Source organism: Coturnix japonica, chromosome 21 (assembly GCF_054131305.1).
Source record: "Coturnix japonica strain WE chromosome 21, WE-NBRP24, whole genome shotgun sequence".
Taxonomy (NCBI): Eukaryota; Metazoa; Chordata; class Aves; order Galliformes; family Phasianidae; genus Coturnix; species Coturnix japonica.
In genome coordinates, this window is record NC_140683.1 from 9,607,953 (window position 1) to 9,746,204 (window position 138,252).

Here is a 138,252-nt window from a genome sequence, read left to right on the forward strand (position 1 = left end):
CACAGTCCAGCTGTAGGAGGGGAAGCTTTAATTAAAAGGCCTGAAGCAAAAGTTCTTTTCTCCTGCAGACTGGCAAGTGGAAAGGGAAATTAAATTTATTTCTGGTTCTGCACGGTTTTAAACTTCTTGTTTTTCATGTATGAAGACAGACCCAAGCACTGGCACGGGGTTTTCTGCCAGGTAGGAAGATCTGTGTCTGTTGGGCTGCATGCCAAAGGAAGCTGTGTGTGTTGCATTTGGCAGCAGCAGAAAATAGCGTGTTTGAGGTGAAAAAGGGCTGACCAAACATCTTCTGGTGTAACTCTCTGAAATCACTGGCATTATGCACAAGATGGACTTAAGGCATATGTGTCTGAATATGTGAAATGTCATTGTTTGAACTAGAACTGTTTGAACACTGAGCAACTGTTAACGTGTTAGCCCAATTCCCTCTTAAGGCAGGAAAATATCATTTACTGTCTTCATTTGACTGACTGGAAAATTGAAATTTCAAGGGCTTCAACCTCAGTAATCTTGATATAAACTGGAACTAATTCTGTTTTTGTGGTGTTGCTCCTTACTGGTGCTGATGTAAGTGAAATTTGAAAGCAGCTTTTCTTCTTTGCCAGAAAAAAAACTGGGACAGCTTATGCAAGCAGATGAACATCCCAGAAACAATGGTGTGGTACCTGTTGACGTTGGCAAATCTGCTCAAGTTTCATTTAGAAATAATATAATTAATTGTTGCTGTGCTCGTTCTGCTGATGCAATCTCAGCTTGTGTGATTGCTGTTTGCTGGCTTTAAAGTTTGTGGATCTACGAAGGCATCTGTCAGCAAATAAAAAGTTAGGCTCTGAGGAAAATCATTTTAAACTGTGTCTGAAGCCTACTGAAATTTGCATTAGATTCTTTTTTAGTTGCATCAGCTGGGACTTTATTGTGACTACTTGACACTTACCATTTACTAATGCTGAATGGAATGCTAATCGAGGGAGATTTTAATAGAGATGTCAACTATTCAAAGGGCAGCATTTGACAAATGCTGGCAAGTAGTTTTACAACAATTATTTTACGAGGCTTTTCATGTAGACAAATCCCAAGGTGTTTTACGTTAATCTTCTGGGGGGAGGGAGAAGGTGTTGTGATTTGTTCTTGCTATAATCAGTTGAACCCCTCTGTCTGTCTGTCATAGTAGAAGTCCATTTACAGACTGCTGGGAGAAAGAAGGGCTCGTCTTTTAGGTGCAGGGTATTATGGAGCTGGTTAGTTTCTGCTGGGCTCCTTTGCCTCTGGCACTAATTAATGTATTCCACTCATGATTAGAATTAACAATGGATGGGGTATAGGTGAATTTCTTTCTGAAGGTTTTACATGAAATGACATCTAAGCTACAACACGTGCTGTGCTGCTTAAATACTGGATAAAACAAACATGAAAATGGATGTAACAGTTTATTGGAAATGGTTATAGAAATAAAACAGGAATCAAATCATCATTATTAGTATCAGCAGGAAGCTGACTGCTTCTCTGCCTCTTCCACTGTGAAAGAAAGGGTTAACGCAGACACATGGGTTTTAGTACTGTTAGCAAATATACCTAGGCAAAGCTTCATTTTGTAAGGTGCTATTTATTCAATGTGCTACAAGGCATCAAATCTTGCCAGTCGCACTTAATAATTATTTTAAGGAACAGAAACAATTCCTATGTGTTGATCTTTCAGCCTTGCAGTCATGTCTAAAGCTTTTCCAGCAGAGGATTGTTAGCTCAACATCTTGCGTCTTGCCAGTTCAGTGTGTAATATTTCTGTCTCTATTTTAAGATAAAGCACTGTGTTTAAATTAGTATCTCAGAGATCTACAGTTGAAGGATTTATTTTGGAGTTGTTCACGTCTGACGCAACAATCCATGCTTTCCTGGTGTGTTCAGTTCCAGTTGTGTTAAATCAGTGCAAAATCAGCACAATGCTGTAAAATTAGCTGAGATGTCTTGAATCCATCTTAGCATTCGAGTATGAATATGATTATAAGGGTAGTCGGAGAGCTGGTCTAATCAACTGCTACAGAACTGTTGCTCCATCAATTTGTTTTATGGCACCTCATCTAGTTTTGGAGTGGAATGTTTCCTGAGGGGGTAGATAAGGCCCTGCTCTGTGATCTGGTGAAGCTGATGAGTCAGTTCTGTGGCCTCAAAACAATCAAAAATGATGAACTGAGAGGATGCCCTGACTGTTGTCTCACTTAAAAGTAGGCACAATTAAGTACTGGAAGAGATATCATAGAGCTGTATCTCCTGTAGGTAGAAATGGAAGGTCAAGAGAATCTTCTGCTGTTAGCATCTGATCCTATAATGACTGAAATATCTGCCCTCCTGGGAGGAATGCAGTGCATCTTTCTGAAATGGCATTGCAAAAAGCACTGAGCTGCCTTTCCCTGCTTGGGAAATGGGCCCCTCTGCTCAGATAGAGAAAGCCGAAGAGATCCTTTTTAACTCCAGTTTGCGAAATGCTTGTTGGGGTTTGTTCAGCTTCAGACCTTTGGCAATTTTATGCTGATGGTTTGGTTTTTTCCTATAGAAATATGGGGGATAGGTTTATGCTGAAATAGCATCGTAATAAAATAGAAGTATCTGACAACTCTCAGCTTTCACATGGTGAAAAGGCCTTTTCCTCTTTTCCTTGTGGCCCTGTTTGGCCTGGAAGAACAAAATTGCCTTTTGTTATGTTGACTCGAGGGCTTTTCTTGGATGTCCTGTTTGACCCTGCTTACTCAGAAAGAGGAAGAAATCCTCAGTAACCCTCCTTTACTCATTTCTAATGGACAATAGCTTCTGTGTGTCAGGAATTCCAGCTGAGGAGGACTGGCTGCATTACTGACCTTCATACACTACTGTAATTTTGTGAATTGCTGCCTATACAGTGCTGAAGCAACAGGACTTTTCTTATTCTATTGTTTGAGTTTGGGAATGGAGGACTTTAAAGGCTTTTCTTCTCTCTGCAGAAAAGCTTCCAAGTCGCTGAGAAAGTGAAATTGGTTGGGTGATAAATAAGCAGCTTGGGGCTATGAAAGTATCCTATGGGCAAGAGAGCACCCACTGCTCTTCACAGCAGTAGATGCATGATGCAGTGCTTTCCCTTCTTTGTTGGACTAAGATGCAGAAGCAAAGGGCAAAAACATTGTAAATTTTAGATGCCTTCAGCTGAGGTGCCTATTTGAAGGTGAATTTACAGTTTTGGTCATTTCTACTTGAGATGCCAAGTCAGGTAATTAGCCTGAAACTACCATGGGTAGTGGGTATGCTGCAGATCCACCCCCGGAACCCCACACATAATGGCTCTCTGGGGCCATTACAACTGGGCTGCTTAACATTCTTCCCAGACTTTTCATGTTCCTTGAGAAACACCAGTTTGTTTCCAGCCCCACACTCCCTCCGGGCCTCAGAGTGATGGAAGTGTCATATTTAGCACGAAGTTCAGTGTTTATTTCTGCTGTTATTCAGCTGGTTTCCTTTCACTCTTTCACTTGTTTTCTTAACAGCTTTCCAAGTGCTCCACTTAATTAGGAGGATTAATACCTCTCTGTGAGGGAGCCTTCCCTTCCTTTCAGTTGTGTGCAGTTACACATATGCTGTCAAGAGAAAGGGTGGTCTTTATTGCTCATTCTATGGGTTTAGGAATTTGAAACACAAGGTGCTGTGAGACAAGGAACTCGGTCCCTTTGTTCCCCATCTATCAGGTCTGGATCATTACTCCCCTTTCCAAACCCTTCATTGCCTACCTTGTCTGCTCAGCTTTGAGCTGCTGGCATGATGTGGTTGCTTCCAATATGTTCCAATATGTTACAGGCACTTGAGAGGAAGCTGTCATTTAATCAGTCCGGGCTGCTGCTTCTGCAGGGAATGCTGCAGGCCTGTTAAATATTGCAGGCAGTATTTGCAGTTGAGGATTACACCAAAAAATGCCATACGTTTAAAATAAAGAAAGTCTCCAGAAGTAAGTTAAGTTTCTTAGGAGAGCTGTGGAGGTCCATTTTCTATTACAACCCAGACGTGATGGGAACAGATTATACAAGGCCTCTAATTACCTCTCCTAAGCTTCAGCAAGACCTCCGAGCTGCCCCGTGGCAATGAGCTTTCTCTTTCCCCTACTCAATGGGTTATTGTGCTGTTCCCCTCCAGCTGCTTGTCATGCTGGAGAGGTGCTGACTGGGGGGCGGGGAGTTTGTATTTGATAATTGACACTTATTTCTTGAGACAGACAAGGGTTTGAACTCTCTCTCCCTTGGGAAAGGTGATGTTTGTGGAAAAAAATAACACAGGCCAAGCTCCTGTCCGTCACTGGGAGATGAGCTAATCTTTTCCCTTGACATCGTGTGATCAGCACCCCCATCCTCTTGCCACCCAAAGTCAGAGCAGAACAACTGCGCAGATTGCTTTGGCAACCATCCTGCCATCGTTTGCACTCATTTGCTGTGGTTCTTAGTGCTGGTTTCTGAGGCTGTGCTCTGTTTTGCTCTGTGGCCTCATGATATTGAGCTAATAGGATTCGTACCCTGGGACTAGCTGGGGGAGAAGGAATGCTCCTCACTGTGCCCTCAGCTCTGGAAGTGAATTAAATGGGTGCTCACCTTCTCTGCTGGCTGCCACCTGGTTTCCATAGCTCTGAAACAACTAAATTGCATGAAAGTTTAAAAATATGTTTATAAATGAAGCTGCTTGATCAGCTATGTTTTCTCTGTTGCCTTGTTCCTTTAGATCTAAACGTGTTTAGCTAATGATTGGCTATGCACTGTGTTACACCACGATAGGTTCCATACTGAAAATGGCTCATAGCATTCCCATTCCAGAGCTGTAAAAAGTACATCCACTCTTATATCAGCAGCCACTGTTTAACTCTTCTGGCCACTTTGTATCACATGGGATTGATTTGTTGGTAAGCTTAAGGGTTTGGGCCACAGAATGGGATTAAGGATATCTTTTAGTGGAATTGGACAGTTGCGTTTTCAAATTGGAGTGTCCAAGGCTAAGAAGAAAATACCTTTTTTTATGCAGCGCATGTATTAAGCCAACTTGGAGATCTAATTACAGAGTGAAGGAAACAGCTTTTGCTCTTCCCAGAGTACAGATTTCTTCTTTCCAATTGCCACATGTCCAAGCTGACACTGATTCCTGTAAAAGGCAAGGTGTCCAGTGAAATGGGAGGAGCTGCTGCTGCCTGAATGCTGCATTGATCAGGGCAGCAGTTGGGCAAGAAGATCCACGAGGGTCCCCAAGTTCTTAATGGGACAGTGCTGTGTAAGGGGGAAGGACACAGCCCATGGCTGCAGGCTGAGATGGATGAACCCATGTAGGGGGAGCTCATAGAATGAAAGAAAATCAGGAGGGAACTGTGAGTAGGGTATGGAGACAGAAATGGGGCTGGAGGTAAAAGAAAAAAAGTGCTTTAAAGAGGAGCAAGGTGAATTAAATAGATGAGATATTTGGCCAATTAAATGCCTATTTCTTCTTGGCCCATTCTCAGGTTCCTACTTGACTCAAACTGTATTTTAATATTTTCCATTTCTCTCTGGAAGGAAACTATCCCTTAATAAACTTGTTTTACTGCAAATAACATATTTTGTGTTCCTGGCATTTGGGCTTTGGGTAAAGAAAAGCTAAGAGCCGTAAAAACAATATTTCTACTTTTTCTATTGGACTGACTGACTGTCCTAGTCTTCACTCCAAGATTCCAGCTGTTTCTGTTTTCCTGAAGATATTCAAACCTGTATATTCTGCATCCAACAAAGTACTCTTAATTATCCACCTGTAATTTGTTTAAGGCGAGGAGCACAATTTCTTCCTTCTGGAAAGAGGAAGAATTTTGAGCAGTTCCAAGCCATGGTGGTATTGGAGATATGAGGGACAGGTGTAGAGAATGTGGAAATAGATGCAGAGTTTTCTAATTTCAGTGGCTTTGAGTATTTCTCTTCATTTAGAGATGTTAATCAGGGAGAAGGAATCAACTGGAGAACACAGAAGTCTTAAAGGGAGGAAGAAACTCAGAGTGGAGCTCCATTGTTGCTATTGAAATGTCTTATGAAGTTTATTGGGGTTGAAAATAATGGGATCTGAACAGCTGCAAAACCGAAGCACGACAAGCTGTGTGTAGGATTCTTGAACAAACTCCCATTGGTCTGTAGCAGGATTATTTATTTTTGTTAAATTCGTCTTGATGTCTAATAGAGCCCTCAGGCCTTTGCTATATTTCAGTTTCACTGAAAATAAGATGTGAAAAATATAGAAGGAACTGAACTGGAGTAGAAATGGAGTTACGTTTTGGGGAATGGAGCTCTGGATTAGTAGGAAAATGAAGCATTTCATCTTGGAGAGACTGAAAGTGATCACACCTGCATGTGGTCCTTCTCAGGACAACATGACTGCAGGTCAGGAGGCAAAGGAGCATCCTGAGATGGGGGGCACTTGGGGTTCCATCCAGCCCCACTCACAGCTACAGGCACAGTGTAAGCAGTCTGAGCTCCTGAAGGGAAATGTTGCATTGCCTGGAATCTGTATCCTCCATTTCATCTTTCCAGGCCCTCAAAGCAGACCTCATCTCAAGCCACTGCAGCCCAGGGAAAACCTCTCTGTTATCCTTCATTGTCTTGCAGCCCTTGGGAGTTTCTCCCTCCTGCCCTTTGCCTCTGGCAGCTGGGGAAAGCCTGCTGGAGTTCCTACAAAGAGCACTCTGTGCAGGCTCCTCTGCTGACCTCCCATTACCAACCCCAGCACAGTGCCTGCAGGGTGAGAAATGCTACATCTGCTGTGAGGAGCCCTGCTGGAGGTCAGTGCCTAACAGGACCCTCTCTCTTCTGTGGCAGTTCTCTTTCCTTTCTGTGTTTCCAGCATTTCCTCCCATTGACGTGATCTGGCGTTTTCCCCATCTGCCTCCTCAGCCATACACCAGAAAATGAATCTGTGCACAGCCCCCATTCATCCAGCTCCTTCTAGGGAATACATTTCCCCATGGGATTTTCACAGATCAGCAGCAGGGCTTTGCTGCCTCTGTAACTCTTCAGGTTTTTTTTCCCTCCTTCCCCATCTTCTAAGAGCTCATAGGAAAGACAGACGTATCTTCCATCTGCTCGCATTAAGCTCATGGCACAGTCTGGTTTGTACTTAATCCAGAATTTATTGACTCACTTACTGAGCCCTTTGTTTTCGAAAATTGCTTTTGTATTGAAAACAGACAAAGAAAAAAGGAGGCAGAGGAGGGGATGGAGGGGATTCCAAGGAAGTAAAATCTCTCTGGTAGCTGCAGGGAGATCATAGAATCATTAAGGTTGGAAAAGACCTCTAAGATGATCAAGTCCAACTATCAGCCCATCACCACATTGCCCACTAAACCTTGGCCCTATATGAACAGGGTGTTTTTGACAGGGAGAAAAGAGAGTCCTAAGTTGTTATAACCGAGCAAAAAGCTATAAAGAAGCATGATATATTTCCTGTCTCTTTCTGTGGTCAACACTTAACTGAAACAATGCTTTTGGTACCAGCTAAGAAACACCCCAGTGGCAGCTTCTGCCTTTATCTGAATCAGAGATATTCCACCTGATATGAGGAGAGCACCTTGTTGAAGATTTAGGCTCTATTTCGGGGCCAGTGTTTGTAACTAGATCTGGTTTTTAACACCTCCTTACAACCCCAATTTAAAAAAAAGTGATGCAAAAGTGGGTCATTTATACTATACTGCCTCATTAACTGCTGTTTATGTATGAGTGCACAAGTGAATACTCTGCTTCCCTCTATTGGTGCTGCCTTCCTCCCTCTAACGTGGCTCGACTGAGAGCCTGAAGCACTGAGCCAAGATTTGCTTCTTGCAAAACTGCATCTCAGCCGCCTCCATGGGGACCAGACCGTGCATGAGGATATCTGCTTTCTCTTCTGTGGCTGATGTCATCTTTCTACAGTTGAGGTGCCCCATAGAAAGCCCTAGTACAAGTGGGTTTGGGGTAAAACACATTTCTCATCATCTTGTGGTACTGCTACTAGCGTTACATTTGATTTATCTACACACAGACTTGTGCCCCTTTGTTAAAGCTTTAAACAACTTTAGCTGAACTGTCTTGTGGCTGTGCCTGATACGCAGTAATGTACTGGTGCTGGGTATGACCATGGATGGTTACAGTGAGGCTCTGTTGCATTCTTTTTTTCTGTGCATATTTCAGCTTAATACACACTGGAGCTCTTAGGGAAGATTTCATTTTCCAATGAATGGTTGGCATTCTTTGTAAGTCTTTCACTGTGTTAAAATTGTTTTGCTTTTATATTATGTTTAGCTTTGACCAATAACGCTAAACAAAATTCTGACTTAACAAGAACCAGTTGTTCCCCTCTACCCACCGAATGCCAGCTGAGAGATACCATGTGAGTGTTGAATTCAGCCATATCTACTGAATGTTCTCAAAAGAGAAAGCAGCAGATCCCAAGTTACAGCTATCTGTTAGTGAGTGAGTGCCACAATTTTGGCTCAGGGTTTTAGCTCAAGCTTTCACAGCCAATCTTTTCAGCTTTGCAAGCTGTGGGTTTTCTCTCTGGAGGAATGATTTGGATGGTGTTTTCCAAGCAGCTGCTTCTGTGGAACTGAGTCCCCTTGCGATGGGCATTCCCAAAGCCCAGCCCCTACTGTAAAGGACTTGGGTAGAACTGTTTGCTCTCTGCTCTTCCATCCATGACCCTGTTAGTGAAGGGCTCTGGTTCCTGCAAGGACAGCTTAGACAGAGAAGTGCCTGATTAACATCTGGCTGATGAAATCATTTAACCAAAATCCCGAATGGCAAAGCTTATAAACTCACTTTCAATTTAAGCGTAAAGAGGACGGAGTAAGGAGGGCTGCTTTTTCTTTTGATTCTTTGCTTTTAGTCTCAAAAACACTTGGCATGGAAAAGGAATTCTCCAAAGGCGCTGAAAATAACAAATCTACACTAGCAGAATGTTTTGCAGATTAGGTATCATGAGCACACACAGCATCCCAGAGGCAGAGCGCAGAGGAAGAACAGCAGTCACCTCTTGGGAATAAGGGCATTCATCTCAGGAACAGAAAATGAGGGGGGAAACGCAGAAGCAGACACCTAAGCATGACTCATTACGCCATTTGTCTCAATTAACATCCTGAGACAATGAACTGATTATCTCAGTAACATGGGGTCGTGTAATACCCACAGCATGTGCTAGGAGGAATTAGCCTCTCATCGTGGAACTGTCTCTAGTGCTGTTCTTAAGCAGTAGCTGACTCATCCGAAAGAGGAATAAATCCTGAAGAGGAAAAGTGGTTAATTGATTAGAGCAACAGAACAAGAGCTGGGGCTGCCTGGTCCAGCCTCTGGCTTTAGAATGACTCACAGCTCTGGGCAATCTGTTAACCTCTGTGTGCCCCTATTTTCCACAAATTGAGATGAATTCCATGACCTGTCTCACAAGGAGGGCTGTCTTTTGACTCTGGTTATTGAACGGTTTCTCTTGGTCATTATTGGATGTGTTTCTCAACATTCCTATGGGGATCCAAAATTTCTGATGTAAAGCTGCGGAACTGACAGAGATGAGGTGACTGCAAAAAGGGGAAGTGGGGAAAAGACACAAAGGAGGGGGGTCCCAAAAGCTGGGAGGTACTGAAAGTTTGACCATGAGGGTTTTTTCTCTTGTACTTTTGCAGTATCAGATATAAAGGACGTTAAACATGTTCTGCATGAGAACAAATGCTTCTTGTAATCAATGAGGCACTGATGTTGCAATGCAATAATTGATGATGTTGACTCATAATTTTTATAAATACCTCTTTCCTTTCCAATTCCTGTGTCCAGTTTTCTAGAAGCTCCTCTTTCCAGAACATTTCCTTTTCCTTAGGAGACTCTCCAGAAACTCTGCACCAACCCGAATATGTGGCCTTTGCTGTATGTCCCCTTGAGATGACAGGGTATCCATTAAGATGCCACCATCTAGAATTAGGGTTGACCTTTGCAGACTTTCCCTGCCCTTTTTGTGCCCCAAGAAAGCCTGGCTTTTTAGATCCACACCTCCAGAAAAACAGGACAAGGGATGTGTGCTCTGTGTCCTTTTAAAACAGCTGATCAATGTCTGGCCTGTTCACAGCTTGGGTAAATGAACTTCCTCAGTCTGTTTGGATGTGATTTAGTTCAGCTGTAGGGCAAGATTTTTAAGCAGGACTTGCTGCCTGTGTGGTGTAGGGTTGGTAAAGCACTTGTATTTCCTCTTTCTGTGTATATCCATTACGTTCTTGGCAAGTAATTGAAAGAAAACATCGATTAAGTTTTCTTCTATGATATTTCTTATAAAAATGGTAAAGCTGACATATTCTGACTCATGTAAAAAACGTGTTTTATCCTACATCTCAGTGAATGTTCACAGAAAAGTTTGGACCAATCTCTTCATTTTGGGCTGGTTTTTAGAATCTTCCCATGAATTGGTTGTAGACTGGGATTCTCTTATTGACAGGGTTGCGTCTTGCTCCAAAAAACTACTCTCTTGCCAAAAAGTAGCTTACGTAAGGGTGGAAAGTCAACCAACCAGTGCTGGCAAAGACTGGCTGCTCACAGAGAGTAAGTGAAACACATTGCAGTGTTGCCACGTAGGACTCTGTTTGTGCTTGCTTGCTTCCCTTGTGGTTTACTTTGGTTAATCTTTGGATACCACCAACTTTCTTTTCCTGCTGAGAAGCGGGGAATTTAATTCACAGCACAAACCAAGGCAGCTTTCTGAATGAAATGGAGATGTGAGCAGGTAATCCGGAGGAGCGGATCACAGAGTGCTCCAATTTCCTGGAGAGCTGCCTAAAATGAAGGAACCCTTTATTCAGTGCTATTTTGAAAAGAAACAAGGCAGTTCTAGTCTGTCTGTGTTTTTCAGCCTGTGTCAGAGGGGGTGTTTCTGTGTGGTCGGTCCCTGAACAAGCTGCCTTGCCTATACAAATAGGTAATGATCTTACTAGCTTAGGCTTAACCTTGAGTTTCATTTCTGATAGCAATGTGACCAGAAAGTATGAGGCAGGTAGTGTGTGCATGGAAAGTAATGAATTCCTGCAAGGCAGTAATGTATTTAACAGGAAAATATTTCAGGAGGGAGCAGGATCGTGGCAGATAGTTGATAGCTTTTGCAGGGATTACTGTTGTTAAAGCAAACACCTCATAGAGTGTGTTTCTTGGAAAAGCAACTGCAGAGTTGAAGTTGTGCATTGTGTATGGATTAATTATTGGGGGGGGGGGGGGGAGGGGGAGGGAAGGAGTTGCCCAACATCCAGATGTGGTGATGGATTGGGAAACTGAAACACGTTTTGCAACAGAAAGCCAACACAGCACAGCTACAGAAGCCCTCTGGGTTCTGAGTTTTAGGCCATTGCTAAATGGAAAGCAAGAGATAACAAAACTGTTTACTCTGGGGAGACTTGTTAGCCCTTTTTTGGGTGTTTAAACCTAAGCAGAGTAGTAAGGGAAAGGCAAATGGGGAGCTGCTGCTTGGTCAGAGCTTTTTCACCAGGATAGTTGTGGAGCAAATGAGGAACCAGACAACTGAAGGGTTTCACCATTTGTAGCAAAGAGATGAAAGTATCCTTACAGTTAATTGTCCCCACAGCTTTCTAGGAAAAAACAAACAAACCAACCCAAAATGCTCCAGTTGAGAAACACTTTGGAATTTTTGGGCTTAGCAGGTAATTTGTGGTTTCTCTTCTGTCTGCTCAGAGAGCAGAGAGCTCTGCCTCGGAGCTTCTCCTCCAGAGACATCAAGCTACAGCACAGTGGGGAAATTGCTGAAGAGCAATGACATGAGCTCTGTGTGATGACTGTGTTTCCCTCTTCTGCTCCCTCACCTTCAAAAGTGGCTGCAGGAACCCCCGTTCATCCACTGACAGTGTTGGCAGAATTGGTGCGGGGTTTCTTGGAGTCGCTGCCAATAGTTCTCTCACAAGCTGTGTGCTCAGCTTCATGCAGAAAGTCATTTTGCTAACGAAGGCTGAGCAGATGAATGGGAATTTCTGAGACTGTTGGTGCCAGGAGATTTCCAAAGCTGTTCTGGGAAATGGAGCGGTTGGGATTGAATTTATCTGGAAGAGTTTTGAGTCCCTAATTGGAATCAGTGGTGAAGTTTTAGGGGAAGGGAAGTGTCATTGCTAGCCAGATGTCAACTGTGAATGAAATCGGGTTCAAGTGATCCTCCTTTTGCAGAGGTGCATTGCAAAAGTCAGAAAATCCCTTTTAGGAAGGAGACCAAACCATCAGAACCTGAGCCCAATTACGTATCTGGAAGTGGTGTAGTTCTGGTAGGAAAGGCTCTTACTGTCTTGTTGATTGAAGTGTTTTCCTGAGATGGGACTCTATGAGCAGTAACTTGAAGTGAGTTTCATGCTGTTCCTGGGAGCACACTGGGAACTCATTCCTGGATTTTTTATGGCCGTTTCCTGGACTTTGAGTTTCATTTTCTGTGTAGAATGAAAATGTTCTGGTTTCATTCTGACACCATGAGAAAAATCCCTTTTGAATTTTTTCATTATTATTGTTATATTTAATAAAGTGGATTTTAAAAGGAAAAATCATGTTCATAGAATCATAGAATGTCTTTGGTTGGAAGGATCATCCAGTTCCAATTCCCCTGTCATGGGCTGGTTGCCAACCTCCAGGTCAGGCTGCCCAGTGCTCATCCAACCTGGCCTTGAATGCCTTCAAGAATGGGTACCCTATGCAGATACAGCACTGACTTGTTTTAGCCCTGATGCTGTAATGTGTTAAGAATCTTCATGTTGGCCTGACTTTAGAACTGAGTAGGACTCCATCTGAGAAATTGGCAGTGACGTATTTTACCATTGCAAATCCTTTTTTTAAATGCCTCATATGGAAGAATGGGTCAAAGCCATGTTCTTCATTGCTAGAAATGAGCAGAATGTCTCCGAATGTCTCAGGGAATAACTGCAGAGTGATTTGTAGACTTTGATGTGTTTTGCAGAGTGTTTTTCAGTGTTGCAACAGTATTCTTGGATCTGCCACCATTATTATGAAACAGGAAAAAATTCTTCAACATCTCACAGAAAGGAAGTCGAAATAAATTGAGCTTTTCTGCTCAGAACTTTATGAATAGAGCCTTAAAACGAACGTACAAATAGGCTGTAATGAGTTAGAATTGTCCTCCTTTGGAGGTTTCTCTGGAAGTCCACAACCATCATGTCTGAAAATTGATTTGGGGAGGAAGAGTGTGCCGAACTGACTAACAGTGGAAGTGAGGGTGAATGATTAACACAGGATTGTTTTCAGGCCACATCTTTCTTCCAGCCATTTTTAATATCCAATTTAGTTATCTCTGTTCTACATACTGGTTTCTTTCTGCAAAGCCTTATGAGAGACCTCTTTTGTGGTTTTGATAATTGATGAAGTGTTTGCATTTCTCAATAATCTCAGATTGACTGGGCATGGGATCAAGAACCTGTCCTTACTTACCTTTTACTTTGAAGTCTTTCATTCCAAGTGTGAATGTTTTCACCTCAGCTGCAGCTGGAGACATGAACAGACGAGGGGTAAATGAAGTGTTGATGTGGATGAAATTGAAAGAGTATAAATAAAGTAGAAGTGTAATTTAAGGTCATATTTCTCAGCCTGCTGACAAATTGGGTCTTATGATCTCAAAGCAGTATCTCATGATCTCGAAAACATTTAGTTCTGTGACACCCATGTAAGGCAGGATTGCCATTGCAATTTTCCAAGTGAGAAAAGGTGACATGAGAGGAAATCACAGAGGATTGCTGATGGGGGAACAATGCTGAATATATATCTTTAATACCTTTATCTCTAAACCATTAATTTCAAGAGCGGAGCATGTATGTAAAGTGGAAGAGCGATAAGTTGGTTAATAAAGCTATGTCCTGTGCTCTTAATCTTTCTCAGCTAAAACTTTCTGCATTTCCTATAGTTTTATCCTTTAAGTACTATGTGTGTATATATATACATACATATATATATATATATATATTGCTCTATGAAGTTGTTGTTGACAATTGAGATATCACTAAACTGATGGCAAACTGTGCTGAACAATAGGGACGTGATAGAGGCCAATATTAAAATTCCATCTATTCTGACCCTTGTAAAAGTGTGTGAAAGGCTTGCCTTAGGTCTTCAGATGTGCTTCATTGCTATGAAGTGAGGTATTCTTGTGTGACCCTGATGGAGGACCCTAGGTCATGTACATCTGGGTCAGAGCCAGCATATTCGCCCAGGCAGGCTTACTCATAAAGCCTGCCTGATTTATGAAAGCACCAGAGACTGCGCTATTCCAAAAACAATGTGCCACAAACTTAGTACCGGATGCTCACTCACATGAAAACAATTGTTTAAATGCTGAACGAAAACTCATAATGAGACCCAACGCTCCCCATTTGTGGGCTGACTGAAGCCCCAGCTGCACTTGTGAGTGATTTCCCTGACTTTGATGGCCCAGAGGGCTCTGCTCCAGCTGCATGTCTGGGATTGAAGTGGCCCAAACAGGACTGAGAAGGAGGAGGAGGAAGAAGCCAACCCAGACTGGAGCACCAGGGAATGCAGAGGAAGTGACTGTGTGCTGTGTTGGAGGGCGTTATTTCACCCAGGAGGAGTTGGCTGAAGCCCTGCAAGTATGATTTGGCCGAGGGCCATGCAGAAGCAAGGAATGACCTTAAATAGTAGTCAAACTCATGGTAGCGTGAGCTGCCTGTGCTGCAGCTGGGGACATCCCTGGTTGCTGACTCATGGCTGTGGGGTGAGATCTGGCCGTGCTCGCTCCGTGTGGGAGACGTGCGATGTGTTACTCATCACCGTTTGGGATGGGATGTTGTAAGGTGTCTGTAGGCATGCAGGAACTTACATGTCCTAATTTCCCTTGCGTCACAGCAGGTGCCCATGTTCCTGTAGCACCGAGGCTGCAAGCTCCAGCAAAAGCCACATTTGCCTCAAATCTAGATTACTGCCATTCAGTGCATCACAACCCGCCGAGTGAAAAACTTCCTCCTAATATCTAAACTAAAGCTCCCCTGTCTTAGTTTGAAACCATTCCCCCTCGTCTTATCAATAAGAGGATGAAGAGTGAGCAGCAGTGTTAGTGAGGAAGGATGGGGGCAGGTCCCTGCAGCCCATAGAGGACTCATGCTGGAGAAGCAGGATGTTTCCTAATGGGAACTGTGGGGAACTCGTGGTGAAGAAACTTGAATTGGGCTGAAATCTGCTGCTGAATGCATATACTTGTGTGATTTATTGAATAGGGTGATGGCTAAATGAGGATTCTGCAGCAAGTTATTTTAAATGATGCTCTTAGGATCCTGATTGAGTGCAGGTTCCAGGTCTTTCACACCTGGGTGCATTCATTTAGGATTAATCTGTCAATTTTACTGATCCCCACTAGCACATTTTATCAAGATCCTCCTAACACGTTACCAGAGGCTGCAGGAGATGCAGTGCCTAAGAACAGCTGGCTCTGCCCACGGATTTGGCAGCCACTGCTCCTCCTGGAGCCCAGGAGACCCAAGGGAAGCGCCGGAGGTACCAGACAGCTGGAATCTTGGTGTGCACGGTTTAAGAACACTTACTAATTTGAGACAGGAATCTGACATTACCTTGGGCTAATTGTTCTGGAGTTAATCATCTGAATCCATCACCTGCCTAGGTAATCACCATAGTGATCGCGAAACAAACAATAGCAGTGTTAAAATTATCACGGCAACCTAAGGGAATAAAGACCCGAGTTGGAGTTTTGGAGAGTGTTTAAGATTATACATACGTGATGTATTGCAGGAAAAGATGAGCTTATCACCTGTCTGTGGGTCTTCTGCCCCCAAGCTGCCCAGGTTCCATGCTGTACAGTGGCTGTTCAATGGTGTTCGGCCCTTTAGGCTGGTTGAGGAATATCTTTTATTAAAAAAGTCATGCTGCAGCCAACTGAACTGCATGAAATCATAGTTTGGATTGAAGTGAAAAGCAGTAAACATGATTAAATGGATATTAAAAGGAGTCTGAGTAAGGAAAAGGACACAGGCACCCATATATCTCATTATGGGGTATCTGTATCAACAAAGCCAGAAAAGCAGCTGTTGGAATTGTCAGCAAAAAGCTCTTAAGTCATGATGTCTTTATATGAAAATGTGCAGTTAGCATCTTGCTGTGATAGCATCAGCAACAGTTTTGAGCTTCAGTCATTCTCTGGAGTTCAAGCTCCACACAAACCAGCCGAAATCTGTCTGTCCCTGTTGAGGGGGGATACCAGACACTTAGATTGGCTTTTCTGCTGCAATGTGGAAGAATCAACAAGTTCATGGTTCAGGAATGCTGCTAAGAAACCACAACAAGGGACTATGAACAACTGCAGATCCATCTTTCCTATAGAGAAAGGTGGGGGTGACCCACAATAGAATCACTCCAGGACTTGACTCATCTGCCCCAAGAGCTGTAAAAGCAGCACATTGTGTTGCTTGTTACAGAGAACATGGAATTTCCTGCTGACACCTGTAATAAGCTGGGGCAGGTCTGGCCCCTCCAGCCTTCCTTGGTATTTGCAAGCACATGCATGCTGCGCTCAGCGCAGAATGGGCATTGGATAAAGAAGTGACTCCCATGTAACACAACTGTGTGCCACAGGTGGGCAGTTTTGCAAAGAACAAACCTCCAAATTGTCTTTTTATGTGGAGCTGACAGATAGAAAAGCACCAAAGAAACCCAATTTCCAGTGTTTAAAGGAGGCCTACAGGAAAGACTGGGAATGTTTCTATCAGGGATATGACAAATGCTCTAAATTAAAAGAGAGTAAGTTTAGATTAGATCTCAGGAAAACATTCTTTGCTCAGAGATTGGTGTGACCCTGAGCTGTGGGTGCCCATCCCTGGCTGTGCCCAAGGCCGTGGATGGGCCCTGGGCAGAAGCTGAGGTCTGGACGGGCTTTTTGTCTTTCCCAACCCATCTTATGGTTCTACAATTAAAACAAATATATTCTACCAGAACTATTAGATGGCAGAATAACCCATTTTGTAGTGGTGCCTCTGTCACCCTTCTTACGAAGCTGATGGATGGGGTTTTTTGCATATGAGAAGATATAAGCTATAAAAGAAAAAAGCAGGAATATGTTTCTGGATCTGCAGATCCTAGAAATACATAGCCCTACGCAATGACTGTAATTTTTAACTCATTCCAGGCTTCTTCCAAATTGCCCAGTGACTTTGCCCAGAGATGAGATGTTTGGTACATGTGTGCAAGGATATATAGATTGGAATCATGCTGTGAGCAAGTTTAAAATAAGAAAATACAGATGTCTGTGAAAAATGGGAGTGCTGTAAGTTCTCCAGTATGTTGTAGGATAAAGGCCAGACTGAACAACATAAGGAACACCATAAAAAGATTGTAGAAGATACATTCTAACAGCAGCCTCTGCTGCTTTGATTTTATTTTTGAGTCAGATGTTCCTAGTAGTAAATTGCAATACAGCATCAAATGACTGAGAGTTACTGAAAGTGATCAGTAATTGCGATGTGACAAACACGTGTTTATAAAGCGTGATGATTACTAACAGTTGCAGAATCTGTTGTGGGAATGGGCTCTACTGCTTTCAACACACTGCTGTTGTACGTGCAAAATCTCATTTTGTGGACTGTTGTGTTTACATCATAGCATTTCACAAGGGCTGTCCCGGCTCTTGACAGTGTTCTTTTCATGCCCGCTCTTCAGCCAGCATACCAAACAGCCCTGCATGCATCGCAGCAGCAGCTCTGTATCTGCACAGCTTCTTTGAGGCTGATAACCCTGCTGACTTCCCGTCTGTGAAAGAAAACACGCAGGAGGTTGTTGCTCCTGCTAAAGAAGTCTTGTTGTCTAGCTTTACAGTTTCACATGGCTATATATCTAGGCACTGAGGTCCTAGAAGCCCGACTCTTCTGAAGGAATGCATGCTGCACATACTTGATTGCCTGACTCATAAGACTGGTGCCAGGACTTCGGCTTTTCATTTCTATTTATTCACCACGGGAAACCTAAAGTACAAATAGATTGGATGAAAGGCTGGCTCCACTGAAGTCAAGGACAAAATTCTCATTGATTTCTATAGGCAGAGAACTTCACTTCTGTGCTTTTGGTTGTTCTTTACTGTTTCTGGCTTAGGGTTAAAGTGACATTTGAAAAGGCTCTGTTACCCCTGGTGATGATGCATTCCAACATCATTCCCAAATACGAGTGTGTAAGAAGCATTTCTTTCTATACTGGAGTGCTTATAGCTTATGAAGTAAGACAGACTTGAAGAAGAGCTCACTAAAACCTTGTTTATGAAGCACGTACACAGACTTCAGGTCTGTTTAAATCTTCTCTACAGCAGGATATGGGGAAAGGAAAACAGGGAAGCGTGGCTGACCTGCAGGTTGGTTAGCTTCAGCAGCACACAGCTCTTGTAAGGGGCCTTTCATGTGGTGCTTCTTGTGCCCTCCTCTCCTACATCATGTCCAGACATCTCAGGTTTTGGTTCTTTCAGTTGCTACAACAGCCTCTTGGTGGTGTGAGCCGCCCTGTGCTGCTGTTACTGTCGTTTATGCTGGGGATATGCTTTTTTGGTCACTTTTTTAGGGCAGTGAGAAGAATTATTTCAAGTTTATCGTACTGTTAAGGAGCAGGACTCGGCTGCTGCCTCATTAACGTGTTACAAGAGCTCGCCACCTTTTTGTCTGCTGAGTCAAGTGCAAATTCTGGTAAATCTTTCCTGAAGCACATGCATTTCTGTTAACGTACAATTCCAAGGGGAAAAAAAAACCCAGAGTATTTTAAAGCATTCAGCATCTGAGCTTTAAAAATAGAAAAAATAAGGGGAAAAAAAAATACCAACAGCTCCCCAGTGCCCAATTAATCATTGGCTTTTAACAACAGACTCGCAGGCAGACACAGACGTGGAACAGAAAAGCAGGAGAAAAGAAATGCTCCTTTGTCTCGTGGTTGAACTAGTTGCCCTTGCTGGGATACAAGCAGTTCATCTGGGTGGAGAAACCCACTGGCCCACTTGGCATCCCGCGGCTCTTGGCACGCGTTAAACAGGTCGGTAGGTGGTCTGGCACAGAGCTCTGGACGTGCTTTCTCACAAGGTTTCTTGCTTTGCAGGGGGAAAACCAGTCCAATGTAAGGATCTTTTCTGCAGGGTTCATCAATGGCTTCACGGCACTTAGGGATGGTGTTCAGTGTGTCGCTGAACACTAAAAATTAAACCGATTCTCTGAGGTGCTACGGTTAATTTTGTTGGTACCGTCTCATTTGGAAAGAAGGAAATTCATTTGTTCTGTCCCAGTGTTTTATGCAGCAATTTTGGTTGAGGAACTGTGGCTTTAGAGATATCACTGACGTTATTGGATGAGATAAATCTGCTGGAGATGTTAGGAAGGTTGACCAAGAGTCACTGGGCTCCTCTCTGCTTGAATATCTATTTTGGCTCTGAGGACTGTGAAGCATCACCCTAAATCTTGGAAGGAGCTGATTATGCTGACAGTCTTTTACTAATTGTCATTAAATCATTGCTGCAGGAATAGATCCATTGTTATATAAAATATGCCTGATTTACACTCAACTCTTGGAAGAACTTTCAGTTTCAAGTAAGGATGCAGATAGGAAATAAGAGGAAGCCAGTAGAAAATTCAGGATGTGTTGGACAGATCTGAGACAGAACTATTTTCTATCAGCTTAATGGTGTTTCTTTTTTGCACAGTTTGTTCCTACAACAACTGAGCATTACCTGAAAGGTAACGATTTTCCTCTACAATCTTTCATTCAGGTGCAGTGAGGGGCAATTAGAAACTCTTTTAATAGAAGGGGATGCAGCGATTCAGTTGGTGTCTCTCCATCCAGGACAGTTATCTCCATGAAGTCACAACACCCAGACGTTGCCAACATTATCTAATTATTTCTTCTTAAGAATTTGTTCCTAAGGAGGAAAAAAAAAATAAGTAGTTCTTTTCCAAACAATTGTCAAGATCTCCTAAGCCTTCTGGTGCATCGCACAAAAGCAACTAAATCCTGCTCTCTGCGAATGTCATGTTGCCTTGATCTCTCTTAACAGGAGTTTAAATCGTTGCTACAACATGAGCAGCAGTCACTCCCCGTGTCATTGCCGCGTGCCACAAATCACATGCAGGGAGCTGTCGGGAGTAACAATAACACATCAGGGATGAAATGGCTTAAGTCTTGTGTGTGAGAGAGTGTCATCGTTCCAGATTGCTCATTGGTTTTTTCCCTGTGTGCTTCTGCTGGATGCTTTGAGACTGAATTGGGTCACGGATCTGTAGGGGGGTGGAATTTGCTGTGTAAAGGGAAAAAAGAAAGTTTAGTGGAGCTTGGGCTACATAAGGATTTACTGAAAGTAGTTTTGCAGTGTGACCTATCCTACAGCTGCAGCGTAGAGAAGAGGGGATTGTTACTGCTGTGCTGCTGGGTGGAACAGTGAGCAAACTAGCTCAAGATTTGTCTGCAGGCATTAACTACTCCATTAAAGTTTATTCTCTTATTTTTTTTAATTTTTTTTTCCACTAGATCCTCCTAAGAACATTCTTCTGTGCGTGTTCTTGCAGTTTCAGCTCATCTGCTTCTAAACTGGATTAAGGTCAGCCTTACGTTGGCTACACAGGCAGGAGCATACAATTACACATTGCATAGTATGAGCTCTCGGCTGGTCAAATGTACAGCAGCTCTGTGTTAAAATGGCATTAGCATCCCAGATGCTGCTGAGAAACATATAACAGCTCGGGTTTAGTGCTGTGCTATCACAGATGTAATTTGCTGGCTTGCTACATGCCTGAGTGTATTGCAGGTGGAGGAGATGTGCACTTCAGTTGCTTGTGCCCTTTAAACCATTAGTACAGAGCAAGAGAAAGTAACAAACTGGCATTAAAGCAATGATTCCTTCATCCTCCATGAGGTCACAATGCACATAGAGAAGCACTTTCATACTCAAGTCCTCCCGCAGGTATGGGATGTTGCACTGGGCCGAGTGCTTCCTGACTTTGATGCTCTCCATGCAGAACCCATATTTGTTCATGTTTACACATTTTGGCAGGGAGGGAGTCACTCTGTTTAGTATCCTCCGGGTTTCTTTGCAGTGGTTTTAAACACTGCCACGCGAATAGCAAACCCAGCAGGTCCTCCAGCAGCCTGCATCCCACTGGGCAGAGCTCGTGTCTGGCAGCAGGCAGGAGCACAGATTGCTGATGTAAACCTCAGCCCTAAAGCCTTGCCAGCATGAAGATATGTGGAAAGCTCCCATTCCCTCCAAATAGGGATAGGAAAGTGATGGAGATATTGCCATAGGCCATTCAGCGAGCTCCCTCCTCCTTCCTCCCACTTCAGTCCTCCTCGGCGTGCTTTGTAAATCTTCTCACAGCAGCTGGGCATTGAGGAGTCATTCAAAAGCACCTGTTGCTGGGATGTGCTGGAGCTGTGTGTCCAGTTAGTAGAATCCTGCCGACCACAGTGTAAGTGAATGTGTCATTAAATTCCAGGCTTGTGGTTGGGTTTTACATAGTTGATGCTTTGACACTGAATTTCATTCTATTTTGAGCCTTTTTGGGGGCTGAATGTCCTTGGTCAGATTTTGTCTCCAGCTGTGTTGCTTTTATTCAAGTGCTTGTTTTGCTGCAAGCACTGCTTTAAACTATTGCGTTATGTGCAGAGGGTCCAGAAAGTCATTTATTGGAAGTATTTATTGGAAGAAATAAAGCACTCACAGGATTTCTGATGAGGAAACTTGGGCACAAAGACTGTTAAATGATTTGTTGCTGTTGTGGGGGTAATCAGGGCATTTATTTCAAGACTGTCCTCATGCTTCTGAATTTTGATCATGTTTAATATCTCTTAAAATGATTTTTCTTTTGAGTTAACAAGGGAAAGCAACAAAGAAACCAAAAGCAAACCTGAAAGGTGTAAAATTTATTATAAACCAAAGTTAAAGCGTGCTTTCCTCTGAAGGACCTTTCATCTACTGCATTTATCACTATAGGGAGTAACAAGGGATTACTGTCGTCTGAATGACTTCATAATGCAGGAGGGAAAGCTGGGAGTACAAACAGGCACAAAAATGAATGGCTTATACTGGGGTGAAGCTTTCCTCCCTGCAAACAAGCAGCAAATGGTGCTCAGTTTGGTGCATTCCAGCCCTGGCCTCCTCTTGGTGCTCTTTAGAACTAAGGGTCACGTTTCAAGCTGAAATCCAATGAGCTGAAATTTCATTTATGTTCAGGATCAATGAGGTTAAATGCAATAAGCCAAAACTGTCATTAAAAGGCAATTTCGTAGATTGATTTGGGCTGGAAGGGAACCTTCCACTCATTCCAAAGTTTCCTTCAGTCTGTAAATAAACTCTGGGGCAAAAAAACCCAACGGAGCCCTGGGTCCAAAAGCCAAATCTAATTCTTGAGGTGCCCTGTACTTCTTAAGGAAAACCTGGGAAACCATTTCTAGCAGGGAAGATGAGCCTGGTAGTCTGGATGTCTGGTACTATACCAAGGAAACAGGCGGTGTTCTAGAGGCCTAAAAGTAAACTGTACAAAACCAGCTCTGCTGCTGCTGAAAACTGGCTGAACTCTGTGCAAAGTTGAACCCGATTGCTTTATATTTTGTGAAGATCTCTGTGCTTGCCAGTGGAACAGTTTAGGCGCCCCGACACACTTGAGTGTGGACGGGTGGATGGAACAAAGTACAGTTTCATTCATTTGCTGTAAATATTTATGAACATAGCCATCATTGGTGGGGAATGTGTTGTTGCTCAGCATTAATAAGATGGAATGAAAATGGCAAACATGCCTGAGGCTCATGAAGCCAGATCTGGAGACCATGTAATTTATATAAGCATCTGTGCCTCCTTACATCTTAGATACGCTTCTGAAACAGACAGACAGGTAGATAGCTATGCATAGTTATAGGTGCCTATAACCTATAGGTGCCTTCAAGGTAGGAATTTTTCCATCACTGGTATTGGTGTATTGAATTCTTAGAGGAAGTTCTTTGGTTCTTGAAGGTAGAAGCATGGAATCAGTAGTGAGTTCCTTCTGTGCTGACTCTTCCAGTCCCTCAGCTTCATTGTTCCCTGTGCTTCTGGTCCCAGTGAATGACACTGATTTCAGATTCAGCTTTTAAACTTAGCCCAGTCTTTTTGCAGAATGGATTATATTGTGTTTTCTGTGCCACGAAGAACAAGATCTGTATCATGGAACACTTACACTTCCTCCTGAGACAATCCAGACAAAGATTTCCATCCTGCCCTGTACTGTTCTAATGTGCTGATTACTGTACAGAAGAGAGGAAGTGCCATAGTAATCATAAGTAGATAAAGCTCCAGTCAAACATCTTTCATCACTTTTAGTGCTAGCCTGACACCTTAGGGACCCGTTTTGTAGGCGTGAATCCATTTGTCAGACTTCTGGCTAACACCTCCACACAACCAGATGTGCTCAGCTCGTTGGCTTGCTGTCTTGTGGCTTCCGACCTTAATCCCTGCAGCATCACTTGGGAAAGAATGCCTTCCCCCTTCACCTTTTGCCCAGCCTTCCCACTTCCAGCCCACCTTGTGGCACCTTCCTCAGCAGCATGTGACTCCTGGAAGTCTCTAATCATTCTTTATGATGGTTGAGATGATGTTGTTGGCCAGATCCTGGCTTTGGAATTCAGTGGTAAACATTCTCACAAAACGCTTACTGTCTGTCACAATAATTTGCTAATCTGTTTATAGCTGGGATTCTTACAAAATGAAATCAGTCCCCCGCATTGCCTTTCCATCCAAATGTCTCCAAGAAACAGAATTGGTGCCTTTGATGACATCACTTTTCTTGCTTCTGCATAACTCAACATTGAGCAATAAGCATTCGGGATTTTTCCTGCTTTGGAGCTCTCAGTGTATAAGAACAACTGAAAGGGTTCTGCCATTCCCTGTTGCTATTGAAGGGAAACCTGAATGGAAGACTATTCAATGTATTTTTTGCAAAGTCTGTTGTGTATGTTGGCAGACAGTGTGAATGAGAGCCAAAGCAATGTTTATATGTACATCTGAAACTTGTTTCATTAGAGAAAGAACATTGTGCTATTTCTGTTATCCCGTGTTACAAGTTAAAGGAGATGCTGCAGCTACTGAACATATGGATATCATTTATGCCATAACTCTGGGGCTATTTAGGTGCTGTGAAAGGCTGCGCTGAACTTGCTAAGAATCCACCTGTCATTTCCATCCTCGTGCATTGCCAGCTGAAACATTTAGATGTCGTGCTGAGGAATGTGGTTTAGTAGGAGATATTGCTGACAGGTGGGCGGTTGATATATTATGTCTCGCCTAGTGTTTCTTCATACTATATAGGATGCTGCACCTATGCAATTCTGGTGTCAAATCCAGCCACTTTTAGAGGCTTTCTTCTTCCAGATGGAATATAGTCTATTACACAGTTGGCTTTTTACAGCACGTTGAAACATTAACCACTTCTGCTCCTCCAGTCTTTTGTCCCATGTTGAGGAGGTGAGTTCACTGGCAACCAGCTAAAGCTGGGAGTAATGTCATTTGTTTCTAGGAAGCTATTTTGGATTTACACCCTTTAGGATCAGGATTTGCTCTTGAGTTCTATCCTTCCTCAGCCCTTTTCTCCACAGCTAAAAGACTCCAGTGTTTTTGAAGGCTTGCACATTCACATCCCACATTAAATCCACGGTAGCCTGGAGGTCAGGCAGTCCCATGGCACTGTGAGTATATCAACTCTCTGAAACAGAGTTGCCTTTCATCAGATTCTTCTTTAGTGGGGTGAAGGATTTAATTTAATGGTTAAAAAAATAGAATAAGAAATGTGATACGTGAGCAACTCCATCAGACTGTGCAGGAAAATGAGAGCTGGCAGGTGGAAACAGCAGCCCAGCCTTTCCATAACTTCCATCTGAAAAGGCTGATTATAGAACGAGCACTCTGCTTAATGCTCCCCAGTGAGCCCTGTCTGTCAGCATCCACAATCCACTCGTGTCTGAATGCACACTATTGTAATTGTCTATTTGTTTTTCAAACACTGCTTTTAGAAGACGGGTATCCTCTTCAGAGCACATCTCATACGTTCTCCCTTAAGTGAATGCATTGCACCTAGGCAAAATGTAATCATAAGGTTTAGAAACAAAAGGGCAAGGGGAAGAGCAAGCCTCTCTGTGGAAAAAATGTGTAGGTATAACCTTGGTCTGCTTTTAACAGAGTAAACCTGCAAAGTGTCTGCAGCCTGTTGTTCCCTTCAGTGTAGCTCTTACACCAACAGCGTGCTTTGCAGTCAGCTGCTGGAAAAAGCATGGGCTAAGTGAAAATCTAAGAACATTTTGTATGTTCTTTGCCCTTGGTACTGAACTGCTTGCTCTTGTCTGCCAGTAGCTGTTAAAAATGTATTTTCCTATTTTACTGAGGGTTAACTGCTTCATCTTTCCCACTGTTGGAACAGGCACTGGTGCTGAGGATCACTTCCAAGATTGTCTTTAAAAACTTCCCCAAGTGCCCATTAGCCCAGAGATGTAAATTGCTTTCTATTCTCTACTGTCTGAAGCAGCCCCTGAAAGGAGTAAAATCCATTGTTCTTTCCTTCCTGAATTGTAATGTGCCTTCATGTAAATAGCAGTTCACAACAGAGGGCACAAAGCAGGGTGTTTCTCCCCATTTTTCTTGCTATCATTGTCTGGCTGCCTTAACATTTGATGTACCCTAGTGGTACTCAGGAGCTTCTTAATGAACATTTCTCAGTGTATGTCTGTTACACCTCCATTACAGAGGCTCTAAGCTTGCTTATACCAGCCCACACTCTTTTATGGTTACCATTGCCTGTCAAGCCACTGCTGTGTGAGTTTTGACATGGATTATGTTGCATTTAGCACAGAGGCTTTGCTCTAGGAGGAGAATCAGTGCATTAAGGGTTAGTACTCACTCTGCAACTCTGTCTTGAGAAACTGAGGTCTGGGGGTGTGAGTGGGGAGATGGCACAAAAAGGGAAGGTTTGTTCTGGTTCCTCTGTGCTACCTGACCCAAAGGCACAGCAGGCTCAGAAGGGGCTCTGCCACATCCTGGCAATCTCTTGGTGTGGCTGAGCATCCTCTACCTACAGAGAGCGATTTATTTTACTGTGGCTGCTTACAGAGCAGAGAGATGCCCCAGCTCCCTTCTGCAGCTACGTCATGGGATACTCTGAATGCAAAGGAAGTTATTTGGCAGCCGATTTTAGCAGACAATACCGTTGTTACTGCCAAATGCTTTCTTTCTGGCTTGCTCTGGGGGTGGGCAGGGAGGGGGAACAGCCACAGCTAATTGGAAACAGGTATTTGTCTGCAGGTAGTTCTGCCAGACAGAAGCCCTTCTGCATCTCACAGAGTCCACGCAATCTGCAGTGTACGAACAAGGCCCATGGGGAAAGGGATGAATTTTTCACACCTGTTTCTCCAAATTTAATAATAATAATAAAAAAATAAAAATTCCATGCGAGCTGAAGGAAGGCAACATTCCAGTAACATTTTGCTTTAACTGACTGAAATTTCCCGTAAGATGGGCCTCTGGCTATAGAATGGAAAATCTGTCCTCACTCACTTCCCCCTCAATGCTGGGCGGACGTATGCAGTCTGGTTGCTCTTTTCATTCTTGCCAGGGCTGCTGCAGTAGCTCCGTCCTTGTTAGTCCCGGGTGCTGTGAAGTCAGAGCCACGAGTCTGCCCGTCACAGGAGGCAGAGAAGCCTTGGTGGTTTGTTCCAGGGGACGTTCCTAAACCCTGTGTCACTTCATTACACAGCAAATTGAGAACAGACACCAGTAACACAGACAGAAGGGAAGGAAAAAAGAAAGAAAAAAAAAAAAAAGGGAAAAAGGGGAGTCATGATACCATCAGAGAAATATGTGTAAAGTCCAGAAGTGTTTCTGCACTTTGGCCAAAGGCCAAGAGGAAATCCAAGATGTTTGATGTACTGAACTCTGGGTTTCCCACCCCGCTTCTTTTCAATCATTTACCAACAGGTAGTGAGACACACAAACTTCTCAGGGCGGTGGTTTTGAGGTGGCGGAAAACTGCAGAGGGAGGATGTGGGCTGAATGCATCTATAATGGACTGGAATTTGTGACACGGAGTAACTCTTTGGCTTTGTAAAATGGAATCACTTCCGAACTGTAACGAGCAATCTTGGACATGATTATTTTGGGATGCCAAAGCACTGGCTGCTACATGAGTACTTGTAATCCTCATTGCATAATAGCGTCTGTAAAAAGGCTTTTAAAGGGAAATAAAATATTTGGAATTTGATAGTTGTGCAGGTCCAGCATCCATCCTCTCTGTTCTCCAGGCATCAATTTGAGAAATCAGCCTTGTGGGAGTCACTGCCTTTGCCAGAATAAATGTGATTGAAGCTAATAACATTAGGAAAACACTCTCATAATATAAATATTTGCTCTTAAAATTGTTTTAGATGAGAGAAACCTAAATGTATTCTAGCAAAATCAAAGCTGTTCTGGAGATGAAAACAGAGATCTATGGCAGGAACTCTTTTCTTGATTAGATCTTCACCTTGGTTGTGTGCTTCTGTGCGTTCCTTATTATAGACAGCAACTGCTATTCATTTGGGGTAACCAAGGAGTTGAATTTACCCCCTTGTGCAGAAACAAGACTTTTCTGCTCTGTCTTGGTTGTTCTGAAAGCATAGGTGTTATTAAATGATTGGTACCGCTAGTGTAGGAAAAGAAATGTCCATTCATTTGTGAACTGAAGTTATGTATTGAATCAACTTCATTTTGGAAGAATATTTGCACAATAGGGTCCTACAGATTTTCACTCCAAATGCATCTGGATGAAAGAACTTACTCAGAATAAAGCAGTGGCTCATGATTCCCATTGTTGCTCTGCCATAGAAATGGGTTGCAAGCAATTTTATTTCAATATGGAATGATGTAGGTTGTTCTGTTGTTGAAGTTATGTCTTGTTTGTTAGCTCTCAAAATGCAGTGATCTTAAATCTGACCATAAACTGGGAAACTGGGCAGTAATAATGTTCAGGGCTCAATTACAAGCTTGCAATTGTTTGGCAAGTTTGGGGCTTCAGTGTTTCTGACAGTCACTCCGTCTTTCCTTTTTGGTTCACATAAAAGCTCAAACCTGGATTTCTAAAGATAGAGAAGCTACGTAAGAACTGAGCTAACCCATTTGAAGAAGTCTAGGATTACAGCTGTCTTTAATGAAATTTGAGTTAGCTACAGAAAACGTAAGTAAGCTAAATCCCATCTGCTTTGAGGTTTCCCTTTGGTCCCAGAAGCAGCCAACTGCAGGATATGAGGAGAGGTGTATGGGGTCCTACCGGAAACACTGGGGGAAAGGCAAAGCAAGAAGGGGCCTCCCTCTGCTCCTCAGGTCTGCGTTTGTGATGTGACCTCACCACTCTCTGCCCCACGTAAAGGTACAGTGCAGCGTGTTGTGAAATGCAAGGAGAGAGCAGAGAGAGCTTGTCTTCTCCCTCAATGCCACACAAAGGGGATCTAAACTGGCATCACTCCTTTTTCCCATCACTTCTCTTTGTTCATAGATCACAGGGAAAATGGGCAGTGCCTATCTTACCTGTCAGACCCCTTTTGTCCTCAGGATGTTGCTCTTGAATCTGTGGTTCAACATCCAGAGGTCTCCCTTGAAAGTGAGCACAGTTAGTTCCAGCTCACACATCGAGCATTGGGTTGCTCTGTACAACAACTTTGCAATTTGAACAGTTCTGTTGTTCTGTTCTCACATTCCTACTCCTTCAGTGAACCTTTCACCTCTTCAGCTGCCTGCAAAGGCTGAGAGTTACAAAGCAAATGATGGGTTCTGCATCAGTCAGATTCCTGACTTCATAATGACCTGCCGCTCAGACTCAAAAGCAAGATGGAGAGGTTAAACGTCCCTATTTGCAAATTTGTAACCATAATTAATCATTTTCAAACAATTCGAGGATATGCTTTGAAGACCAGAAGCACAAAGTGCCTACCACCATGGTGATAATTTGTCTATGTGCTTGCTTACCTTCACTTACAGGAATGGCAGCAATGATGCAGTTGTTTATAAAAGGGGTTAAACTGCAGCTTTTTCTTAATTTCAAAGGGGTGTGTGATTGAAGGGCATTCTGCACTATCTTCCTTTGCAGAAGGGTTTAGCTTTTAGCATTAAGGCTGTGATTCTGTGATTAAGGCAGCTTTGATGACAGTTTTCTGCTTTAAAGGTTGAGCGTGGTTACCTTAAGCCAGTGAGTTTTGTTGCTCCTGTAGTTTTCCCCTCAGGAATCTCTATAGCCATCATCAAGCTAATTTTACTAAACCATGTTGGTATAGTTTGTTGTGCCCTAAGGTCTCATCTCATTCTTTTTCTTTGTAAGCACTTTGATATACAATAATTAATGAAACGTGCAGTTGGGATTCAGTATTTCTCTTAAACTCCTGAAATCATTCTTCCAGTGTCTTTTAGTTAGGCTGTTATTGACATTAAGGATCTCATCACTTGAGGACACAAACTGATAGCAGCTGTTGTTACATCTGAACATTTTTCAGCTAGAATGGATGAGCACTACAGATTTTGCTTTGTTGTTGGTGCTGCTTGAGCTTCAGCATGAAAACGGTTCCTGCAGAATACTTAGGGGTGTGTTTAACGTCATTACCTGTAATTTTGGCATCAATAAGCTTGAACACATAATTATAGTGAAGGGTACTTAGGTTTATTGTGAAGGATAGAAGCACACGCTCAAGGTTTTCTAATGAACTCAGGCACTTAGAAATGCAAATTGGCATGGCAAGGTATAAAGCCCTTATTGGCAGGCAGGTGGGGTGCTTTCCCTGTGCCATCTATGTCTTTACAACGTACATGTAATTCTGACATGCTGATAAAATCTTTATGCCATCCCAAATAGTAACCTTTGTTTTCTCCCTTGGTCCTCAGCACATTGCCATGTTCTTGTCTCAGTTCCTACCTTGATGCATAACAAAAACCTTACTTTGCCTCACAAACAACCCATATTATATTTGAGAGCCATTAGTTCAGGAAAGGAGGATATTAGTATACAGGCAATGTGAATTGTTGCAAATATCAGATATCTAAAGCAAGAGCTTAGCTATTTAGATACTATCTGAAAAAGAAGTTAAGCTATCTTCTTGTGTATCAGTGATTCCAAACAGCAAATGTAGAGGGTTGACCATGTGATATGACATCTCTCTTTAAAACCTGCTTTTTCATCTTTCTCATAGGACAAGCTGTAGTTGGTGGGTTCTGTTTCTCAGGCTGCCCATTCTGAATCTGCTGTTCTCTTGTGCTCTGCTGTTGAGCCTGGTGCTGCTCTAACATCCCTTTTCTGAGTGAGTTGTGCTTCCTTCCAGCTATAGGCACTGAATATTTCCGCTGGCTCCTGAGATTGTCCGAATAGAGAACGTTTCCCTGCCCCAAGCCATGATCATCTGACCATTTGTTTTGTAGGTTATATTCCAGTGGCTCTGTGCATTCCCATCTGTACACTATTGAAATCAGCTTCGCTGTGTGCGTGGCAAGATGCATCTCAGGCTGTGCTCATCTCTGTGCCTTCAGGGCAGCTTTCACACTGCCTGATATGCCAATACAAAATAAATTATTCCTGGGACTGGGTGGATCAATCCAAGTTTTCAAGCTGAACTAAGTCCTAATTACCTGTGTTGCAACAATTTTGTCCTAAGGTAATGATGAGTGTGTAGTGTGAAATCCACTATTTTCCAGTTGGGATCTCTTTCATACCTTTATGCTGTCATTGATTTCATGCTATGTCCAGCTGTTCCTAGATTTGTCTGTTAAAATTATCCCTGTGTGTGCGAATTGCATCTCCAGTGTGAGCTAGTGTGTAAAAAGACCATAAACTCAGCTGCATATACCAAATTTAATGCTCGTTTACTTTCTCCTTTTCATTGAAATAGGAATCAACTGATATTGACAGTTATCTAGTGTAGGAGAACAGCACAGGGCAAATGATTCAGTTGTAATCCTTCATGTCTGACATCACAACCTGAAGCTATCTTTCCAATTAAAATACATTTTCCATGTTCTTTCATGTTATCATTTGCTTCTGACTCAGTGTATCGCTCACTGTTTTCCACAGAGTGTATTTAAAGGTGGGTGAGCCAGAAAAGATAAAACCAGGACAGGCCTGGACTCTTACCTGACTCTCATTCACTGCATCACGGCACGTTGTTTGAAGTCAGGTAAGTGGGTGGAGAAAGATAGGAGAAAAAATTGGTTTAAATTTTGATTCAATAGCTGTTGGCAGAAGACCTGGTGTTAGCAAACACTACAAAAACAAATCCCACAGATTCCTTCCTGTAGTTTCCTCACGAGCTTTGTGTCTTGCTTAGACTTGTGGATGTGGACAGAGAAATAATGGATCAAATGGGCCTCAAAGGACTTCTGAAGTAAAAGACAGCAGGTGGTGCATTGTATGGGAACTGACCGATTTCCAGTCCCCATAGGATTTTATTGGGAAAATCTCACATTGTTTTTTTACCTTTGAGTACAGGACTGTATAAGTAGGGGAGAACTAAAGTGAGCTTTGCACCACGATCACCTTTTGAATACTCTGGGGAGAACAGCAGACAAATATTGAGTACTTATTGGGAGCTGCATATGGTAACCTTATTGCCTTTGGAATCAATGGAAATGTCCAGAACAAGTTCTAAGAGGTGTAGTGTTAAGAGGTCCCTCAGAGGTGCTCCAGAACCATGGAGATGTAGCACTGCAGGACGGGGTCAGTGAGCATGGTGGGATGGATTGGGGTTGGACATGGGGATCTGAGAGATCTTTTCCAAGCCTAATGATTCTATGATTCTAAGTCAGCAGATGGAATCCAGTGTCTTTATTGGGGAGCAGTCAGCAGTTCTGACACTCTTTCCAGTAGGATCTCATTCCTGCTCTTATGGTGTGACTGCTATGAAGCACAGCATGCCAGAAAATTAAGGCAAAAATTGAAAATGAGTGTTCATAAATGGTTGGTAGTGATGCATCCCTGATTGTACTGAAGCATTTGATCTCAGTGTTTCTTAAGTACTTCTGTAGTTGCTCGGAGAAATGGGATCTGTTTGTTGTAAATATCATTTGTGAAAATGTCACCGAGTTTTTCTTGCTTTTTTGTCAGCAGCTGTTTAGAAATGACTGAGAGTTGTGTTGTGCCTTGGAGAAGGGAATGAGCTCAGTGACATTGTTACACATCAGAAAATAAACACAGGGATCAACTGGAAAATAGGAAATTCCCCAGCAAAGAAAATCTGACTTGTTATTATCAAAAGAACTCTGCTTTATGTCATGATGAGAATGATTCTAAAATGGCAATCAGAATTCTGGGGCCAGGAATTCCCCATCCTTTCCTGAAGGTGGAGGATGGGCCAAGTTTTCCTGATAGTGCTGTGGCTGTGAAGCAGGAAAAGGAAAGAAGTCTTAAAAGTGATGTGAGTCCATGGATGCTGGTGATGGCCAGCTGGGAGGAGATGCACTCAGAAATGGAGAATGCTCCAAAAGGCTTGGACAGTCCCTCTTAATTCTTGTGAGCATCCCTGTTGCTGAGTGCGACCCCACTGCTTTCTTACTGGGCAGTCCCACGGCCTCCTGAGATAGGTGGATAATGACTAAAGGGATTTGGGTCAGTCCTGCTTCTGAAATGGTGAAGCAATTTCATCCCTTCTCCTGAAACATAGACATGACAGAGCTAAACTCTGTATTTCACCCTGTAGCTCCTCTCTCTCTAACTGCCCTCCCTTCCTTCCCCCAAAAAAGTAGTGTCAGATAGAAGGGAGCTGAGTGCTGAGGGTAATTCTTTAAGTGTGATCACAGCTCTTTGCCATGAGGCTGAGATCTGGGGGCAACCAGGAGACCCTCCTTCTGGGCAGCTCTGTGCATTACCCACAGCTCCAGGACTGACCAAGGGACTCAAGGAGTTGTTGGAAGACTTTTCCAATACCCAACAGCATAGCCTCACTTTAAAAGAAGAGAAGCTCTCCTGTGTGCTTCTGTAGGCTTTTATCTCTCTCTTTTTAAGAGAATCAGTCCAGGATGCTACTCAGCCCCGTTGTCCCCCCAGCTGAGGTAGAGCAGAAGCAGCACCGGGACTCAGAGATCGCAAGCCTGGAAAGACCGATGTGTGCCAGATCAGCAGCTTGTGTACATCTGAGCTGTTCTGCTCATCCCTGCGGAGCGGTGCCAGCCTCACTCGCTGCCCATCAGCCCCAGCACACTCCGAGGGACTTTCTGGAATGGAAACCCTGTGCTTGTGATCCCCCTCATTTCAGTCTGCTATGTGTTAAAATACTGGGGGTAGGGGGTTTAAAAGTCCTGACCATGAGCTCTGCTGATGCTGTAAGGAAAATATTCCTCTTTCTGAGTCATTTGCCCTGAGCTGGCTTTTTTTGTTTGAATGGTTCAGGGGTTTCCTTCTTTAGCCATAAACTGCATGCAAATACTTTGTGTGTGTGTGTGTGTATGACAGTGTGTGTCTGTGAGTGCGTGTGTGTTTCTTCAGAAGCTCAGCCAAAGAGAGAGGCTGTTCCTTTAAAGCAAAACTGAAAAAAAAAATGCCTTCAGGCATCCTATTACAGTGGAATGAGCCAAGGATCAGGATTTGCAGCTCAGCTATATAAACCCAGCAGAATCTGGCTGATCCGACCAGTGTGCCGCACTGTCAAACGCTCCTTTCGCACACGCGCTGCAACGAATGAGACGGCACAACTTCTCTGAGTTCTGACAGGACGGTGAAGAAGTCGGGAGCCGATAGCTGGCTGCTGGACCTCTGCTTTGTGGAGGCTGCTCGCAGCGGGATCTGATCTGTCAGCCCACACGGTAAGCCTGCTTCCTTCCTCCGTTACAATATCAGGAGCTCTTTTCCCACCCAAGTCTGCAGTAGCGTTCCATTGCGACCGTGGCAGCTATGACTTTGTTCAGTCGGAGCAGGCAAGGTTTTGGGAGGGAACGTTTCTTTCGTTGGTCTGTGCTCCCTGATGGCATAACAACGTAGGAAAGGTTTCAATGGCATTGATGTGGTGCGATGAATGAATGGAAGATGGGTTGGTTGAGTGCTGGTAGTCGGCAGGTTGGGCAGAAAGGCAGGTTTGGAGTTTCCTCTTGGCTCATCCAGGTAACCACGTCCCCCAGTCTCACACTGTGCACCAGACAAAACCCACTTGTGATTCTCAGACCTCACAGGTGACTCTTCCTATGCCCTGCTGTACAACCTGGGAAGGAGTCAGGCCCTTTTTCATTTGCTGTCTGCACGCCTATTTGCACCGAAGCCTTTGTCACCTTCCTCCCTGCCCCCACTGAGCTCCAGTTTCTTTTAAAGCCCACCAGTGTCTGAGTCCACACTGGGGAAACGAAGACAAAAGAGAGTTCAGCTGGTAGCTTCTTTCCAAGTGCTGACATGGGTGGGTTCTGGGCAGCGGGAAGGTGAAATTCTCCATCATGATGGAAAAATGAAGACACTTGCTTTACGGTGTGCCTCAGCTACTTGCTGCCTTGTGCACTGAGCTTTTCTGCATGACTGTGTCTGCACTTAGACTCAAATTGGCTTAAAACAGAGAGGCTGTCTGGGAGAAAGTCATTACAGCTCGCTCTGCCTGTGACTTAAGGACACTTACTCAAAACTTTTTGTTCAATCACCTTTGCAGAGTTTCCTCTAACTCATTTGCTCTCTGGCTACTGGTGGAGTTACTGGCAATCATTCTACACTGTATCATGTCACACACATGGAAAGTGTATTCAGATGGTTGTGATGTGTTCCCTTGCACAGCAGAGACGTGATGTTAAAAAGCTGAGTGAGGTGTTAATCAGATTGTCCCTTATGTAAAAGAACAGAAAGCAGCGAGTTTTGTGCTGTTGTATAGACAAGGCAAAAACCTTCCCATCAAGGTGTTGTGTGCGCGTGGTTTTTGTTGTTGTCGTTGTTGTTTTACCTCATTCTTTTAAAAATTAAACAAAAAAAAAAAAAAAAAGAAGTTAAATCATGGGAATTCGTTTTACATGCTTCGTGGATGGTGTTACAGTGTCTTGGGTTCGTTATTATGGCAAGGCTCTGCGTTTGCCTTTTAGAGCTGTGAAGCCTTACAGGTGCCGCAGGCGGTGAATGAGATGGGCAGCGGGGGGCTGTGACTGTGCATTGAATACTAGGAAGACTGACAGAAAAGGGTTAGGGGCACTCTTTTTTTTCTCCCTCACTGCTAATGGAAGCTTAGGAGCAAATGAAACGTTTAGCCAAAGTAAAGGGCACAGCCTGCCTGCAGCTGACCTTCCCTGGCAATGAGTTTTGAATGCACTTGAAGAGTTATCTGGGAGTTCCAGTGAGTCCCCATTACAGCTGCTGCTGCTGTTCTGTGCTGGGGAAAGGATGCCTGCCTGAGCTGAGCAGGGGATGGGCAGCTGAAGGGGCAGAGCAAAGTGGGATGTTGTGCAGAGCGCTGCCTGCATCCCCATCACTGACCATATCACAACACCATCCTCAGCAAATCCATTTGAGCCCCCTTTGCTCTTTGCTTATTACTTTTATCCTCTGGTTTCTTGCAGCCCGGGGAAAACTTTCTAAGTTCCAGTCCTTAATCTTTTAACTACCATCAATCTAACAGTGTTTTCAAGGCTTTGGAAGAGCCCTGTGATCAGCCGAAAAGCATGAGATCTGCAGGTCAGAGTGCCCTGTCTCCCTTGGAGGGGAAGCTGATACTCTGTTGCAGAAGTCTCATCCAGGTGCATTGTGGAAATAGATACATGATAAGAGAACACAAGCCAGATCCAGTCCTCCCAGTGGGATAATAGTGCTTAATGATGTTGGAGCTTAGCTGAAGCATCCCTAAACTCACACTAAAAAGTGCTCCACGGGACTCCCAGTAACAGTTAGCTGGAGGTTTCTGTTAATAGAAACAGAACCATTGTGCTGCCAGAGCAGTATTTCTGTCAGTGTTCAAAGTTCAGGCAGGGATAGAATATTTTTAATATTACTGCTTTTTTTTTTCTTTTTGTAAGAATATCTATAAAAAGCCAAAGACTATTCAGAAGTGAAGATGTTCTGACTTGCTGTTAAAGAGGCTGTCAAAGTGTTTTCTTGGGCATTGTTTCCCTTTTTGATAAGGTGATGAGATGAGGTGGGAAGGCGTGTGCTACTTGAGAGCTTTTCATCCTTCCATTCCCAAGAGCAAAGCAGAAGAGCAAATGTGCATTTGAAACAGTGAGGTTTCTTTGGAGCCAGAGCTCCAACCCTTTCATCTCTCTCCTAAAACCACTGAAATAACAGACCAGTTGAGCAGTTGTCTGCCTTTTTCCTAGTGCAGCAAAACAGTCAGCCCGTCCCTTTGGTTTTGCAGGGTGTATTAAGGGGTTTGAGTGATGCTGAGCAGCAATGCAGTGTACTGGATTGCATGATGTTGGTGCGAATGGATGTCTCACATTGGCAGATCTGTAAGGGAAGAGCAGTGTTCATTCAGTAGGATGTTTCCATTAGTGAACCCAGTCATCTGCCTGGGTTAAACGTGCATTTGCAATATAGCAAAGAATATAGAAAAGAAGAAGGAAACAGGACTGTTCTCTGAGGAATGGGAACATTGGGAAGAAGATCAAATGGACAACCCTGTGGCACAGTGTTGAGCTGTCCCTATTTCCACTGACCTCTGGGTTTTGCGGATGATGCATTTCAGCAGTGGTGTGAATATTCTGTACAGCCATGAATGGCTCTCACACCACAAAGTGAAGAGCATCTCAATCAGCTTATCTGCACAAGTCTGATAATCATGATGCCCATGTGGATAAATAGTGTTTTGTAGCTGAGAATTTGCTCTATCAAATAGTGTTCTTGTGCTCTCTGTATCTGTTGTAGTTTCTATAGCAATGATGAGGCATTACTTTCAGGGTGACATATGCACATGCAGTTATAACTAGACATGGCTTTAATGTTGTATTTTACTGAATTTATGTGTGCATTATTTCTCTCTCTCCAAATACTGCATATCCTGTTACTGACAAAACAAGAAAAGAACTCTTATAGCTTCAGTCAGTCTATGTGAATGTAGTTAATAGTGCCTTTAAAGAATACCAGTTAATATCTGGGCTGACATTATATCCCACAAAGCACTCATCAAAAACAAATGTGAGATTTTGAGGGCCAGGTTATGGATTCAAAAAGAATAATCTTCCATTTATGTTTTTGTTTCGCTTCTGCATGAGTCAGTCCCCAAAGATAAATTCATCCTGAGTTGATCCTGTTGCAAGCAATTTCTCCAAGTTCACATCCTTAATTGTCTTACCACTGCAGATTCAATTAAACTGAGGTGGGATGTTGCCAAGAACTTCCAACTAGAGAGTCCCTGTGTACAAATAGCCTGTGGCATTTTGTATTCTTTGGGGAGCGGAGAACAACGTTGCCAAGTTTGCATTCAGTCATCCATCACATATTAGCCTACTGGAGGTCTATTCTTCCTTAGCAATAGGGGAGCTCTGCTTCCTACTTAGAAAGATTACTCACTCAGAAAGCTCTTTCCCTGTAACCAGAACTGCACAGGGAGGAGAAAGGAAGCTTTCTTCAGTTCATATAAGCTCTCAGTTTCCAAACCCTTGACAAAAATGATATTGTTTCATGCTTAGAAAACATATTCTTTTTAGTAATGGAGTAGAAAGTACGGGGTGGTGGAACAGAATTTTTTTAATACTTTTCAAAAACAATTACTTGAATCATAGATGTGACAGAGGTCCATTGTAGTAATCTTCCTCTTCCCCATGCTGGGCTATAGCGTGGCTATATGTGTACAGATATTGGCCAAGACATTCAAAGGAGTCTGAAATTGGGCTCTTGGGGAAATTCCACTGCAGTGGGTTTGTTTCCACCAAGTATTTGAGCATTTGTCTGTACTTTATCCCAGGAAGCACCAGAACATCAAAACTTTGTGTCTGCAGTGGGCATCTTTGGTTCGATGGAAAGCCTTTATTCAGATGGGGCAGTTGTATGTAGCAGCGCCAGACCTTAGTGGTTATCTTCCTTCTGGCACGATCTCATTTGGTCAGAAGTCAGTTTGTCAGGCTTTCTAAAGGGGTTTAGCATCCACTTTGCACCAGTTCTTTGTCATGACTGGTTTCTTTGGAGAACCAGCTCCTTCTGGATACACAGAGTCCTCCTAAATGGTTTCTCTGTGCTGTGTGACAAAGGTCTATGCCAGGAAAGATATAAAGGTACCCTGTGATGTATAGGCAATCCATTCCACTTAGTGAACACAGTGTAAGGCATATTTTTCCTTTACTTGTGGCTTGTACTTCCCTTCTGCATTGCTTGTACTGCAGTAATTCAAGGCTGACTCAGAATGAATGCTGCACACTGTGGGCTACAAGTGAAATGAGAACAGGATGCATATTAAGGGAAAGGTCTCAGGTCGTTTTTCTTATTGAAGTATTTTGGCAATGTAAACAGTTTCCAGGAAAAAATGCTGGCATTTCCCATAGTGAGTGCTCCTTATGAATGTCCTATCTATTTTTCCAGATTGGTGGCCAAGTGAAGTGTTTATATGAGGATATACCATCCACAAGCCAGGGAATTTATATTTCCACTGCCAAATGTTAATTAGCATATAGGCTTGCACACTTCACAGGTTAGCAAGGTAATCACAGTGATCCAGCACCACAAGTGCTGCATCTCCAGGTTTACCTGTGTTCTTATAGCCTTGTGCTTCTGCTATGGTAATACCATGTCAGTGCCTTGGAAGGTTATTTTGGATGAGGAGTTCATTTGCTTTGATTTCATAGCATCATAGGATTCACCTATCGTGCTCCTTTGTAAGAAAAGGGAAATGGTCCAGAATGAACACAGCACTCTCTGGGTTGTGGTTTGATTCTCATTTGTTCAAGTGTTGTTTCTCAGACCTTAAATTCTGTTTGTCTTCTCTCTCTAGATATACATAAGTATATCATATTTGGTGTAAGAAACATGCAGTTCTGATAAATATGAATATACCTTTCATACCTTATAATTCTATATCATAATATCCTATAAACACACCCTACCAGACTGATAAATAGAAGGCTTCAGTGCAAATAAAAGTCAAGTTTACTGTATCAAGCTCCACCTGTTTCACTGGGGAGAGAGTTTATTCTGCTAACGTAAGCAGCTATTTCACATTGATATGGGATGTTGAATATGCATATAGTCACTGTTTTAATTATACAATAGAGAGAGTTCTCTTTGCAGAGGATGCCTGAGCCTGATCCGATATGGCCTGTGCTCATTTAGGTCAGAAGTGCTGCTCATGCAGTTACATGGGGTTAGGACCAGTCTTGACAGAGACGAAATTAGAATCTGAGCCTTTTTCGTGCATAAAGCAGCACTTTATTGCATTATTCCCTGTCTGCTTCATTTCAGCATGCATTGCTGAGGGGATGGTTTTCTGCTTTGCAGACCTGAGAGACTGCCAGCCAAATTCTCATGTGACAAAACTGCATTGATTTCACTGGAGATCTGTTGCTGGATAATTGAGCTCCACATCCTTTCTTCTATTCCACAGCTCGAATTGCTGTCAGCTAAGCCTTTAACACAGGCAGGTTTCAAGTCACAATGGGTTAAGAAAAAGAGGTCAAAGCATGGAGGTCTCTCAGGTCTCCCATTAGTGTAACAGTGCCCGATTTGTTGACATCAAAGCAGCAGGGCAGGGTTTTGTCTGGGGTTATTCACCGTTGTAACTCATCACTTGCTCGGAGCTGTCTATGTGACTGTATTTTCCATTACATTGTAGAAGTGCTTCTGCTTTAAATCAGAGCACTGAGAAAAACCCTCAGACCAGACCAGTTGAGAACAACCTCCTCTCTGTTTCCAAGTGCCTCACACTCCATTTGCTTCATATTCTGTGACTCTGATTCGTACTTCGTCCTGCCATGCCATGCTTGTTTTCACTCCATCTTCACTCTTCACATACTTTGTTCTACTAAAATTTCCTGCCCTACCCTACTTTCCCAAACGTGCGGATTCGTGATGCTACAGCAGCTGACAGAACGAGGCCAGGCAGACAGCTCGCCCGGGGCTGTTACTGGAAGTCAGATTTCAAGGAATTCCTTCGGTGCTCCTGCAAGTTAAGAAATGTGTGCATTGCATTCCCACACATCTTGGATGTAAGTACCAAGGACAGAGGAGCTCTGCTGGGGAGGAAAAGCCACCCGGACAGATTGAAAATTGCCCAAAAAACAAAGAATTAACCTGAGGATGAGTTACATACTTGCTTCCCCGGCTTCTATTAAGAAGACCAAAGCTGGCTAATGGCGAGAGGCATGTAATCATATTTCTGATTGCCAGGAATAACACGGAGTTTTAGGGCTGACTTCTGAGGCATTTCAGAGATGCTTTTGCATTACTTGAATAAGTATGCGTTTAAATTTGAAGTGAAATTACAGACTGCATGTGAATAAGCACAATGAATCCTGAAGGTATCCCACTGACTGGTGTCATCTCTAGCATTAAACATTTCTTATTATTCCAGACCAATACACACACAAATTACTTGTCTACTACTTAATTACACAGAGCCACTAAAGCATGGTCCCACTCTACTTGCCTATGTACATGTCAGTCCTTCAACTGAACTCACTTGAAATGTGGAAAAGTCGGGCGTGTGGGTTGGATTTTTTGGCTAACCTCCTCCTTCTGACCTTCAGGAACAACAATGCTGTCTCAGTGTGCTTCACCTGTTCACTTGTGTGCTTTGTGTGTATTTAGTATGTCAGTGGCTCATGGTTCTTATTTTCTACTGCATTGTTCCCACCAGCATCTTTGGTAAATAATGCATTTGGAGTTTTGCTTTTATAGCTTCACCTGATGCAAATTTTTGATGCAAATTTTGAACAGAAATGGGATTGGCACCACATTGCCAGGGAGGGAAAGGGGTAAGGAAAAAAAATCAGAAGTCCAGAATTTCTCCTCATCTTATCACAAAACCACTCAGTGAAATGGGCTGTGGAAAACCTATGGTGGTTTTGGGAGAAACACCGTGGAGAAGGGTCTGGGAATGAAGCAGAACTTTGTATATGGAATGAGCATAAGTTGCTGTGATTCATGCATGCAAACCTCATAGTCTGAAACTGCATCAGCGAGCCCTCAAAATGATTCAAAGTGAAGTCTCCAGTGTCTACCAAGAAAATAATGAGCTCCTGACAAAGTGTAACTTGGCAAAGAAACTTTCCAAAGACAAGTTTAGAAAACTGTAGATCTTTTCCAGTTCTACATACGTCTTTGCTGTGGGGAGGAAAAAGCCAAGAGAGCGAGCAAATGCTTTTGCTATTAGGAAAGGCTTCATTAAAAGGTACAGTACATACTCAGAAGGCGAGAGTGATTTCTGCTGTGAGATTATGCACAAAAGTTGCCTTAGTTATGAACGGTGGATTTGTGTTTTGTTTTTAATAGGCCCTAATTGAGGCTTCAGTGCCTGTTGGCAGCTCTGATATGGACCACGTTCAATTCCACATTTAACAAACCGGTGCTGCACAGAGACTTCTGCTGCTGCTTCAGAGACTAAAGAGCGAATCTCACTTCTGTGCTGTAAGTGCAAACATGGGGTTCAGAGGGAAGCAAAACAAAATAAGCTGTAAACACATCCCTTTCCGTGGAGTCTTTCTGAGATGACCCATTTCTGCAGTTCTGCCTCTGTTTTCAGAACGGAGTTCTTCTGAATCCATTGCCTTTGTCACTGGTCCCGTCACTGGTGTTGTGATGTTTGTAATCCATAGCTGGGCTGTATCTGCCTGAGGAAGATTTCTTCAGCTTTGAAGGCTACAGTAAAAGCAGGGGTTGCTTTGCAGATGGGAGAAAAAAAGTTTAGTAGATGTAGTAGATGTAGAATCCTTTCTTCTTTTTTCTTTTTTAAATCTTTTTTTCTCTCAAGTTTGTAGCAAATTGCTCTACTTGGCTGATTGCAGTGCACCCTGCCATGTAACTGAGTGCAGCTCAAAGGCACCCCACTGACCTGCTTGTTTTGTTTCTCTTTTTTGAGCTCTTATTCCCAAAAATTGATGCTCAGGTATCCAAGCTCTTAACGAAAAAAGACTACTGAGTTCCCTATTGACTTATGCCTCATCTCAGTCTCCCTGAGTTGGTGCTAGTTACCTCTTCTCAGTTAAGATATAACACATCTGAGTATTCTGCCCCATAAAATAAGTAGCTTCTTTCTTGTGGCTTGTACAAAATTCCTGCTGTGGTTTGAGCTGGACGTAGAATTCTTCTTTCCTTCCTGTCTGAAAGCATGAATCATTTCAGTTGTGCAACAGCAGAAGACGTTGCTACACTACGGTAGGTACAACTCATCATGAAGGAAGGTTGCATATGTGTGATTCCTTTGGTGACTTCATAAAATGTCTTGAGCCTGTTAGAGCTGAAGGGAAGCTCAGTAGATATTCGGTACTTCTTCTCAGTTACAGGTTTTTTCTCAAATTCTGGTGTGTTTCTCTGTGGCTTTTACTAACCTTATCATTTATTTCATCTTCTTATTCTGGTAACTGGCTTGGCACATCCTGTTGGTTTGGCTTCAGATTAAGGATTCAACTTCTTACTGTTACCCTAGAGTTTCAGGCAGCCATGTGGTTATCTGTATGTCTGGTCAGACTTTCCAATTTGAAAGATATATCTCTGAGATTCTTTTTCTTCCTTATATTGTATTGCTGCAGTTTTTTATTCTTTGTATTTTTTATTTCTGGCAATTTAATAGCATTTTTCAGGTAAGTATCTAATGATTTAAATGAGGATTTAGCAGTACCATACCATGAGGACCTTGAACTATTTAGTTCACTGAGACATACATTCTCCCATGAGGTTTTACCAGTGAATAAATTGAGACATATTGGATGATTTATATGATAATTTAATTGCAAAAAAGTTTGAGTTTCAGTCTTTCTGACCATGAGACCACACCACTATTCCCAAGGCCACGAGCATGTTCTGGAATCTCTGTCAAGAGCCCTTTGTGCTTCGGGAACCCACATCCAGTCAGCTCATTTAGCTTCGTTTCTCTTGTCATGATTTAAAGGACTCTGAGATGGCTGACCTTTGGTTTTGTCTCAACTACTGTTGGGAGGTGGCTTTTCCAGGCCTGGGGAATCCATTCAGTGGGAATCCTGTCCATTCCTCACTTTGCAATAATTCTATCTGGTTGCAGTGTTTGCCTCACCGTGCCATTAAACCATCACAACCAGGTGAACATTTTCCTTGGCTGCCCTATAGGTTTATTCGTCTCAGATTTTATTTCCATCTTATTTTTCCCATCAGTCAGCAGTCAGCTCCCTAATAAGTCCATCTGGCAGTTGGTGTTCCCTAGTTTCATACAGGAGGGTCTTTATTCTCCAGAATTCCCATCTCCCAGCACCACAGACCTGCACGACCCAAATCACACCAGCAAACCACTGCTGTACATGGCTAAAATACACATTTATTCAAAATTTTTACTTTATTTGACTTTTTCAGCTCAACATTGAGCTTCAGTTCTCTGCATCATAAAGGGAATAAGCTTAATTTGTTAAAAAGAAAGAAAAAAGAATGCATTTTATAGATGGAACATTTTAATTTCCTGGCCTTTGCAGCTTGAAGGTTGAAAGGGGCTGCAGTACCAACTACACAAGTCATTACTTCAGTCAACTCACTACAGCTTGCATTATTCCTTAGCATCTTTTTATATGATCTTATCCTCATTTTTGCCTCAGACAAAATCTACATTTTTTTTTTTTTATAAAAAGGGAATGCAGGCAGATATCTTTAGCTGCTGTGAGTCACTGGAGTGCCACAGGCAGTTGGTCTTCCTACTCTGTGGGGAAGGAGAAAGTAGAGTTGGCTGATACAGCAGAACAGCACAATCAAATTAGAAGGCAAAAATGGGAGTATTTGAGCTGCCTGCTCCCCCCACACCTCCCCTGAGCAATTCTTTCCTCTCCATTCCCAGCCATTCAAGATTTTTTGTTTCAAATCTTCAACCAAGATCCTTTCCTGCCAAACCTGATGAGGCAGGGGAGAAGTGTTATTGGCCATCAGTCACAGTAGGGTTTGGTATAGAAATAGCAGACCTTGCCTTGCAAGTAAGGGATTCAGCATCTCCAAAAATGATTAGAAACAGGCAGTTAATAGTACAAGAAGTCACCAACAGTAGAAAGCTTTCTGCTCCTTGTACCACTAATCTATAATAATTTGCTGCCTGAAAATTCAGTTTGGTGTCTCATGATGCTCTGAAAGGCACTGGCATGTCTTACTTTGATGTGGATGTTCTTCTGCTTTTAGAGCTGTAAATTAACATAAGGTTCATATTTTTATTCCTTTCCAGGGATGAGGGAAGCACAAGCACTGTAGTTTTTCCTCTGTAATACTTTTCACGTAGTAATTGAAGTCCAGGTTGCTCTGTTTTCCTAGAAGGATAAAGATGCAATTGAGGCAGCTTTTCTTTCAAAAAGGCCATTTTGTTCAAAGCAAAAAAAATTACTGGTTTCAAAGCTGACCACCTCAGAATGGTTTCTCATGGGTGGGATGGAATTTCTTGTGAGATAAGGAACTCCTGAAATAATGCTGACATTTTAGTTTTCCTCTTGCTGAGTTTTCAGAATTGAGTGAAAAATGACAACTTTCAGTGGCCAAATAAGTGTTGTGAACAATTTTTCAACCAGCCGTATATCTTACTGTGTCATCACTTGGTCACAGTGGTTTTATAGTGCTATTTTCATATAGCCAACTTCTATACAGCTCTTCATTTGCTCAGAGTGCCAGTAGGGAGGAGGGGGAAATCCTAATTGAAATAACTCACAGGCAGAGGAACTGAGTTAATTTTTTTCCCCCTGTGTAGCCAAAAACCGGTGCTACCAAATAACAAATGTGCATGAATACAATTCTAATAAGTACAGGTATTTAGCAACAAGGAACTTACAGCTTGTTAATATATTTGGCTGCTTACAGATCAATCGGTGCTTAACAACTTGAGCTGCTCTGTTCTTAGACTTCCCAATCTAAAGTGACTTTGGATGCATGTCCTTTGAAGGAAATTAATGATGATTTAGTTATAATTCCCTCATTCTCCATTGTCAGAGCTGAGTTGGTATTAATAACACATGGTAAGGAGCCCTACAAAGCACAACAAAAGTTGGCTGAGCTGCCAGGCAAAATTCTCTCCCAAAGGCTTGAGTCTTCAAGCCAAATAAATTAGGGCTACATTTTAATTGACTTTCAGGGTTTGGCAAGGGTTTTGGTGCTGCAGAAGGTAGGCTCTGTGGCACTGAGTAGTATAGGATGTCGTCTGGGAGGCTCTTTCTATTTGGATACTGCATTGTAGTCCTTCGTGGTGAAATTTGCTGTATGGGTGCATATAACTATCAGCGGCCACAGGATTGGGTGCTTAGAAAATTAGAAAACAGACTAAGACCTTTGTTTTGTCATTTGAGATCAATGAATCCTTCTCTTGTGCCCCTTCCCCATCTTATTCCCCTCTCCCTTTTCCTGTCAGATAAAATGAAAAGGAAAAAAAAGAAAAAGAGAGAGAAAACAACACAACAATTTATTTGTTCCCTTCTCAGTTCTGCCTGAGCCTGTTTTTTAAAGACCCTTCTTTTGTGAGTTTAATCAGATGCTTGATAACAGAAAAAGCGTTGCTAACTAACCCAGGGTACAAAGAAGCCCCTTCAGAGGAACACATGACCTCATCGACAGGATTACTCTATCACATGAATTCAGACTCCATCGCACACCCAAAATAAATGTTAGGCTCTGCTTGCAGTGAGGTGTTTTATTCGCTTGCCTTCGGCAGGGCATATGCTTTGCCAATGTCTTCCTCAGTCACTGGGATTAGAAGTGTATGGAAATCCAGCACAAGAGGCAGATTTTCCTGGTCACAAACAGCCTGCTGTGCACTCCAAAGCTGCCGGCTGGCCCAGGCCTTTGGGCCAATGCCTTCCTGGAACCAACGAGCTCTGGCACAGGTTTGCAGGCATAAAACAAGCAAGTCTGGTTTTCACTCACAGCTCCCATTGTCTGAGCTGGTTTTGTTGGGTGCCCACAGCCTCAGCAGCCAAGAGCTGACTCTGGGAATGCTTATGGAGCCGAATGTAGCTCCCACGTATGGCTCTTTGCCAAAATGCATGCATCCCTCTCCAAAATATAAGAACTGACACCATTGTATTGCCTTAGCGCTCTCAGGGTTTCTAGAACTAACATCTGACAGCACTGATATTCTTAGAATATCCTCTTTACAGCCACTCTCGGGCTGGATGTGGATGTTTTCTAGCCAGGTGCTTTGAAACCCCTATGCAAAGACACGGGGTATTGCCCCCATGAGTGGTGAGGAGGACGAAGGAAGCAGTGCAACCTGATATGCTTGTGCTGGTTAAGGTGTAGAATCAGAGACCTAGTAGTACCCAAGAAAAGGCAGGAAAGATTTCTGCTGTTGCTTAGGTAAAATGAACTGAAATGGCAACATCCTGTCAGGTCATGAGCTGGCGGCATGTTTGGTGAAAGTCATATTATCCATACTCAGGAGCCTGGGAGCAGGCTGCAGGTCAACATATAACACCAACTGATATGTAACCATTATTTGTTTCTAATTATGCACAATTACATCGCATGAGAAATTAGACACCAAGTTATGAGCACGGAGTGAATAAGTCTGCATTACTCATCTAAGTCACTCAGCAAATTGCGTTCATTCAGTTTGAGCTTGGATAATTTTACTAAGTCCAGTGGTACCAAAAATGAATCATTAAGAGCTTTTAATTCCTGTGTTTAGTATGGGTCTCTTCCTGAGTCTGGTTGGCTCTATATAAGTTATGACATAATGCCACGCTGGATGTTTCTTATATAAACATTGACTATAAAACAACTGTGTTTAAATAGCCATCAGGCTCTAACCCAAGCCAAGAGAAGCTGTGATCTTCTAGAATTCAGTAGATGTAGTTCCCTTAGGCTCTGATCCCATACCTGCCTTTCCTCTGAGTTCCTCCTTCTTTGCTCTTGGTGGAACAACAAAAGCAGTATATTCAGGCTGAATTTCTTTACTTTTCCCATCATCAACCAGGTAATTGTTAAGAAACATGAATCAAAAAAGTCTTTAGGACCACGAAACTGGAAGGCACCTCTTGGTCGTTGAGTTCAATATCCTGTTATTGCAGGCACCGCATTGTCTAATCTGTTTTTCACTTCTGTTTAATTATTGCATGTTTTCAGCAGCTGTTTTCTCCCAGCTGTATCTCTGCCAGCTGACTTCATTTCTCATTTAATTCATGAGGTTTGCTCGCTAACACCGAACTGATCAAAGGTGTTACTGATACTGGAAGGAGCCCACCTCTGAACCTTGAACTTGTGCTCCGCTTTGAAAAGCAGCCAACCCCATTGTTTAGCTTAGCTCAGAAATGTCTGTTCTCTCTCTGAGATCCTGAACGAGGACAAACCTAGGGAGATTTTCCATGGCTAAGAATACAAAACTGTTGTAACAAAGTAGTTTATAATGGAATAATCATGCTAATTTAACTCAAAATAGTCACTGTACAACTGAAGGCTTAGGCTCTCATGGGGCTCCCTTTATGCTTATCAGTCAGAATTTACCGTAGCTCTTTCACATTTTTTATGGATGTTGGCTTCAGTGGGTTATTTTTCCTCCCTCTTTGTGGCACTGTCATGCTGATGCCTTTGAAATATGAGCCTTTGCTAAATTCTAAATTGTACACAAAGCAATTAATTAAAATTCCTTCTCAAACAGCCTTGGCGAAGTCCTGTCTATATGCTGCTTTTCAGCCAAGGTAGAATGGGAGGAGGCTAAAATGGATCCAAATGGTTTTATTTAAGGATGACGTACAGTAGGATCCATGAACCAGAAACTGCACAGCTTCCCAAAAGTAGAAATGTAACCTAAGAGCTGATGAAAAATTAACTGGAGTGAGGAGTTCAGGCTTAGCTGAATGGTGATTAATGTGGGACCTCAGGGACTGGATGGGGCACAAAACAGCTGTTCGTATTGCTTCTCTTTGAAACAGCCCGAGGTAGACATCTGATTGCAGTTCAGATGATCCCCAGGACCTTGTGAAAGATTCATTTATGGTGGTCTAAAATCTGTCATGTTAATAAGTACAGAGACATGATGAGGCTCCCAGAACTTGTAATGGCTTCATGTGACAACTGCAATCTGTGAGAGTCCAGAAATCAATCCTGAATTCATTGTGGAAACAGGCTCCTATCTCTGCATGCCCATGTTTGTGTTCTTAGCCCTGAGAACTGGGTTCCTCATGGATGCATAGTACCAGCCCCAGATGAGACCCAGATGGCTGCAGGATGTATTTAAGCTGAGTTATGGAAGCTCAACCACATCAAGCATAAACTGCCAGTGTGTTCTCAGCTAAAAGGGATGGAAGTCCTAAAGGCAGGAAGAAAAGAAAAAGAAAGCGTGGTACCAGGGTGTGGGCTGGGAGGTGCTGAGTGCCTTCTGGGAGGTGCTGGTGTTTGAACTGCCGTGATGGGATTCAGCAAAATTGGATCCTGTTTTCAGCTCTGTGGGTCTTGCCCTGGTTAAAATGCTTAGTCCTAAATGCAGGGCTTTTAAGGAGCCCAGGTGGCCCAGTGCTGGTCTCTTTGTGTCTCAGTTTTCCATACTTAAGGTGGAGGAATGAGGTTTCATGTGTCCGCTCTAATTGCTAAACCTTTTGGAACGCTTTCTGCCACCCCACAGCACACATGGACACCACGGGGCCCTCATTCTGAAGTTATTCATCATTACTGAATCATTTCTGTAGTAGTCAGTCCACTTTTGGGGGCTGGAGCTCGATGCTCTTTATGGTCACTTCCAATCTAAGCCATTCTTGGATTCTATGCCTCTGTGATTCTGTAAGTACCTGTGTATGTTTAGAAGCCATTTCCCTTCTGCCTCTTTCTTCATGCTGATGGCCAGACAATGTTTTCTCCCTCTCTTCACTGCTGTTGCATCCACTGTGCAACTTAGAGACTGGATAGATGGCAGCTTATCACACTGTGTTTTATCTGATGGAGTGATTGAGAATAAGGGAATTGGCTTCTTTCTTTCTTCCCTGATCCTTTCCTCTGTTTATGCAGCTGATTTAAGACTTTGAAGAAAATTTCTAAATTATGAGTATTTCCCTTTGGAGCTTCACGTCCTGAAGTCCCATTTGTATCTGTGGTGTCTGGTTGCTGCTGAAACAACTGCAGTTTCTCCCTGCATACACTCTCTGTGTAAACCTCAGAGAAAACAGTGGATTTTTTGAGTTACTGCAGATTTGGCTGCCTTAAAAATCTGCTGCTTGGTCTGACTGCAGTGCGAAAAGAAAAAGAGGAAAAAAAATGAAGGTAATTATTTGGCTTTGGCTGTTTCTATGGAAAGATTAATTGCTGCTGGTTTAGAATTGTTACAAATTTCAGCTCTCAGATGTGATATAAAGTAGTTTGACCTAAAGCGAGTATCCCTGCTGGTTCCTTTACCCTTGTGCAATTGGGAATGGAAAGAAAATGATTTTCTATAGCTATGAATGCATGGAAACAGCAGCGGAAGGCACAGTCAGAACTGTTTGTGTTTTAGCCTGCTGTGTCCAAACTTGCAGCCCTCACCAGTCTCTTTCTTTAAGAACACTTCAGTTTACTTCAGACTTAATCCATCTGTTAGAGGAGATGCCTGGAGCCTCCACAGTCACATGCTCTTGGCAAAGCTGTATTATTAGCACTTCTTCAAAAGGTTGCACCTCCTGAAACCTTACTTATAAAAAAGCACTCTGGCGGTCAGCTTCCATTTATTAATCCTCTGTAATAGCGCTGCTTTTCTTCCTGGTAGAGAATGTGCAGATTCCCCATGTTGGCACACAAGATGCACCACAGGTCGATCAAATTCCCAGTGTGACTCTTCTGCCTGCATGGCAGTGGATAAAGAGAGGAGCACAGTGCTATCATGATGCCAGCGCCCATGCAATGATGCCCGTTCTTCAGGGAACAGATGGCAGGATCCCACCTAGGTGGAAATTCTTGAGTCATGAAGTTTCTTCCATTAACAAATCACAGAAAGCAGTTTTGAGGTTAGCAATTAACAAACCACAAAGTACAGCCTCCTGTGTTTTTCTAGGGAGGGCCATGGCTCTTCTCCAGCTCAGGTCTTCCTCTCTGTCAGAATCCATCCCATTTTGTGTCCAAATGTAAGCGAGGTGTGCTGGAATCCAACAGATGTTGACATTATTTTATCCCCTCCAGCTGTGATGTTGGAAGTATCTGCTGGGAGAGGAGTTGTATTCTTTTTCCTCTCTCTTTTCCTCCACCTTCATTATGTCTCATTTCCCAGTCGTGGCATGTACAGGGTGCCTGAGCAAGGCTAATCAGCCTTCTCCCTCCTTTCACAGGGACAGCTGAGATATTTTTTTAACACCTCTTCCTTTGCGGCTGCAATCTGTTTTGATTAAAATCACACCAGGTTCTCATTTGCATCTTTATCACTCCATGTGCCCACAAACAATCTCGCAGCTCTACCATTCCTGAATTTGCAAGAGAGAGCAAAGTGGTTCACTAGAACTACATGCAAAAATTGATTTAGTTTCTCTTGCCTGCTGGTTTCCAGCAAATCTGCCTCTGGGGAAGGAAAATATTCATATACCACCTTTGCTGAGCGTTCCCCAGGAATCAGGATTCCCTGGGCTTCCAGGCTTCCCTGGAAATGATTGACATTTTGCTATTAAGAAACTAATTTCTAATTAGATTGAAAAGTCCTGACAAAGTTATGATGTCAGTGGGGGAGAGGAGATATCTAAATCAACAAATAACATATTATAATGCTCTTGGCTGTAATCCTTTGGGTTAGACATAACTAGGTGATGCACAGACAATAGCATAGACCATGAAAACATCTAGACCAAATGGGATCTTATGGCATCACTAAAATCCAGCTCTCCTTGCTGAGATTCCAGACTTCCTTCATTGCTGCTGTTCTGGTGGCTGAGCCACTGTCAGAAGCAGATGAGGGAAAAACTGAAGAAACAACTGAGCCTGGCAATGGCTGTGGCTTCCATTTTTCTTTAGGAGAACCTTCCTGGGTGGTCCCTCATGGCCTGAGCTGTTGCGTAGATATGTTTGAAGGTTATTGAACAGAAGGATGTCATCTTTGTTCTTCCAGCCAAAAATACAGCTAATGCATAAATAATTGCATGAAGGTGTCTTGTTCTTTGGGTCTCAGATCTGGCAGTGGAGCTCAGTTAATCATGCTGGGTCCTTGGCAGATTGGATGAGAAACACCTGATCCAGATTAGCTCAGACATGGCACTTGGTTTCAAAACACAAAGGTCATAGAACAGACACTGTGGAATGCTTCTCCCAGACCACCCTTCATAAACTTCAAAAGGGTGTCAGACAAGATGTATTGCATCTCCCAGTATCATCAGGAGGCTGAGATACTTGGCTGACTCGAATGCAGTGAATACCCATTGAAAGTGATAGTATTAATGCAGCTTTTGTCCACAGTGCACACAGAAAGTGTGCATCCCTTCCTCTAGTTTGTTCTGCTGGGTGATGCATCTTTCAAGCAACCTGTCCCTCAATTAACTACTTGAGTCCTAGGCACCCATTTCAGATATATAAACTGGTCTCGGGGCAAAAAGTTATAGCACATGGCATCTGACTGCATGGAAAGCAGTTTGCACACTCCAAGTGGGTGTGATTGAAGGTTAAATACCACTTCAAATGTTGTCCTGAATGTGTTTCATGAGCTGCAGTCTTATTTAGGGATTGAGTCACAAATGAGCCCTGTACCATGTTTCTCTCTTACTCTTTATTATCTATCTTGTGATCTCTTCTGGTACAGACAGAGATTGTAGATATATCTGAACAAACAGGATAAGTGTTAGAAATGGCTTAAAGCTTAATGCTTTTCCACAACAAGGAAAAAGCCTCCACTGCTGCGTGTTTACTTCTGATTTATTCCCCAATAAAAAGGGGCGAAGTTCACTCTTTGTGAGCTCAACATTGTCTACACAAAGATGACTTCAGTGAAGTGTGTGATGTATGACTGTTATCCTTTACAAAACAGCTGGGATATTATGGGAAAGTGATCCCATACATTTTATGGGAAACGGAGCAGTGGAAGAAGCTGGTCTCCCATTTGACAAATGAGTTATCATCAAAATTGAGGTGTTTAGAGGATAAACTGCTGTTTCCTTCGTTACTGGCACAAAGAAAGGAACTTAAAACTGGGAAAGTCCAGTCACCAACCTAACTATTTAAATGAGTAGAAAGAAAAACAAATGTTAAGATGACATTTAATAGGTGTGCTTTGTTTAGTCTGTCCATTAGCTGCCATAGGTTCTTGCTGTACATAGTAACAGGCTGATGCTATTGTACACTACAGTTCAATAGATTTCCTGTATTTCTACTGATATTTCTTACAGTCTGTCTTCCTTCGTGGATTCTCATCTGGGATAATCTTTTGTGTCTCTACTTTTGTGCTGAAATGTCCCTATATATCATACAGGCGTTGACTCCAGGATCCTCATCTTCAGCGTTCTTCAGAGAGCTCTGTTTCTCTTCATGCTGCAGAAAAGCTATGAGAATAGTAAAACCTACTATTGGGCTACAAGCCCTACAGATCAGATTCCCTAGAAGCTGAAATAAATCAAAGCAGATGCAAAAGGGCTACACTGGGTTTATTAATGCCAATAGGCCTTTGACAATATCACAAGTTTTTCATATAATCCAGCTTCTAGTAGCAGTGATCCAGCATTCAAGAAGTGTGATAATGAGTGAAGGAAATTAGACTTTCAGCTTTAGCTTATTTAAGGATGTGAGTGAGTGTCCCAGGCCTGCTGTTGGGTTGGGAAGCTGCAGTTCATCCCTTACACTTCCTTCTTGTTTCAGGGAACAAGCGTGCCAAGAAAGGAAACTCAGCTCAACTCGGATTGAACTGGCTCTCAAATTTCTCCTCCAGTCTACAAAGGCCAAACAAATATAAGACTCTATCAGCTTTGAAAAGGAACCGAACACTACAATGGGACTCCCTTCACAGGTTTTGGCCTGTGCCATCTTAGGTTTGCTGTACCAGCATGCCAGTGGTGGACTCATCAAGCGAATTATCCGGCAGAAGCGGGAGACTGGGCTCAATGTGACCTTACCAGAGGATAATCAGCCTGTGGTTTTTAACCATGTCTACAACATCAAGTTGCCTGTTGGCTCCCTTTGTTCTGTGGACCTGGATGCAGCAAGCGGGGATGCAGACCTGAAGGCAGAAATTGAGCCTGTCAAGAATTACGAGGAGCATACGGTGAATGAGGGGAACCAGATCGTCTTCACGCACCGCATCAACATTCCCCGCCGGGCCTGTGGCTGTGCGGCTGCCCCAGACATCAAGGACCTGCTGAGCAGACTGGAGGAGCTGGAAGGGCTGGTATCCTCCCTCCGGGAGCAGTGTGCCAGCGGGGCTGGATGCTGTCCTAATTCCCAGACAGCAGAAGGTAAGGCAGGCTGGGGAGCCACGCGGGGAAATTCTCATGCTGGCAGCAGATCTTGTTTAGAGTAGATACTCGAATCTGTTTCAAGAAAGAACAAAAGTCAACCTGTTAAATCTGAAATGTAATCAATGTGTTTGCCAGCTTGGTTCATTCACAGTTCTAGTTTTATGGATCTGTGGGTCAGATGTTTGTCTGGGCCTTGTAGCTGTGGCATTGAGCAAGCATGGCACTTGGACAAGGTGACAGTGTCGGAGTTGAGATTAAAACTCACACAGCCCAAGGTTTTGGCTCCACATTTTGTCCCTTTGAGCAGGCTGCCAATGTAACTGTTTTAACGTCCAAGTTTTCTTTAATAGAGACCAATAAAAATACAGCGGGACGTAGGCAATAGATCAGAACTAGCGAGAAGAAATGATTTGAGAGTAAAGAAGAAAGCATCTCTCCTACTGCTGTTTGAACTGGAGAAAGGGGTTGGTCATAAGATAGAGAAAAGGTCTGGTCAGTAGTTAGGTCCTCTCTGAGCACAGAGCTGGTCTCACTGTTGGCGATACAGCGTGCTGCCTGGCTTTTTGTGTTCTGGGTGAACTGGTGAACGATGCTTCATGGTGCGTGCCCTAATGAAGCTGTCAGGAAAGCTGCTCAGTCAGTGGAAGAGGGATTTTGAGAAGAGCAGAGAAATCCAACGTGCTTATTTCACCGATCAGTTGGCAGGGGTGCTGCTTCACACCCTGACAGTAGTATGAATTAAAGCATTCCTGCTAAGTTTCATGAGAGAAAGGGAGTTTTTCATTCAAAAATGCAGGTGATTCTGTAAATCATGTCCCGTAGGGAGCTGGGAAAACCAGTCTCCTTTCAGGTCCCAGTGTGGCGCTGGCCTGACACCCCCAAGCTAAGGGTTTCCTGACTCGTTGGTGCAGGTCGCCTGGACACAGCCCCATACTGCAGTGGGCACGGCAACTACAGCACCGAGATCTGTGGCTGTGTGTGCGAGCCAGGCTGGAAAGGTCCCAATTGCTCAGAACCAGCCTGCCCACACAACTGCTTCAACCGTGGCCTCTGCGTGCGGGGCAAATGCATCTGCGAGGAAGGCTTCACCGGCGAGGACTGCAGCCAGGCTGCCTGCCCGTCTGACTGCAACGACCAAGGCAAGTGTGTGGATGGGGTATGCGTCTGCTTCGAGGGCTACACGGGCCCAGACTGTGGCGAGGAGCTCTGCCCCAATGGGTGCGGCATTCATGGGCGATGTGTGGGTGGACGCTGTGTGTGCCATGAGGGTTTCACTGGTGAGGACTGCAGTGAGCCCCTGTGCCCCAACAACTGCCACAACCGCGGGCGCTGCGTGGACAACGAGTGTGTCTGTGATGAGGGCTACACGGGAGAGGACTGCGGCGAGCTGATCTGCCCCAACGACTGCTTTGACCGTGGGCGCTGCATCAACGGGACCTGCTACTGCGAGGAGGGCTACACTGGAGAGGACTGTGGAGAGCTGACCTGCCCCAACAACTGCAATGGCAACGGGCGCTGCGAGAACGGGCTGTGCGTGTGCCACGAGGGCTTCGTGGGGGATGACTGCAGCCAGAAGAGGTGTCCAAAGGACTGCAATAACCGTGGGCGCTGCGTGGATGGGCACTGCGTGTGCCATGAGGGGTATCTGGGAGAGGACTGCGGGGAGCTGCGCTGTCCCAACGACTGCCACAACCGCGGGCGCTGCGTCAATGGGCAGTGTGTGTGTGACGAGGGATTCATTGGGGAGGACTGCGGGGAGCTGCGGTGCCCTAATGACTGCCATAACCGCGGGCGCTGCATCAACGGGCAGTGTGAGTGCCACGAGGGATTCATCGGGGAGGACTGCGGGGAGCTGCGGTGCCCCAACGACTGCAACGGCCATGGGCGGTGTGTCAATGGGCAGTGTGTGTGTGATGAGGGGTACACAGGGGAGGACTGTGGGGAACTGCGGTGCCCCAATGACTGCCACAACCGTGGGCGCTGCGTGGAGGGACGCTGCGTGTGTGACAACGGCTTCACTGGGGAGGACTGTGGGGAGCTGTCTTGTCCTAATGACTGCCACCAGCGCGGGCGCTGCGTTGATGGGCGCTGCGTGTGCCATGAGGGCTTCACCGGGGAAGACTGCCGGGAACGGTCCTGCCCCAACGACTGCAATAACGTGGGCCGCTGTGTCGAGGGACGGTGTGTCTGTGAGGAAGGTTACATGGGGATCGACTGTTCTGATGGTAGGTGGCAAATGGCCCTTTAAACTCCTTTCCATGTCATCCATCCTCTTTTTTCATCCATCAGCCTCAGAGGCTCCATGTTGTTTTTCATATAGCCAGGCTATGTGTTTCTGCTCTCCTTCATCACAGTCCAAACAGCCGAAGCAGTGGAATTAGTTTGCACAGAGCAAGCGCTTCCCCTCGCTTACTTTCCAGGGTGATATACTGTAGTGGTTGCAGGTGACTTTCAGTGGTCAGCAAGCCAGAAGTCCAATAACAGCAACAAAGATGGAGGCTGAGGAGGCAAGATGTGTGCATAAAATATGACTGTCCTATCTGAGGATGAGAGAGCCATCGTGATAGAATTGCCAGATGTCACAGATATTTCCTTGCAAGCTTTCAGAATTATTGCAGGGGCCCTGGTTATCCTTCAGCAGACCAAATGGATTTTTCTAACTTAAAACATTTATATACATAGATACATACACAATTTATATATTTAATGCATATATATATATATATATATATACATGTATATATGGAACACTATACAGTTAGATTTGACAAAGCTTAGATTAAAATAATGGAATCAGCTGGAGTGGAAACTTAGCTATAAAGCCATGTGTTTAGTTTCCCAGTACCACTGACTCTATGGAAATGGACAGAAAATGCTGGCAGCTAGATAATGACAGGCATTACACTATAAAGTAGGCAGTTTTCCTTAGGAGATCCCAGGGGAGGAGTTTTGGAACTAAGATCTTTGTAGAGTAATCAAAGAGTACTTTGGGGCTGGGAACATTGTAAAGGACAATGAATACCCTTGGAAAATAATTCCCATTTTTCATCTCCTCCTTTTGGAAGGCTCCCAAGCCACATTTTGGGCTCCTGCACGTGCAAACACGGAGTAATCTATTGAAAGTATTTACAAAAATAATCATGTTTTATGTTACTGTGGAAAATCTGTGCAATTCTGTATATCCAAACGCCAGGACTTCCAACTATAAAATCATGTGTTGCTGGCAGTTGAGTTAAAAGTCCGATTCCCTAAGGGACCCAGCTGTAGTAGTTTTGTGTCATGGCCTTGAAAGAAGGGGCTGGAACACAGTCAGCTATAGGTTATGTGCAAGCATGAAAGCAGAAATTGGCCCATTAGTACTGGAAACATCTGTAGTCTTCATCAGCTGAACATTCCTTTCTATGAGTGGCTGATTTGTGTGGCACGGCTTCCCCATTCCCTGTTTGTGAGGTGATTCTCATAAACTGCTCCTGGGAAAATGGGAAACTGGGTAGGTCATTATTTTCTGAGCCCTGAGAACTGACTTTTGTTTTGCTCTTCCCCTCTTTAGTGTCTCCTCCAACGGAGCTGACTGTAACGAATGTAACAGATAAAACTGTAAATCTGGAATGGAAGCATGAGAATCTCGTCAATGAGTACCTTGTCACCTATGTCCCTACCAGCAGTGGTGGCTTAGATCTACAGTTCACCGTACCAGGAAACCAGACATCTGCCACTATTCATGAGCTGGAGCCGGGTGTGGAATATTTCATCCGTGTCTTTGCAATCCTTAAAAACAAGAAAAGTATTCCAGTCAGTGCCAGAGTAGCGACATGTGAGTTTAATATCCCCTCTATTCAGTCATTTGTCTGTTCTGTATTATGTTTGTGTTGGGGTTTTCTTTCTTTTGTATTTTCTATTTTCAGTTCATCTTCTGTTCTCAACAAAGACAGCCTTTCACCACTTTCCTTTTCTGTTCTGTTTCAAATGCAAGGTCAATGTTAAAAGCAAAGTTCATTATCTTGGGGTCTTTGTAGATTAAGGTCCTCAATTCCTTCCTAGTAAGGTGTATTTTTAAACTTCTGGTAATGAAGATATTTCACCACCAGCATCCTCATTTATTACTTGTTGCATGTGTAATTATTATTATTTTTTAATCTTGTCACAGATCTGCCTGCTCCAGAAGGTCTGAAATTCAAATCTGTTAGAGAAACGTCTGTCCAGGTGGAGTGGGATCCTCTGAGCATTTCCTTTGATGGCTGGGAGCTGGTCTTCCGTAATATGGTAAGGAAGCTCTGTTCCTGGTGGCAAAGCCTTGCTTCTCATACAGAAGTGAAAGATCCTGAATTGGTTTTGTTTGTGTTAACTAATTGTTCCATATGTTACAGAAAAAGGATGATAACGGAGACATAACCAGCAGCTTGAAAAGGCCGGAGACATCATATATGCAGCCTGGCTTGGCACCAGGACAACAATATAATGTATCCCTTCATATAGTGAAAAACAATACCAGGGGACCAGGCCTATCCCGAGTGATAACCACAAGTAAGCACAACCTGTATAGCAATAGTACAACCAAAGAAACAACTGCTGGTTGATGCAGCCTGGGGAGTTTTAAAACAAAGAGAAAATATAACTCAATAAGGTGCATTCTTAGGGAAACAGAAGAAAAAAAGCACTGGAGCTTTTAATGACAAAGACATTAGAAAAAAATATTTGCTTTCCAAATCACCTGTTTAAAGAGGAAAGGAGATTTATTCTTGTCTGGTAGCTACCAGCATGCACTTTTATTCTTTCCTAAAAGGTACATCCACAGAAGCTGGAACTTCTTTCATCCTGCTGATATTGGCATGACAAAATTGCTTAGGAAAGAGTTTCTATTGTGTAGAACTCAGAGTTTCTGATTGTCCTTGTTTTGGCAACCTCAGATGTTAATGAATTTAATGAATTTGTTTCTGATGAATTGGCTCCACTTGGCAAATAAGGAAGAAAGTAAATGAAGACAAGCTTCATTCTGTAGAAGCTGGTCATGTTAATTTTGTTCTGAAGCAATTAAAATTAAAAGTTATGAATTTCCTGTTGAGATTTATTTAAAAATTTTAATAACATTTTCTCCTCATTAAAACAGAACTTGATGCCCCTAGCCAGATTGAGGCAAAAGATGTCACAGACACCACAGCTCTGATCACATGGTCCAAACCCTTGGCTGAAATTGAAGGCATAGAGCTCACATATGGCCCCAAGGATGTTCCAGGGGACAGGACTACCATTGACCTCTCTGAGGATGAAAACCAATATTCTATTGGAAACCTGAGGCCACACACAGAATATGAAGTGACACTCATCTCTCGGCGAGGGGACATGGAGAGTGACCCTGCAAAAGAAGTCTTTGTCACAGGTAAGAAGGCTGGGTGACAATCCAGATTTCTGTGAGTTTAGTGTCATCACCATCAGTCTTCCTGTGCTGTTTGTATCATGTTGCTTGAGCTGATAGTCACTGCATCAACACAGTACCTATATGAAAGAGGGGAAGGTTTTTCTGTGCCTTACATACTTTACTGGCTCACCAAAACATTCAGGCCCTTCAAGTCTCTAAATATTTGCTGAAAATGGGAATTATACTATTAAGCCACTTAGAAGCTTTTTCTCATCATACCCTAAATCCTTACTCCTCAAATCAAATTCCTCTGGATAACTGTCTGTTTGCTGAGCTAAATATCTTCCATGGTTCTCCTTCCATCTAAGACCTTACTTCTGCTTGCCTAAATCCATAACAGATTGGCAAAAAACATTGTTTTTTTCTTTTCTTCAAATGTTTTTTGTCATGTGTTTTTTTTAAAGATTACTTTCTTCCTGTGTCATCCTGGGGATGCTTTTTGAAGGTATGGGTCATCATACTAAAAAGAATCTGCTTAATGTAGTTAAGTGATATCATACAAGAGGGAACAATGTCAGCTTCATGGGCCATGTTCACCTCCTAAAATGGACTGTTGTAAAGGACTGTTGTCCTAAGACAATTAATTATTCCTGTTATTTATATGTGGTTTTATTTATTTATGTGCTTATTACAGATTTGGATGCTCCACGAAACCTGAAGCGAGTGTCACAGACAGACAACAGCATCACTTTGGAGTGGAAGAACAGCCATGCGAATATTGATAATTACCGAATTAAGTTTGCTCCCATTTCTGGTGGAGACCACACTGAGCTGACAGTGCCAAAGGGCAACCAAGCAACAACCAGAGCTACACTCACAGGTAAGGGAATCAAGAAATTGTTACTAATGTCCTCCTGCTGCCATTAGCATGGAGCACAGGACCAAAAGATCCTTTTGATCACTATATATAAGAGCAGCAAGTAGAGCTTGCACATTGTGAGTGGAAGCGGTTAAATTAAAATGCAGGTGATATATATTTACAGACCCACAGGTGGGTCAAGAGTCATTTGACTTTCATATGCATCTCACCCGCTGGTTACTTGCCTGAGTTCTGGGTCATGTCTTAGTGGAGATCATTTGACATCTGTAAGTTCAGGAGGCTTTTGAATGTACTAAGGATGATGTTACTTACGCCAGCTTGCAGCTTTTCCATGTGTATACAAACAGCCATACTGTCCTGGTACTTGTCCCATGTAATGAGGTTGTCTGCATATAGTATAGCATGCATTCAGACTTTATTTAAGCAAACATACCTGTAGGCATCTCTCATGGGCAGGGACTCATATGTCTATTCCTCATCTCTTAGGTTTGAGACCTGGAACTGAATATGGCATTGGAGTGACAGCAGTGAGACAGGACAGGGAAAGTGCTCCTGCTACCATTAATGCTGGCACTGGTGAGTAGCTTGATCTTTTTTGCTCTGGAGAAAGAAGTAAATCTTTACTCACAACATCTCCTTTTCCCTGGGTAAATGCTCTGAGGGCTTAAATTCTTTCTGTCCTTCATGCAGTGCTAGCTGAAGTGAACATAAGTGGTGGAAATTTAGATTTAGCGTGCTTTGTCTATAAAAGAAAACTTCCTTTTCCTCTACTTACATGAAGCAATGGGACTTCTATAATCCATTCTATGATTCTGTGACTTCCATAGCTCAGAGTAGCAGGTGAGACTCTGATCTGTCCCTACACACTCAGTACAGTTGCTGCTCTCCAGATGTCTGAAAACTTGTCCCAGGGAACTTCAGAGATGACTAAACTTTACTTTTTTCACCTGTAGATCTTGATAACCCCAAAGACTTGGAAGTCAGTGACCCCACTGAAACCACCCTGTCCCTTCGCTGGAGAAGACCGGTGGCCAAATTTGATCGTTACCGCCTCACTTACGTTAGCCCCTCTGGAAAGAAGAACGAAGTGGAGATCCCTGTGGACAGCACCTCTTTTATCCTGAGAGGATTAGACGCGGGGACAGAGTACACCATCAGTCTGGTGGCAGAGAAAGGCAGACACAAAAGCAAACCCACAACTGTCAAGGGTTCGACTGGTGAGTAACAGCTTTCAGTGAGTGCCACGCACCAGGTCCTTGGTCCGTGGTCTGAGTGCACCTTCACCTGATTTTCTAAGCTGTGTTTAAAAACATCCTCTGCCTGCAAAGCAGGCTTAGCTCTGTCTAGCGTGACTCGCTAATTGAGGAACGGTTGTGTTTAGCTCCATGTTCTCAATGATTTCTTTGCTTACCCTTTGAGAAGGCTCACAAAGAACACAGCTATTTGTTCTGCAGGAAATGCAGACCTCATCCTTTGTTTGATGTGAGGCTGCTTTTTTGTATGTTGTCTTAAAACTTGTTTTATATTCTACAGCCAAAATCTAGGAGGAAGAGCAACCAGAATGCTTCTAGTATTGCTTGTTCCTGCCTAATGAGTTCTCTTCACAGCATGCCTCCACCCGTCATGCAGGGTCAACAGGGCTCTGATGTTGCCCTTCCTCAGTTTTCTCATCCAGAAGCAGAAACAGGCTATTGTCACAAATCTGGTCACAGTCACTCTTTCCATTGGATACATGACTATTATATTTGTCTACAATGAAGGAATCCATTTGTACGAACCACTCGACTTAACTAGAACCAATGGACCATTCCTTGAATGAGGTTTCTCTGTGAAACTTTATGCTCTGAAGTTTGTTGCATACGGATCATATCTCATTATAGAACATAAGTGAGTCTTGAATCTTTAAGTGCCTTTAGCCTAAACCTTGTGAGGCTCAGCCTCAGGTGCTGCAAGGGAGCAGAGGCAGTGAATAAGAATCAGTGGGGCTGGAATTATTCTCCTTAGCACATGTCAAGGTTTCTAACCTTTTCCCCCAATGTGAGCCATTTCTCTAGCTCAGGGGACCTTTCTGGCAGCATGTCTGGAGAGTGTTACGTGAGACTGACAACTAATCCATAGAGTGGGCACGTAATGCAGCTCTGAGAAAGCCGAGCAGTCAGACTGCAGCTTTGTTCCATCTTCTTCTGGTTCTGGAGCCCTGCCTGCATAGCACAATGTGGGCCCTTAAGGAGGTGGAATGGTAATACATCAGGCTGTGGAAATAAATGAGTGCACATTTGCAAAACCAAGTGCCAACCTCGCATTCCTCTGCTGAAGGACCCAGATTGTGCAGCAACTGCTGACAGATCGTGGATGTGATAGTGCCTTGCCACTGGAAATGAGCTGCACACAGGAGCATGGCTTGGAGAAGCAAGTTTTCCATTCTGTTGAATGTTTTAAAGAAGATTTATGCTGTTTACTGAAGACTTCTGTCTGTGTTGTGCATCATACCCTCTTCCTCTCCTGGCTTATTCTAGTCTCAGATGCACTGCTCCTTTTGTATGTAGACTCAAAGAAACATTAGGAAGAGTGATTAGGTGAGACAGCTCGATGGGAAACTGCAGTGCTGACCCCTAGGAAAATGGATTTACCAGTAAAGGTTGTCCATTTATTCAGCTGATTCCTCTATGGAGAGAACCTGGAATCTCAGATTTGTAGCAGTAGTTTCTGTAGTATTTCTGGACTCTGATATATTCCAGTGTTTTTCTCTGTGTTTAAACAGCTGGTTGAGAGAGGGGAAAGCTGTTTAGCCAAAGTGTTCTTAAAAGAACACCAACACTTTAGTGGACCGTGGTTCTTCATTCCTCTTTGAGGGAACTGCAGTGATACCCTGCAGTGAGGTTGAGCTGATTAGAGATTCTGCAGTGAAACTCGTTGATAGCCTCTCTTGGAAAATAATGTGAGATCCAAGAGACGGAAGCAGAAATAATACAAAATACTCTTTGCTTCATCCCAAGTAACCGGGGAAATGTCCTGGCAAGACGTGAACATTCTTCTGAGTAAAACTCCAGTGAAGCATTACAGTGGAATTCCTCAAAAGGCCAGCAGCAGCAGCGTGGACATATTTTGGCCATATTCAGCCTGAAGATTTTACTAAGAGAATGATACTAAGAAGTATCCTAGTCTGAGAAAGAGCATATGTTTGTTGTCCATCAAGTTGCATTCCTCTCAGCTTTCAGCTCTTTGGCATCTGCTACTCATTCATCTCAGCACCGTGAATCAGCCTATCTGGCTGTCATCCACCCACCTAGAGCTCCTACAGCTCTGTTTTCTTCCCTTCTATTCCTCTGCTTTCTCTGTCAATTATTTGATCTCCATCCGTGCTGCTGTCCTGCAGTTCAACTGTATTCCAGATTTTCTGTTATCCATTTGAGCTTGTTCTGAGAGTATATTTTCGAGCTAAAAATTCTGCATTTATTTGAAAACATTTTTAAATTGATCTCTCTCTTCTGAAAAGTTATTTTTTTCTTTTTCTGGTACATGAATTTGGAGACAGATAACTGAATCCTGAGAACATATTCCTGCTACTCTGACTGATGGTGGTAGATGAGTTGCTTTCTCATAATTGAATGCCATGGAGCATGAAAGCTAGGCAGTCACTGAGGTGTGAAATGATGTGGTTTTCCACTAATGAGGAGATAATTCTGCATGGCTAATTGAAGTGTCAGAAAAATCACCTGCCTGTTGCCTTACAGCTGTGATCAGAAATGCATTAGAAGTTTTCTACTGCTCTCAGGTTTTTGGAATCTGGCTGTGCTACAAGCTGTGCTCATAGATCTGTTCAGCATGTTGAAGGCCAAGCCTACTTCTCTTCCACCCTTTTTGGATCTCTTTGAAGGCTGCTCTAATTCATTCAGCTTTATAGTTTAGGGTCCCCTCCCCTTTCTTCAAAATCCAGCACTTATCAAAGTGGATCACCCCTCCAAGCATGTTTTTACTTGGGTAGGAGGAGATTTAGCATGTTTCTGTGTGTCTCATTTCTCAGCCTGCATTTGATATTGTTGCGATAACTGGCATGCATTCCAGCACTGGTTTGGATCAGTAGCGCTGACTGCTGTGCTGTAGTCAAGATAAAAGGCATGGTTGAGAGATGTAGAGTTCAAATGCTTGCCGATGTAAATTAGCAAAGTTCCTTGGAAGCAGATGAAGTGGACTGATTTACGTCAACCGAGGATGGATCCATCCATTTCTCCACTGAAAGCACGTTGGCTGAAAGCTGTGCTCAACGTCTGTGGCTCTGGATCCACTGCTTAGTGTGGCTCTGTGTGGGAACCAGGTACTTGGTGATGCTGCCTGTGCTTCCAACTTGGATTCAGTCTCCAAAATAGAAGCACTCTGTCTTTTCTGATCTTAGAGCTCTTTAATGAAAGCACAGAAACTGTTTTGTAGCAGGTATTAGCTGTCATGTACTGTATTTGGGGGGTTATTATCAGGAGATTTTAACTTGTAATTTACCTTCATTTAGCACATCTAGTCACAACATCTGGAGAACCAGACAGTGTAACATCATTCAGTGTTATCAGTCCTGCTCCTACACAGCTTAAGTCACTTAACAAATCCCAGCACTGGTCCCCATATTCTGCATTAGGTGCCCACTGACCTTCCCATCTCAGAAGTCACTGATGCTCTTCGTGACCTTAACATAACCCACAGGACTTTCAGTAGTTTCACCCTGTCTTGGGCAGCACAGAACGAGGTATTTGATCAGTTCCTTATCACCCTGAAAGACCTGTCCAGTTTAAACAGAACTCAGGAAATCTTTTTGCTGGGCAACCAACAAGAAACAGAAATTACCAATCTCACATCTGACATTCAATACCAATTAACCTCCGTGGAAGCACTCAAGGCCAGCTCTCTTGGGCCATGGAAGCCCTAGCTGCTACAGGTATTTTCTATCGATTCATTAGACACGTGTTCCTCTTCTGCTTTGAAATACAGAACATCATTTTCATACTGCTGTTCCACTGTAGAAATGCAAAGCTTTGTGAGTGATGCCTTTCTTCTTAGTTGCAGTTGCTTATTTATTTACTTTTTTTTATTGCATGGGATAAAACATATGGAATGAGAGCCTTGAGTTATACAGCATGGACAATGCTCCATGCAGCTTTGAAGGTGATGTAGCATCACTTCTCTCTTTCCAAACTGCATGTGAAGAGAAGCATTGATGCATCTGCTATTTACAAGGCATGTGAAAATAGCAAGATATTACAGGGATTTATTGGGGCTGTGATCCAAAGCACAAAAGAAAGACTGCAAGGAGGTTGCAGCTTGCAGCACTGGCATGGAAGTGGTGATGTTAGAGAAAAAAGGGATTGCAACACATTGGGAGTTTACCCTTCTGAAAACTTACACCTGCTGTCCTTATTATGTGAATTTCATGAGGAAACTGGACTGTAGCCCCAGATCTCAGTTCTACAAAGTACCACTGTCAAAGTTCACACCTGAAAAACTGATCTAGGGACTAATGACCATAGCAGAACACCTGCAAAAGAAATGCAATTTGTGATGTGAGATAAGACATTCACATATAAACACACAGATTATTACTGCACACCTAGAAAATAGTCAGAGCAGCCTTATCTCTCAATGGTGTGTTCTCTCTTTTTTTTTGAGTTAAGAAACATCATCCTTTGATATAATTTGCGATGGCACTGTGGTTGTTTTGTCATATATGTTGGATGCTTAATGGATGAGGTTTACGGTGGTCTTCAACCACCCAACTTGGTGCATGAGTTTATATGAGAAACTGTCAGCTCCTTGACAGCATGATGGGGTTGGGCGCACTCCTGTTTCAGACATGCATGAGACGTAACTGGGAGGCAAAGGGGCTCTGCATCTTGGATGGGAATGAAAGTGAGCAATCTTAACAGAAATGTGAATTGCTCCTAAGCTGTGATGGTTACTTATTATAATCAAGCCTTCACTTGGAATATTTACTGTACTTTAACTTTTGCTTAGCTTCATTTTCATTTGAAGTTGATGTGTTTATTTTCTTTCCATTGCCACCAAAAGTCATTATTTCTGATACAACCAGTTCTTTTTCTGTTTCGTTTTCTTTCAGCTAAATGGTGCTATCTTGACGTGATTCATATTTTAGCTCCACGGTTGTCCTGTTCCTGATAAAGCTGAACAGCTCTGGATTCCTGTGCTCTTTTGTTGAGCATCATTGTGTTGTTTCATAAACAATCTCTTCCTTTCTGACAGGATGAGAAAACCTCATCCAGACTTTGCAGAGTAGTAGTAATTTATGTTAGTGAATATATACTACTGGGTTGTTTTTTTCCCCACGAAACTGCTAATTTTATGGAATCATTTGTGTTTTCTCAGCAATGGAAGCCTTGCTACTGGGAAAAAGACCTAAACTTTGATGTTTAACAACAGCTGAGAGTTAGCTCTGATGGCTCCAAGTTTCCTAAGCCACCCTTATGATGGCATATGAGAATGCTAATTTCTGTGAAGGCAGATTTCAATTTTAGATTAGTATGAGTATCTGTGAAGATCCAAGCGTATCTGCCTCTGGGAAGGCTTTGGTGGCAGAATAATGTAATGTACTGAAGATATGTCTATTACACTGAAGATATGCAGACAACGAGATTTTCCCTTCTTTGCTATTTTGGATTAGAAATAGTTTGGAAGAATAAATAGCATCTTTCAATTAAAAGCATAACCATCTGAATCCCAAGTGCTAGAAGCTCAGAGCCTTGCTAGCCTTACAACAGGCATTACTGCAGTATTCATAGTCACTTCATAATGTCAAATGCCAAACTCTTAATAGCAGCAGTAAAGTGGTTATGGTAATACTCGTATCATAGGGAGTTGTAATTAATATTATCAAAACACATCCAGCTGTAAGATGGTCTATAAACTGCTTTCTGTGAGCAGTCTTTCAGCATTAATGTGATTATTATTTATTATTATGGTTCTTTTCTTACTGTTCTGTCTTGCCAAGTCTCCAAAGAGACTTTATGAGTTACCTGGGGCAGCTGGGAATGCAAATGTGCGTGGGGGTGCATCTCTGTGCTACTTGCTTCCAAATGAAATTCATTAACTCTGAAAGTCATTAAGTAATACCTCATTGCCACTGGTCTGTAACCTGAGTAACTGACTGACTCTCTGTCCTTATTCAGAGGAAGAACCTGAGCTTGGAAACTTATCAGTGTCAGAGACTGGCTGGGATGGTTTCCAGCTCACCTGGACAACAGCTGATGGGGCCTATGAGAACTTTGTCATTCAGGTGCAGGAATCTGACAATCCAGAAGAAACCTGGAACATTACAGTCCCCGGCGGACAGCACTCTGTGAACATTACAGGCCTCAAGGCCAACACACCTTATAACGTCACACTTTACGGTGTGATTCGAGGCTACAGAACCAAACCCCTTTATGTTGAAACCACGACAGGTATCTTTTCATCCAGCCTAACTGTTCCCTTTCGTTGCAGACAGGGACACGAGCCAGAGCTATTGCAACTGCTTGACAAAGCTTGCTCACTCGGTCTGCTTTGCATGGGTGCACTGAACTCATTAAAGCTTGGCTGAACATCTCTGGCGTGGAAATGTCTCATGATCAGACTTTCCAATAAGTGTCTCAGTGCCCCCATGGAGCCATTTTGCTTTCAGGAATGCTCTTTTTACCCCTTTCAGAATGGCTTGTTTTGTTCCCTTTATTCACTTCTCTGCTAACTGACGCTAACTAAAACCCAACTGGCTGTTGCACATGCTCAGGAAAGTCCAGGTTGCCTTGTGAAATTCTATTTGTAGCCCAGATAAGCAAAGCCCAGGGGCATGTTTGAGTTTTGCCTTTCAGAAGCTGTTTCTGAAACTACAGACCAGCTTCTGCATACGTACAACACCGGGGGCATAGTCTGACTCAAGGACAAGGCCCTTCCATATGTTCTCATATGGAGAACACGAGCAAATTTCTACCAAGAATGTTTTCATACATTGAGCCACATGAAGTTCAAACAATTGGATTGTTCTGAGAAAGATACAATGCAAGAAAGCCACATTTAACCAAAATACTGCGGCATAACAGTGAGCTGAAAGAAGGAAGGTCAGCCTTCCATCATCAGAAGCTTGAGTGAGGCTAATCAAGAGCCATAAACATAGTTTTCTGGCTGATCTTATGCTAATCCACTGCACTTTGGATAAAGGTTTGCTTATCATGAACTTCTACTGTGAGAAGCAAATAGAAATCTGTCCTATGTGGCTCAGTGAATCTTTCAGGTGATTACACTTTCTCTGTAATGAGCAGGATACAAATAGGCAACAGAGGGACACCAGTGACTCTTCCTTTGGGTGATTCCTCTGGGCTTCCCTACAGACTTTGCAACCTCCTGCCATTGTGAGACAGCCAGAGCTTGCTCATATTTACTTTTCCCAAGCACGTATTGCCCAGCACAGAAGGGGGTAAAAGTACATGTAACAGCAAAACAAAATGAAAGCGTTATACTCAGCAGAGCTTGCCTGTTTCAGTAGTGCTTTAAGTGGCTTGGCTTCAGTAGTGATGTGTGTGGCACAGGGCACTTGCCTTGGGCTGCATCCTGCTGCAGTCTGGGAGCACTGTGCTTTGAGGGTCTGGTAGCAGATTGTCCATTGAAAACAGACAAATGTGGAAAGGCAAAAGAAGCTGTAGAGGAACAAACAAGAAAACAGACATGATGGGTGTCCTGCCCAAACGCGCAGTGTGCTCTCCCTTTATAAACTTAATGAAAACAGCTGAAGATTCCCTGCTGAGGTTTTCCCTTCCATTTCTGGGTCATACTCAGCATCCGGCTTTTCAGAATTATCCCTTCTGGGGACTTTCAATTGTCAGAATTTTCTGAGCCTTCCTGGAGCATATCAAGGATGTCTGCGGAGAGGAAGAAACCCCAAGGCAGCTATCACTGCTTTGCATTTTGGCTCCAGCTCCCAAATTACACGCCAGCTTTCATAAACTTAAGCTGAAAGGGAAACTGGAAGGACTAAAACAAAACACAACCTTTTCCTCTGGATACAGCTTTTCCTCTAGTTTCAGCTGCTCCTAAAACTGGAAGCTGACTTCTCCAAATGCCCTGGGGTGCTTGGAAATGTTCTTTTGGGACCTCTTTCTTGCTCAGACCTCAAAGATGCATGGCTGCAAAAGGAAATAGCTAAAGCTCTTAACCTCCCTTTATTTCTTTTTCTTTCTTTTTTCCCTTCTCCTTTTCCTCTTATCATTTTGAGTTGCTGTCATTTAATTTCTTCCCTTTTAAGACCTATTTTGCTTGTAGCAAGCTTTTACTTAAACCCTTCTCTCCAAGGGCAGCTTGGAGTGCTGTCAGCATGAGCAGATTGAAGCAGTTCATTTCAGAGCAGGACGGGGTACGGGGCTGTCCCCTTCTGACCAGTGTTGTTTCCCTCCTCAGGAGCACTCCCCGGAGTTGGTGAGCTAATCGTTTCCGACATTACTCCTGAAAGCTTCAACCTTTCTTGGACGACCACCAGTGGGGACTTTGACGCCTTTACTATTGAAATTATTGATTCTAACAGGTTGCTGGAGCCCATGGAGTTCAACATCTCAGGCGATTCAAGAACAGCTCATATCTCAGGGCTTTCCCCCAGCACTGATTTTATTGTCTACCTCTATGGGATCTCTCACGGTTTCCGCACACAGGCAATAAGTGCTGCGGCTACAACAGGTATATAAAAGCTACCTCAGTGCTAACTCTCCTTTCTTCTAACTCTTCCTTGCAGGTTGTGCCCATTTCCCTGCCCTCAGATACCCCATCAGTCTGCCCACTGCCAAATTCTCTACCTCACTGTTTGACACCTTCTAAAGAAGACCTGCCGCAGACATTTTGAGCTGTGAATGTTAAGCCACCGTCCCATCCAGCGAAGTCAGTCAATCACAGTGTGATGTAATATCATTCACATAATGATGTGTTAGCTCTTGTTCAAACATTAGGGTAGGGATAATCTCTGAGTTCGATGAGAAGCAAAACAGATTTCCCAAAAAGCAAGTGGGAGATGATTCAGTGCTGTGCTGTGCAGCATTGAGGACACACTCCTTTCATATAAGCCAATTTATAGATACAGTTTTTATCCTGATTCTCTAAATGGGTTTCAGGCAAATTTCAGTCTGTCAGCAGGTTCCTACAGGGCCAATACATTGCTTGAATTTGGCTTTCAGAGTTCAGTTTTGATTTGATGTTGGCAAATGAAGTAGGTAGGCATTTAGCTGTTGGCACTTTGCATGTCCTGAGTTTTTACCATTGATAGTGTGTCCAGAAAAGGCTCTTAAAAAGAGGGAAGTGTCAAATATGCTGTAGCCAATCACAGTGTGGAAGTGGAACAAGAGAGGGCTACAGAAGCAGAAGGTGCTTCTCACAGCAGACAGATAATAGACCACGTTGTGATCATTTAACATCTCTGCCAATTGTCACCTGCTGACATGAGCTCAAGAAAAGTTGTCATAGCAGTTTGTCATAGCAGGAGATTAAGGTGGTCAGTGATGTCAAGTTTAATATCAAATATCAGTGGTCAAGATAGTACCGAGTTGTATTTTCTAGCATCAGTAGATTGTGAATCTCTTCACTGAATCATGGCAAAGTGACCACTGGGGTCATGGTATGGAAAACGTCAAGAAGTATATGGTTAGATGGTCTTTGTGATCTGTGGCTCATGTAAATTCAAACTTATTTCATTGCTTTGGGTTTTAATAATTGCAACGCATTTCCATTTGTTTTTCTTCCCATAGTAGAGGAACCTCTCCTTAGCAAACTCACTGTATCAAATGCTACCTCAGACGCCATGTTGCTCATGTGGGAAGCACAGGACAATGTCTTTGACCATTTTATTCTAGAAGTCAGAAACTCTGACTCCCCTTTGGACTCCCTGGTGCAAATAGTGCCAGGGGCCTCCCGGGACTATGTAGTCACCAACCTCAAAGCTGCCACTAATTACACTGTCCAGCTCCATGGTGTAGTTGATGGGCAAGGTGGTCAGACCTTGACAGCACTGGCAACTACAGGTATTTCGTTGTTTCACCTTCTAGGTTTGCCTTTTTCTCTTCTTTCTATTTCTGTCCACCAAACCACTCTGAAACATGGCTCCAACTCATCATCTTTATACTTTGATAAAGAATAGGAAGATCACTGTATGGGGAGGCTGAAATGATCTGACCTTGTGAGTGCTTGGAAAGAGAGATATCTGAGATGATGGAAAAGGCTGGAAAAGTGCCCCCAGCATTAAGGGAGTCTGTTGTAAACCATGATTGGTTTCATTATATATACACTTATCAGCAAGTACTGTGTATATATAGCTGACATGCTCCAGATGGTTGATGTTTTTCACAGCATATCTTTGCACTTGATCTGAGTGATGTGCCTGTTCATCCCATCCTCACTTCCTTCCTTGTGGGCGGGAGGGCTTCGTAGCTTTGTCAGCCAGGGAGGCACCTGCATGTCATTTTGGTTCTTTGTTCTTAAAACCAAATGTCTTCCAAGACATTTGCATCTCTTGTGGGGGTTTCGTGCAGCATGCTCAATGACCAGCCAAAATTGCATGGAGTGGTCTAGCCACCTTCTGCTGGTTCTGGCATTCTTCTTTGCCCAGCATTTGTAAGCGTTCCCAGCAGAAAACTGGGCTTAAATAGGAAGCCCACCCTTTCTTGATGGTCAGCCCACCACGCTGCCACTTGTGTTGCTGTCTTTCAGTCCTTGAGACCTGTCTGGTTTCAACGTTTGTCAGAGCAGTGGTGATGGTGATTCCAAGAGCTCACTGAGACCCTCCTGAAGAGAGAATTCCAACTGGTTTTGCATGTAGTACTCTATGGAGTCTGGGTGTTGTGTTATGAGCCTGCCTGACTGGATGCAAATGGCACATGAAGGAATGCAGCCATGTTCAGAAACCAGACTGGAAAGGATCAGTTTTGTCACCTCTGAGATGCATGCACAGGGCTGATGGCTCCATGCTCGTTCTCACTGGGTTCTCCACCCAAACCTGTCTGCACTGTGGATATTTTCTCATCTCCTCCCATCTTCAGAAGTGCTATGCTTACATGGTGACATCTTCACTGTCAGCCATGAGGGCATTGACTGGCAGCATGACAGTGGCATGTGTCCTTAATCGGGGCCACTTGCATTCACCTCTTCCAAGACTTTTCCATGGAGGGAGGTGGACTATTAGTTAAAAGCAATTGGGGACAGCTGGTAAAAATTGGAACATCTTGCAGCAGCTCTTGTTTAAGTTGACAAAAGGATTTCATTCTTTCACTCTTTTTGGTCAGTGTGATAATCCTTCTTGCTTTTCTCCCAGCATGTATCACTTGTACAGATATTCCCTGGTATCACACTGGCTGCGTTTCTTGGTTTATATTTAATTGGCAAGAGAAGAAGAGAAATTCAGCCCTGAGAGCAGACAGGATTCCCAGGCCACCTGACTGCAGGGTTGTGTTTGTGGTCTTTCTGGGCTGGAAAATTGTTAATGATTTTACATTAAATGGAAGAGATTAAAATAGGAATGGTCCCTCTTCTGTAGTATGAAGGCCAAGTTTCTGAACAGTCAGAAAGAGGGAGAGCAAAGCAGTGCTTGGTTGTTTTTGTCCAGTCCATTAATGTTCTTTGATTGTGTCTAATCAGGGGACAAGGAACACCTTAGCCAATGAATCCAGAGAGGTTTTGGCCTGAGATTAGTGCTGAGATGATCTCTGCTAAGACTAAAACCCTGATAAACATCTGGGTCCAAAAATATGAGTATCTACAATGCCAGGCAACAGGAATACTAAGCAGAAGCTGAAGTCAGTATTCAAGGATATCTGATTTGATCCTGATTTCTGCCTGAATCCTACTTCAGAATTGCTGTGAGTCTGGATATTCCTGTTGAATTTCCAGTGCTGAGTTACTGCAGTTCCTATGGTTGTACCATGGAGCTGTTTGCTCTTGGTGCTTTTGTAAATCAAACCAACATTTCAATAAGAAAAATCTGAGCATTTAAGAAAACCGAACGGAAAAAAAAAAATAATTAAAAATCAGCACTAATTTCACTGGCTTCTTCCCAAACCTTACAAAAGAGTTGTTACGGTGCTCCTCCTTTCCTCAACTGCAAAACAAGGCTAAACCCTTCAGCTTTAGCTTTAAGTCTCTCTAACCCCACTACAGCTAATTCTTCCCCCCACCCCGAAGTAATGCTCTCTCTTCACCTGTGTTCCTCTCTCCTTCAGAGGCTGAGCCACAGCTGGGCACGCTCACACTCACAAATGTCACCCCCGACAGCTTCAACCTCTCGTGGACCACAAGAGATGGGCCCTTTGCCAAGTTTGTCATACACGTTAGAGATTCCTATGCAGCACACGAACCCCAGGAGCTTACGGTGTCGGGAGGTGCTCGCAGTGCTCACATCTCAGGCCTGCTAGATTACACTGGCTATGACATTAACATTAAGGGCACCACCGATGCGGGTGTTCACACAGAGCCCCTCACTGCTTTTGTCATGACAGGTACCTGCCAAAAGGTTTGGAGTACGTTTATCAGTTGATAATATATATATATTCCCGCATGGATAGAAGTGTGGACTACAGCACTGAGTATCTGTCCAGCACTAATGCTTTCATTTGAAGCTCAGCACAAGCATGGGTTGCAGCTGGCATGTTGGCCTTAAAAAAATTTTAGGAGGAGTTATAATTTAAAGTTCTTCAGGAGATCTCTGGAGTCTTTCTCTCACGTGTAATGATCTTTTCTAACTCCTGATGATTAAGGGAGAAATTTGCCAGTGCTTCCACCTATACATCCCTTATACATCTCTATGCCTTTACATCTATACGTTCCTGGAGGTTTTCAAGGCCAGGCTGGATGTGGCTCTGGGCAGCCTGTTCTGGTGCTTGGTGACCCTGCACATGGCAGGGGGGGTTCAATACTAAGATGATCATTGTGGTCCTTTACAACCCAGGCCATTCTATGAAATCCTCTATGAACTCATCTGTGTATGAATCATTTGGCCAGATTTTAGCTAGGTTGTAAAAGACACAACAAAAAAAAAAAGATCCCTCACTGGAATTTCTTTAAGCCATCAACATGCTACATTAACAGCTGCATGTGAAGTTCTTTGAACAGGTTATTGCTCTGTTCTGTGATCATTAGCCCCTGCCCTTAGCCGGTGCAAATTCTTGCTTCTCTCCTGTTGCCCACAAAAGCAATTTAGCAAGTGTTTAGGCCTTGCACTGGCTGTGACCTGGCTGATGGATGTGCTGCTTCTCGCAGTCCTGCTGGCATCACTGACCCTCCCCTGCTGAAAGAAAAGGCTGGAGATACTCATGTGAGATAGAGAGGAAGGAATGCGAGATATAGGAACTGTGAATGTCGAGGCTGAGACTTGTCCCTAAAGCAGCCACAGTGGAGGCAACTGAAAGGAAATGAAAGCTTTATGCATAACAGTTTTGAAACGGTTTTGGTTATAGCTGCCTTCTAGTGCATGTGCAACAAGAATAACGTGCTCACCCGTTGAGCTTTGAAGGAATTTCAAAGGAGCTTGTGAATTGAAGAATTGAACATTTAACTTTTGGAGGCTCCATTGAGAATCCTGCTCTTGTGATCTGGGCTGTACACTTTAATTAATTCCATATTTTTTGGGAAAAAAAGAAAAGTTGTGATTTATGTCTGGTGGAATCGATGACATTTTCTAATTTGCAATGTTTTTGTTTTTGTTTTTGTTTTCTTGCTTCTTTTTTTGTGTGTGTGTGTTTTTGCACCTTCCCTTCTTTTAGAGGCCATGCCCCCACTGGAAAACCTAACTGTCTCTGATATTAACCCTTACGGGTTCACAGTGTCGTGGATGGCATCGGAGAATGCCTTTGACAGCTTTCTTGTAGTCGTGGTGGACTCTGGCAAGCTGCTGGACCCACAGGAGTTCCTCCTTACAGGAGCCCAGCGGCAACTGAAGCTTAAAGGCCTTATAACTGGCATTGGCTATGAGGTTATGCTTTATGGTTTTGCCAAGGGGCACCAAACAAAGCCCCTAAGCACTGTGGCTGTTACAGGTATTTTAATATGAACAAATTGTTCTCTTCCACTTTGTTTTCTTTCTTGCTTTTCTTCTCACACAGAAGTTGTTTTATGCGATCCATTTGCAAAACAGACCTTGGCTTTTGCATCCCTTTCTGCATCTTGGCTACACATAACTCCTTGTGGTTGATTGGTTCACCAATGAAATTCCATTCCTTTTAACTTGATGTTTCCTTTTTCTCTTTGTGAGGGATCCTGTAGAGACGCATGACGTGGGTTGAGGGGTGAAAGTTTCTGCTATGTTCAAGCAGGTACTTCTAACTGGAGTCTTTCAAGAGTAATAGCTGCATGCAGGAGCTCGTCTTGTTAACAGCTGCTGGGCACCTCAGCATTCTCCAACTTGCCAACCATCGGGATCTTCAGGAGGAAATCATCCTGGTTTCCCTGCCTTTGGCCTCGTTTCTTTCACTCTGTGTGTTCCACACACAGAACACAGTGTGGTCACTGCCAACCGTAACGTTGGCATCTCTCTCCACAAAACCTTAGCTCGTGTTCTCAGCCTCATCATAACTGCTGTCTTCCAGCAGCATTTGAATAATTTTCTTGAAGAGTCATTGCAGACTGATTCTCTAGCCCTGTAACCCTCAAGTCTCATCTCCACATTGCTGATGATACAGCAGTAAAGTTGGGGGTTACCTGACTGCAGGTTCATGAGAAAATAAATAGGAACGTCTTCCTCCGGAAGATAGAAGTGCATTGGAGATGCTGTAAGACAGTAACTGCTCCAACAGCATTTCTGTTGGTAGAGATGCCTGACCATACTGAGCTGAGGGTGTTTTGTGGTTGTTTAATAACTTACAGCTCCTGGGATCCTCTTGAGTGGGTTTGTTCACCAAGGACAGCAGGTCTTGCACATTGCATTTCAATGTATGAATTTTCATGATTCCCTGTTGCTGCTTCAGCATTTGTTTAACATCAAAGTGAAAAGTTCTTCTGATCTAAAGCATCACAGAGGCCAGAAGTGCATGGAATAAGGGTTTTGCATGGAGGAAAAGACTCTTTCAGGCAGCTTCTATGCTGTCTTCCTAACAGACAGAGACCTGACCGTGTTACAGGCATGCCTGCAGATCTATAACAAGAGCTTGTTTTTATCATATATAAAAGTTTCACGTGCAATGGGTAACTCAGTGAAAAGTAAGGGACCAGCACACTTCCAACTTACTATCAGCATGTGTAACTTTGCATGGCAGAGCCAAATGATGTATTTCCATGTAATGGACTTATGATAGAGTGAAAAGTTTGAATGAGCCCACATGCACCCTCCTATATATTCTTCGGTATGTGTAAAATGCTAATGTTCTTTTGTTGGTTTTTTTTCTTTTCAATAGCCAGCAGATTGTTTCCCTTTCTTTGAACTGTGGTTGGATGCTTGCAGTGTGCTATAGCCAGACCTCAGGAAGGTCACTAATGAACTGATTCAAACAATCACTTTTTTTTCCCCCTACTACTATCTTCTCCTTTTTTAGAGGCAGAACCCGAGGTCGACAACCTTCTGGTTTCAGATGCTACCCCAGACGGCTTCCGTCTGTCCTGGACTGCAGATGATGGGGTTTTCGACAGTTTTGTTCTAAAAATCAGGGATACCAAAAGGAAATCTGATCCACTGGAACTCATAGTACCAGGCCATGAGCGCACCCACGATATAACAGGGCTGAAAGAGGGCACTGAGTATGAAATTGAGCTCTATGGAGTTAGCAGTGGACGGCGCTCCCAACCCATAAATTCAGTAGCAACCACAGGTATTGTCTCTGCAGTAGGAAAAACGTGTTCGTGCCTAACCCTGTTAACATTTCTCCTTTTCCTAGGTGGTCTGAGCAGTTACTGGGACCTTCAAACTGCCTCCTGCATGCCACCTACCCAAGTTTTGATTGTTCATATTGTTTTTGCATGAAAATATGCAGATTCTGGTAAACCACTGATTGTTATCATCTTCCTCATGACTACGTTCTAATTTGGCCCTTTCAGGGAGATTTAGCACATGTCACCTCATGGTGCCAATAGCCCCAAAGATGTTTTTCGGCTGTAAACAGCCCATGGATAATTGATAATAGAGTTGGAGCCACAAAAATCCAGCTAAATAACTCAAACTGTGTGTTACACTGCATCAGATAGCTGGGGCCACCAAGGAGTCTAACTAGTTCCTTATTTAGAAGTTGGCTATTTGGAGAAACAAGTGAATATTTATAACAAATATTGATGCAATGGCAAAGTAACATTTGCTACCTCTGCAGTGGGTGGCTCAGACAGGTTTGTGTGCAGCCTTGCTTTATTCTAGCCTGTGTACAATGTATGAGTGAGCAAGAAATAAGTGTCAGAATGTCTTCAGCTTTAGTAAAGGAAGCAGAAAAATCCAGCTAGGAAGAAAGACTGCCAGCAAACAGACCAGCAAACCTAAACCAAACATTACCATGGAAATGAGGTCATGAAAATGAAAGCTGAAAGGATTGAAAATCCCACTCTGTATTTATCACTCACACTTCTCCCTTCTTCCCTACATGGGCACATGCCCTTGTGTAAACATATGCAGTCATCACGGATCAGTTCTGCTGCTGGAGGAAATCAGTGCAGTTGAAGACATCTGCTTTAAGCAGCACTAAGCAGCCATCTCCCAAGGTCTGACCTCATATCTCTGTATGAAAAGCCATCCACACACTGGAAGGAAAGAGAGGGAGGAAAGACCTTGCATGTTCACCATTGGGTGCACTGTCCTCCTCTGTGGTTTCTTTCCTTGCTTTCACCAGTTCTACTGTGATAGAAGACATTAACCATACAACACTGCAGAGCGAGGCAGCATTGCACAGAGCTGCAGTGCCTGATTGAGTTGGCATGAGGGAGTTTGGACACTGATGCTCTCAGAGGAAGTCGGTGTCTCTTGGAGATATAATATCTGTGGAGATGCAATTCAGCCCTCAGCAGGGGACTGACTGGTGGTTGTGTGCCAGTTAATATCCTTGGTAGGAAGTGTGGGACTCATGCTGCTAATTTCCTCTTCTTTAAATGGTGTTTTGCCACATTCTGATGGGATTTTTCATCTGAGAGGATCCCAAAATGCTCTTTATACATGACAAATGCTATTTCATTTCCCTGTTCTCACAGGAACCACTCTATTACCTCTCTGATGCTCATTCAAGGACTAGTGTTTGCCAGGAGGGTCCCACTTGCTTTGTTTGCTATGTTTGCTCGTAGGAAAGCAGATGCAGTTGGGGTAATAGGGATGTGGGACTCTTACGAAGTTAAGGCTTTTCTTACTGTTATTTGCTATGCAGCAATTTACCTGGTACAGCAGATGTGCATGAAGTGTGAACGCATGGAAGTGTGCACAGCAGAATTCAAATGGCATGGTTGGGTGCTTATTTTCCTGATAAGGCTGATGTATCCATGTGTATGAAACCCCTGAATGCTGGATGGCTGTGGTCTGTGGAGTTATCCTTCACCATTTAGATTGAGTAGCTGGTTTAGGAGTCGTGTGGCTTTGCTAACCCTACCTTGCTTTCTTCCTTCTCTTGCTCCTTCTTTCTCTGGCTTTTCCATGTGATCAAAACCTCCCCCCAAGCCCAAAATGTTTTGTGAGAAATTATTTACGTTTCTCTTGAGGACTCGGCTGTTTTTCTTTCCTTGACTTTCAGTTGATTTAGTGCATTGCTGCTGGAGCTTTGGGGACACATGGAACAAACAGCCCTCTTTGACTTCTTTCCCACAGACACGTCCTTTCCAATCTGTTCCAAGCACAGTCACTTTTTTTTCCCCCTTCTTTTGCCACCTTCCCCTTGCCCACAGCTTGTTTCCACCACTCTTAATGTGGTTTATGTTTGGGATCTGTCGCCTTTGTGTTAATGCCTCACTATGTGTGGGCTGTTTGTTTCTTTTCACATTTCAGCGTTGTTTTGGTTACAGTCAAAAAAGCAAATTGGAAGTGAGATGCTGAGTGTAAACTTAGAAGTGGCAGATTCCTTTACCACGTCCTTCCAGCAGCCCTATCAATCATGTTTTGCAGTAGCTTACTTAAGCTTTAAAGTAGAGTGTTTCAGATTACTATCAGTCCATTGCTACACATTGGTTTGCATCTTCAGATTGGGTCATTTTGGCAACACACATTAGACTTTGTTTGCAAGGCTAAACAAGAAGGTTGTGCCTATGAGTCTGTCCCAGCTTAGTGATCTGATTTATACAGGCAAAGGTCATGCTCAGGTTTGTTACAGGCAAGCAGTGCTTGAGAAGATGGTTCCTATGGGGGGAAATGAGGCCACGTCATTTCTAGGCATCCTATGGTAGAAGCTTCATGCTCAAGGAGAGGCATCTCTGCATTGCTAAGGGTTGCTGTGTGTCACAAATAGGGCTCCAAAACAGTAAGACTAAAAATCATCCAAGTGAAACCAGGTTAGAAAAACTGATAAGTACAATGGTAATAAAATAACAGTTCTCTAAGTGTTGCTCCATACACTGAAATCTCTGTTATTTTGTGGACACATCTGTGGTATTTTTAAGTTAGAAGCTACTGTGATGTTATTGAAAACAGAAAATTAAGGCCAAGTGGATTATTGCTCTGTGTGTGTGATAAAACCATTAACTGGTACTGCTTGAATCCATGTTGTTATGTAGAGTATTGATAGCATCGGCTCCTGGCATACAGGAGTAATACAAGTCACAGCGCCAAGGACTGATGAACAAATTAATGACCTTTTCTCTCTCTGTGATGTTTCTCTTCTCTTCTCCACTGACAGTTGTGGGGTCTCCCAAGGGAATCTCTTTCTCGGACATCACAGAAAACTCTGCTACAGTCAGCTGGACTCCCCCCCGCAGCCGCGTGGAGAGCTACAGGGTCTCCTACGTCCCCGTCACAGGCGGTGAGTGTGGGGACATGCAGGGAGATGGGAAAGGGGAGAGTGAAAAGTGTGTCTGAGGGGTGGCCCTCAGAACAACAACTGTAAGCCATGGTTACCAGAAGTAGAAACCACTGTCTTAGAGTCAGGTGTTGTGACCACAGTCTGCTTTCCTGTTAGTGGTTGTAATAAACAGAGGAAGAAATCAACTCCTGTACGTGTGCATTCACATTGATCACAATGTGTTTAACCCGAAACACACTTATTTCAAGCACTGATGGAAAACTGCCATTAATCCATTGATGTTTGCATTTGTCCTAGGCACTCCCAATGTTGTTACAGTTGATGGAAGCAAGACAAGGACAAAGCTGGTGAAGTTAGTCCCAGGTGTAGACTACAATGTTAATATCATCTCCGTGAAAGGCTTCGAGGAAAGTGAACCCATTTCTGGAATACTGAAAACAGGTAATATATAAATAGCAGGTTTTCATATGTGTTGTCTGCATCACAGAACAGACTCGGGAATGAAGGACTTTGAGCTTGTCCCCTCTTCCTTTGTGACTTTGTGCTTCAGGTGAGAGCAGAGCTTGCAGGTTGGATCAGGCTCCCACTCTGCCAAGAGCAGAGCTGACTTGCACTTCATGTGTTTATAGTCCTAATACATGGAAATGAAAGGAAGCTTAATTCTACTGATATGGGAGCACATCTCCCAAGTTCCAGACTGTGTCCTAAGCACAAAAGCATCCTCTCTCATTCTTCTTTTTTTTTTCTTCCCTACAGTATACCTTTAAATATCCCCATGGGAAATATTTTTGCCACCATAAAGTCTCATTTGTTCATTATCTTTGGAGTCTGACAAGTGTTCAGAGAACCGTGGCAAGGACAAGATGATGTATATTGGATAATAAAGTGCAATTTATAGCCTGTTCCAACTGTACTGGGGGCAGTCATCTCTCCCAGCATAGGGAGAGCATAAAAGGAGATGCAAAGCAGAGTCCCACAAGGACGTAAGGCATGATGTTTGGATGGTTAGCTGGCTGTTGGATTGGTTTATTTTTATAAGTGCAGGGCGAGCTGCTGGAAGGTCACAGTGGCTATCAATTGCCGTCACATTAGTTATTTTTCCCAAGCTCTGTCTCCTGAGTTCGCTCCAAGAAGCAGTCCAGACTTGAGGGTGTTGAGAGAAACGTGTCAGCTCTGACAGAGCTGATAAGATTGATGTTATCAGGACTGATCTGAGAATGCAGTTAGTTACGTCTGTTCCCAGTGTTTAATCTTTCCACGCCTTGACCTCCCGTCTCCAGTGGACGCATCTCATGTCTCTTTATAGGCACTGCTGTTTTTTTTGCAGAGCTCCACTATTCCAAAGGGAGCCATAAAGCTGCTTCATCAAGCAGTAATGTTTGCACATTTTACATTGCATGGTTGCAACAGAGAGTTGCACAAAGCTGATAGTAATTGTCAAATTCCTTCATCATGTTATCGTTTCTTCCAGCTCTGGACAGCCCGTCAGGACTGGTAGTGATGAACATTACAGACTCGGAGGCTCTGGCAACCTGGCAGCCTGCAATTGCAGCTGTAGATAATTACGTTGTCTCCTACTCTTCTGAGGATGGTAAGAGTTAGTGGTGGGTTGGAGAGCTGTGATTTCAGGAGGACAGGCCCAGGAGGGAGCGGGTGGCTGTCACTTAATGGAGATGCCTTGCTGGAAGCATGTTTAAAACCAACAATGTAGTTCATGCTTTCCTAATTCAAGCACGGACAAAGATACTCTTGAACTCGTGAACTTCTTGAAAAGGTGCTATAACTCATAAGAACACTAGAGAGTGCTAACACTCCTAGAGAGGGCTCTGGTGTTAACCCAGGGTCACCTCACTGAGCTCAGAGCTGAGCACACCACAGCATGCCAGAACGACTGCCTCTCTTTTGTCTTACCTTCTTAGAGCCAGAAGTGACACAGATGGTATCAGGAAACACAGTGGAGTACGACCTGAACGGCCTTCGACCTGCAACAGAGTACACCCTGAGGGTCCATGCAGTGAAGGATGCACAGAAGAGCGAGACCCTCTCCACCCAGTTCACTACAGGTGCTGTGTCCCACCCTGCTGGCTGCCATCTCCTTGGTCCTACAAGGTTTACTTTCCTCTACGTCAGCCAGCATGTGCCCTTTTTGCAAGAAACTTGAATTTTGAAAGCACTCACACTATATTTTTAAGCATAAAATTTAGGATTTTTTTTTTTCTTTCTTTAATTTTCAATTTCTGCAGAGGGAAAGCATGCTTTCCTAACCTGTATTCGTATCCTTCCTGTAACCTCTGTGCTAAACTGTATCAGTGTGTGATTGTAATTTCTCTGTTCTCTCCTTCAGGACTGGATGCTCCGAAAGATTTAAGTGCTACCGAGGTTCAGTCAGAAACAGCTGTGATAACATGGAGGCCTCCACGCGCTCCTGTCACTGAATACCTCCTGATCTACGAGTCCATTGATGGCAAAGTCAAGGTAGAGCACTTGTATCCAAACCTGAGGGGCTGTACCTCAAAACTGGGCCATAAAGATGCTCCAGAAAGGGCTCTGATTTTCAGGGAAGCAAATTGCCTGGGCATGCTGAAAATCAGTGCTTTATAGTTACACACACACAAAAAAAAGCCTTTTGAGGTCTGGAGAATGATATTTCCAGATTCGTCCTAAAGGATGATCCTGCTCAGTTGTTTTGTGAGCTGCACAGAGTCACCTCTGCAGTGTGTATGTTCAAGTCATGTAAACTTTAGTGCTGACCTGCTTTTAAACCACACACCTTACAGACTATGGCATGAAACATTCACTTCCATACAACTTTCCTGAAGAAAGTGAGCAGGACAAAAACCTTTGAGGTTTTGCATGAAATAACATAAATGGTTAAAGATACAACTATAATCACCACAAAAAGAAACTGAACTGTGTTACAGTTCTACTTAGTATGATTTTCTCACTGAGATTTCCTTGTGTTGTTTACTATCCCCATAGGAACTCATCCTAAAACCTGAGATGACCTCCTACACCCTGACAGATCTCAGCCCATCCACTCAGTACACAGTGAAACTCCAGGCACTGAGCAGATCTATGAGGAGCAAAACAATCCAGACTGTTTTCACCACAAGTAAGAACCTTAGAGCCTGTAAGAAAGTGCAGAAGTCCCATTCTCCCAAAGCTGTAGTATCATCTGCTTCCCCCATACTGGAACAATGACTTTTATTCCTTTATACCCAGCCACATTATCTCTGTAGTCTTCTTTCTGGTGAAACATTCTGCCTTTCACATGTAAAATCCTGATTGGGATGTCACATCTTAAAGCCCACGCTTATTCCACAGTTTATTGTAGTTTTTTATGTGTGCATGGTATCAATTACAAGCCAGTTTCCAGACTTAGCATGTGACTGTGCCGTTGATCACCAGGAGTCATTTGAGTTCAACAAGTTAATTATAATTGCTGATCACTCAAGGACTGTTTTCTATTTTCTTTTTTTGTGTGTGTGTGTGCAGCTGGTCTTCTTTATCCTTATCCTAAAGACTGCTCCCAAGCTCTCCTGAATGGAGAGGTCACCTCTGGGCTCTACACTATTTATCTGAATGGAGACAGGACCCAGCCTCTGCAAGTCTTCTGTGACATGGCTGAAGATGGAGGCGGATGGATTGTGAGTAAAGGGGGGGAGCTCATGGCACCCTGACATGTGTCTGCTTGTGCCAAGAACAAGGGTAGTAGGTCCCATCCTTGGTCTCCTTCAGCACTGTTACCATATTATCAGTGATATCTCTTCACTTTATGGAGGGGAAGCTGAAATGACCATCCTAGATAGCTTAAAAACAGACAATAAGGTGAAATGAAGGGAAACTGACTCAACTTAGGTGGGAATGAGAGTTCAAAGATGCAGAGAATAGAAACTGGAAAGCCACATTACCAGGGGGAGTCTTGAGTATGCAATAGAAAAAACAAGGAGTGTTCACCAGGCCTGGTGAACAGGTCTGAGTGATAGGGCCAGGGGAGCAGCCGTGCCAAGCTCTGCATTGGCAAAAGCTGCGCTGCTAGCAGCCCTCCTGTCTAAGGCAGTTTGATTGTAATTCTTCTTGCATGCTGTGGCTGTAGGTGTTCCTGAGGCGCCAAAATGGAAAGGAAGATTTCTACAAGAACTGGAAGAATTATGTGGCTGGATTTGGAGATCCTAAGGATGAATTCTGGATAGGTAAGTGGCAAGAATTTATCTTATCCTAGAAAGCCCAAACAAGCAAAGTGCAAAAGACAAGGATTCATTCTGAAGCCTCTGCTCAATTGGCAAGAGTATTTAAAGGGGAACTTTTCCCAAGGTGCTCCATGCTGCTGTGATTTGAAGGGCTGAGATGCTCTCTAAAACTGTTTCATTCTGTGCTGATATTACCCCACAGCTTAAACAGCTGATCTTCCTGAGCGGTGTCATTGTCCTGGGGTATCTTGTCTAGGCCAGTTTGATGCCTTTTATAGGACAAACGGATCATTCTCCTATTTCTACAGGTCTGGAGAACCTCCACAAAATCAGCTCTCAGGGGCAGTACGAGCTTCGTGTGGATCTGAGAGACAGAGGCGAGACGGCCTATGCTGTGTATGACAGGTTCAGTGTTGGAGATGCCAAGACCAGGTACCGGCTGAGGGTTGATGGCTACAGTGGCACAGCAGGTGAGCTGAAATGTGGATTTCTTCTGTTCTGCAATTTCCTCTCAGCTGAGTCAAGCTTCCAGTGTGTGCACGTTGCAGACGAGCATCACAGCGGGTCCCCCTCTCTGGATGTCAGGGCTTTGAAAATATGAACGTATCAGTAGCTTATATGTTTCTGTTCTAAATCCTCCAGTCATTTAGGTGCCACTTTTTATGGCATGCCTGTGACAGAATATAAACAAGTATATTAAGCAGCCATATATCTCATTTGGTCAATACTCGGCTGTCATTTACGCAGCTAATAACATGGCACAGGCTCATCTCCTGAGTGGAATATGCAGCAGAGTTCTGCTATGACAATTATTTGTAATTTTGCTGAACAAAGTGGTTTGAGTTGCCTTCAGAAACAAGAATTGTGTGCTTTCTTCTGAAGTAAAATAAGTCAGCGCTGAAGAAGCTTAGGTACACAGCCAGAAGAGCGGTACAGCCCAAATGTTTTGTGTAGGATCATCACTCCCATGTAATCCAAACCACACGAGCCACTGACTTTGCTTTCTCTCTTGTCCTTTCCATCCAGGTGACTCCATGACCTACCATAATGGAAGATCCTTCTCCACATTTGACAAGGACAATGATTCTGCTATCACCAACTGTGCTTTATCATACAAGGGTGCTTTCTGGTACAAGAATTGTCACCGAGTCAATCTGATGGGCAGATATGGTGACAACAACCACAGTCAGGTGAGTTTGGTGTCTGAAGGCTTCTGTAATGTGTCAGAAGGAGAGGAATTGCAGTTATCTATTTGGTGGTTCAGCTAGCCAGAAATCCATCAGCTAGTAGAAGTATTGATGTTTTTGTATGACTTTCTATGGACATCTCAAAAGTCTGAAGGGAACAACTGGAGTTTTCAAGTGTGAAACAAGATGTTCTTCCTGCAGTGAAGGCCAGGCAAAAAGAGACAGCTCTGGGAAATAGCTTATGACTTTGTTTGAACAGGCTGTGTTTGTTAGTGGACAGAGAACTGTGCTTCCCAAAGTCCCTTTGATTTGCTGTGGCTCTGTTACCAAGTTAGAGTGGTAATGCATTGGCACAGGCTGCCCAGGGAGGTGCAGCAGTCACCATCCATGGAGTTATTCCTGAACCATGGAGATGTGGCACTGAGGGTTGTGGTCAGTGGGCATGGTGGAGGGTGGGCTGAGGTTGGGTTTGGTGATCTGAGAGGTCTTTTCCCACCTTCATGATGCTGTGATTCTAAAAGCTGAAACAAACAATATAGGCCGACAACAGAGAAAAAAGTGAAGGGGATGTGTGACTTCTCATGCTTCATCTTTGTCGTTGCAGGGTGTCAATTGGTTCCACTGGAAGGGCCACGAATACTCCATCCAGTTTGCAGAGATGAAGCTGAGACCCTCCAGCTTTCGAAATCTGGAAGGAAGAAGAAAGCGAGCATAAAGCCTTGGGGTGGTGAAAGGGCTACAGGCAGGGTGACGTGGGGAGGGAGAGAGTGTGGGGGGTGTGGGGGGATCTCTGGCATCACTGGGGTGATGGGGGCGAGGAGCTGGTAGTCGTACCAAAGCACTGCAACCCTTGGCACAACAGCCCAAACAACGAGCCTTACGTGTCCCAGCAATTCCAGCAGAGCAGCTCCAGCTCTGCCCACTGCTGATGTCCTTCACGCCAAAGACAACGATCTCAAGGGTTGTGTGCTGTTTTCTTCCCATTTTTCTCTTCTCAGCCTTTGGGATGAAGTTTTTCCACGGTTTGATTATCTCTTGGGTGGCCCAGGGTAGGGGAGGGAGAACAGCTTTGTATATTGGTAGTTTGTTTTAGAACCAGCCATATTTTTTACACACAGAAATGTGTATGATTAATTATCATTATTATTATTATTATTAGATATAATGAAATCCTTTGGTCGTTGGAAAGCCTTTTTATATATATATATATATCAAGTACCACAGAGAAGAAGGGAGGGGGGTGAAGGGAAGGGAAAGCAGTACATTTTTAAACTTAAGCAAAAAAAAATTAATATTATTAATATAATGACAAAGTAATAATAATAATGATAATAATAAGCTAAATTTTTGTCATTTTTTTAAAGAGAACAATGCTTTTGGGAACACAGCAGGACAGTGTCTGATTGTACATTTCTTTTTTAAATAAAAGCACAATGACTTTTAAATACATTTCTACCTTTTTTGTGTGTGTGTTTGTACTTGTTGAGTTGGTTCATGTCCAGGGTATCTGTACATACATGGAAGTAAAAGGCTGAAAATGATCAGGCTGCTGAGCCCGTACTGAAAACTGTTCCTTTTCTTAGTGGTTGGCTGTAAGAATTCTGCTGGGTTTCTTGCAGTGAAAGGTCCTTAAGGATTTGATTTCTTTTAGCACACATTTCTCTTTCTTTTCCTGCCCAAAAGCCTTTACGTGTTTTTTCTCAGTGTTACTGACCAACTCCATCTAGGTGGTAATAACTAACAAAAGAAAACAAGGGAAGCACAGAGCTGTTGTTAGGTACCATTGGTGACTTTGAACACTTGTGTAAATAAAAGGGCTCTTTTTGTATGAATGAAACCTATGTGTAGTTCCTCTGTATCATGCTCTTCAGTTGAAGACAATAAAAGATCTTTTGTTTTAATCCAGTCTCTCTGCCTTGCTTCAAGGTTGTGCTCCTCAAACAGAACAAATGCTTCGGCCCCTTCCTTGCCCAGCTGCAAGGTAAGCTCAGATATTGCTGTTCTCACACCATGAGAAAAGCACTTTCTCAAAAGGGAAAGAATTCTCAACAGGGAAGGAATCACTTCACCACTGGGTTCTTTCTTCCTAATTTCTTCCCATATGCACATATTACTGCAACCCTTCCATTTCAAAGCATCAGCTGAGCGTTAGCCCTTGGGAATGGCTGTGTTGCTTGAGCCTTCTTGTTCACACTAGAGGGTGTGCACTCCATGCTGGGGTTACTGAATGAGAAATGCCCAGCTGGGGAAGCAGGAAAAGGCCCTCACAGAATTAGTGAAGCATTGGGGACCTTCTTATCACATGGTTCCTATGCAGAATCTCTTGGCTCCCTCCTCCCCCATCATAAGCACACGGCTGTGGTTGGCTGCCAGCAGATGGCACACAGAGCCTGTCTGTCCTTGTTTGTGCTGCTCTGTTTGGATGTGCTTGTAAATCCTGCAGCTGTCCAGGTCCAGACATTGCCATCCTTGACTGTCGTCTAGTGAATATTGTTTGTTTTGCACAGGAGACACGAATCTCCTTTGACCTTCCAGAGCACTGCAGAGGGTCTGACCTGCTGCACCGTATTCAATTCATTCTCAGGAATTAACAGCTCTTCTTTGCTGTTTGTCAGAGCAAACAGCATCATGAAAGAGAGCAAGGCCAGTAATGAAGAAACACGCTCCACTCTTAAGATGTTCTTTGTGTTATTAGGAAATTGCACTAAATTTATATAACTGAGACTTGAAAGCTTTTGCAGTCTGTTTGCAGGCGTTCAGAGGAAGACCTGACATTTACAAAGCAATTTCCTTCCTTCGAGCATTATCACAAAGTTGAGTGTGCCTGGCTGTGATGTCCTGGTGTTCGGCAGATCCCAACAGGACGGCTGGAAACAGGCTCAGATTTGCACCTTACTCTAGAAATGACGTGTGTGCACTGCACAGAAAACTGATGGTATTTCCTGTCATTACTCACTGACTGATGCCCTGCTTGGTATTTTTCATGATTACTACCAAGAGAGAGAAGCTGGCAAACCTTTAAAGTAACTCATACCAAAACACCCATCTGAGCTGACACCAGCTTGGTTCAGTACCAGAGGGCACCGCTATGGGCTGTTGTATGGGTTGTTGTATGGGCTGTTGTATGGGTTGTTGTATGGGCTGTTTGCTGTCTGCTTTTTCTTTCCCCTCTCTTCCTGATCATCACCTGTAAGAACAGCTTAAACATGCACTGAGGTTTGAAATTCATTTATACATCTGCCAAGGGTGCTCCAAATGCCGCACTGCAGCACTGGGGTGAATGCTTCCCCATCACTTCCATACGAGAGCCCTGAGCTCTCCTGACTCTGCTCTGATTCATTGAGGGAATACATCTCATCTGTTGCTGGGTTAAACACAACCACAAAACCATCTTTTCTGAGCTTGCATTAATGAGCAAACAGCCCAAACTCATAGTGACCTGTAACAGATGGCAGCTTCTCTTTTCCACCTTTCCCATGCAGGGAAATTTGAAATTAAATTGATTTGAAATTAGAACTTTCAGTTGCTTTGTTCCAAGAGAATCTGTGTGTAAGCCAGGCTTGAGCAGCATGTAAAAGTAGCAGTCAGGTGTATCCCCTTCAGGATTTCCGTATCATTTTCTTTGAAATAGTCTGCTCAGAAACCCAACTCTCTTTGTTCATGTCTCTTCTTCATAGGTATTTCCCCAGCAGCTCCTCCAGGTGAAGAAATCTCAGCACTCGGTGCCGTCAAGGCTTTCTGTGGGCTCAGCGCATGTTTGCTCTGATAAACAAAGAGTGGTTGTCACCGGGAGACTGCAAGCAAATATCAGCAGGAGCTGCACGTGTGATGTTTGTTCTTGGAAGGCTGATCAGCCTCGCTGTACAAAACACGCCTTTATCAGACCTTCCATCTAGAGAATAACACAACCTCTCTGTGGTGAAGATGTCAGTTTAGGTGAGAGGGAAACAAATAGAAGACAACATAAGAAGAGCTCTGGCTTTCTGGGTCAGCTGCAGATGCTCACAAACTCTCCCAGGCCCCATCCCGCGGCTTTAGGAGCAGCAATGCAAAGCTGGTGATGATTGCACATTGAGGTGGGTTTCGCTTCAGCGGGTGAGAGATTTCCACAGATCTCCATCCGGCCTAGTATCAACCGCGTTCCTCCTGCAGGATGAATCAGGCCTATTTCATTCTGCAGTAGGAATGACATCCTGATGGAGCAGGGAAATGAAACCAGCTGCAAGCCTTGCAACACCTCTGTTTAAAGGAGGGTTTTCTGCAGCTAGGAGGAGTTGGAAAAGAGAGAGGAAGTCGGTCCATTGCAGATAAGCAGACAAGCTGATGTTCTACTCAAGCTCAATCTCTGTCCTTCATCCCTTCTGCTCCTACACTGAGATACATCCACATTTCACTGCCATCACCTTTAAAGCATGGGGAGCTTGTGGTCCTTCTGAGATGGCACCTGAGAGGTTTTTCACGTGTGCCTGTTTTGGGTGATATTGAGGGTAGTGAAGTATGTTAATGGTTGAGCTCAATATGATGTGCAGCCTTCCCAATTGCTGCTGTCATTCCCAAATTCAAGCTACCTGTGCTTGCATTGCAGCAGGGAAGGATTCACCCCTGTTGTGCCTTTGGGGGCTGGAACCATTGGGAACACATGGGTAAGGATGAAGGCTGAGGGCCCGGTGATTTTACTCATTCACCTCTTTGTCAGGTACTTTCCTCAGAGGAAATCATTCAGCTTCCTGTGTCTTTACTGTAAATTACATGCTGTGAAGAGGAAAGAGAGAGCGAGACAGGCAGACAGGAAAAAAAAAAGGCACAGCACAGGAGTGGTTCCATGGTACAGACCATCCCTTTTGCTGGCGCTTCTGTGGCTCCCATGGCCTGAGCTTGTACAGAAGGGGTTACAGACAGCAGGTAGCCACTGCTTAAAGTGAAAGTACTTTGAGACTGAAAGTGCTGCTTCCTCCCTGCCCTTCCCCTGCCTCTTTACTTTTACTTTACCGGCTGCCTTGCCCTTCTATTTCTGTAGCAAAGCGATGTGTTTGGAAGGAACAATTCCTGCCCGTGTCACTAGAGAGCAGAATTATCCAGATGAATTCCTGCGGATAATTTCCACTTCTTCATCATCAAACAGCGCTGAGCTTTGGGAAGGGCTGGGGCTTTTTTATTTAATAAGACATTGCAGGTTTCAGTGCAAACAGGATGCTGATCGCAAAGAGGGCATTTAGCCAAACGCCTTATCTTCCCTAGAAAAAGCTTTTGAAGGGAAATTCTGAAGCCCCCACAGAGAAGTTTCTGGCCCATTATGACAGATCCACAAAGTGCAACTGGCTGAGATAAAGTGAAAAGATTCCAATCCTATTCTGGGTATGTGTGTACCCTGAACCAGTTGACTTTTCTGTAGCGAATGTGTAATGGCACGAGTGGTGGGCACGGTGGGGACGGCCTGATGGTCGGAATGGATGATCTTTGAGCTCTTTTCCAGCCTTTACAATGTGATTCTATGATTCTATATCAATAGTAAACGTATTTCAAGGCCCAAGACATCGATTCTGATGTTATAAGTATCATGCATATCCTTGACTGCAGTGAGAGGCATCCTTGTGTTTTGGCACCCACCCATTGGCCCAGAGGTGTGTGAGGATATCCCAGCCATGGACATACTGGGATTCCCAGGAGAAATGACCCCAGTTTCATGTGTGTGATTGGAGTCTGTGCTTCCAAAAGGCCTTCCAAGCAATCACCGTGTCTCTGTATGTATCTGCCCTTTAGCTTTGCAGCCCTACAACTGCCACCAGTGCAAGAATTATCTGTGCATGGATTTGCCCACAAGTACATCCCCACTGGTGTATATTCACTGTTCACTGCAGTGTATGTGTATGAATGCACGCAAACAACATGCACATATACATAAAGAGTATAGAATATCTTGAGTTGGAAGGGACCCATAAGGATCATTGAGTCCAACTGGGATAAAGGGAAATATGTCCCCTTCCAAATCTGGAGTCTCCAAGCCCCATAACACACATGTACAACAAAGACAAAGGAGTAACCAAGTAGAAACTGTAAAGGGACAGAGTTTTGTGAACAGCTGTCTAAAATAACCAGTCTGCTTCCTTTGTGAGGGATCACCAGTTCTGCAGGGCTGAAATAAAGAACTTAGTGTGGATTCTGACCTTGGGTGCTCATTGGCTTTGCACACCAGGCACAAACCCTATGAGAGATAACACCATCAGCTCAGCAGAAATCCCAGTATTTCTTCTTGCAGCTTATAAAGGCAGCAACCACCAGCGTGCTTTTGTTCCTGCCCGTGTGCAGTGCTGGAGCTCAATGGTTATAGCAAGCAGAAATCACCAGTGCTCTGAAATAGTGACAGTTTGATGGATACTTCTTTCCACTCAGCTGTTAACGAGTGATAAAAGCACATTTGTTTTTACTGTTATGGCTTCTATTGTCGTTATAACGTGTTTATGAGTGGGGATTCTGATTTCGGTACCAATCACTTCATTCACTTATGTATATGTTTCAAGAAAAAGAAAGGATCAAACCAAAGGAACAATGATTGTAATTCTGGCTTTGTTGAATGCTCCTTAAATTTTCCTTCTCCTGAGGAAGGATTTAACAGTCTGTACTTTTAGAGCTTCTCTCCCTGCTCTGGTTTGGCAATTCTCATCCAACTTTCCATCCTGATAAAGCAAGGATCTGGAAGGCTTTGCAACACGCTCATTTCTGGAGGAGTCTGTTTTCTTCATCATGGCTGAGCTCTGAATAAACACCTCCTGATCGTGTCACCTCTGCGGCTGCCCAGGGATCCTCACAGTGCAGCAAAGATGGAGACCTGTGGCATCTCTGAGACACGACACCAACTTTTTACTTCAATGGGAGGCTGTTAAAATGATGATATCCCACCGGGTCTATTATGAAAGCAAGGAAACCAAATGCAGCTGCAACTAATGGTGAGTCTAGAGACAGCATGGAGCAGAGCAGTGTGTGCTCAGCTGTCAGAACAGATAGTGCCTGAACTGAGAGTGGATATGTCAGGTGTAATCCTGATTTGACCATGGATCTGGGGAAGAAATGGCAGAAAGGGTAACTGATGTCCTGGTTCACTGCAGGGGAGGTTCAAGGTCCCTTCCACCTCAAACAATCCTATGATTCTATGATAAAACGTGGTTAAAACATGGCTTTGATTCCAACTGAAAACAAAACTGAACGTGTAATGAAGTCTAAAGCTTCTGTAGCAAAGAGAACTGAGCATCGTGTATATTACTGGCCAAAGAAACCTCAGCTGCTCCATCCCAGCTGAAGGCAGGACAATGGTTTCTAGTGGAAGGCCGTGTGATAAACCTGCATGTGCCTATAGATTAGGAGTCAGATTAAGAATATGTATAACACGAATACATTATAACAGCAGGTGTCATTCCTGCTAGGAAATCACTTGTATTTTAGTCAAATAGGTGTTTAATTATAGTATTAAGATTTTCTATTGGTGATCTGCATGTGTGAATGTGTGTGGGTAGGTGCATTTTACATATATATCTTTGTGTGTGTATATACATATATATACATATATATATATATATATCCTTTGGTGTTAACAACAGCTTCTAAGAGGAGGAGTATTGAATGGAGCTTTGTGTTTGAGCACAAACACTTTGCAGAAGGCTTCTGTTAGTACTGTTGCTGCTTGTAGTGCAGTGTTTCCTGGGCTCTGTATGGGCAAGGCAAGAAATAATAAAGGGAGGCAGACTGTCACAGAGGATTTTTAGCAACCAGCACTCACGTTAATCCTCTGACCTAGTTTCTGAAAGGCCTATATAAGGAAGAACATCGTGAACAGCTAATATGCAGTGCCCACATTTAAGACTTTGGAGCGCATCAGTTCTGAGATTTATCTGTCTCTTCCTGGAAAAAAAATAAAGCACAGAAAGCAAATCATCTTCAAAGAAAATCCCCCCCCTCCACCTTACAAAGACTTCATGTCTTAGCAGTGTTGTGAGTTGGCATCAAGGCCCCAAAGTCTGTGCTGTGTTTGCCCACCTGTGTGTATGTCTGGGCATCTCCCTGGTAAACTCTTTCCTTTATGTTTTGATGCTGTTGGCAACCAGAAGTCTACAGTCTCTTTAGGTCCAAACCAGATGGAGAATGTTCACTTTAACCAAACTGACCACCTGAATTCACCTGAATCTGGAGCCACTCCATTCCCACATGGCCAATAAGAGAGGACTGGGGCTTCTTTCCTCTGCAGAACATTCTCTTTGTGTCCCAATGGGGCTGAAAATCAGCAAATCAGAACAAAGTTTAACAAGTTGGACTTAAAAAGCAGGAAACCTAGAGCTATTGTCCATATCTGATCCCTTCTGGCCATTTATCACATCTCAGAGCTCTTATTCCACTGCTTACACTGGTTCTAGCTGAATATACAGCAATACATGGCACCGGTGCTGTTTTTTAATTTAAGTTGAAGGATATGTAGTTAATCCTTGTAAGAGACATGAATCTATTTCTCATGTCTTTGTCCTTTCAAGAGCTGGATTGTATGCTCTAGACTAAGAGGCATGATAGTGTTTTAATGCCCATCAGTCAAGAAAGAGGTATAACAGTAATTATAGAGACGTGTATTCCTTTGTGAGGGCTGCAGCCTGGCTTACAGGCTCAGGTACAGAAATGTTGCTTGAAACAGGCTGCTCCTCAGGCTGAGGATGTTTTCAAGGCCATTGGGAGAAAGTGAAAACCCATTGCGCAGTGCTGTGGTTGGGGAAGAAAGATGATTTGCTTCATAGATCACCTATCACAGCTGATTTTATAACTTTCTTGCTTTCTTCCTAGAAGAACACTTAAGGGAGAAGGCTGTCCTTATATCTTTGCTTGTGTAACTGCAAAATAGCACAGCCACTAATGGGTGCTCTCCAGGGGCATGCATGGGGAAGAGTGCAAAAGAAGAGCTACTCACTGCCACTCTGCATTTTAAATGTCTTTGTATTCTTCTTCTTACATTAAATTTATCATCTCAAAGAGAAATCTGATGGAAAATCCTTCCTGCTGGACTCTGTCAAGCACAAGGGACAACAGACCTCACTCCTGTTTCCATTCCGCGTGTCAAAACCCAATCACACAGGCATTAGATGTCCAGTTCAATGCATGCAAATACCAGTGCCAAAAGCATCACCTTCCTGCCGTGTCTGCCATCCTGTTGCCTGAACCACCCATGCATCTCCTCTGAACTTCAGTTCTTTCCTCCTCTGGGCAGACAGATCAGGATGAGCTCTGCTCCACCAGCACGTGGTGATGCCTCCATGTGTCTCCATTCAGACCCATGGGAGGATGGTGGATGCTCCAGTCATGGCCACGCTGCGATTCTTTGCCCTTCTCTAACCTTTCTCACCACCCCTTTGTTTATAAGGTCTTCACAGCACTTGTGGGTTTCTGTAAAACTGCAAAACAACGAATGTCCCCTGGTTAGCAGGAAACCCTACAAAACCACACCAGCAGCCTGACAGTGCAACTGAAGTGCGGTGACACCCGGCCCTGCCCCTTCCTCCCAGCCAAGACAGGCACACGGCTCCTTCACCCATCAGCAGTTGCCCTCCAGGTCTCATTGCCCTGCAAGTTTCATGCTCAAGAGCACTTTGGGGTTGTCCTTGTTCTTCTTCACTAGCTGAGCCTTCAGGCTGCTCCCCCATATATCCGGGCTCTGCCCAGCCATTCCAGTGCCCCCACTTAGCAAAAGCTGAGTCACAGCAGCTTCCAGGGTTTTCATCACCTATTCCTCGCCTACTCCACCCCTTCTGAAAATTCATGTTTCTCACCCACTGTTACAATGTAAAGAGCGTAATGTGAAGCTGAGAACCTGTAGCAGATGTCTGTAAGGGCTGTCAGACTCCGGTGGAGTGGAATGGGCTGAAAGGAGACCTTGTAGAGGGGACAGTACGGAGGGGGTTAAGGGATGCTGTGGGTTCTGGGCTTCATTGTCATCCCAAAAAGGGAAGAATGAAAGGGCATCATGAAGCATCAAATGGATTGAAGTGAGGCAGGGATGGATCCAGTTCTTTTAAACAGAATCATAGAATCGTGGAGTTATAGAATCTAAAATGATAGAATCTAGAATCACGGAATATAGAATTATAGGAGAGCCCAGGTTGGAAGGGCCACTCAGAGATCATAAGGTCCAGCCTTGTGTGGGAAAAAGGAGACTAGGTGAGCTTGTCTAGCCTCTAGATAATCTGTCTAGATGTGTATATATCAACACAAAACCTCTCTTGATAAAGTCCTGCTCATTGTCTCTTGTCTTCTCCATGTGGGTCCTTGTGTAGAAATAGCTTCCATCCTCTTTGTAGACCAGATTTAAGTACTGGAATACTGTAATGAAGTCCCCACCTTCAGCCTTCTCTTTTCTGGAGTGAAAAGACCTCCATGACCCTCCCTTGGACCCTCTCCATTCAAGTCTAAGGGTCACTCCAGTAAAATAAGTCTTTCAAAACAAAAACTAAATGAAATGCGCATTTGTTTTATGCATTGCACAATTAAATTATGGATCTCATGGGCCTCAAATAGCAATCAGATAACTCAGATGAATGGCCGCTATATTTTGTCTGTTGCTCGTACACTCTCCCGAAGTATCTGATGACTGTGATTGCAGATGGTGCATTGAGCTAGATGGATATTTGGCCTGACTGTCAAGAGCCACTTAAAAAAGCATTAACAGAGGTCACCACCCACTGTCTTTAGCCACTGTAATGAGTCAGAGCACTGTGCTCAATCTGTGTCTATGCCAAGCTATTTTATGCATGCACAGGTCACATTTTCTGGTTCCTATTGTTGCTGTTGTTTCTGGGTTAAAAATAAGATTACAGCTTCCTCCTTATCCACCTAATACTGAAAGGATTGTTGGTGTCTGGTGAGGGCCAGGTCAGGCTGAATTCACGCTTATTTAATAGGTGTTCTCCCTCTAAAATGAATCCCACAGAGGGGTTTTTAACTTGCAGTTAATTGCAGGAGATAATTATCGGATATTTTCCTACTCTTTCATTCTGCTTATGCTATTAAGATTCGTGCATACTATTTAATAATAATTTATTGAGAATGGGAGAGTGTTGCCCAAGTCTGTGCTCCGAATTACTCAGAGAGGGAGATCATATCTACAGACGTTTACAGTGCTCATTAGTATCTTCATCACCAGGTTAATGAGTGAGGGAAAATGTTTCTATCGCCCACCTCAAGCTTTGGCAAGAGCCAAACCTATCAGAGGTGTCAAAGCAATTCACCCCAGCTTTGCTCATAACGCTATTTAATCCTGCTTACTTCCAACGCTTCCAGAGCTTTTCAGCGCTTTGTGGTTTCACCACAACCATTCAGCAAAATTCAACTCAAATTCATGAACTGACTCGGCTGGCCCCGGAAGTGTCTTTTCCAATGAACTGATGATTCACTGACCCATCTTCTCCCAGCTTCAGAGCCTCAGCATTTAATGGAAGCTCTTTGCTCAGAGCGATGACTACCACAACTGATTCCACTGTAGGAGTGCTGAAAGCATAGGAGTGGGCTGAGCAGCCTCTAGGACTGTCTTCTTGTGGTAACCCAAACACTCACGGCACCTCCTCCACTACCTCCTTTCAATTAATCTAACAGATTTATTGCCATCCAGACACTGCCAGGTGCCAGGGTTAGAACCACCAGCCCTCACAGTCTCCTTATGATTGGGATGTGCTTTAATTTGTGGGTCCATCACATGAGCTGTCGTTTTTCCTTCTGCCTGTCTAGTTTCCCTTCCTTTACACTGCACAGTCAGCTGTAGTTCAGGCTAAATATTCAGATTTTGACATTATATAGAAAGGGAGGAAAAAATTCTCTGCGGCCTACAGAAGTTTCTTGTTTGCACAGAGGAGCCATTACAGCCAGCTCAGGGCACTCAGCCTTGGCAGCCCCATCATGCTGCCTTCATCCCCGCTCTCTGCTCCTCCTCAGTCCCCCATTATATACACGAATGTCCTGCCTGGCTCCAGACCACAAGTGTATAATTTCTTCATCCTTAGTTTACCCACCTTGAGGCTCAGTGCCAGACACCTCATAGACCCAGCTCCCCCCTCCAACTCTCTGCCACTCCCATGTGTTGCATCACACAAGAAAGAAGGCTAACAAGGCAGCCTCATCCTGTGATGCTTTAACACAGCCACCAACAATGCAATGTGTGGCTGTACAGTGGATATTCACAGCCTTCTAGTGGCCTTACACTTAATTTCCAGTGAGTCCCAGTGCATTTGGTAATGAGATTTGATGGTAGCAGAATTCAGAGGCCCCATTCCCAGACACTCGGGGACTGAATCTTCTTTGTTTTCAATGAAACAGCATCCTTTAATGGTTGGGAATCCACCGTTCCCGACTAATTGCATCTGCTTTGGGCTCAGACTCAGGAGAGCAATCCCAATGTGCAGCATCACTGTCACAGGTTACATCCCTCATGCAAGACTAACCCTGATACTCAGAGTCACCATGAAGGCCACTCTAAAAAAGCACTCTAAACATTGTACTGGCTGCTTACAGCCACAGTGGGCCCCAAATATGCCATGGCACCATGACCTTTCCATGGGATTAAGTTTCATCTTGGGTTTGATGAACCTCGTAGCATTCCATCATTCATCCTTGTCTTTTCCTCATGGTGTTGTTCTTCATGCACTGGCATTGATGGGCTTTGCTGCCCAGCACTGGGACAATTCATGTACCTCAGCATGGAAGATAAGAGTCTTAACAACATGATATAAACCAAGCTCAGTGCTCCAGCTTCCTATCAGGCTTTGTATTGCCTGTTTAGTTTGCACATTCATAAGACTGTCTCGTAATATGCTTGTACAGCAACTAATACTTAGTTTTTCCATTGCTGGCTTTTACCACAGGACAAACACGGCTTTGCTGAAGCTAAAAAGTGTTTTTATACAAGTGCAGAAATAACTCCATTCAGCTGCTTACCGGAGCTTTTATGTCTCATTGCTATTTTTAAGGCTATGTGGTCTTTTGTGTCTCTGTCTTTTGGCAAGAAAAACGCATGTAGCAGCATTGATCGCATGGCAAAGCAGCAGCAATCACAGCTACAGGTTAGTGGTTGGGCTGCACTGTCTCCCCTTCCTCAGAGAAGTGTCTGAGCGAATGACCTATATTTGGTTTGTGGCTACCCCATAACTGATACGTCTTCGTATTATTCTTCGTATTGACTAATAATAATAACAACAACAACCTCTTTGTGAGCTGTTTACCACCCACTTGTATCTATCCCCGAAAAAACCCAGAGGAAATAACGAGGTAACATTCTGCTTCTATTTATAATCAGAAGTAAAAAATGCTTCCCAGTAATAAAGCAAATAGATGTTTATCTGCTGCGGCAGAAATGTTGAGTCGGGTTTTTGAAATTCCAAACTTGAAGTTTCCTTTGCTTGTGTCAAAGCTGTTTCATCTTCTCTCACAGCCTACACCTCCACCTCCTCTTTCTCACTGTCCTCACCCGACTCCTTCCCTCATTCCCTGGCTTTCCTGGCTGATCAGACATGCAGGCTGTCGGGTGTCAGGCACTTCCCACAGCCCTGGTCTGTGATGCCATTATCTCCAAACTGGTTGAGATCATGGTAGAAAATCCACAGCACCAAGAAAAGGCTTCACAAAGACACTCCGTTAGTCAGTTCTCCAGCCCCTGCCTCAGATCTTCTGTCTGTAAAACAGCAGAAACTTGGTAGATCTTTCTTGTAAAAAGATATGAACTGCGGGGAGGAAAATGCAGAAGACAGTCATACTGCAACTGGCCAAAGGCATTGGCGTGCCCTGCTCAGTGCTAGGCTCAGATGTGTCACTTTGCAGCACAAGCAGACAAGTTCAGAGCAAGCACCACTGACTCCTCACAGAGCTGTCAACCTCTTCCCTTCCTAACCTCTTCCCTGATGCTTTTGGCCTGGGAAACTTAAGGCAAAATCAACACCTTCTCGCCTGAAATATTCAACAGAAGAGTAGAAGTGGCAGTGAGTGACACGGCGTAGAGTGTTGACAGGCATGGGGTGATGGCTGGACTGGATGATCCTAGTGGTCCTTCCCACCTTAATCATGGAATCATAGAATCCTCGTAGCTGGAAGGGACCATTTAGTCCAACTCCCTTGCAATGATTCTATGGTTCTGTGTTGCTATGATTCTTCTCTTTCAAGGGATGCTGACAGCTTGACAGCTGTTTGTTGGGTCAGGGTTTGCTGCTTTCTTCTCTGTGTTGCAGGACACGAGGAGGGATGTGGCCCTGGACACACATCAAGGCCACTGCACAGCACAGAAGTGGAACCAACTTTCCTTTCAATCTGAGTTTTACTCATAGGCCAACCCCCCCCTCCAGCAAATGGCTAAACCAAACCAAAACAAATCAACTTGTCAAGACACATCCTGAAACTACCTGATTACACTTGCAGTGGCCGCAGAGGTACAAGATATTTTTACATTTTTGTGGGTGTCTCTAACTTTCAATTGTTTGCTGTGCTTTCTTTTTCTTTTTTCACTCGAAGCACTGTTTGAAGTTGCAGTTTCCCATCCTTCATATTCTGAGAAAAGTCCTCCGTTACAGGTCTTTCCTGCTAAATAGTTACACTGGCATGTGAGAAAACGATTCAGCATCTAGAAAAAGCCTTTGTGTGCAGAAATCTGAGCAATTTGTTCTACTTTTTTGATCAGACTGAGGGCTGAAGATAATTGGGGTCTGTGTGAATTCATTTAAGTTGAGAAAATGAAGATTTTTACCAGTAGAAGTGAGAGTTAATGGCTGAGGTGAACAAGCCCCAGGGCTTTCTTTCTGTCTTCCTGTCTGACTCTGTTTGTTCCATAGAAATGAGAAACAAATCCATGAGGCTGAGGTTAATTAAACATTGGCATGACTCCTTGAAGGAAATGGCAAGTCCATCATGACTGGAGGACTTTGAAATGAAGGCTAGCTGTCTCTTATAATGAAATCTTCAAGCCTAGTCAAGTTTCTTGGTTCAGCTGTGCTCAAAAAGATAATGTCTATGGAATTCAACCAGAGAATTAGTACTGATATATTCTGGATGACAGAACTGGTTCAGTAGGTGAGAGACAGCCTTCAGACTTAACAACAAAAAGCAACCAAAAAGTGTGTTTGCTTATGTATCACATAAAATGCATTCTATTTCATGAAAGCACTTCTACAGTAAAAGATATGTCCCTCATTCACGCACCTCCCAACTCACCGTTATCTTCATTTATCTGCTATTAGACTTGCATAAGCTTAAGGCTGAAGCTGTTGCAAACATGCATAGTAATTTGAACTACAAGCGCTTGATTAATGTACTGGCCTTACTTAGAAGTGATTTCAGTTCTGTTCTGTACTGGAAGAAGTCACTGTTAATGAGAGAAAATGACAACAGATTCTTAGTATTTTCCTGTTCTCTTTAAACCCCAGAATATTCTTTACTGTAGAAAGAATAAAAGATGTAGACATGTCTATGCAATGCCATAGCACCCATAGATATCCCACCATAAGCATCCTTTAAAAGCTACTTTACTCTGCCAGGCATGTATTCAAAGCTATACAAGATCAACACAAGGACCAAAGTCAAGTCCAAAGTTCAGGAGCCAAGGAGGACCAGTCAGACATGTATTTTTAGTCATTTAATTCTCAGAAGGCAAAAGGGCATAGATAGCAATTCAAAGTGCTTTGGGACATTAAGTTTCATATATTATTTTTTTTTATGAGTCCATGAAAATTTCATAATGAAACTCCAAAAAAAAAAAAAAAAAAGAGAGAGATGAAATATATGGTTTAGTCTGGAAACCATGAGCAATTCTGTGGTTTTGCTTGGGTTTGTACTGAAACTTGTCAAAACTAGGTAGTTTCTCCTCATTGCATCTTACCTAAAGATTTTGAATTCATTCATACCTGAAACTGAGAGTGAAATTCAGGGGGCATGAACCCATGTAGGGAAAAAGGGTTTGCATGAAACCGCAGGTCAGGTTTGCACCACTTTGAGTTGCATCGTGTTTGCTGCTGACTCACTGAACTGTGGCTGGTGCTTGGTGGACTCCATGACTCTTTGGCTACTTGGGAATTGTCAAGCTGCTGTGATAAAACGCCTACCTGTGTGCTACTCTTCAAGGCTGACGCACTGGAACAGGTTGCCCAAGGAGGCTGTGGATGCCCCATCCCTGCAGGCATTCAAGGCCAGGCTGGATGTGGCTCTGGGCAGCCTGGGCTGCTGGTTGGTGACCCTGCACACAGCAGGGGGTTGGAGCTGGATGAGCACTGTGGTCCTTTCCAAACCAGGCAATTCTATGATTATATGATTCCACCTGTTGTGTTTTTATCAGCTGGATACCCTTGTGTTGGTTGACAGATCTCTGCTGTGGAAAAAATCTGGGGAAAAAATATGGAGAATCGGTATTGGCAGAAAACCTCATGTTTGGTACAGCACTATGTGTGGATGGGTTGTCCTCATCATCCTTGGGACAGGCATCTCAGTGTCCAGCTCTTCTGAGAGGGTGAAAAACTTGCTTTCCCTGCCAAGTATTGCGGACCAGAGGCAGCACTGTGTGACATTTACATAAAGACATCAAAGAAAAGCAAAGCAACCAAATTTAATGAAAATAAAAATAAAAATACCAAGAACAGACAGACAAGATTAAAATTTTTAGCCTAAGCCTGCATAAATTGAGACTGACATTGCTGAGGTTCCTGGGTGATATTAATTCAAAGGAAGCTCAAGTAGAAATGACCTGAATATCAATAGAAATGCACGGAGCTTTTGTATGCAGTGATTGGAATCAGGGACAGAAATACCAAATTTTATTCCAAAGGAGGGTAGAAAGAACAGGATCCATGTTGGTGATGTCCTTCTTGTGAATAAGAAATGTGACTTTGATAAAAGCTCTGGGCATTTTTAGGGTAACTGTTCTTGTGAGAATATTGTCAGTATTTTGCCTGATATTTACCTTTTCAGGTGCAGAAAAGGACAGTAGTCAAGGCTATAGCCTGTTTGATTTTGCTTTTTCATCCTCTTGTGGCTCAGGCATCGGCTTTATTTTCTTTTTACCATCCATTTTTTGTGCAGCTTTGAGCACATCACTTAAGCTACAGCTGAGGTGCCCTGGGCTGCAGCTTTACTGTGCGTGCTTGGATTCCTGAACCACGTCATGTCAGTGCCATAAAGGCTCTTCATTGAGCTCCAGTTGTCAGATGTTTTAAGTCAGAATGAGGGTGGGCTTGGGGGAGTCTGCTTTAAGCTGCCTTAAGCATGAGCTATAAGGACAATCCCACCTCAGAACAGGAGGTGACCTGAGGGAGCTCCAACACAAACACTGGAATGGAGCAGTGGCTTTTGCAATCCCATTATAGGGGTGGGAAAAATAAACAGCTTCCCCAGCTCTTCTTTGAGAGGAAGAGTGATGGTGTTTCATTATTTTGAGGAGGATGAACTCATGAAATCTTTCAGCTTGCCAAAATTATAAATATATTTTCACGCTGCGTTTGCGCTCTTGCTGTGATGTATGGACCATTCTTCAAGCTAAATGTGACTTTGACTTTTCCCTTGTTCACAGATTATTTCCCAATAGGGCTTAATATACATATGCCACACTGAACAGGTTATGTGTATTTCCCTGTTTATAAGACAAAGGGAGATTTATTAGCCGACAAAGGCCAGCTTTCAGCCGCTCTTTATTTCTATTTTGCATACATTCCACCTCCAGCTGCATTCAGGTGTGATGCAGTTCTGTCCTTCTGGCGGAGTTCAGCCAGAGAGGATTCGGTCCCCAGAAAGGTTTTATTATTTTCCATCCGACCTCCAAATCACTTCTTTCTCTCCTCAATCAAAAGCTTTCACTACACTCCCCATGCACAAGGAACACAAATAACAGGTTTTGACACAGCTGAGACCAACAATTCTTTACTTCAGGACCCCACATCGTACCGCAGGCAATTACTAAAATTCCATGTTCTGAAATACAGCTCTGTAACACAGTTTAGGGTGGCTCCATTTTTAGATACACTGCTTGAATCACACAGAAATGGCCTGTTTTCCAGGATGTGATGGGCACCCTGATGGACATGAAGATTCTTCCTGTGTTATTGCTCTTAATTTCAGGTATGCAGAATCTCCAAACAGGTCTCAAAAACCACATTCTAAATAAAATTGCATTTATTGTTGTTATTATTATTTAACGGTGCTTCTGGTTATCCTATTTCTTATAGCTTTGTGACTCACATATTACTTTCTTCGTCTCGCTCCCAAATCGTTAATCAGAAGTCAAAGGGAATTTGTATCCAGGAAAGAGCATTTCTGTTGACTCATAACAGCAAATGCTGCTGAAAGATGGCAAAGACGAAAAGTTGGGCAGCTCCTTCTTTGGAGTGGGAGCTTCATGGGAAGAACTGGTACTGCCTGGGCTTCCTGGGACTCCAGTTGAGCAAATGCACTCTCTGACAAAGCTGTGGAAGTTATTGCATTCTTACAACTGTTCCATTTGTACTGCTTTATTATTGTATTTTATTATCAATCTTAATGACTCTGCTTTTCACCTGCACTTCCAGGGAGATGGATGCTACATATCACCCCCACTATAGGATGTCTTTCCCTCTGTAGCCAATTTTCAGCTAATTTAATTTACCTCTTTTTCTATTGCCTTACAAGGCTGAGTGATACAATTCTTTTGAACAAGGAAAACAGTTGCACAGCATGAATAAACACTTCTTAGCTTCCCAAGGAGGTAATAGTGTGCAATAGCAGCTCTAACCTATCTTTTTCTCTCTTATTTTCCTCCTGTCTGGTGTCTATTTTTATTCAACAATTTTATTGGAGAAGCAAAATGAGAAAAGAACATTGCTATTCTTGGAAACCTTCCATCGTGATGCAAGAGCAGAAGAAGGCCTGGATGAGAGACACGCAGAGCCTTCCTCAGAAGACTCCTTTACAGCAACTTACAGCAAGTGCCAACCATATCAGCAGTGTTGGGAGTGTGATACTGGAGTGTCATTTACTTCACACTGGGACCTACCCTGGATCAAGAGGAAATGAATAGGCACAGCTTCTAATAAACATTATATAAAAGAAATCTTTGTCACAGCTGATTTTCAACAGGAATTCCATAATAACCCAATGGAAGCATCTCACCCAATGGGAAACGTTTCCTACCATGCATCAGTAAAGGTAAGGCAAGGTGAATGAGACCTCTTTGATCCATGGTTGTAAGCTCATGTGCCACTCCTATGGGATCCAATGCTGCAGTGTTTTTGGCTCCTGCTCAGCAGGAGGACCCTGCCCCATCTCCTTCAGCTCGGGCTGAGACGTTGGGGACAAACACAACAGCAAAGCACAACACAGGACAGTGATTCATCGGAGGAAATTCAAAAACCTGTGATTCATACCCTGAGTGCCAATGATGTTTTGCACTAACCTCAGTTTACTGAGGTTGCATTTCCATTTCAAGTGATTTACAAAGCACCCGCATGTGCACTTGGGTGCAGTTCAACCTCTTTGAAGGCAGGAGCCCAACCTCCCCATGTTTGCTGCCTGAGACCCTTAATTAGGGCACAGCTAGGAAGCATTCACAGTAATTAACTATCCATTGTGGTGAATATTATCTGAGCTCTCTCAGGTGTTGAAAAGCTCAGGACAGGGCTCTGGTAGCAAACTGTATGGATGTAAACATGAATGATGGTTTGATAAGAAACAGGCACTGCTCCCACTGAGGATAAAAACAGAAACTCCCAAAGGCATCTGATCTCTTCACACCTCTGGATTTCAGTGTCGCTGGGCTACAGGTCTCTGAAGAACTGGCCTTTAATGTCTGCCAGGAGGGTTTTCAGTTCTCACAGACTTCAAACAAAGGTGAATTTCCGTTGACCACATGGATGTGTTTTCAGTTCTCAGCAGTTTGGTTCCTTTCAGCGAAGAGGAGATAACTAAATATTAATAAGGGGATGGGATATTTTGTTCTTTTCTGCTAAAGACGCTCGCTTGAAAACTCTACCAAGAAGTCATTAGAGCTGCTGGTTTTGTGGTTCACTTGTTTTCAGCCTCTCTGTCCTTTTAAGCAAAGCTCTTTGCTGCAGAGGATGCAGCAGGTGCATCATATTAAGAACCAATGTTATTTGGCCTTTCAACCAGGGCTTGTAAGAATGGATGCAGCACTGGTGAGAAGGTATGAAAGCAGTGATCTCAGCTCTGGAAAAGAAGAATAATCAGGCAGGTAGTGTGGTAACTCTATAGAGAGATGTTAGATGTAAAGGGTAACAGAGCATTGTACTGAAGTTATGTGCATCACCACCAGCTTGACAGGGAGGTGAGGTGGTTATTTACTGCCTAAGACAGAACTGCAGAGGTAGAAGCACTTGTTAATCCTGCATTCTTGTCCTGCTTGAAAATCACCATCTGCCTTAGCAGCACACCTGCCTCAGCTGAGCAGCATTTCCCTTCTGCATTTCAAGGTATTCCACCCTCCTCAAAGCTGGGACTAATCCTTCATCCTGCTGTAACTTGGGGCAGTCTTTGGTGTTTCCTGCCTTAGTAACCTCTATTGTACAATGCTGATGCAAAACAAGTGAACTGTTGCTTTCAAATGCCATGTTAGCAGTCTGATTGAATTTGTTTTAGGGACTAAAGCCAGATTTAATCTGGATTGCACCTCTTAGCACAGGAGCTATTTTTTTTTCCATGTTTTACCCCCCAATCTTTCATTGATCTATTTGTCTTTTGTGGTTATCAGCACTGTAACATCTGCTTTTTCACTTACGTGTAGGTTTAGCATGAGTCCTGCCCTTGTAGAAGAGCTGACCACGCACATCTCTGTGCAGCCATGAAAACCTGCAAGCTCACAGTGCTCTCCTCATGGCACTGAAGATGATGTGACATTCTTAAAACTACCACACCATTATCCTCTTGTAAGTCATTTTCCTTGCTGAGTTAAACACCTGCTCGGCTATAAGCAAGAGATGCTTAAGGTCTTTTCAAGCACAGTAGATGCTGCCAGACATGGCAGTTAAGAACTGGATTAAATAGAAAAGTCCTACCTCTGGTTTGAGGCTCTTATATGCCAAAGTCAGAGGAACCTGGATAATTACACTCAATAAATAACTTTCCCTGCTTTTTCTGTTCTGATGTCTTTCACAAGGCATCTCTAGTTGAGCTCTATTGAAGGGAAGCTGCTAGGTTAGATGGACTGTTGGTTAAGATCTTGTTTGGCCATTTTAGGGGTTCCTGAAAGGCAGGTTCTGCCTGACCAACCCAATCTACCAGGTAACAGTAATAGAAAAACAGGGAATGGCCTTAGTTCCATCAGTGGATGTTCAGGTTGGATATTAGGGTAAACTTCTTAGAAAGAATGGTAAGACAGGGATGGTGGTGGAGTCACTGTTCCTGGGGGTATTCAAGAAACATATCCCCTCTAAAACATGTATGTTTTAGAGGGGATATGTTGATAGTAGGACTTGATGATCTTAAAGGTCTTTCCCAACCTTTATCAACCTATGATCTCTCTGAACACAGAGCACTGGAGATCACGGCACTGGGATGCTACGGAGGAGAACAAAAGGTTGCTCTGTGCAACAGGAAGGCAGCGCTCCAGGCAATGCACTGCACCGAACTAGAGCTGCACTGAGTATAAAATGAAACAAAATTTGCATAGCTCTCTTTTTTCACGGAAAGCCAGCAGCAGGGAGGGGGCACTGATCTTAGTAACCATTCACCTTCTGACATCAGAAACCTCCGATGCAACACACAAGGCTGCTGTCGCGAAATCCCTGATCACGAACATGAAGCTCCTTCCCCTCCTCACAGCTGCGACCTGCTTCACGCCCCCAGCTCCCTCGTTCTTTGTACCACAAGTGATGAAGTTTTTTTTCCAGATCACATGAGCCAGGATGAAGGGGAAAATCCTGCCAGGAACAGAGATGGGCTGCAACCTGAACCTGATCAAGGGGAGATACAGACCAAGTACCCTGAGAGCTATATAAGGTGCTTGGCACAAGAGCAAACACTTTTTCAGATGAAAGACTCCCATGAATCAGCCATGCATGTGAATGAAGACACCGTTTCAAGGAGGCTTGGAGCCACTAACAAAACTTTTCTGTATTTCATCATTGCTACCCTTGTTGCGTTGCTCGTATTTGCGTTAGCCACCATCATGGTCTTAGTTATCCGGAGGACGGTAAGCAATTCTCACTTCACTTGTTGCCTTTTTCTTCTTATTTATTGATTTATTATTATTTTTTTTAAATATAACCTTCTACTCTAATCTAAAAACTATCCCATGGCTGGAAGGTCAGTCTCTGCCCCCTGTTATGAACACACACAGGAACTGGGGAGAAAGACAGAACAAGAGGGAGATTAAAGAGTTTAAAAACAAAAGAAATCCTTCCCCCATGGGTTAATTTCTAGCATGTGGTGTCTGCTCTGAGAATGGAAGTGGAAAGCTTGTATTACAAGAGTCAATCCACCTTCTGTCCAGCTGGTTCATAGGAGAAGCGGAGCAGAGGTACATCAGTGCCCCAGTGTGTGATATCTGGTTTGTGTGTTGCTTTTGTTTATGGGTCTTCCCTGGAGACAGGAAAGAATTTTACTGGAGTAAAATACCACATTAGAAATTTTATAGCCTTTACACACAAAAAATCTGAGTGCTGGAGGATCTCCACAGAGATTCAAAGAACGAAAGCACCAACATGGGGCTGCTGGAGGGAACTGGCCATGGAAAACAAAATATGATCTCTCAGCTCAATATTTTCTCTTACTAAATTGATCTTGTGCGATTTGTGTGTCTGCGTATGCACATAACCAAGAAATTAAGCCGTTAAAGCTTGACTGATGCTTCTTGAAGTTGTACCAGGGAGGAGTTGTTTACCTGAAATCAGTGCTCTTCCAAAAGGGAAGCAGTTTGTGTGCAGTTAGAATGAGACATGGGAGGTTTCAGGTGATAAATATTGGGATATTAAGGGAGATCTTTAAAATAACAGCTTGGATAATTACAGAATTGCCAGAGCTTTCCTATATAATTAGACTTCGTTTGTGCTTATTATGAAAGTAAGCATTAAATTACCTCTCCATCAGGATAAATGCAGTTAGAGCAGTTGCCAGAGGAACAATATTACTGAAAGAGTTGAGATTTTCATTTAAAAGAGTAATGATGTTACTGCAGCTGCTTTGGAAACACAGCTTGGCTGAACGAGAAGGCAGGAAGCTGAGGGGTGAGAGAGATGTGAGAAACAGAGCTGCAGTTTTACAGTGCAAAGGGAACTGGGCAGCAAAAACAGCTCACTTCTTGTCCTTGGGGAACCAAGAGACCCTCAGTCCAGAAGCAGCAGTCATAGAATCATTAAGGCTGGGAAAGACCTTTAAGATCATCTGGTCATTCTCCATCCACCTCCATGTTGAACTGATGGACCAGGGAGGATGCAGTCATGGCAGGGCTGAGCATCCCATAGCACTGACTCCAGCAGCTCCAGGGCTGGGGGTTGTGTGGTTATAGAAGTCCAGTGACTGTAGGGAATTTGCCAGCACCATTTGGCTTCATTACTTTGTATCTTTAAAGAGAGGAGCAACATTTTGTGATCAACCCTGTAGGGCGATCTGGTTTTCTCTCCAGTTGTCAGCTGGGTTCTATGAGTGAACCGCAGGGACAGTGCTGGCTTGGTGACCCATGGTTTGGCTACCACTGCATTAAGTGGAGGCATCTGGTGGCATGCAGACCACACAGCCCCCTAATCCCATTGCAGGGACATAGAAGTTGTCTGCTCATCTTTCTTTACCTCTCTTAATAATTTATGCTTGCTTAATTCAGGGTGAATTGAGAAGGGGAAAATCAAGCTGTGCAGGAGCAAGGCTCTTCCCTCACCCCAAATCCAGGTGTTCTGAGTAAGAGAAATACACGTGAAAGACCAGAACAACAACAACAAAAGCCAATCTTTATTCCAAAGCTGATTCCCTGAACTTAGCATTAGTTACAATACCCATTATTCACAGCCCTGCATTTTCCAGCACCCCAGGAAATTTTCCTTCAATAGGGTGCAGTGTCAGACCTGGGAAGCAGCATTTTTTGGAGCAACCTTCAGAGCTGAAGTCAGTTCATTTCTCAGCTTTCATCGCAGCTGGCATCGGGCCATTCACTGATCTACATCTCTCAGAACTGACTTTTGTTTTTCTCTCAGATAAGAACAGTTGCTACAGAGAAGACCTTAGCTTGCATTTTCCTTCTTAACGCTGTTAAGAGGGCCCCAAAGCCTACACACTTCTGTCTGCTGCAGCCCACTGCTCTTGTAGATCTCTTTATACATGCAGAGAGAGTATAGATATAATTTGGTCTCTAGGGTGAAAATCATTGAAAGACTAAGGATGAATGTAATTGTAGGGCGTACAATCTTAATGAGATCTTACAGTGTACTGCAAGCTATGCTGTATTGGACACCCAGCCCATGGGGTGCAGCTCTGTGAACGGATTTGGGGTGGAATCTGGGACAGCCCGTCATTGCTCTGCATTTCATCGCGGTCCTATTTTCAACCTCCCAGCCATGCACTCCTTGCCATGGGCTGAACCATCGGAGCCTATTGGCCCCCTCTGGTGGACAGCCCCGACAAAAAGGAGAAACTGTCTCAGCTTGGGAAAATTACTTGTAAACAATTAAGGGAAGGAAGAAATGACTTTCCTTTGCACTTGGTTGTTATTTTCTCTAATCAAGTAAACTCAGATTCCTCTGTTGCCAAGTGAAGAATTAAATCCTCCATTGCCAACACCCAGACAGGGTGAATTTATTGCACTGAATTGTTCCTGAGCTGGGGTTGTAGAATGTAACTTCCTGAAGTTCCAAGTGCACATCTTTACATCCCACATTCCACCATTACAGCAATATGCTGCCAGATAACAGCGATGCTAAGTGGTATTTCAAAGAAAAACTCTCAAGCTTTATTTGAATGCCTCGTCAATTGCCACTAACATAAACTGCATCAGTATCTGCTGTTTTCAGCTGGGGGGGAGCTTCCCAGGTGAGGATACGATGCATCAATTCACTTTCATTTTTCTCCTGTTGCCCTGGCTACAAAGCAAGCTGTGAGCTGCCAGCCCCATCCTGCATGTCTCTGAGGAAGGGCTGTGGGGTCAATGCCTTGTGAAGGCAACATTTCTGTCACCATACTGAGCACCTGGCAGTGCATTTGCTGCCCATTATCATTCTGTGTCATGGTTTTGTACACACTCTGGCTGAGATGTTGCACTGAGGGACATGGTCAGTGGGCGTGGTGGGATGAGCTGATGGTTGGACTTGATGATCCTAGAGGTCTTTTCCAACCTTAATGATTCTGTGATTCTAATGTGGCCGAGCACAGAGAACTTGCAGGAGGGCTGTGCTCCTCAGCAGTCCCTGCCCTGTGATGCTCCAGCGATGTGATGGGAACTTGTAGAACCAACAGCAGAGCAATGATCTGCTTGAAAACAGAAATGCTTTGCTCCCAGAATAACCACCCCCCTCTCCCACATCTCTTTCAGGCAGCTGATCCTGCCACAGAGGGCAGCACAGAACGGATCCGCAAAGGTAAGACACCTAACCTGACAGGCTGTGCAATTCATTCCATCTGTAATGCAAATGTTGCCCTAGGATCACAAGCAAGGCAACTGTGCACGCTGCACATAAAGGCATTTCTTGGTGGAAAGCCAAGGCAGCGGAAAAAAAAAAGGAAAGGAAGAAGAAAACAAGATTTTGAATTACTCATTACCTCAGGAAAGCAGGGCATGGCTGAGGGAGGCACAACCATTCCTGAATCTGCCCTCAGGTGTCTTTGCTGGCTCTTGCACATGTGGGTGTGATGGCCCTATCTGTTCAAGGACAGGCTTTAAAACAACAGGAGATCCTCTTGAACTCGTCTGGTCTGTTTCCCACAGAGTTACGTATTTCTTACCCATTTGTGGGGAAAAGGAAAGAGGGAAGATCTAGTAGCGGGAAGTGCAGAAATGCAGCAAGAGGCAAAGAGCAGGAATTTAAACAGGCAGAGCATGGACACAGGGAGCCCAAAATAGGAGAAAGTTTTCTAACCAGACAGCAGGGACAGTGTACCCAAATTCTGCTTTTCCACAGTGTAAATCAGAGCAGTTCTATTTGTTTCATTGCTATTTCCTTCTTGGTTCCACAGCCCTTGGCTCTCAGCATTCTGAGTTCTTGCTGAGATGATTCCTAGTTGGTGCTGGAGATAGGAGGCAGCATCACCTCCCACTCTACAGATGGGAAAGCTGAAGCACAGGAAACTGAAATTCAAGGCCTAGAAAGCCCTTGTCACATAACCATCTTTTTCTCCACCTCCGTTTTCACACACAGGTGACATAATGCCCAATTTAGGCAATGTACATTCAAACTGGGAGAAGTTTTGAATCCAGGGCTCTTGTGCACACAAAGCTGTCCCTGCACATCATACAGCCCTTTCAGAGAACTTCTCAGTAGCCTCACCATCATCTGTTTTGTATTAAAAGTCCAGGAGAACTGGAGGGGTTTTCTTTTCCCATTAGGGTGCCCACAAAGCGTTGCTCTCATAGCAGTGTCCCACCAACAGCTGGAAAGAGGCAATGAAAGCCATGGAGTGGTGGCCAAGGGCTGGCAGGGGAGGGACAGGGACCATCTATTAGGTTAATGTGTTAATGTGAAACAAAGCTCAAGTGAATTCTGACTGGTCCAGAAAAGCATCTCAGTATGTAATAAATACACACATTTCCAAATCTCACAGTCTATACCAGCTGCTCCTTCTCCCCATCAAGGCAGCAGGAGTCTGTTCTCTCCAGGAATTTACAAGGTGTTGTTTCATTAGGCAGAAACCGTTTTGCCTTTGGGTCAGTATCAATGGCAGGCTCCCTGTCGCTCTGAATTCTGCTGCCGAATCTGAGATTAGCATAAAGACAAAGGAGGGGATGACAAAGAAATGCCACAGGGCAGGAAGGGCTGCTGGAAGCTGTCTGTAATGGGTGCAGGTGCTCTTATCAGCCTATCAGGTTCTGTTTCACAGCTCTGGCGGGGTAATGGAGCGTTAAAGTGTGAGCAAATTACAATGGTCTTTTATTTTTCTCTTAAAATGCATAAAGCAGAGCTAATTGATTAATAGATCCCAGCGGGTAATTTACAGCAGGGAGTTCTGCCAAGCACTGTTTGCTGACTCCTAAGCAGGAGCTGCGAGGCCCCATCCAGCAGCTGCAGAACAACAAATTGGGACTCTACACTGCAGGGCAGGGACTGTGCTGAGGATGCTGTGGATTTGTTTGCTGCTATCTTTGTTTGCTGCCTTGAGCAGCCCCAGTGTTGACAAGTGTAATTTGGTTTTTCACCCAGAGGGTGGTGACGCACTGTTCACAGGTTGCCCAAGGAGGCTGTGGATGCCCCATCCCTGCAGGCATTCAAGGCCAGGCTGGATGTGGCTCTGGGCAGCTGCTGGTTGGTGACCCTGCACACAGCAGGGGGTTGGAACTGGTAGACCATTGCAGGCCCTTTCAACCCAGGCCATTCTATGACTGCATTGCCACACAAAGGGACAGTGCTCCAAACAACCAGGCACAGCCTCTTCCCAAACTAATTCTGTAATCCCCAAACAGGAAAAACACTCTGACTGTTTTAAGATTTCCAATGAGATCACGCTCTATTCTTAGCTATACACCAGTGGGCACTAAGGCAGACTTACAGAAGGTCTGTGTTCCTGACTCAGCTGTCAGCCCTCGATGGATGGGTTTGCAGCAATCTGCAAGCAGTAGCTGAGATGCAACGTCAGCTAATTAAGCCTGGGTGAGAAGAAACGAAAGCAGCTTCCTGCAAACCTGTGTCATTGCTGGTGGAATACCTGAGCAACAGGGGAAAGGAATCAAAGCTGTCACAAAGTAAATGTTTGTGACATGTTCTTTCTGTGGAAATATTTCTCTTCGGAAACTCATCTACGTTTCATAGATACGGAATCACATATTAATAGAGGCCGGAAGGAAATTATTGGTAGATTAATTTTATAGAGGAAAATACAAGACAAAGAGAAATGTGGAATCATAGAGTCATTAAGGTTGGAAAAGATCTCTCAGATCACCAAGTCCAACCCCAACCCATCCACCACCACGTCCACTGACCGTGTGTCACATCACCATAGTCCTGGACTGACTTTCAACCTCTGAAAATACTCCCTTCCAGCCTGGAATTGTCCAGTGCAAAGCACTTTTCAAGCTGTCCAGGTCCTTCTGGATGGCGTCCCTTCCTTCTGTTAAACCAACTGTATCACTCAGCTTGCTGTCATCAGCAAACTCACTGATGCTGAAGAGCAATGGTCCCCAGATGAAACCCTGGGGGACCCTTGGGCACAGAGACACTGATCACAACACTCTGGCTATGACCATCCAACCAACTCTTTATCCACTGAACAGAACAGCCTTCAAATCCATACCTCTCCAATTTAGGGATAAGAATGTGATGTGGGACCATATCAAAGGTCTTGAAGAAATCCGGCTAGATGACATCAGTTCATCTTCTTTGTCTAATGATGCCATCACTCTATCATAGAAGGCCACCAGATTGGGTACTAGAGCTGTGTTATGGGCACACTAGCCTTTCCCTTCCCCTATGGGCTGCCCACTCTGGATGCTCAGCCTATGGTAAAAGGCATCAGGAAGGCAAAAGTGAATTATCTCCCGATAGTTTCTTTAGGATAAAAAAGCCTAGATAGCTTCCTTTAAGGCTCCATCTTTATCAGCAGGTTTTCTTCAAGCAGTCTGATGGCGGACATGCAATCAGTGGGGCTCATGGTGCTTAGACCCCACTGAGGCTTTGCTTTTCCTCCTTCTGACTGCATTCATAAGCTGATATAATCCTATTGGCTTCAGTGGGATCACTCCTGATTTACACTGCTACCAGTGCAGAGCCAATTAGGTGATGTGATTGAACACATCCATCGATCAGTCCTGCAGCTCTGGCAATTGCAGTCTCTGCTGGCTTGTGCTGAAATGATTTGGATAAAAGGAGTAACTTGAGAAATAAAACAGAAAATGGTTATAAGCTGCCTGAGCGGAGCAAGGACAGGAAATGTCTCTATACCTTTTCTTTCCATAACTTGCCTTCTCAGAAACACAGCTGATGTCACCAAATAAACACTTTGAACGCGCACATATCAAACTTGCTGACATCCACGAACGTAAGTGCAGCTTTGAAAGTGTGAAGTGCAGCCACATCAGTGACGGCTGTTCTGAAGGGATGCTGAGAAAACCCTGCAGCAGCTCAGCACTGTGTTTCTGTATCAATCCTGTCTTTTTATGAAAGATATCAGTAATGCAAGCGGGCTCCAGGCCCTGGCTGTACATTTCCAGGTTCTCTTGCTACCATTGCTGCTCTTGCTGCTAGAAATAAGGACCAGAAGTGCTTTTTTTCTATCCTGCTCCATATCTCTGTGCACTAACAGACTATATTGATATGACTGTCATCAGGGACGTCAGCTTTGGTTTTTCTCTGGGGATTTCCAGCAAAGCAAAGGGAGTTTGAGACACGACTTACTCACTGTTGGAGGGCAGGGAGCACCTGCTCCCCTAAAACTACTTCAGTCAATGGGAGCAGAGGAAAGTTACAGTTCTTTCAAGACATGCACAAACTGCTTTTCCAGCAGACAGAGTGCAGAGGGTTCCAAATCACCAACCAGTGCGACTTTGTGAGATCTGCTTCTCTCTGATTTCTCTATTCTCCTGACCAAACGCCTCCTAAAATCAAGCCAGAATTCCCAGTCCCCCATCTGAGCTGCTATGACACACAGCAGACAGCCAAGGTCAGGCTGGACGGGGCTGTGAGCTCTGATGGAGCTGTGGGTGTCCGTGTGCATCGCAGGGAGTAGAAACAGTCGGCCTTTAAGGGTTCCTTCCGACTCAAACGATCCTGATTCCGTGTGGCTGGAAGAGAGATGAAATGGGGAAGGAAGCGGAGGGGTGCAGGGTCAGGGATGCAGAGCGATGCGCGGCGTGGCCGTGGGAGGGAGCCGTCACCGCACGGCAGCCGCTCTCAGGCTCTATGCGATGGGGCAGCCCCGGTACCTCCCCCCCCCCCCCCCGGTACCTCCCCCTGCCCCGTTACCGCCCCTGCATCCTCCATCCCTCTCGGTTCCGCCCCGCATGCCGTGAGGATGGGCTGGAGTCTCTTGAGGGCAGCGGTCAGATCCAAAGGTCGAACCGGAGTCCCGCAAGAACCCACATTGTAACGGAGTGGGCGGAGTACCCTGAGAGCCATTTTGAGATGCATGTTTTACTGAACCGAGAGAATTACGGTGCTGTGACATCAGCGTGCAGGTCAGGTATTACCAGCCAAGCAGAAGGAAACAGCTATCAGACCTATGGGGGTTGTTGCTTTGGATCTTCCATTGTGCAGTTGTGAGGAATCATAGAATGGCTTAGATTGGAAAGGACCTTAAAGATCAGGTCCAAACCCAAGAGGATGGATGTAAAGTGACATTCCCAGGCCATTCAGTGCTCAGGAGAATAGAACAGTCTATTATCACCAGTCTAGGTGGGAATAAACACAGCGCAAAGCAGCATTCCCTGCATCAAAGCTGAGCTTGGTTGCTCAGCTCATCCATCATCCCAGGGAGCTCAGATCAGTGGGCACAGCACAAGCAAGCTCTCAGGGAGCACAAGGAAGAGCTCCTAAAGGATTCCATCCCATAATGCCTTCCCATACCCTCCTATCCCCTTCCCTCCCCTCCCATCCCATCTGATCTTATCCCATACAGTCCCATCCCACCCCATCCCTTGGTGTTTACCCAGACTGGTGGTACTGGGTGTGGTACCAGACTCTGACTGCTTGAAAGCACAAAGAAATCAGGAGTGCTCACTTACATTGTTTCCCTTCAGGGAATACCTCCGAAGACTATTTAAGAATCCTACAGAATATCCCAGCCAAGGGAGCGGCTGCATACATGAGAGGTCAGTGGGAGCTCTACCCAATACATAAACATTTCCTTTAACTTCAAACGGGACAGTGAATAATTAGATACCTTCCCCACACAAACATGCAAATACATGTCCCCATTATACCCACCCCCCTCTAAATACTGCAGAAGGCCATTTCTCACTGCATCTCCCTGTCTTGGGTTTCTTAAGGGGCTGCACAACCCCTGGGACCTTTCAGCATCCCAATCCACCCATGAGTGCTCAGTCACCCTCTGGGTGGCTGAGATTTACCATTGGGAGAACTGCAGGGCATGTATCTCCATTTACCATGCTACACATCCATAAAGCTGAATTTAGGCCACCAGAGTCCATGGGCTCACTTTACAATATCCTTGCTTTTCTTTCTAGTGTCACATTCAGTAAACGGCTCGAAGCTGAGCTTGGCTGGGAAGGGTATATGTGACAACATCCAGTGCAAGAGCGAGGAGCTGGTGATCCGTGAGCAGGGCCTCTACCTGATCTACTGCCACCTGAACTTCCACTTTGCCAACTGTTCCCACAGCCCCACAGACCTCAAGATAGAGCTCCTCATCAATGATGAAGTCAACAGGCAGACATTATCCACGTGGTGTGCATCAGACTCATGCCAAGAGAAGAATTTTAAGACCTTGTTCCAGCTCCATTTGACATACTTGAACGTGGAGGACCGGATATCAGTAACACTCAGCCATCCTAAATTCCTGAATGAAGTTCACCTTCCCAATGATAACGTGCTCGTGGTTTTGAGGTACAGCGATGAGATGTGAGGAGCTCTCTGACTCCCCACCGCCGCACAGACTTTCTCTGTCTTCCTCTGATGACAGCAGCCTGCTTTTACTAGGCTACACCTTGTTTTATGTTTCCTATCTTACCTCATCACTAGGGTAAATGAGGAACTTTGTGTCCCAGAATGAAATCTTATAACACTGCAATATCCACACCTGGCAGACGTTGGGTTGCTCTGGTTTGGCCATGGTAGGGTTGTTGTTGGACAGCAGATCCAGCAGCCCAGATGTGGCAGCAGGTCTTCCAAGCAATGCAGTGCAAACACAGCCAGAAATACAACCAGATTATGGGAAGAACACACATTATCAAGACTTCTTGGCTAAGGCAGCGCTGGCTGAGTGCCTGTGCTCAGGAGATGGGGAAATCCTTTTGATCTGAATTTTATGGAATAGTATTTTGACACGGTGGTTCCAAAAAATCCTAACAAGCAACGCTTGTAATTAAGGCTTTCTTTTCAACTGGAGCATGCAGTCACAACTCTGGAACAAGATTATGGATAGATCATACTGAGGAAAGAGGAAATTGGTGACTCCCAGGCTGGTAGCTCAAACTCTGGGACAGGGTGTAGGACACTGGGGACTCACCAAACGTTTCTGTGCTGAATTCTGCTGCAAACTTTATGCAGTTTAGTTCCAAGTGTTTTCCTTTTCACTATTTATCCAGTCTTCTCTATTTAATATTAAACTCTTTGGGGCTGAGCCTTTGTAGATGCACCATGTTCAGCCTCTGTTCTCACCTGGAACTTCTAGACCTTTCCAGAATTAATATTAAAAATATGATCTTCTTGTGCCTCGTGACAAAGGAGTTGGTTATGATGCTTTTTCCCCAAATCATGCCCTGCCTGTTTGGCAGTTCCCAGTGTGACACAACAGCACATTGCTGCGTAAACACATCCCAACATCTGAACTGTTGGAAAATCCAAGACTTAGATCTGAGGTTCCAACTTTCCCAAGGATGATTTCAGAGCTGCCCTTCACAGTTACGAGCTGTGGTATTCGGACAATCCAGATTTCATTTGATCTTCTTTGAGTTATGGGGTAATGAATGATGCAAGCAACCTCAGGCCCTCGTACCCTGTGAATTTCAGTAACACAGGCTTTTTATTTAAAATCTGATTCTCACCACGTGAGAATGTATGAAAAAGTTGCCAAGGATTTGGGCTTTCCTCTTCTTTCGTCACCGGGGTTCTACCGTGGCCTGTTTTTGTTGGCATCCAGCTTTTTCCCTTGGGTACTGTTTATTCTTCCTTTCACATGACTAAGATTGGATGAACTGTTCACACCAAAACTTTTAGTCATGGATTTAGCTTTCAAATCAGTTTCTGGCTTCCAAAACCCCGGAAGTCTTTCATTGTTTTTGGGCTTATCTGATGATCACTTGGTGTGGAAGTAATTTTCGGCTTGTGATATTTCCTGGTACATTCTTGAGGGTTCGATCCATTGACCAGGTGATTTCAGAATAAGTAAAAACCTTTCAGAGGGTCAGGAATAGTCAGGCTGACTCACTGCTAAGGATATCTACTTTCTATTTTGATCACAGTGACAAAAAGTCCTTCTGCTATTACTGATCAAAAAAAGAAAGAGAGAAAGAAAGGAAGGAAAGAAGGAAGGAAAACAGAAAGAAAACAAAATTCACGTTTTCTTTTTTCTCCTTTCCTCATTAAAGAAACTTAAAAGAATCCCCTTGATGTGTCCATGTCGTCGTCACCTCCACTGCCATCACTTCACCCCTATGGACCCTTATCAATCTTTCTCATCTTGGAATGGGGTTTTTAACTTCTATCTGCCACAGCCTTGATGAGCAACACCAATGAGAAACGTCAGCAAGTCTGGCAGTTGGGAGCTATGGCTCTTGAATATTGAGAAGGCAGCTAATGAATGAAAATATACGTTCACTCCCACCTTTCCCTGAGTGCTTTGACTTGAAAGAGAAAGCCTATTCTTTAAAAAGCTAAAGGAGCTCTCTTCATAGGTTCATTTTATTCTATTATTTTGCCAGATGGAGAAAATCCTGACAAGGCAGCACTAAGCTCCTCAGCCTGTGGCTTTTTAATACCGAGGGATAAAACTATTTGGCCTCTACTGCATTGCCTCTGAGAGCTAAGAATAAATTAGAGCCATAAAGAGAGCCCATTAATTGAGTGCAATTTTGCCATTGGTTGTAAAACTGTTAGATAGCTCTCACTGAAGCGAGGCCCCAAGCCAAGCAGCAGCCTCCTTGCTTTCTAGCATTCTCCGAGTCACTTCACTCTCTCATCACTTTCCCTTCTTTTATTTCCTGCTTCTTTGGGGCAGTTTATTTTTGACAACAGCTCTGCTAAAGAAGTAAATAAATCTGGGCTGATCCTTTGCACTTTGCCGTGGCTTTTCAGCACCATCTGTGGCAACACTTTGGGGAAGGATCTGGTCCCATGGTCTCAGCTTCCCACTGGCTCTGCTCACCTCAACCTGCCCTTCCTTGAGCCCTGGATGCTCCCAAGGATCAGACAGTGACAGGGCTAAAATGACGGATAAAACCTGAAAATTCCTCCCCTGGTTCTCAGATGGGGCAAATGTGCAGCTTTATTTGTGTCTCCTTTATTGCCATGTTGACCAGGAAGGAAGCAGCAGCATCTCACCCTTCTCAGAAGGGATCACTCTCTTAAACTGTATTTTGCTCGAAGAAGAAGCGTCCACAGGTGTTGATATATGCCATTATTTGTGACCCTAGTGTATTATTGGCCTAATTCTGGCTGTTGTTAAATGCCTTAAGAAAATTTAGTAGGAAACTTAGAAGTCAAGCCAGTGCAATTCACTTCCATCCAAGCTCATACAGGGGCAGCAAATCAAAGTTGAATCATGTTTGATATCAGAGATTGTAGAGTTGGAGCTGAAGGTTAAAGGGAGGAAGGGGCTAATTGGCATGAATAACCAATTAAAAGGAACAGTTAGTGAGGAGCTTTATGGAGACCTCTGGCTGATGCTTCTCCTAAAAGTGGAAGTGATAACAGCGCGTGTTGGGTGTGAAGAGCACGGGAAAGCCTCAAAGCAAAGGCAGCTTCTGTAGGAGGAAGGGCTGTAGGACACAGATTCTGACAAACAACCCTTGTGACAGCATGGGTCGCACTGCATGACCTCAGAACCCCTTTTCATGGTGGCTGTAGGACTACAAGAAGAAAACACGGAACCGTAAGGAAGCAGAGTCTTGGAAAAGTGTTTTGGCTGAGTCTGTCCTGCAGCACCCCACCCAGATGAGCTCATGTTTAAAAATCCTCAGTGACCATTTTCAAAACAGATTTGGGGATCTTGAAGGTTTGGGGTGGGTAAGAGTAGAGAAGCAGAATGGCACAACATGTTCTGAAGCTGAGATGTCTTAAAGGAGAGTGAAGGCCCAGAGCTCTTGGCACACAGTTCCTGCTGTGGGGCCAGAGCCTTTATCCCCTCTGTACTCAGCATTGCCTCTGGGCTGCAAGGGCTGCTCACAGGCAGCTGCTACCCTCCTCTGTTGCAAGATGAGGATGTTGTACACCATGACTAAATTCATCATGTTTTCCTGAGATGCCATATCCTGCAGGTATTAGCACACCATTTCCCTTCAAACACATCCACAGCATCTAAATTTAGGATTACCATTTCCCTATACAGCCAGCTCGAAGCAAGAACTTTCAGGAGGTGAGTCACAGCACCCAAATTAGCTGCCTATATTAAACACTGTCAGCTGGTGACTGAGTCTTCACTGAGTCTATGAAGCCCTGGCTCTCATCATCTCCAGTCACGACAACCGAATTCAAGGGTTTTTTAATCTATGGCCTGATCACTTATAGGCACTTTCTACAGCTTCCTATGGAGTTCAGTGAGGCTGTGAGACTCCTGGAAAGCCCACAGCTCACCAGCAGAGGAGACACCAATGCCAAGTGGGAAAGTTGTTGGATGTATGGATGCAAAGAAGTCTTCCCTGCATGGGTTGTTTCACTCCCATCACTGCATATTGCTTGGACTCATCCAGAACTGATAGGGGGAGAGCAACATCTTGTAATTAAGAACCAATTCGGTACTAAGAGTCCACATGAAAAGTTGGGTGTTTTTTTCACTCTTTCAGTTTTATGAATCTCCATTTTCTTGTGGTTTTTTTGTTTGTTTGTTTTATTCTGCTTCTTCTTTGCTTCTATTTGTCACACTTATAAAAAAAATGAATGGAGGAAAAGAAATATGAAGGAGAAAAAAAAGAAAAGAAACCACAGAAATGTGAAGAATTTGGATAAAGCCCAGACTGAGGGGTCAAATGAGCTCTACTGATGCTCTGACTCCAAGGATGTGAGTGCGCTGTGACAGAAGCAACCATCTGAAAAGAAGTATTTCTAAAGCTTATGCTTAAGAGGAAGAATAAGTTGCATGTTTAAAAATGAGAACATGTGATTTGTTAATTTATATGAATGTAATTCCAGGGGCTTCGGTTGAGGTCCTCAGGCTTGACAGTGGTAGAAGAGCAGAACTTCTGCCTCTGGCAAGCAGATTGTGTGCAGAATATCAGAACCTTTATATGTAAAGGGTGTTTTTTCATATATAAGCCTGTGTTGTGAGACAGTGCATTGGGGGCTTTAGCAATAGACACATGTCCAAGTAATTGTATCGTGTCAAATAAAAAAATATTGTGTTAATTATTCCAGTTTAAATATTGAGGTGGGGAGGCAGCATTTCCCTGAATAAACACATTCTGATTCATAACACAGTGAAATGTGTCTTTCATCAAACATATCTGTGTGAAAGACGACTGAATGTAGCCCAGTGATCTGGGTGCTAAAGGGGTGATGGAGGCAGATGATGTTGGAATTCTGTGCTGAAAAGTGCTCAGCACTCAGCCAAACACTGCAGAGGATGCTTTCCTTCTAGCAGGTGTTGAGGTCTCCCTCTCTCCTCTCCTCTCCTCTCCTCTCCTCTCCTCTCCTCTCCTCTCCTCTCCTCTCCTCTCCTCTCCTCTCCTCTCCTCTCCTCTCCTCTCCTCTCCTCTCCTCTCCTCTCCTCTCCTCTCCTCTCCTCTCCTCTCCTCTCCTCTCCTCTCCTCTCCTCTCCTCTCCTCTCCTCTCCTCTCCTCTCCTCTCCTCTCCTCTCCTCTCCTCTCCTCTCCTTCTTTTCCCTTCTTTTCTCCTTTTTATTCCACAAGGATAAACAACATCCCAGAAGGTGCAGGCCATGAATGTTTCACCAAGACCACACTTTTTCTCTCTTTTTTTTCCTTCTGGAAAGTACCAGTTTCACAGAAATTCTTGTCAGTAGAAGTTTTTTAAGACCAGGCTGGAATTTCTGGTTGAAACCCCAGAAAGAACAAGACATGAACACAAAACATCCAGGTGACCTGGCTGTCCCCAGAGGCAGGTGGCCGTGGCAGCAAAGCCTCATTGCAGGTCCCCTGTGCTAGAGTAGGACCCCAGGAGTCAGCCCCAGCCCCAGTGCTATGCTCCCCATTACAACCAGCAAAGAAGCCTTGTTTCTTGCATATCCATTGCTTACTACAGGAAATTCAATGGGGCTCATAATGAGCCTCTCTTGGCTGCAGAGATGCTGCCTTCCTAATAGGGAATTCTTTAGGAAATGTGGAAAAAACAATGATTTTGGGAGCCATGGTTGGAGAGAGAAACTCCTCTGATGGAAGGGCCAGTAGTGCCAATAGCCTTGATTTCACCCAAGGAAGACTGAATGCTTTATTCCTGCACCAGAGGTCTTGCAAATGGGTTTCTGTTATTCACTCCACAGTTTTAGTTGGAACGGGTGAAGCTCTGAAATGAACTGCAAATGCTTTCAAAACTTAGGAGTGATTTAAAGCCAGATTCAGCTGTTGCAGTCTGGAGTTGCTGGACTCATCTGGAAAATTCTATGTAACTCCCCAGTAGGGGCAGCCCCTGTCCCCTCCAGATTAAATCACTCCCTTGAAAGAATGTGTGGAACAGCATCAGTCACTGAGCAGCACTGGGACTACTCACTCTCACCCACATTCTTATGTACATTCCAGCTCTGCCTCACTCTCCTTCTGACATCAGGCGGTGATTCCTTTCTTAATAACAACAACAAAAAAAAATCCACTTAAAGTTTGTGCCAGACCTTTTCTGCGCTATTTCATTTCCATGCAGAGGAAGAAGGAAAGTGCAAGCTGTTGACCAGTGTTTCCTCTTTCCTTTTCCTCGAGTACGTCTCCTGTGCCACTCTGTTTCTGCCAACTATGCTTCCTGCTGCCTTCCCCTTGGTGCTCCCAACCAGTGTCATGCAACTGAGAGCACCCGTGTCTCACAAATGGAAGCAGACAGAAACTCATTAGCAGAAGGACACTAGGACGCCATTTCCCCCTTTCTCTTCTTAAGGATAAAACCACATTTGTAGGTATTAAAGGAAGAAGAAAATAGTTTTGCAAGTTGAACGCGATGTTGTTTTGACTTGCCAGAGCTTGGGATGGATTTTGGCAGGGGTTTTCCAGAAAGGCTAGAAATAGTTGGAGCAGAACACGCAGCTTGCTTAGAAATCCACTGGCACTTGATTACCGGCTCACTCTCATCTCTTTTTATGTCTCTGACTCAGTATAGCTCCACCAGCACCAGAGTGGTCCAGCTCCAGCACCAGCTGTGGTGATCACCGTGTCTGGTGCTGGTGGTGCAACACTTATGGTGTCAGGATGACAAATCCCACCCTCCCACACATCACAAGGCTGGGGCCCTCCTGGGCAGGATGCATGGTAGGCAGCATGGCTAACCAGGCTCATCTGGAGGTGGATGTGTTCCCAGCTTCCTTTTCCTTCCCTCTCCTTACCAAATCTCACACTGTATCCCAGCTCTTGGTTCTGGTTTGTCTCATGTCACACACCAAACAGCAACAGGACTGCAAAAATTATAGTGATGACCCCAATGGGGAAACTTGTGATGATGATGAATGTATTTGTAGAAGGCACAGAAGTGTTTAAAAGGTCAGAATTCCCTTATTGGATGTGTGTGAACCAACCCCCATGGAATACAGCACCTGTTACTGCAGTGGTACAGGCAGCTCCTACAGTACTTTTGATTGAGTTCCAACTGCTTCCCATGAAAGCACAAGATAACTAACACTAATAGACTGAAGATATCTGGGAGGAAATCCAGACATACATCACACACAGGATTATGTATTTCAACCACAAGAAAGGGGATGCCTTCCAATGAACAAATTACAAGGAAAGGTTTTGTGGCATTTAATTTCACCAATGTATATCCTTCTCAAGCTGAATTTCACATTGCGTTGCATTCCTTCTCAGAGTTGCTATTTAATCATAAAGGAATGTTGGAATATTCTCAGCCTATTGGATATTTGAGACCTGATTATTATTTCCAATATTTGGAATATTTCACTCTATTGAAACAGTTTAATCTTGATGTGTGTGGTGTCAGAAATTAGGACTCAGTAAAAGCCTGGACTAGGCTCTGAGCACTGATGGAGCTGTGAGTGTCCCTGCACTGTGAAGATTCCCACAAGCTTAACCTGGAACTGCTGAATTAAAACTAGCAAGCAGCATCTATGTATTTATTCACATGCTTCATTACAAGCATTGCCCTCATGACTCTCCTTGACATCTTCTCCTCTAACATCTGGCATGGTGCTGATACAGTGACTGACTGCAGTGATGGGAACAAAAGAGACTGAAGTACAAGCAAAGGTCTTTCCTGGGATCCCCGAGTGAGGGATGAGGGAAATAAAATTAAAAACAAACAAACAAAAAGCTTCCAGGGTCTGATTTATATAGAAAACCATTTGGGTGAGGAACAGGAGAAAATCCTTTCTACTTTCTTTCTCAGGCATTGAGGCAGCCTCATTCAACAGCTTGCTCAGCATGCTGGAGAGGATCCAGGGAATTAAAACCTCTGATCCCTTCTGTGATTGAAAGTTGGGTATGACCAAGTCCTGAGCAAGTGCAAGATGTGTTCAAACGAAAGCACTGAAACATCCCACAGCCTCCAAGATTGTCACACTGTGTGCTCCCAGGTGCCATTGCTTAGAGAAAAAGTGACAGGAGAATGAGTGCATCGTAATGAGCCATGAGCCAGCAGTTTCTCTTCGGTCTGCTAATAGGTTGGTTAAGTGTGTACTCTTTTTTTCCAGGCCTTACTCTGTGCTGGAGGAGGCGATGATACAATCCTTACCACTTCTTATCTGAAACTGAGCAAGGAGCTCCGCTGTGGAGGAGGGGAGGAGCATCAGCAGGGAGACCACAAGCCTAGAAGGTAAAGCAATTTGCCTTGCATTGCTCCCCTTGTATGCCTGGCTTCTTGCTCAGGACTGAACAAACAACTTACGTAACTTCCTAATAGCACAGCGATGTCCTCACGGTGCAGATCTCACCCATTCCTATTTCTCATGTGTCTAGACATGCCTGTGAGGTACAGCACCTAACCGCCACTGCCTACCACAGCCTTAATGCCCTGAAACTCCTTCCCTGCTTTACACAAGGCTTTAAATATTAAATAGGAAAGAATCTTAATGAAAGACTAAGGAGAACAGGCAGCTATCCACTGGGCATTCTTGATGCTATCAGTGCAAAACCTTAAAGTCCCGTTATATTTCCCACCACTGTTTCTTTTGTTGGCACTTAGATTTGCACCATGCACAGCAAGGAGCCCTGCTCGTGTCTCCTGTTGCTCTCATCCTTTTTCAGAAACAGAGATTGGATTTAATCAGAAACACATCTGACTGGGCAACACCAGACATTGCAAAATGAATGGAATCTTTCCAGGCAACTGAAAGGGCTTGGGCCAATCCCAGCAAATAATTAGCTAGTTTTTGGCAGAGAGGAACGACTCTGTTTTTGGGAGACAAACTTTAATGAAAGAAAGACTAAACATTACTTGGAGAAGCTATATGGGACAGCCCTTGGTTCTGGATCCATCCTAAGCAGTGAGACATAACTCAGCATGCTCTCGTGTTTGACCCACCAAAAGGAGAGGGTGAGGGGGAATGGGAACAAGCATACACTTCATCTCAAGGCATGGCTTTGCTGCCTAGCTCTCTGCTAAGACATCAGAAATGGCCAGATTTTCCCACACTTGCTATTCCACTGAAGGAATTTTGGTTTGCAGGTAGAAACAACCATTGAGGTGCCCTTGGAAGCACAGAATCACTAACATTGGACTTGAGCTTAGCAATCTTTTCCAACCTTAATGATTTTATGATGCTATGAAATCTGTGCTTCTGGTGACTCAAGGCAGCTGCTATTAAGTCTTCCTTCTGCTTTCTCCACTTCTGCTCATGGTCATCATTTCAGAAATGAAAAAAACAACGGTGAAACAATGACGTCTATGGTGTTGCTTATTACTGCTTACCCTGATGACCACTATTGCTTCATTCTCAGCCTTGTGCTCTCTTAATGGCATGTGGCCATCTCTCCTCTTGCACTACACACAGAAATCTCCCCAGAAATTCTCAAATAAAGCGAGTCATCTGGTATATAAACTTTGATGCAACGGTAACCAAAACTGCCCCAAAGCAATAATCAGCACAGTGTGCTGAAAAAGATGTTGTTTTGCTGGTAACTTCTCACAGTTAAGCTAAGCAAAGCTGGCTCTTGATCAGGAAACATCGGGTACTTAGTTTCATGATTAACACCTGGTTTAATATGTGTACAATATCTGTTTAATATCTGGTTTGACATCTGTACAATATCTGAGATAATAGCACCTTCATACTACAGTTGTACTATTTAAAGGGTTATTAGTAGTATCCCCCTTGTTGATTAATGAGTTGAAGGATTATATATTTATATCCTGGCTAGAAAGGATCTTTCAGGTTTTCTAATGCAAACTCTTGATCAAAGCAGTAGATCAGGTTGGCTGTGGCACTAATATTTTTACTGGCACTGCCACAATTGGATGACATTGAGTGATGCTCAAAGAGCATGAGTTTGAATTTTTCCCCTCCCTGGGACATATGAGCTGGGATTACAGAGAATGTTATCTCTCACTGCATTCCTCTCAAGCCCAGGCACTTGGAAAGAAGTTTATTTAAAGTTCCTTTTTCCCTTGGCAGCTTTGAAGCTCCCCGAGGCTGCAACACCCACACCATTTTTTGGTGCCTTATTTATCAGGCAGATGCAGAGTAGTTTCTTTGCCTGGAAGTGGCCTTCTCAGCCACCTCCGGACGTGGTGGAGTGGAGGAAACACCTCACAGAGGGTGTGCCGAAGAGAGAATGGGACTTTCATCCCATGTGGTCACAGGAATGGGCTTCCAGGTTTTCATTCGTCTTTTCTTTTCCTAAAACATAGAATTATGCACCTTTACACAGACCATACACAGTGATGGAGCAGGAAAGACAATGAACAATGATATGAGAACTTAATGCTTTGCCATATTTCTGGGACTTCCCTCTCCTCCCTAGTAGAAACAATGGGATTTTTTCTGCCTTGGCTGAAGATGTTTATGAAATACAAGGGGTGGCCCTTCCTTACAAGGCTGTGCTCCATCGGCCGGGCTAGAAAACTCAATATGGTCCTTCAGAAACAAAAACATCAAAAAAATTCTTCTTAAACCTTTTCTGACCTAATTTATTCCCAGGGGCCAAGTGAAGTCCTAGAGGTCTGTGCTCATCAGCTTCTTTCCTCAGAGCATTCCTTCCAGGAAACATGCAATGAGTGGCTGTCATGAGGCATCCTCCCTCTAAAGGTTCATGTGCTTGAAATGGGGGCAAAAGGCAAAGCAATCCACCTCTGCAAAAACTAACATGTGGAGAATCCATAAGCCTGATTTCAAATCCCAGCCCCTAAATTTATACATTTAGACCTTTATAATTCAGGTCTTTCTGGTTGCTGATGGATGGGGAGGTGAGGGGTGGTTAATGAGTAGAAGCTGGGCCTTGCCCTGGGCTGTGCTCCAGTTCTCCCTTGTGACCTCAGATGATATTTGGAATAGTGCAGACTATCTAATATAAACCAGGATACATAGAAAAAAACAGTACAGCAGCCTAGACAGAACTATACCATTGGGTGCATCTCATGAACATCTGTTGATTGCACCACGCTCATTCCAAATTAATAATGAAATAGTTTGTAATTCTTCTGATTTTAGCACATCCCTTTTCTAGGCTGAAAAATGAAGCTACTGCATAGGAAAACAATGCAACAGCTGCTTCTGACCAGTGAACTAAAGCCATAACAAACAACTAGAATTGTGGAACAGTGTTTACACAGTGCAGCTTGTACTACAATAAATACTCCTTTACTCGAGGGAACCGTCAGGTCCAAGTAAGTGAAAATGAGACAATCAAACTTGATTGTAATTAAACCCATGAGTGAGTATTCTTATGAAGAACACTGCCGTCCCCCCAAGAGCTGTCAGTCAATTCAAGCAAAATTCTCTTCCAGAGGAAAAATGATTTTGTTAGAAATAATCCGGTCAGATTTGGCATAACATGGAATGAAAGCACAAGGGATGTCCCTGCTCACACTGTCTTGCAATGGACCCGAGGGGTGACAGATGGATTATTCTGAAGCTGAGTATTGAGGCAGAGGCCATTGCATGGCAATCAGATTTAAAACAGCTGCTTTCCCACTTGTATGAAAGGACAGTACAGAGATGTGAGTCTTCTAAAAAACGCGTGTTCCCCTCTTCCACAGTCATTGTGGCAGGAAGTTCATGGCACATGGCCTGGAAAGACTTAGAAAGCAATTTCCACACTACAGCTGCACTCCTAAACAGATCAATCTAAACAACACTGGTGTTACAGGTGAAACATTATTGGCGTGGAAAAAGTGCTTGTTACTGAAGGCATTTATTTATGTAATAATAATATAATAATTACTAAAGGAAGTCTTCAGGACTTTACAGATAAGAAACCTAGTGTTGTATCTGATATTTTCAGGGTATAAATTCAAAGCCCAGACAATCAAAGCAACCAGTCAATGCTTTTAAACTTTGGATCAGTTCTATGTCCTTTTCCTGTTCTCAAGGGTAGTTTATGTAGTGCCTGAAGCTTTCAAAGAAGCCTGTAATCATCTTTTAGCCACACTCTTAATCTGTGTTCATGCCTCATTCTGTTTACATTCTCCACACCTCTGGTAACCCTGAGTTCCTAGAACACCTTCAATTACACCTGATGCTACACAGATGCTTGATGAAGCCAAGCAAACTCAAACCCATGAACAGAGAAAGGTTTGGATGTCCTGATACCTACAAGAAGCCTTTTTTGCACCACAGTGCAAAGCATAATTTGAGAAAACAGAGGAAAAAGTAAGAAAAAGCAAGAAAGAAAAAACCAGCTCCAGATGAGTGCAAAGCCTGTCTTTTTCCTGTATTTTTGTCTACACAATGTATGCCATTTCCATTAAATACAAGAGTTACTCATTCCTTGTAATGATACCTTTTGACTCAGATGTTCCTTCATTACTTGTTCTAAGATTAACTCCTAGATAATTTTTCAAGGGAAATTTCCCCTTGAGTTCCCAAGACTTTAGACTTTTTCCTGCCGAATCCAGAGGGCTTGGTGAAGAGACGTCACAATGGGAGATGAGGGCCAAGGTCCAAAGGACAGAGGAAGGAACATTCAGTGATGTATAAAACTGTTACTGGAATGACCCAGAGGTCAAGTGAGGAGGATGGAGCAAGGAAGGGAGGAGTTCAGTCAGACAGGAGGAATGGTGTCCCTACAATAACCCTCCTATGGGTATCTATCATTTCATTACATTACATTTCATTACATTAAGATCACTGCCTTTTATCAGCAAAGAAGTGTTTTTTTCCTGACTTACTGTACTTCAGAATGGTATATAACAAGAAATATTTCAGAGAATTCCATGGCAGCCTGTATGGCGTTTGTGACAAATGGAAGAGTTTTATTACATTTGTTATAGCTTTCCACAACGATTCACCAGCCAGCAACTGAATAAGAGATGTTCTTCAGTAATAACTACAAATGAATGGGCGTTAGTCCTTCATCTACAGCCAATGACATGCAGTCTGTGTATAACACAAGGAGTCTAAAGCATCAGTTAAGATGATTTTTCAGATTTCAGAAATGAGTGGGGCACAGAGGGAAGCAACATTAATCCTGCTTGATCCACGTATGATAGCATAAGTGAAGGAGAGAGGATGTGATCTACCCATTCCCTACACAGAGCATGGCATAGGAGAGCTCACCACCCAGATGACAAGGAAATAAGTCTCCTTGGGAAGTCACTTCTGTGCCTGGGGAGCAGGATGTGGCTCTATGGTGCCTTTTGGAGGGTCACATCACTGCTGTTGGATAATATATTCAGAACGTGTGTACCTATGTATACGTTGCATGCCACTTAGAAGTAGCACGGTGTAATTAGACAAGTAACACCAAATAGTTCTATCATGGTTCTTCCCTGGCACCACAGAATAGCATTTTGTTTAACAGAACTTTTACTTCCTTTTGTCCCACCACATTTCTAATCTTAGATTACCGTGACTAAAACTTGACAGATCAAAGTAAAAACAGAAGTGATTTGCCTTTAACAATTGAATGGGGGATGTTATCGGAGAGCATCCTTTTGTTATCCCTTGGAAGACCTACCTGCCTTCTGGCCCTCTTACAAGTGTACTTTCTCTATACTTTTAAGCAAAAATTATCCATATTATCAACAGGAGTGTCTTAACTTTTTTGGTTCAAATCACAACATATTAGGTAATAACATGTTCCAGAGGCTGCTCATTTGAGAAGCATTATGGTATGACATCTATAGGAATGTAACAACGACTTTAGACAAAAGTATAAAAATAAGTTGATGTTTAACCTGGGAAATGAGGTACACTTAATGACATGAATTATATAATTAGGTGCAATTTTGTGATAAGGCACAGACTGTGTCATTAAGTTGAGCAGCTCTTTCTCAGAATTTTCCTCATAGAAAACCTTTGACTTCCACCATTGTCCTTCAGTTCTGACATACCAGACAGGTCACAACTGTAAACAAATCACAAGCTGTCAACAAAGTTTGCTTTTTCAATTAATTTTGTTAGTCCCAGATACTAATAATGGAGCATTTATGGCTCGATTTCTGCATAGGTTAACCTGTTACTTCCTGTAGTATCTTAAGTTAGAGTTCAACTCTGCAGAGGTAATGCACTTTAATTAGGTACTATCAGCCTCATCAGATAATCAGAAGGTAAAGTTTGGGTTATGGTATAGTCACATCCTGTTTCCAGAGATGGTGATCCTTCCTAGGTCTTCTGCTATTCTCCATTACCCCTATTATTTCAGCCACCGGAAATCACTGCTCCAATGCCCCATGTAGATCATTTCTACTCTTTCCCAGAGGCCACTGACTCACTAGCTTAGCCCACACAACAGGACTGAGAGATGATGGCTGTTGCACCACTCGTCCAGGCTCATGGACATACTGGAGCACATGATGGCTCTGTCTCCCCATTTGCTTGCCCACACTTGCACATGTCAAAGGACTCAGAGGATGCACATCCCCAAGGACTCTTGCTCTGGCCTGCTGCAGGAACATGATGCTGAGGGAACACCCACAGTCTGAAAGTGGAGCAAGTAGCAGAGGGCTCCTCATCACATCGGTGAGCTTCTGCCAAGAGACCCAAGGGAAACAGATAAGGGATTCAGATCTGAAGACAAGTTTCAGGAATCACATCATTGACTTCCTTGGCACTTCGGAAATGCTTAATTAGTAAGTGGCAAACTTCTGACCTCAGAAAGCAGCCAGCAATGTTAGACTCACAGATTCCTACTAGGAGCCTGCTTCTGAAGCCGGGCTGTTCCAACAAGTCTCCCTCCTCACCCACTCAAGATGTAATTCAACCAATGAGGCTGACAGAGCAATAATACCTTGCAGTGGGTTGCATAATAACCACACCCCAGCAGCACTCCGTTGTGCTGAGGTGAATTTCCCTCCTCTCACACTCTTATACGTTCCATTTCCAGATAGATAGGCTTCAGAGGTGCATCTTCATCCTAATTCCACTTCTGTTTTTGCCAAAACCTGCTCAGTATAGGAGCATTCCTTCAAGTCCTGTATCCAAGTCACTAATGAAAACATTTAAGTGAACTGGCCCTAAAATGGGACCCTGCAGATCCTCCACTACTGACCAGCCACCAGCTTGACGTAACCATATTTACTATATCCCCTTCAGCCCAACACATCAAAGAACTGTTCACTCATCTCATTATTTTTTGTTATCTATTAATTGTCAAGTTCCACCAGGTCTTTCTGCACAGGTTGGCCAAGAGATTTGGCCACAAAATCTTCCACAGGTCGAGTATTTCCTGACTGCTCTCTGAGCTGCTTCTCCCACAGCTACGTAGAAAACCAGATACATCCGTGATTCAAATCTGTCTCAAGTCCCCATTTCAGCCCTCTACATACACCATAAGGTTGTGGCACTACACTGTCTCAGACTACCAGCTGGCCAGCATAAGCTGCTGCTCTTCCAACAAATCCCGGAGGGCACTAATTCCCTGTTCCTCAACCAGTTCCAACCAAATCAGAAATCTGAAAGCAAAATCTGATCATGAATTTGAAAGGAAGAAAAACCCTCAAAGCAAGATGACAAGTGTAAGCCCATCCAAGAAAAGCAGATCTTGAACCAGGGAATGGTTCATGTGTTACCTGCATTTCATGAGTTCTGAGAGGCCCAGTGTGTTAACACTGACAGAGCACTTCAGAGTGGGAAACCACGTAAATACTCAAGGTAAACACTGCAGAGGGCTAATCTGATTCTTCTAGTAATGCTGTAAACCCAGATAAATTTGATCTTCTGCTGCTTCCAGATGTTTACATCAGCCCTGAAGCATGACTCTGTTCCTCACTAAATATAGCAAAGCTTTGGTGAGCAAAGGCTTGAGTCAGATGCTCAGTTCACATTTATGTCACTTTTTTGAAGCCATGACAACACATTCGGTGTAACACGGAAATAACACCTTCTCTCTTTTTGTAATTCCCTTGCCCTACCCCTTTCATCCTCGTATGAGATGATCATTTTCCTGGCTCACTGCAGACAGCATTTGTCCACCAACAACAGTGTCTTCTCAGACCTTACAGCCTGCAGTCTATGCCCCTTGATTTGATTCCCATGCCTTGAATTCTGGACTGTGGACCCATATGGGCCACAACAAATGTTATTACATATTAATTCAACAGAGCAGCTTATGCATTGCCACTTCCAGGGACAAAAATCAACGCCAACATTTAGACAGAAAACAATCTCAAAACAACCCATCTTATATCATAAACCAGGCTATAGAGGCTACATTTATTGACAGTTCTGCAACAGAGAAAGGATGTCTTCAGCGCAACCTTCCTTGATTCAGAAACATAAAACTGCTCTCAGAGAACTTTCTTGTTCTATTTCCACTGTGGAAACATGAGATCTCTCAGGTTACATCATGGTTGGAAGATCAGCTCCTGAGGAAAGGACATGCAAAACAATTATCAAACTGACTCTCCAGCCTTTATTGGAGTGCATTTATTTCTCAATCCTGAGCATCTGCATTTAATTTGAGGCAAGGGAAGAGTTTTGTGTGGGCAAAGAGGTTCCTTAGAATTGCAGCCAACATGAAGGGTGTGCCAGTGGGAGGGGAAGAGCGATACAGGCGAGGAGTCTCCCACACCAAGAGCACCAAGGCAGCTGCCAGCAACCCACTTGGGGATACTCTTCCGCAACCCACCTGGGGAAACTGTGAAGGTATTACTCAAAAGGATAAGTTTCTATAAAGGACAAACAAGTGGGATGAGACACTCAGCTCAGGAAGTGTCTAATTTTTACTAATACAAAAGAGGGAAGCGTAAGCCTCTTTTGATGTGGGTGCCTACTATCTGTTGGTCACGGAGATGTATCCCTAGTACTCCGTAGTTACAGCCTCCCTGGCGCAACAGCTCAGTGTATTTCCTCCCCTTGAAGTGATGACTGGTATCAGGAAGCCATATGTAGTTATATCCATAAGTGTCCCTGTGCTGTCTGCAGCTTGAGATCTCCCACCAGGCACGTCCCAGCTGTCCCCAGCCCTGATGCAGATGTGGATGTACAGGACAAGCTGGCAGGGAAGGCTTATAATGAAAAACATGTGCAAGATTCTGAGATTCACACAGTGTGAACCAAGCTGCAGATGTCATCACCAGCAATAGGACTTCTAAAATCCTAGTTTGCTGAAGATTGGAGCATCATGCCTCAAATCAGAGAGGTAATAACCTCACTGGGGTTTCTTCTCATGCAGTTACTGCATTCTCTCCCCACCAAAAACCAAGTGCTTTTTCTATATAATAATGCTCACTAACAGCTTTTATATGGTGACAGGACACAGGACTATGCATTAGAAATCTCAGTGGCAGCTGAGCTTGGCCAAAGACAAGTCATATCTCTCTGTCCTTTGCTGAAGTTATGCATGTCTAATGTAAGGCTCTGATGTAAGTCCCTTCCTGTCACACACATCTTAGGACCATGGGGGAAGAAGAGCTCTGAAATAAGGGCCAGTGAATGGCTCAGGTCCTCTGTTTGTTTGTTTACCTGTTGGGGTAATGAAGGGCCATAAAGTCTCCACCAAAGCTAATAGAGAAAGATATGAAGGACAAAATATTTGATAACAGAGGTGTTGCACGAGACGTGTAACTAGGAATCAAAATACCCCCCAGTTCATTTCAAGGGAAAAAAAAACATAGGGTCATATCAGCACAAGGAAATTGATGGTACATGGAGAAACATTAACCACTCTCAGATGCAAAAGGTAAGGTTTGCTGTGCTACCACATGCGCATGAGAACATAAAAATACTGACGTCAATCCATGTTGACTTCTGTTTCATGCTCTGCCCTTGGTCCAGGCTTGATGCCTGGGATGTGAGTGTGTATTTCGCTTGAAATGAGCTGTGGGGTATTTTCATACTGCCCATGTCGCTCCAGAGAGCAGGAGGAAGGACAGCAATGGCAATAGCTCCATGTGCATGGCTGGTGTACTTGGCACAACAGCAGCATCATGCATTTTGGATATGTCTGAGGCTATTTCAGCAGATATTTTCCAGGGGAAGAATTGGCCTTGACTAAGGAGATATGGGGACATTCCTACTATTGCCCATATAAATGCCCCTACATTGGGCATTACGAGGGCAGTGAGGTGCTGGAATAGGCTACCTGGAGAGCTGTGGATGCCTCATCTCTGGAAGCATTCAAGACCAGATTGGACAGGATACTGGGCAGCCTGACCCAGTGGTTGGCAACCTTAACTATGACAGCAAAGTTGGAACTAGATGATCTTTAATGTCACCTCCAACCTAAGCCATTCTGTGATTCCATGATACAAGGAAAGACACCTCCATCCCGAGGTTTCTTTGGCACACTGTTGGGAATTATTAGCACTGATGGGCAGCTGAGCCCTGTATGGCCACTTGGTAACTCATCCCCAGTGTGTTGGGGAAGTGAATTGGAAACACAACAGTGAGAACACCCATGGATTAAGATAAAACTTGTCAGTAGGTAAAGCAAAAGCTGCTCATGAAAGCAAAGTAAGGAATTCATTCATTACTTCCTTTTGGCAGGCAGGTGTTCAGCCATCTCCAGGGCTGCATCAGATCTAACACCTGGGAAAGCAAGCATTGTAACTCCTCCTTTCCCCCAGCTTTTATTGCTGCACATGACATCAATTGGGGTCAGCTCTCCAGGCTCTGTGCCCTCCCAGCATCTTGTGATCTCAGCCTGCTGGTCCCCAGGGCAGGGTGAGAAACAGAGAAGACTTTGACTATTTGTAAGCACTGCTCAGCAACAACTAAAACAGTCCTGTGTTATCTACAATGCTTTCATCACAAATCAATTACACGACACTGTGTCAGCTACTATGAAGAAAAATAACTCTATCCTAGCCAACACCACATGCACTTCATATACTGGTTACAGCCTAGAAATGTAATCTCTGTCTCAAAAGTGAGGCATCACTCACAGGCACGTCTTGGTAGACTGAGCCACAAGGGTTAGGGGGTATATCTGGGCAATACAGGCCAAGATGTCAAATTGAGGCTGTGTCACTACTGCCCTGCTTGCAGAAAGCTGGAGTCATGAGCAAGTGAGTTGCAGGATGCCCCGATTCCATTGCTCACACTTGACACTTTCCCAAAGCAACAAGAAAGGGAAAGTCCAGCTGTGCCTGGCCGTGACATGTAAAAGTAAGGTACCAACAAGTCATTCTTCCGCCAATCCAAACCATACAATCCATTCTATAAATATACCAGGAACTGCACTGTGTAATCTGATTTTATTCATTTGTTTGCACTTGCCACACAAATATGCATCGCTGATGCTGTTCTGTGTATCCTCAGCAACCTCAGTGTTGAGACAACATTTGCTAGCTGTGGTTTGATTCTAAAGTATTAACAGGCACGTAGAACAATGAGGCTGGTGTGGAGCAGTCAGAAGCTCTGCTTCACTGCATCATTTGCTAGGGGCTGCTAGCAGTAAGGAGAAAAATACAGTGCTTCATCATGAAAGGAATACCTTGTGGAGAGCTTCCTTGTATTAATTGTGGCAGCTGGGAGAACGTCCAGCCAACCTTTCTCTGACAATACAAATTCATTCTGGAAAACTCTGAACAAGAACATGCTCCAGAAGTAGACAGAAATAGGCGGTGTCTTTATAAATGAATCCTGTACTCAGTTCAGGAGAAGAACTTTATGTCTGACCTGGTTCTTTTATTTCCTGGTGATTCTATCTGTTCCCTAAACATCTTCCTGAATGAGAAGCTGAGCTCAGCATTTGTTTTAGAGCACAGGTACATTGTGTGATTCTCACCTGGACAACAGTTCATCCTGGACTGATGAATGCTCTTTTCATACATGAACTTCAACTCATCTGTGCAGATGTGGCCAGGAGTGGAGCACTTTCCCCAGAGCATCTTTCATAGAACCTTGCTTTATTTGGCTAAGAATACTTCCCATAGCACTGTAACTGTTTATACCTGGGCTGCTGCAAAAGGTAAATGATTATTTTGGTTTCCTAAACATTTTCCACTTTATTTAATCATGATCTTTCCTCCTGTCTATTTTTTGATCCTGGGAAATGCACTGGGAGGAACAAGGAGTAGCTGTGAGCATTGGATCAGAGCAGAACAGAGCTATGTGAGCACCAGAGACCACAGATGTTCTTTGCCTTGGTCTCACCTGGCATCTCACTCCTGTGAACATCTCTTGGTGGCACAGCAAGGTGAGACAGTTCAGCACAGTCACAATCTTGCATCATGCTGACAAGAATCACAGATAGAGCAGGATTCGCTCTGGAATGCTCTCCCAGAGATCCTGGTGTGGCACAGTTCCCAGGAGCTGGTAGCAGCCCCCATCCCACCATCCCTGCCTCCTCCACAGCCATGTGCAGCCAGGGACATGGGAGTGGCGTTCCCTGGGGCCATGGCATTCTTGGTGCAGTTCCCCACAATGGGAGAACCACCTGGCTGATTGTCTCCCGCTGATCTCCTTTTTAGGGTGCGTGGGAGGGAAATGTGCTTACATGACATGCACGGGATGGCAGCGGGAGGCTTTCGGCAGTAGGGAGATGGGAGGTCATGGCAAGGACATGGCATTGCAGGTAGGAAACCATTCCGCATCCTCCCACTCCTTCCCGTCTCACGTCATCCCCTGGCAAGGGGCAGCTCGAGGAGCAGGTCCATGTCTCTTCTCTGGAGACAAACCCAGTCTAATTGGGTGATACTTGCACCGATCAGCTGTGTCCTGTTGGGAACAAAGTTGTGCAATGGTGAGAACTGGTGTGAAAAGCCCCTCCTGACACACATCCATACCTGACCATGCCCACGGCAAAGCCCTCCCACAGTTGTGGTACATGGAGGGAGGACGCACATCCTGTTCCATACTGGTGGTGCTGGGCATGCTAATCTATGTCCCAGCCCTCTGCCTTCCCTCCAGCCCTGTTGTTTTTAAGACAGCAATTACCATCAGCACTTGAGTTCATGGGTGTCCATGGGATGAGCTTGATGGTGCAGAAGTCTCTACACCAGCAGCAAGTCCTGCCCTCACCCTGCCTGGCTCAGGCCATGGGCCACAAGAAGCACATGTTGCATGTTCTCCTCACACAGCCCCAGGTGATGGAGGGTATGGGATGGTCACAGCAGGGACAAGAAGGAGGCAGCACCCAACAGCCATGGCACTGAGGCAGCAGCAACACAAGAGAAGGACGAAATGCCAACCAGGGATGCCAAGACCAAGACCAGAAATGCTTGGTGAGCAGCTGCAGCCTGTCCATGCTGTGTAAATGGGAGACTGCAAGTGAGCGAGTGAAACACTGAGCAGGAAGGAGATAGCAAGATGGAGAGGAGCAAATACCATACATTGCTTCCCATTCTCCTCCCAAAGGACGTTCTGTTCTCTGTCTTTCTAAAGGGAGTCTCACAGGATTAAATCTTAAAGATAAGACATTTAGCAAGATGAACCAAATGCACCCTGCAGACTCAGAAAATCCTGGAATCATGGAATGGTGTTGGAATGGACCCTTAAAGGTCATCTAGTCCACCAAAAAGTGTGAAATGGTCTTTGAATGCTCATTTTTTCCCCTCCAATCTTGCTGAAGGTTTAAAAACAAAAACCACTGCTTGATGTAGATAAGGAATGAATAAAGGCACCACATGCAAAGTAGCTTCAAAGATGAACAAAATGTACCTGCAGTACCATCCCTCTGCACGCTGCT

The 138,252-nt window shown here is 43.8% G+C and overlaps 2 protein-coding genes across 14 annotated transcripts; both read left to right on the forward strand.

The window, feature by feature from the left end:
• Positions 1-21,360: 21,360 nt before the first annotated feature.
• TNC (tenascin C) lies at positions 21,361-86,827 on the forward strand. 11 transcript variants are annotated; one of them, XM_085520943.1, is made up of 28 exons: positions 21,361-21,457; positions 41,384-41,518; positions 52,820-53,412; positions 54,327-55,640; positions 56,966-57,229; positions 57,563-57,678; positions 57,783-57,939; positions 58,523-58,792; positions 59,466-59,651; positions 60,138-60,227; positions 60,605-60,868; positions 66,818-67,090; positions 69,075-69,347; positions 70,406-70,678; positions 72,869-73,144; positions 74,408-74,680; positions 76,172-76,444; positions 79,427-79,549; positions 79,847-79,990; positions 81,021-81,140; positions 81,469-81,612; positions 81,894-82,024; positions 82,529-82,661; positions 83,045-83,196; positions 83,646-83,742; positions 84,048-84,209; positions 84,766-84,929; positions 85,531-86,827. In XM_085520943.1, exons 3-28 carry the CDS (start codon positions 52,950-52,952, stop codon positions 85,639-85,641), a joined length of 6,246 nt encoding a protein of 2,081 aa, XP_085377069.1. In that variant the 5' UTR covers positions 21,361-21,457; positions 41,384-41,518; positions 52,820-52,949; the 3' UTR covers positions 85,642-86,827. The 11 variants fall into 11 exon arrangements, with proteins under 11 accessions (XP_085377069.1, XP_015734260.2, XP_015734262.2 ...); XM_015878774.3 differs by lacking the exon at positions 21,361-21,457 and adding an exon at positions 33,294-33,813; XM_015878776.3 differs by lacking the exons at positions 21,361-21,457; positions 72,869-73,144 and adding an exon at positions 33,294-33,813.
• A 13,647-nt stretch (positions 86,828-100,474) lies between these two features.
• Positions 100,475-121,325, forward strand: TNFSF8 (TNF superfamily member 8). 3 transcript variants are annotated; one of them, XM_085520950.1, is made up of 7 exons: positions 100,481-103,025; positions 103,743-104,087; positions 105,679-105,820; positions 106,425-107,085; positions 110,410-110,455; positions 115,759-115,830; positions 116,206-121,325. In XM_085520950.1, exons 4-7 carry the CDS (start codon positions 106,789-106,791, stop codon positions 116,601-116,603), a joined length of 813 nt encoding a protein of 270 aa, XP_085377076.1. In that variant the 5' UTR covers positions 100,481-103,025; positions 103,743-104,087; positions 105,679-105,820; positions 106,425-106,788; the 3' UTR covers positions 116,604-121,325. The 3 variants fall into 3 exon arrangements, with proteins under 3 accessions (XP_085377077.1, XP_085377076.1, XP_085377075.1); XM_085520949.1 differs by having other exon boundaries at positions 100,481-104,087; XM_085520951.1 differs by lacking the exon at positions 115,759-115,830 and having other exon boundaries at positions 100,475-104,087.
• Positions 121,326-138,252: the final 16,927 nt, after the last annotated feature.

Excerpts from the sequence above, each read along its gene's own strand:
- TNFSF8 (XM_085520949.1), top strand. The coding sequence starts at position 106,789 with ATGAGCCAGGATGAAGGGGAAAATCCTGCCAGGAACAGAGATGGGCTG. Across the intron at positions 110,456-115,758 it reads CACAGAACGGATCCGCAAAG|GGAATACCTCCGAAGACTAT; the intron begins GTAAGACACCTA and ends GTTTCCCTTCAG. Across the intron at positions 115,831-116,205 it reads AGCGGCTGCATACATGAGAG|TGTCACATTCAGTAAACGGC; the intron begins GTCAGTGGGAGC and ends TTTTCTTTCTAG.
- TNC (XM_085520943.1), top strand. The coding sequence starts at position 52,950 with ATGGGACTCCCTTCACAGGTTTTGGCCTGTGCCATCTTAGGTTTGCTG. Across the intron at positions 73,145-74,407 it reads CACTGCTTTTGTCATGACAG|AGGCCATGCCCCCACTGGAA; the intron begins GTACCTGCCAAA and ends CCCTTCTTTTAG. Across the intron at positions 81,613-81,893 it reads CTCCACCCAGTTCACTACAG|GACTGGATGCTCCGAAAGAT; the intron begins GTGCTGTGTCCC and ends TCTCTCCTTCAG.